The sequence below is a fragment of the Arvicola amphibius genome, chromosome 8, assembly GCF_903992535.2.
Source record: "Arvicola amphibius chromosome 8, mArvAmp1.2, whole genome shotgun sequence".
Lineage (NCBI taxonomy): Eukaryota > Metazoa > Chordata > Mammalia > Rodentia > Cricetidae > Arvicola > Arvicola amphibius.
Window position 1 is genome coordinate 63457828 of NC_052054.1, and position 124219 is coordinate 63582046.

General features: G+C 38.9%; 3 protein-coding genes across 13 annotated transcripts; all 3 read left to right on the top strand.

The window, feature by feature from the left end:
• Positions 1-23551: 23551 nt before the first annotated feature.
• On the top strand, positions 23552-59333 carry LOC119820860 (zinc finger protein 54-like). Of its 3 annotated transcripts, none has more exons than XM_038339530.1 (5): positions 23552-23855; positions 47606-47718; positions 51283-51374; positions 55374-55503; positions 57140-59333. In XM_038339530.1, exons 1-5 carry the CDS (start codon positions 23839-23841, stop codon positions 58615-58617), a joined length of 1830 nt encoding a protein of 609 aa, XP_038195458.1. In that variant the 5' UTR covers positions 23552-23838; the 3' UTR covers positions 58618-59333. The 3 variants fall into 3 exon arrangements, with proteins under 3 accessions (XP_038195458.1, XP_041911460.1, XP_041911461.1); XM_042055526.1 differs by lacking the exons at positions 47606-47718; positions 51283-51374; positions 55374-55503; positions 57140-59333 and adding exons at positions 25053-25165; positions 26602-26693; positions 30264-30390; positions 32134-33750; XM_042055527.1 differs by lacking the exons at positions 47606-47718; positions 51283-51374; positions 55374-55503; positions 57140-59333 and adding exons at positions 25053-25165; positions 26602-26693; positions 30264-30390; positions 30819-31103.
• A 21838-nt stretch (positions 59334-81171) lies between these two features.
• On the top strand, positions 81172-94133 carry LOC119820855 (zinc finger protein 54-like). Of its 3 annotated transcripts, XM_038339522.1 has the most exons (5): positions 81172-81241; positions 83345-83435; positions 87915-88006; positions 90189-90315; positions 92143-94133. In XM_038339522.1, exons 2-5 carry the CDS (start codon positions 83402-83404, stop codon positions 93981-93983), a joined length of 2094 nt encoding a protein of 697 aa, XP_038195450.1. In that variant the 5' UTR covers positions 81172-81241; positions 83345-83401; the 3' UTR covers positions 93984-94133. The 3 variants fall into 3 exon arrangements, with proteins under 3 accessions (XP_038195450.1, XP_038195451.1, XP_038195453.1); XM_038339523.1 differs by lacking the exon at positions 83345-83435 and having other exon boundaries at positions 81182-81241; XM_038339525.1 differs by lacking the exons at positions 81172-81241; positions 83345-83435; positions 87915-88006 and having other exon boundaries at positions 90194-90311.
• Positions 94134-103349: 9216 nt separating this feature from the next.
• LOC119820848 (zinc finger protein 54-like) lies at positions 103350-118522 on the top strand. Of its 7 annotated transcripts, none has more exons than XM_038339502.1 (5): positions 103350-103728; positions 105878-106009; positions 110261-110349; positions 114021-114147; positions 116155-118522. In XM_038339502.1, the coding sequence occupies exons 2-5, from the start codon at positions 105976-105978 to the stop codon at positions 118167-118169; spliced, it is 2265 nt and encodes a 754-aa protein (XP_038195430.1). In that variant the 5' UTR covers positions 103350-103728; positions 105878-105975; the 3' UTR covers positions 118170-118522. The 7 variants fall into 7 exon arrangements, with proteins under 7 accessions (XP_038195430.1, XP_038195431.1, XP_041911458.1 ...); XM_038339503.1 differs by having other exon boundaries at positions 103350-103607; XM_042055524.1 differs by having other exon boundaries at positions 114021-114143; positions 116155-116330.
• The last annotated feature ends 5697 nt before the right edge of the window (positions 118523-124219 follow it).

Consider the following 124219-nt stretch of genomic DNA (forward strand, 5'->3'; position numbering starts at 1 on the left):
ACATGGGTAGAAGAAGCAATTTTCAATGGTAAAAGAAGGCATCAAAATACCAAATGTTTTAATTGTGGCAAAATGGGACATATGAAAAGGAATTATAGACAAAGGATTTCCAGAAATAATAATAATAATGCCTCTTGCAGGAATAACAGAAATAGGAGGCCTCAGCCTTCAGGTTTATGTAGGAGATGTGGAAAAGCAAGACATTGGACAAATGAATGTAGATTGACAAGAGATAGGCAAGGCAACCCGTTGCCATTGGGAAACACAATGGGGGGCCTCTCGCAGGCTCCCATGGCGAATGTGGTCCAGTCATTTCTGGTTACTGCAGAGAACATGCCTCGTCAGGAAAATTAGAAAGCCCCATGCCTGCTGTTAAAAGCAAAAACGGCCTGAAAGATGAGTTATGTGTATTTTGGCAGACTTCTATAAGTGATCAAAGACCAAAGCTAAGAGTGTATGTAAATGGCATTTTTATTACTGGCCTGCTGGACACGGGTGCAGATGTAAGTATCATTACTCCAGAATCTTGGCATCGATATTGGCCTCTTCAGGATGTAAATGTTCAGTTCCTGGGAATTGGAACCCTATCTCGAATAAGGCAGAACATGAGATGGGTTGAATGCATAAGGCCAGAAGGAAAAATAAGAAAATTAAGGCCATATGTAGCCAATATTGCAGTGAATTTATGGGGCTGTGACCTATTGCAGCAATGGAATACCCAAATTAATATTCCTGCTACTTCTAGAGCCTATATTTCTGAGGAAAATATTAAAAGATATTACAGACGACAAAAAACAGCCGTTCAGGCTGTACAAGAACACAAAGCAATTGATGCAACTTCAGAGATACCAACAACCCTGCCTCTAAAATGGTTGACTGAGAAACCAATATGGACAAAGCAATGGCCTTTAGCTGAGGAAAAGTTGCAGGCTTTAGAACAGCTGGTATAAGAGCAATTGGATGCTCAACATATAGAAGAATCTACCAGCCCTTGGAATTCTCCTGTATTTGTGGTTAAGAAAAAATCTGGTAAATGGAGAATGGTGACAGATCTCAGAGCTATCAACAAGGTTATTCAACCTATGGGCTCTCTGCAATCTGGAATTTCTCTGCCCTCTTTATTACCAAAAGGATGGCCTCTCATAGTTATTGATTTAAAGGACTGTTTCTTCACTATACCTTTACAAAAAAAAGATAGAGAAAAGTTTGCCTTCACAGTGCCTACTTATAATAACTCTCAACCTACCAGGAGATACCAGTGAACCGTCCTCCCACAGGGCATATTGAAGTCTCCCACCCTGTGCCAAAACTTTGTAAATCAACCATTGCAAATAATATGCAAGCAATTTCCAAAGTCTATAATTTATTGTTACATGGATGATATTCTGTTATCTGATTCAAACATGGATACCTTAGAAAGACTTTTTGAAGAAGTAAAAATAGTTTTACCTAAATGGGGATTGCAGATTGCTCCTGAAAAAATTCAGAGAGGAGATTCTGTTGATTATCTAGGTTATAAAATAAGTTTGCAAAAAATTAAGACACAAAAGGCACAAATTAGGAGAGATCGGCTACGGACTCTTAATGACTTTCAAAGGTTGTTAGGAGACATTTCCAGCCTTCGACCGGCTGTTGGGATAACACCTGATATGATAATTCATTTAAATAAAACCTTAGATGGTGAAAAAGACTTAAATAGTCCCAGAAAATTAACAGCTCATGCAGAAAAAGAAGTGACGATGTTGAATAAAAATTACAGGAGGCCCATGTGGATAGGGTGAATCCAGAACTCAGTTGTATTCTCGTCATATTGCCTTCAAAAATTTCTCCTACAGGAATTTTAATGCAAAGAGATGATATTATCTTAGAATGGCTCTTTCTACCACATAAACCAAGTAAGAAAATAAAAACTTATGTGGAAAAAGTTTCTGAATTAATTATAAGAGGCAAATTGAGACTTCGTCAACTAGCAGGCATAGACTCAGCAGAAATTATAGTGTATTTACTGCTGATGAGATAAAAAAATATGGGAAGACAATGAACCATGGAAAGAGCTTGTGCTAACTTTTTGGGAGAAATTAATAACAACTATACAAAAAGCAAGAGGCTTAACTTTATAAAGAGAACTCCTTGGATTCTTCCTCGAATCATCCATGATGCTCCAATAACTGGAGCCCGTACATTTTATACTGATGCTAATAAATCAGGGAAGGCAGGTTACAAATCAGAAGACTTGAGTAAGGTGGAACAAAGTCCTTATGATTCTGTCCAGAAGGCAGAATTATATGCCATTCTTATGGTGCTAAGGGATTTTAAACAACCTCTTAATATAGTTACTGACTCACAATATGCAGAAAGAGTTATCTTACCTATTGAAACTGCTGAATTTATATCTGATGATACAGAACTAACCTCATTGTTTATGCAGGTACAAGACATGATCAGAAACAGAATTTGCCCTATGTATATAATACACATCCAATCCCATACGGGTCTGCCAGGTTCTCTAGCACAAGGTAATGCAGATATTGATCAATTATTGATTGGTAGTGTGCTGCAGGCTTCTGAATTTCATAATTCATAAAAAACATCATGTAAATAGCAAAGGCTTGAAGAAAGAGTTTTCTATTACATGGCAACAAGCTAAGGAGATTGTAAAGAAATGCCCTACTTGTTCTTTCTATAACCAAACACCATTGCCTGCAGGAGCTAATCCAATGGGCACTCAAAGGAATGAAATCTGGAAGATGAATGTGTTCCACTTTGCAGAATTTGGCAGATTAAAATATGTACACCATACCATTGACACTTATTCAGGTTTCCAATGGGCAACTGCTTTAAGTTCAGAAAAAGCTGATTCAGTAATCACTCATTTATTAGAAGTTATGGCCATCATGGGTATACCTGCACAAATAAAGACGGAATATGGTCCAGCTTATGTCTCTAGGAAAATGAAACGGTTTTTTGCTTATTACAATATTAAGCATGTTACAGGTATAACACACAATCCTACAGGTCAAGCAGTCATAGAAAGATCAAATCGAACTATAAAGGATATGTTAAACAAACAAAAAGGGGTGGAAAATACCCCCCAGAAATAGAATACATAATGCTTTATTAACCTTGAATTTTCTCAACACTAATGAGAAGGGGACAACGGCTGCAAAAAGACATTGGATAATGGAAAAGTCTGCTGAATTAAATCAACCAGTTTATTTCAAGGATGTGCTGACCTCGTAATGGAAGCCAGGAGATGTGCTGCGTTGGGGAAAGGGTTTTGCTCTTGTCTCCACAGAAGAAGAAAAATTGTGGATATCATCAAAATTAATAAAGGTTCGGTTTGAAGATGAGAAGCCTGTTGGAAAAGAAAAATAACAATTCATACACAGGATGATGATCATAATGATGGTAAGAAAAACATATAGGTTGGGGGCAGGGTTCTTTTCTTATCTCCACAGGAAAACATTTATCTTCAAAGAATTTAAGGGACCCTGGATATTTAAATACTGATGGATGGAAACTAGTTATGACCCATTAAGGATCAGCAATAATACTAAATAGATTCCATGAGTATGAAGAAAAATTTATTTTTTAATGTGTCTCAATGTACATTTCTTTATAAATATGTAGAGCTGGTTTTGGAGTTGGACTCTGGCCCAGTCCCTCTTCAGTTCCAAGCATGTTGATAAGAGATATCTCAGAGTTTCTGTCTCATGTCAGGAGCCATGTTATGGGACAGAACAATAATAATAATAATAATAATAATATACTTGATAAACTTTCTTTGCCTTTCCTCATATCTGTGTCTGTTTTTAATACACCTTTCATTGAATATATACAATATATATATATATATATGTCTATATATGTCTTTGTAGATAATGTTTGCCCTTTCCATAACAAACAACAAATTTTCCTTCAGTAATCTTTGAAGTTTCCAGGATGAAGATGAGGCCCCACATCAACTCCACCTGGTTACTATGACGTCATGTTTTTATTAGCACTAAAATTAGACCTGTTTTTTTGGTACCAACTGCACAGGACACTTTCAAATGGTGCACATTTTTGACAACATTCTGGCTGGACCGCCTCAAAACACTCAGAGGCTGGTTACAATTTTCTCAGACAAAATGTTAACCTGGGTATTTTACCATCATTTGCTTTCACAGGACCCTCTGAGAAGAAAATTGCCCCCATGTCAGCTGGAAGCAATCTTAGAGGATGACGTCCCCTCTCCCAACAGAGTTTGCCCTCAGGTAATGGACATCATTTGGTGGTTGGTATAGGGTTGAGGGGTGGGAGAGGTATTATATGGACTCAGGGGTGTTTATTGAAAAAAAGGTGGGGGGTTAACTGGTTTGATGGGGTGATTGATATTTGTGAGTTATTGTTTTTAGAAAACTGTATTGGTGCTAATTCTTGTATATTGATATATTGAACATTGTATGTGAGTATGCTTCTACCTCTATTTATTGTATGAGAGTATGCTTCTACCTATGATTAAAACAATTGCTATATTGAGATATTTACCATATTGCAATGTACATTTCTACCTCTGATATTATTTATGTAATGACATTGTTTACATTTGGAGATCATTGTCCTCATCTATTGCACAGTTGTTTATTCTCTTAGTCTTCAAGTTAGATAGGTATATGTTTTTCATATTTATATTTAGGATATTCAGGTTTTTTAGATACATAGAAGTTATATTTAGTATAGATAATATAATCTTCGACCTCTTCAGAGAGCTGTAGAAAATGGCCTTTAATCCAAACTAGAGTTTTGTACTATTGAGACACAATCCCTCCTGGCCACACCAGTCTACTCCCAAGAGAACATTGAGCACCAAAGACACTCCACTGGGAGCTTGTCTTCTTCTTGGCAGAACTGGCCTTTAGGCAAAGAAAAGCCCATACCTTGACTACTGACAAAGATACAGAATATCCATAAGTGGACAAAACAGGATTGTCTTATCTTGCCAAGACAGGGTAGGATAGTTCTACTAAAGGCTTCTTGCCTTTGAAAAATGGTATGTCGGTTTTGTTAGGCCTTAGCCAAAGTTGGTTGCCTCAACATAGCAAACGAGATTTTGGGTGATTGCCCAGGTAGTCATTTGTCTCTGTCATCTGTTGCACATTTTGGAAGTTTATCGTTTGTACTTCCTGGTTGCTTATGTAATATTACTTCCCTTCTCAGATCTTTGATGGGGTTGAAGTTTAGATAATTGTAGCTACCCTCTACATTATTTAGACTCCTTGAAGTAGAATGCTTAGTAAAACTTTTGTTATATGTTTCTTGCTTAATATTGTTTGCTGTTTGTAATTTTATATTTATTATCTGTTCCCATTGTATATAGTTGTTTTTGGTTTTGAATCTGTCTTATTTAGACAAAATGGGGAGATGATGGCGGAGATGACCAATCCCTTGTCTGAGAGGTGTGACCCCTCCAGGGCTCCAAATACCTTTAAAAGATCCGTGTGTTTTTGTTTGCCCTCTTTGTTTCCCTGCACTTCTCGCTGGAACCTTGGCTTTTGTAAGTTCCCTTTTCTTTCCTTTATTAAAGCTGAATATTATATATTAAAGCTAGTCTGGTTAATCATAATTGCCTATTGACCATGCCCCTTCATTTCTGTCCCATACCAAACAGCTCTTGACATGAGACAGAAACTCTGAATTTTTTTTAAACAACATACTTTGATGTAGTGAAGGACAGAGCTGTTGTCCAACTCCAAAACAAGCTCCATGTTCATATATATGTGTGTGTGTACATATATATACATATATATGCAAGTATACACATATATTTTTAAATGTATGTGTATCAGTTACCTGACATTATAAATCATATTCCTTTTTCTTGATGATTCTTCATGGATAATTATTTTTCCATCTATCAGCATTCAAACATCCAGGGTCTCTTGAATTTTTGAAGATGTGTATTTTTCTGCAAAGACAAGAACAGAACCCTTCCCCAACCCTTATGCGGTTTCCTTTCTGTCTATATGGTTGTTACCTTGGTGGATGAGTTGTCATTCTCTTTTTCAGGAGGTTTCTCTTTTTCAAACTGAATCCTTGGTAATTTTGATGGTATCCATAGTTTTTCTTCTCCTGCAGAAAGAAGAACAAAACCCCTTCTCCAACAAAGCACATCTTCTGGCTTCCATTGTGAGGTCAAAACATCCTTGAAATAAACCAACTGATTTAATTCAGAAGAGTTTTCTATTCTCCAGTGTCTCTCTGATTCTGTTGTTCCTTTCTCATTAGCATTAAGAAAATTCAAGGTTAATAAAGCATTATATAATTTATTTCTGGTGGTATTTTCCTTCCCTTTCTGTTTGTTTAACATATCCTTTATAGTTTAATTTGATCATTCTATAACTGCCTAACCTTTCAGATTGTGTGGTATATCTGTAATATGCTTAATATTATAGTAAGCAACAAACTGTTCCATTTTCTTAGAGACATATTCTGGACTATTATCTGTCTTTATTTGTGCAGGTATACCCATGATGGCCATAACTTCTAATAAATGTGTGATAACCAAATTAGCATTTTCTGAGCTTAAAGCAGTTGCCCACTGAAAACCTAAATAAGTGTCAATGGTGTGGTGTACATATTTTAATTTTCTAATTCTGCAAAGTATAACACATCCATCTGCCAGATTTCATTCCTTTGAGTACCATTTGGTTAGTCTCTGTAGTTAGCAGTGTTTGGTTATAGAAAGAGCAAGTAGGGTATCTCTTTATAATCTCCTTAGATTGCTGCCATGTAATAGAAAACTCTTTTTTAAACCTTTGCTATTGGCATGATGTTCTTTATGAAATTCTGAGGCCTGCAACATGCTTCCAATAAATAATCAATTTCTGCATACCTTGTGCTAGAGGATCTGGCAGACCAGTTATGTTATTGGATGTGTGTTATGTTTATAGGACAAAGCCTATTCCTGATTATGTCTTACATCTGTATAAATAATGAAGTCAATTTTGTATCATCTAGTATAAATTCAGTGGTTTCAATATGCAAGACAACTCTTTCTGCATATTGTGAATCAGTAACTATATTAAGAGGTTCTTTAAAATCACTTAACACAATGAGAATAGCCTATAATTCTGCCTTCTGAACAGAATTGTAAGGGCTTTGTTCAACGTTACTTAATTCTTTTGATTTGTATCCTGCCTTCCTTCATTTATTTGCATCAGTATAAAATGTATGGGCTCCAGTTATTGGATCATCACATATAATTTGGGGAAGAATCCAAGAAGTTCTCCTTATAAGGTTAAGTCTACCACTTTTGGGATAATTACTGTTAATTTCTCAAAAAATTAGCACAAGCTCTTTGCCATGGTTCATTGTTTTCACTTAACTTTTTTATTTCATCAATAGTGAAAGGCACTATAATCTCTGCTGGGTCTATACCTGCTAATTGATGAAGTCTGAATTTACATTTTATAATTAATTCAAAGATTTTTCCACATAAGTTTTTAAATTTTTACTTGGTTTATGTGGTAAAAATTCATTCTTAGATAATATTGTCCCTCTGCATTAAAATTCTTATAGGAGAAATTCTGGAAGGCAATATGACTAGAATACAATTAAGATTTGGATTCACCCTATCCACATGTGTCTCCTGTAATTTCCTCCTCAACAATTATCAATTCCTTTTTTCCTTCAGCTGTTAATTGTCTAGAACTATTCAAGTTTTATCACCATCTAAGGTTTTCTTTTTTTAAAAGATTTATTTATTCAACATACAATTTACTGCAAGGAAGGCACCAGGCCTCATTACAGATGGTTGTGAGCCACCATGTGGTTGCTGGGAATCGAACTCATGACCTCTGGAAGAGCAGCTAGTGCTCTTATCCTCTGAGCCATCTCTCCAGCCCCCTAAGGTTTTCTTTAAATGAATTATTAGATCATGTGTTATCCCAACAGCCAGTTGTACACTAGAAATATCTCCTAGCCATCTTTGAAAGTCATTAAGAGTGCACAAACAATCTCTCTTAATTTGTGCCTTTTTTGTCCTAATTTTCTGAAAACCTATTTTATAACCTAAGTAATTGACAGAATCTCCTCTCTTTTTTTTTCAGAGTAATTTGTAATCCCCATTTTGGCAAAACTTTCTTAACTTCTTCAAATATTCTTTCTAAAGTATCTATGTTTGAATCAGAGAGCAAAATGTCATCCATGTAATGGTAAATTATAGACTTAGGAAATTACTTTTGTATTATTTCTAAGGCTGACTTACAAAGTATTGTCACAGAGTAGGGTTATTGAGCATTCCTTGTGGGAGGATACTTTTTGATATCTCCTAGTAGGCTGAGATTATTATAAGTAGGCACTGTAAAGGCAAATTATTCTCTATCCTTTTCTTGTAAATATGTAATGAAGAAACAGTCTTTCAAATCAATAACTATAAGAGGCCATTCTTTTGGTAATAGAGAAGGCAGAGAAATTCCAGATTGTAGAGGACCCATAGGTTGAATTACCTTATTGACAGCTCTGAGATCTGTCGTCATTCTCCATTTACCAGATTTTTTTTTACAGCAAATACAGAAGAATTCCAAGGACTGGTTGATTCTTCAATATGGCAAGCATTTAGTTGCTCTTGTATGTACCAGCTGTTCTAAAGCCTACAACTTTTCTTCAGCTAGAGGCCATTACTTAACCCATATTGGTTTCTCAGTTAACCATTTTAAAGGTAGGGCTGTTGGTACCTGTAAAGGTTTGCTAGTTGCTTTATGTTCTTGTATAACCTGAAAGGCTGTTGACCTTTGTGTATAGTATCTTATAATATCCTTCCCAGAATTATGAGTTCCTGGGACTGTAGAAATGTAAATCTGGGTATTTCATTGTTGCAGCAGGTCATGACCACATAAATTTACTGCAATATTAAGCTCATATGGCCTCAGTTTCCCTCTTAGACCTTCTGCCCCAATGCAGTCAACCCATCTCGTGCTTTGTTTAATTTGAGATATGGCTCCAATTCCTAGTAATTGAACATCTGCCTTTTGAAGAGGCCAATTTGGATGCCAAGATTCTGGAATAATGATACTCACATCCACACCTGTGTCTATCAAACCAATGATTACAGTGCCATTTATACGTGCTCTTAGCTTTGGTCTTTGATCATTTATAGACATCTGCCAGAACATATGTTTCCTATTTCCTATTAGAATTTTTGCCTTATCCTCCATGCGTATGCCATCATATAGAACAGGATGGTCTTATACAGAAGGGTCTGGATTTTTTAATTTTCCTGGTGAGACATATCCTCCACAGTGACTAGGAATGATTGTGCCACTTTTGGCATGGGGGCCTGTGAGAGGCCCCTCAAGGAGTTTCCTGATAGTATCATGTTGCCTTGACTGTCTTTTGTTGATCTGCATTCATTGGTCCAATGTCAGCCTTTGCCACACCATCTACATATACCTGAAGGCTGAGTCCTCCCATTCTTGCCATTCCCAAAGGAGATATTATTCATAGGAATTCCTTGTCTACAATCCCTTCTCAGATGTCGTATAATACCACAATTTAAACATTTGGCATTTTGGTGTCTCCTCATTGTTTTGAAAATTGCTTCTCCTACTGAAGATTCAGTATTATAGCCAAATGTCTCAATGTTCATTTTATGTAGGATCTATTCATCCATAGGTGCTGATATAACCTTTAAAGGCCCAAGCATCTTTTTGCATTCTACATTGGCATTTTCAAAAGCCAGAGATTCAATAAGTACTCATCTAGCATCTGGGTCTGTTAGTCCTATTTGTACAGCCTTAGTTAATCTTTGTAAAAAGTCACTAAAGTGTTCTCTCTGGCCCTGTTTAACCCTGGTATATGATTCAATTCCTTTTCTTAGTTCTTGAATCCTGTCCAAAGCATTTAAGGCTGCTTTGTGGCATAGTGACAAGATTTGTTCATCATATGTAGCTTGAACCTGTGGGTCAGCATAAGTGCCTTCACCCAGAATTTGATCTTGGGAAGTCTCAAGGCCTTTTGCTTTTCCATGTTGTTCCAAAATTTTTGATTCTTCTCTGAAATAACACTGAAACATTAATTGAGTCCCAGCATCCAGGACTGTTGAAACTAACTGAATCCAGTAATGTGGTTTTACTTTGATGTTAGAAGACCATGTCTTTATCATATCCATAACAAATGAAGAATGCAAGCCATAAGTTACAATAGCTTGCTTAATTTCTTTTAGATCATTCATTCCTATTGTCATCCATCTATCTTTTTTGGATCTTTTTGAGCCTTTAGAACTTGATGCGTTTTCAGAGTAGATTACTGGATAGGAAGCTAAAACCCTGAGTAAGTCATCTCTGACAGCTACTGGTGATGTTGAATCATATCCTTGTGCTTTTTTCCCTGTTCATCAGCTCCAATAATTTCTTCAATTATTTCAAATCTTTTTATTATTGTATTTTGTAATACCTGGATCTCCTGGCCTGTATATATTTCTAGTGATTTCAGTGAGGCACCTGGCGTCTGGTCCTCATTTTGCACATGTGATTACAAGGTCTGAAGTTTCTTCTTTAAAGATAATACCTCATCCTTGGACTTTACTTGGATAGCATGCAGATTGCCTTCCTGGAGAGATATTTTATCTGCTAATCCATCATACCTTTTTATTTTTTTATTATTTTTTTATTTATTTATTTTTTTTTTTTTTTTGGTTTTTTGAGACAGGGATTCCCTGTAGTTTCTAGAGCCTGTCCTGGAACTAGCTCTTGTAGACCAGGCTGGCCTCAAACTCAAAGATCCCCCTGCCTCTGCCTCCCGAGTGCTGGGATTAAAGGCATGCGCCACCACCGCCCGGCTTATCATACCTTTTTAATAAATTTTGATTATCAAATTCAACAGTATGAATTCTATCAGATAATTTCTCAGTACACTTAGATATGGATTAAATTTTGTCTTTCAAATTAATGTTATCCTTTTTAATAGTATTAATTTTTCAGATAACTTTTGATTTTCAATGGTATTAATACTGTCAACTAGCTGTTCATTATTAGTCTGTAAAGACTGTGTCATTCCTAAAAGTGCCATATTCTTCCTTAATGATAAAATATAAAGAAAAAATGAGTTCCAAAACCCAATAATTGAAATATCACCATAACTATATAAGCCTCACATAATACAATCCATAGTATTTGCAAAAAAAGTTATGAAAAGTTTCAATATTAATATAGTTTGCCATATTGATTTATTACCTGTTATGAGGTCCAGTAAATTGTTTTAGATGTAATAATCTTTATTGTCCAGCAGACGTCGTGGTTGCAGAGTTATGGTGGCAACAGGAATGGGCCTCAGCTGCTTTAGTTTCTGAGCCACTTTAGTTTCCTGCCTTGGTACCAGTAAAATATTGAGAAATATGCTTTTCTTGACAAATTAAAAGCAATTAAATCAATTCCGTACATGGAGCAAGAAACCCAGAAGTCACAGGCAGGGAGCAGAAACTGGAATCCACTTTACAAGTCACCACGAGGCAAGGAACTGTGCCAGGGAACTGTGCCAGGGAACGCAGCAGTTGGGAAATTTTCCAGTTATCACATGCAGTAAGCTCTGCTGTGGCAGCAGTTCTACAAAAAAGTGCTTAGTTTAAAGCAAGCCAAGCGGGCAGGGTTGGGAAATTTTCTGGGCCATTGAATGGCTAGGCCTTTAGGCCATCCACCTGGTAGGTATGGGCACCAGATGAAGAAGGGCACTTAAAAGAAATCCCACAGTACCTCAGAATTGAGAATAATAGATGGTTATTTATTTAGGGGTAGACTCACAAATCAGAATCTTCTGCTGGATCTGAGAACAGAAACAAAATCCCACATCCAGAAAAGAGGCCAGACACATGCTCTACATTGGCATAAAAAGTATAAGAGGCCACACCCCAGTGGGCAGGTAACTACTGGCTGTAGGATTTCCTACAGCAGTTTGTTTTCTTCTTGTCACAACTGGCCTTTGAGCAAGGTACTGCCCATGCCCCCAAAAAACTGACAAAATGCATGGTTTCCAGAAGGACAAGCAGGATACAAGAAAAAAAAAGACTGCCAAACCTTGCGAAGACAGGGTAAGATGGTTCTGAAAATTTTTCTGCCTCTGAAAATGGTCTGTCAGTTACTGTAGGCCTTAGCCAAACTTAATTGCATTGAAAAGACTTTGGATGATTGCTCACGTAGCCAGTTGTCTCTGTCATCTGCTGTACATTTTGAAAGCTGCTTAATTACACTTCCTGTCTACTCAAGTAATATTATCTCACTTCTCAGGCCTTTGATGATGTTGAAGATTACATAGTCATATTTAGCTTCTTCTTATGATATAGTCAAACCATTTCTAACACAAGAATTATCATATGCTCCTTGCTTAATATTGCTTAAAGTTTTTGTAATTCTGATTTTTTATACTTGATATTTGTTCTTATTGTATATAGTTTTGTATTAGGCTTCAAACTCTCTTATTTAGACAAAAGGGGGAGGTGCTGTGGGAGCTCCTTCAGCCAATAGCATTTAAAATACCAGCTAAAACTATACAGAGAAACCCCATCTCACAAAACCAAAACAACAACAAAGAAATGCATAGACTTGGGAGAGAAAAGAAAAAGGGTAGAGAACGTCTTTAAAGAAAGAAATAGAGTAACCAGGCATGGTGGCACAGGCCTTTAATCCCAGCACTTCAGAAGCAGAAGCAGGTGAGTCTCTGTGAGTTTGATGTCAGCCTGGTTTACAGAATGAGATCCAGGATAGCCAACGATACACAGATAAACCTTGTCTCAAAAAAACAAATTTTTTTGAATAGAGTAAAAATAAGAAGCCACAAAAAGATGGAAAATATACAGAGAATCCAGATACTGTATTATCTGTGAATTATTTGGCTGCTGAGGAAGGAGCAACAGCTTATAAAAGACATTTGATTATAAATGCTGCTGGATTAAACCAACCTATATATTTTGAAAATGCCTTGACTTTAAAATTTAAATAAAAATGTAGGTTGCTTTGTGTTGCAAGGAGAGGGCCACTTGTTTGTCCTGGCCACCTGGCTAGCTTACACCCAAAATAACCACACAGAAACTGTCTTAATTAAAACACTGCTTGGCCATTAGCTCTAACTTCTTATTTCCTAACTCTTCCATATTAGTTTAACCAATCTCCATTAATCTGTGTATCGCCATGTGGCTGTGGCTTACCAAAGATTCTAACTGGTGTCCATCTCAGGCAGAGAATCCATGGCTTCTCTCACTCTGCCCTTCTTCCCAGCATTCAGTTCTGTTTTCTCTGCCTAAGTTCCACCCTATCAACTAGGCCAAGGCAGTTTCTTTATTCATTAACCAATGAAAGCAACACACAAACAGAAGGAACTCCCACAACAACTTTGGAGAAGAGGTTTTGCTTTTGTTTCCAAAGGAAATGGGAGGCTGTGGATTCATTCATGGTTAAGAAAAAATCTTTGACCAAGAAAGAAGCCCTAAAAATCTTCAATGAGAAAGGATGGCCCAGATGATCCAACATTTCAGAGTAGCTCAGTTTCTTCTGAGTTCTGCACCCAGAACAGCCTCAAGACTGCTGACTAAGATGATCAAGCATCACAGAATACTCCAGTCAGGACTTGACCATAATATTAAATTTTATTCAGGTCCTCATGAGATTACTAGTGCTCCTAAGCAGCAGGAATTTGCCAAGAAAATGACACCCACATTCCCAAAAAAATGAATTATGGATGTTTATCTTAGTTTTGAGTGTTGGTTATAACTTGTTATGCAAAATGGTCAGGAAAAAAGCTAATCAGAGAATATTAGATTCAGGGTTTTGGTTTTGAAAAGAAAAAAAGGGGAAATACTGTGGGATAATGCTCTTGTATACTTTAAAGATTTGTCACTCATATTGGTTTAATAAAATGCTGATTGGCCAGTAGCCAGGCAGTATAGGTGGGGGGAGCAGACTAGGAGAATTCTGGGAAGATAAAAAGCAGAGACAAAAATCACCAGTCAGACACAGAGGAAGCAAGATGAGACTGCCTTACTGAGAAAAGGTATCAAGCCACATGGCTAAAAATAGATAACATTTAAGGGTTAATAAAAGTTGTAAGAGCTAGTTAATAATAATCCTAAGCTAACCGTCCAAACAATTTATACTTAATGTAATATGCCTCTGTGTGCTTCTTTGGGACTGAATGGCTGCAGGACCTGGCTAGACAGAAACTTGCATTTACAGACCTATAACTCTGAAGTCTTGGTTTGTGACCATAGCATGAATTCCTCTTTATGGAGCATGATACAAATCTAATCAAGAGAGAAGTTGGATATGCCAATAAGCAGTTATGTCAGTGTTGTAGCAGGTTGGTATTGTAAGATGCAGGATCCATGGCTAAGTAAGACTATTAACATTCTTTCTCTTCCAGCAGCCTTCATATGACTTTACAGTCCTATGAAAGAGAGTCAATTGGGAGAAATATCTGATAAGGTCAAAATTGTTCTCTCTCTCTCTTTCTCTATCTATCTATCTATCTATCTATCTATCTATCTATCTATCTATCTATCTATCTTGAAACCAAAGTGTTTGGTGATTTCAGCAACACCATGTACTTATGGTGATAAATCAAGAGCACTGGCACCTGCTTTGTTTTGGATGCCTCTCAGGCCTCCCTGATCAGTAATCCCTAGACAGATAAGAAGTAAAGAATTTCATTTACTAGCCCTGGTGTTTGGGAGCAGCATTATTCACACATGTGGAAACTTCTGTTCATAGTTTTAAAATCATTATTTACTATTAACTTGTAAGACAGTGAGATTTCATGAGGCTTCCTCATACATTTTTCCTTTTCAATAACTCTCCTACTCTTCTTTATTTCTGTCCCATCCAAAGTAAAACATTCAGTGCACTTTATCCAATGCCACTTTCATTTATATCACATGTGTTCTACTATCCACTCTTATTATATTTTTTACTAGGGTTGCAAATTTATAGGTCCCCGTGTAACTTTCTTCATTGACATTTTACTTTAGTTGACCTTTTTCTTTTTCTTTCTTTTTTTCTTTTTTTTTTGGGGGGGGGGTGTTTTTGAGACAGGACTTCTCAGTAGCTATAAAGCCTGGAACTAGCTCTGTAGACCAGGCTGGCCTCAAACACACAGAAATCAGCCTGCCTCTGCCTCATGCGTGCTGGGATTAAAGGCATGCACCACCGTAGCCCGGCTGAATTGACCTTTCATCAGCTCCCTCTCTACTACATATTTCAACCATCCTGCCCCTGGGATTTCTACTCTCTAATTTCATATTACCTCTATTCTACTATCGACCCTCTCTTCCTTCATCTCCCCAGTAATGGTCCATCTCTAGCTACCTAGCTTCTGCATGTAGTTTTATATTAACACATAAAATAAAAAGTTTGAAAGTACAACTCTCATCTGACAGAGAACATTTCATGTTTGACCTTTGGGGACTAAGTAGCAGCTCTCATCTTATTTTCCAGTTACCTACATTTACATTATGATTTTACACTCATTTTTCTTGATAGCTAAGTAATGTCTTAAGTATTTATACCTTTGTACATGTTTATCACATTTTCATTTACCCATGATCAGTTTATGGACATCTGGGGTGATTCCATATCCTAGATACTATTACTAAAACACCAATGAACATGATGAACAAATACTCACTGAGAAGATGGCCAGTATTTGCAGATCATCTCAGGAGTGGTTATTGTATATTGCTTCCTCAGAAATTAAATCCCTCCATCTTGGACAAAACTCCTTAAAACACGAGATATTAAGAAAGGTAAAGGAGCAGGATGACCTTTCATCAGCTCCCTCTCCACTACATATTTCAAACATCCTGCCCCTGGGATTTCCACTCTCTAATTTCATATTACCTCTATTCTACTATCGACCCTCTCTTCCTTCATCTCCCCAGTAATGGTCCATCTCTAGCTTCCTAGCTTCTGCATGTAGGTGAACATATCACCAATGAGAGGTGATATGTTCAATATAGTAGAGAAGCGCCCAAAGCTCAGAAATAGAAAACTTAATACCTTCAGGAAGTCACAGAAATGGGCAAGATTCATTAGTGCCCTCCTGCCTCAAGCATATCTAATCAGTAAAGTCTGCCAACATTGCCAGACAAGCTGTGCTGCTCAGAAGATACTCAGACCAGCCATCAGGCAGATACCAGTTAAGAACCCTGGACCAGACAAGACAAGATAAGACAAGCTGCCTGAAGAAGGTAGTGAGTGGATTCAAAGACACTTCCAACATTGTTTGAGCTGCCTCAATAATCCCCATGTTTCTAGTTTCCTTAGCCATTACCCTCACAGGATAATGAGTCATTGAGTCCTTTGTGCTTCTATAAGTAACCATTCACCTACAATCTTGTAAGTCACCTCAATAAAACTTACTGGTGCTCTTGACTTTAGAGGTGACTCAGTGGTTGAGAGCAATGTCTGCTCTTTCAGAAGACTCACTTTGAATTCCCAGAACCCTCTAATGAGCACTCAATCTATAACCTCAATTCTAGAGCATCCAAAGCCCTCTTGTGGGTCTGCTAGCACTAGGAACACACATGGCACACAGACATAAATGCAGATAGAAATGCCTAAAAGAAAACAGGCAGTGGTAGTGCACGCCTTTAATCCCAGCACTCGGGAGGCAGAGGCAGGCGGATCTTTGTGAGTTTGAGACCAGTCTGGTCTTCAAGAGCTAATTCCAGTACAGTAAGGGCTTTTACAAAGAGAAACCCTGTCTCAAAAACCCAGAGAGAGAGAGAGAGAGAGAGAGAGAGAGAGAGAGAGAGAGAGAGAGAGAGAGAAGAAAGCATAAAACTCTAGTTCATCAAGTTTGATTTTGTTGGTTTCCAAGTTTGGTTTGTCATTGTTTCCTTATCTGTAATAAAAAGATGTGGTCATTGTTTCCAAAGGAATAGTGTCACAATCAGTGCTTTGTGCCACACTGTAGTTCTTTTCATTTATTCATTTGTTGTTGGGGGAGACATTGAACTAATTTCAAAAACTGATTCTCTAGTTCTCACTCCCACAGCAGTGTACGAACTCCTTTCCCCACAGTTATACCAAAATTATTATCATTTCCATTCCTGATGATTGATGCTGAATCTAGGGCAGCATGTAAGATAAAAGGAATCTTAATCTACATTTCCTCGATAGGTATAAAATATATTTTGTTCCTTTTGGTTGAAGATGGCCACTTAAAAAGAAATTCCACACTAGCTCAGAATTGAGAAATCGATGGTTATTTATTTAGGGGTCAACTCACAAATCAGAATCCTCTGCTGGAAAGGACATCAGAAACCGAAATCTGCAACCAGAACAGAGAGAGGCCAGAAAAGATGGTGCAGACACAGGCTCTGCATCAGCATATGTAATATAAGAGGCCATGCCCCAGTAGGCAGGTAACCACAAGCTGTAAAACTCCCTACAGCACTTGGTTTTAGTTTGGGGTTTTTTTTTTTGAGACAGGGTTTCTCTGCAGCTTTAGAGCCTGTCCTGGAGCTAGCTCTTGTAGACCAGGCTGGTCTCGAACTCACAGAGATCCGCCTGCCTCTGCCTCCCGAGTGCTGGGATTAAAGGTGTGCGCCACCACCGCCCGGCTTAGTTTGGGTTTTTTCTTCTGTGTTCATTTGTTTTCTGTTTTGTTTTTTACTTTATTCATCTTGAATTTATTATATTGTTAAAATATTTCACCTCTTTCTTTCTGTCAGAAACTAGCTTCAACAAGGATACTACTTACCAGAGTAGGGGTATGGGGATTAGAAAAGTAAGTAAAGAGAACAATGACATCAGTGAAAATAACAGAGTCATAGGATAGTCTCAGGAGGGAGTTCCAGTGAATAATAAAATCCACCACCATTTAATTTCCATTTGCTTAAAATACCCTGACCCCAAAAGGCAGGAGTAAGATAAAAACTGCATTAACATGATACAAGGAAATGAACAGACCAGTTGAACATTGCAGGCTACATACTTTTTTCTTTTCTTTCTTTTTTTTCTTTCCTTTTTTTTTTTTTTTGATTTTTCAAGACAAGGTTTCTCTGGAGCTTTGGGGCATGTTCTGGAACTAGCTTGTGGACCAGGCTGTCCTCAAACTCAGAGATCCTCCTGCCTCTGCCTCCTGAGTGCTGGGATTAAAGGCATGCATGCACCATCACAGCCCAGAGCAGATTACATTCTTATTTAAACATTCTGTTGCCAGAACAAGACAAGTAACTCTCACATCCTAGACGGAAACATTCTATAGGCAAACCACTCCCTGGATGGAATCCATAATTATTTCCCAAACATATTAGAAACTTAGTTGAATCCTTAGACTTTTGTTTGAGGTAGAAACAGATTTACTTCTCAAAACCTGAAATAACCAGGTCTGGATATTAACCATGCCTGTTAACAATAATCTAAAGAGAACAGAACTCTTATCTAAATCAAGGTAGAACCTCTTGTTTCTAGCTCAGGAAGAAACAGACAATAACCTTGAAGGTGATGTAGGAGGTCCTTCTATATTTGTGTTGCTTTCATTGGTTGAATAAAGAAACTGCCTTGACCTTTTTTGATAGGGCAGCCCTTAGGTGGGTGGACTAGACAGAACAGGAGGCTGGGAAGAAGGGAAGTGTGGCAGAGCCATGCTTCTCCAGCCCAAGATGGACATTGGTTAGACTCATGCCGGTAAGTCATGACTTCATGGTGAACACAGATTAATAGAAATGGGTTAATCAAGATGTGAGAGTTAGTCAATAAGAGGCTAGAGCTAATTGCCCAGGCAGCAATTTAATTAATATAATTTCTGTGTGGTTATTTCGGGGGTTAAGCTAGCCGGGCTATGGGATGCCTGTGGGACGTGGCCTGCTCCTTTTACATGAAGGAAAAAAAGTAAGTTCCAATTCTTTGACCTTGAGTCAGGGTGGAGAGAATATACCTCTATGGGCCATGTTAATGTCCAAAACACCAAGTAACCACACCCTAGGTCAGGGTGTTTAGGGACAGCTGTTGTCAACAATTTTGAAAAACTTCAAACTCTTTGACCTTCAGACAAGGTGGAATAGGCTCACATTTTTGGGCCTCCAAACCTTTCCTATAGATAAATCCTCCCATATACTCTCCCTGCTAACTTTCAAATTCATGGCATCGATTTCATTAAATGTCATTACATACATATGTGTCTATATGTATACATATATGTTTATAAATAACATATTCAATATATATGTTGGATATATGCATATTTTCAATGCTAACTATTTGGTTTTGAATAAGCAGTAGGTGTGTGCTTCCCTGGGGGAGACTCTCCTGCTCCCAGCATCCTCCAGTTGCCTGTAGTTGTTTGTGTAGGGCTGAAGGCTTGTGGGAATTTCTTCCATCCCCTTTGGTATGGCCATTGTTTTTATCTTTATCCAACACCTGTTTGGGAAGTTGTGTTGATAAGATTTTATAGACAAAGCTTCTGGCCTTGCTAGGTATGATGGTTATTCTTGGTTGTCAGCTGGCTTACCTCTGGAATGACCTACAATCCAGAAATGGAGGAAAGACCTGTAAGATAAGTTTTGCTTATTTTGAAGTGACTGAATCCTCTTATAGTGTAGAACTTTGAGATAGGAAGACAAATGCCATTAATCCAAACTTGAGGCTGATGGGTGCACATCTTTGATCAGGAGTGAGAGGTTGGAAGATAAACCTTTAATCTTGACCACACCTTTTGGTGGAAGCCTATATAATGACATGAAGATAAGAATCATTTTGTTCATTGCCTGTTTGTTGTCTCATTTTCTTGCTAGCACAGCCATTTCTTCACTGGCATTGGAGCATCTGTCTTTGGGATTCCAGCATATAGTGAAGACCAGCCAAGACATCCAGCCTTGTAGTCTACACAATGACTAGATTTCGGGATTTTCTGCTACAGTCACCCATTGTTGGATGGCCTGGATAGCATCCTGGAAGTCATCCAATAAATCTCCATTTTATATATACATATGTGTTTGTATGTGTATGTATGTATGTTATATATTTACACATATAATATATGTATATTCATTTTATAAGTGCTGTTACTCTAGAGAACTCTGACTAGTACACTAGAAGATACAATCTCACAACAAACTTCCTGATCTTCTGTCTCTTTAATCTTCATAGCCCCTTTTCAAACATAATTATTGAGCCTGGGCTCTCCATTTTGATGATTTGTTAATTTTTGCAGTGGTCTCTGTTGAAAAGAGATGTTTCTTTGATGAGGGGAAATGATTAAGCTTACTTGTGAACACAAGAAAAATATTTAGTTATTTGTTAGGGATTATGATGATTTAGTAAAGTGGTGGTTGTTATCCTCCAAGATTCATGTCTTCACCAGCAACAGTAGGAAGCTGGATTTCCAGTAACAGTCATGGTGTCTGAAATTTTGTTAAGTGGGTTTTGAGTCAAATGAAAGAGACGTTTTGACCACGGTATGCTTGCCACTAGTATATCCTTAGGGTTATTGTGCCAGGATGAGAGTTGATGTGGTTCATAGACTGTGAGAGACCAGCTCCAACAAAATAGCACTTATCAGAGTAGGAGCATGGGGATTAGAAGAGTTGGTAAAGGACAAGAAGACACGGATGAAAATAAAACAGAAAACATAGGGTAGTACTAGGAAAGAGTTCCAGTGAATACTGAAATATCTCTGTGTTTAATTTTCCATACTCTTTTATATCCCAAACTGGCAGAGGGAAGAAGGCAAAGGACAGCTTTAACATGATACCAAGGACAACTAAAACAGTTACTTGCTTCAATACTCGAGGCATCAAGTCATTAGCATTCTGTTGTTTAAGCAGTGAACCCATGCTAGACCAAGTATCCTGAAAACAGCCATTCCCAAGGTCAAAACTCCTATTTCAAAAGAAGGAGCAGAAAGAAGTATGCTTGAATTTCCTGACCATTGGTCAGGGTGAAGTGGATCTACCTATATGGGCCACTGAATGTCAAATGATCAAGTTTGTTCACCCTGTGTCAGGGTATGTAGCCAAACTTGTTTCCAGAAACTTTGAACAAGCTAAAGCTTTCTGGCCTTCAGACAAGGTGAAAATAGGCTCACATTTTTGGGCCTCCACAATAGGCATTATAGTTGTCTAAGACTGTTTGTTGACTCCCTCCTTTGTAAGCTTGTATGGTGCTTTTGGTATCATGAAAATTATTCCTCGGGTATCAATTTAATTATTTTGAGATAAGGCCTCTATTTATAGTCATCTGAGATTCAATATGTAGATCTGGTTGGACTTGAACTTGAGTTCCCCTTGCTCATGCCTCCTGAGTGCTAATTAAATGGCTTGCTTGACCTTGTCAAACTTTACATAACTTTTCTTTATCAGGTTTTTCTCTTTTGTGGTTTTTGGAACCATGGTTCTGCTGTGTTGTGTTTGCTGACCTGGAACTCATTCTGTAGACCAGATTTATCTTAAACTCACATAGATCTATGTGCCTGTGCCTGTGCCTCTGCCTCCTGAGTGCTGGGATTAAAGGTGTGTGTCACTATGACCTGTCCTGTTATAATGTCTTGACAATTACCCAAGGTAACTGCACAGTCTACTTGACAGAAGTGTGTGATCAACTGGATCTCTTGTTTATTGAATTTAAAGACTTCTGTTACACTAAATTGGAAACTCTAATTGAAATAAAAAACAATAACATACCAAATTTAAACAACATGAAATAAATAAGGTAAATATAACTATAAGAAGTAATGAAAATAAGGCAGTTATAAAATGCCACCTTTAAACAACCTTGTGCCTAGACTGACAGGATTCTATCAGAATTGCAGAGAAAAACTAACAGCAAAGCTGCTACTCAAAATACTTTTTGGCACAGAAAGGAAGACTTCTTGACTCTAAATACAAGGTGATGTTATACCAGATAATGAACTGAGCATTGTAGTACCTACTGTATTGTAGAGGTAGAGGTGGGTGGATCTCAGTGAGTTTGAGTCTAGACAAGTCAGTACTGTTACACAGAGAAACCCTATCTTGAGAAAAAAATGATGAATAAATAGATAAATAAATACGTAAAACCACCAGAAAACGATACAACCAAAAAAAAAACCCTACAGATTCATTCATCCATTTTTAAAAAATTCTGATCACAGGGCAGTGGTGGCACACAACTTTAATACCAGCACTCAGGGGGCAGAGGCAAGCAGATCTCTGCAAGTTCGAGGCCAACCTGGTCTACAAGAGCTAGTTCCAGGAAGGCTCCAAAGCTAGAGAGACACCTGTATCAAAAAAAAGAAAGAAAAAGAAAAAGGAAGGAAGGAAGGAAGGAAGGAAAAAAGAAAGAAAGAGAGAGAGAAAGAGAGAGAGAGAGAGAGAGAGAGAGAGAGAGAGAGAAAGAAAGAAAGAAGGAAGCAAGCTAGTTCCAGTACTACCAGGGTTACATAGAGAAACTCTGCTGTAAAAAAAAATTCTATTATTAGCTTTTTTATACTCACACACCAATGTATGATATGCTCACATTCTGCATTCTGTTTGTGTTTGTGCGTGCACACCTCAAACACTGCCCATTCACAATCCTACCTCTGCACTCTCCTGGTCTACAATTCCAACAAATTTCCATATTATGTTTCTCTCTATTAATTTTGCTTGGGACCAACTGTGATTAACCAGGGACTTCTGTGAGACTGTGGACTGTGGGTTTGGAGCTGTGTTGGAGTCTGGTGGGTTCAGCAGAGGACGACAGACAGCTAAAGGCAGTGAATCTTTTCCTACAATCCACCCAGATCCAACATTTGAGAGGTAAAGAGTTGGTCCTGTGAGCCTTTCCCTTTCCTAGACTGATTGTGGTCTAGTGTGAGGTCAATGCAGGTAAATACAGTTTCTGTTGGTTACTGATTACAGCAGCTGTATGGAGTCTAGAGAATGGCATGTCTTAGCCCTTCCTCATCTTTCCCTGATAATTCCCTTTCAACTCCTCTTCCTCAATGTTCCCAGAGCCACTGACTTTTGTAGGGCTGGTACCAAATACCTTCCTTTTATTATGCATCAGAGACCGCAATATTCTCTGAATTCACCATTGCATTTTTAAAAAATTCTATATTTTATCTAAAAAGCATCTTCTGTGTGAGTCACAGAAGCCTAACGTGTTTCTGAGTTACCAAAATCACAAAACCGTTATCTAATGGTGAGAGCAGTACAGCGCAGAATGAGCTCGGTCCTGGAGGCTGGGAGTCTAGCCGAGGTTAGGCTGCCTGTCTTTTAACTGAAGGTTTCAGAACTCACTATGGGGGTCAGGTACCTGAGTGCAATGTCTCCCTAGATCCAGTTCTGGCAGCAACCATGGAAGTATGTGGAGAGGCTGTGCAGATCGGGTTCAGGGCAGCCTGACAGCTGGAGCTGTGGGGAAGGCAGCCTGAGACGGAGTGGGAGGGACAGTTCAATGGGGCGGAGACACTCTAACAGGAACAGCAGTTGGGAGGGTGCTAGAGTTTATTTAGGTGAGTATAGGTGGAATGACGGACAAGTGGGAGGAGTTAGAGAAGTGACATAAACAGAAGCTGGGAAACTAGTAAGGGAGAGGACCCGGAAGTGCACTGAGGAGCCAAAGCCGGAAGTGCCTAATGCTGCTTCCCTGTTGGTGCTCTGGGCCTTGCACTGTGGGAAGCTGCGTGGTCCGGAACTGGGTGAGGGAGACTCTGGCAGGTATTTCAGGATCTGAAATCTCCGGAGCTCAGTCGTTGTACAAGGCAGCCTGGGAAAGTCACCGGACAGCAGCGCGGCAACCCTGGAACCTCCCAGGAGGTTCAGAGGAGCCACGGGGCCGGGACCCAAGAGCAAAGGGATGGTGCAAGCAGTTTCCCTGCTGCTCATAAGACTCTGAAAGTCGGCTGTGGATGTCTTACCGTCGTCGGTAAATTTTAGGTCACATAAATTCGAACTCTCCTGATTTTTTTCATTGATCTGAGTGCCAAAATAATCTCATTAAAATGACCTAGTAGAATATTTGAATTTATGTGTTTTGTTTGCGAAGACAGTTGGTTCTCTTTGTGTGTTGGAAAGAAAAAAAAAAAAACTCTTCAAATTTACATTCCTCCACGCCAACTTTCTTGCTAAACCTCTTAGCTATTAAAGAGAATGGCACATAGAACTTGGGATTTTTGACTCCCAAAGACCTTTTATATATTTGTTATGAAATGAACGCCAGGATAAGGAATTTAATCCGAAATTATATTATTTTGCGAGTTCCATGGATATGGTTGAAAACATTAACAATTAAAAGAAAACATTTGGTCCATTATTAAATTTTCGTCTGACAATTTGTCATGTAAGTAGATTGTTTTTAAAAGAATCTTTGAAAAATTTGGTTATATACACCATTAATCCCACCGCTGGGGAGGCAGAGGCAGGTGGTTCTCAGTGAGTCCGAGGCCAGCCTAGTCTACCTAATGAGCTCTAGGAGAGCCAGGGTATCATGGTGAGACCCTGTCTCAAAAAAAGAAATGTTTTTTTTTTTTTTCTACTGAGTTCTTAATGTGCAACTTAGAGCCAGGAAAGGACAGCATGCTATTTTATGTTACTAGATCACAGTATTTCCACAGCTAGAAAAGGTCATATAAGCCACGTGGTAGTGGTGGTGGCACAACCATTTAATCCCAGCATTTGGGGGCTGAGAATTCCTTCCCACTCTGGCCCACTGAGGAAGGTTAAGGACAGCCAAATCTACACAGATTAAACCTGTATCAAGAAAAAAAGAAAAAGCAATGAAAAAATATGGTATAAAATAACAAAGAAAGCATCTTTCATATAATTACAATAACTCATCTATATCAGAAAAAAAAATGTCTAGAGAAATCTTTTGTCTTCCTGGTCAAAGAAAAACACTGTCCATGGGCTCAAAATCAAGCTGTTATTTTTTGATTCCTGTGTGTGTTGTGTTTGAGTCCTAAATTCATGTGTTGCTCTGTCTGGCCCAAACTCACCAAGTAGACTAAACTGGCCTGGAAAACACAGAATTCCACCCTTCTCTGTTTCCCTAGTGCTAAGATTAAAGGTGTCCGCTGAAACAACTGTTCAAACTGTTGTTTTTTATTTTGTGGTCTGTTGACAGCCAGTGGTGTGACTGTGAACTTCTCCCAGGAGGCGAGGCAGTGCCTGAACCTGCTCAGGGGACTTTGTGCAGAGACTTGATGTTGCAGAATTGTAGCAGTCTGATTTCTGTGGGTAAGAATTGTTTGCATGCAGTCTCCCTTGCTCCTCCTCAGAGTGCTCTCCCTCAGAGTGTCTTTCTCTTACTCTGAAAGCGCTTGAGCTTTTGAGAGGTTTGAGACATTCATCATCTTGGGTCTCTGATAAACTCAGGATGTCACTAGTGTGTGATATTCTCATCCCAATCTTTCAGTTCCATTTCTGCAGCTGAGATTTGACTGTCCTGTGACTGGAAGTGGGATTCAAGTCACACTAACTGAAAATGATTCCTAAATGTTTTCAGTATTCTGACCCTGCCTGACAACTGGGGAGACACTTCTAGATTCCTCTCTTCATCTACTGAGCACAGTACTGTGTTAGAAATCCAGGTGCTTCCTGAGGAATCTCTTTCTCATGTGCAGGGTTAATTGATCACCCAGACTTGCTCACTTGTTGGGGCAGAACAAAGAGGCCAGGAAGGTGAAGAGGGATGAGACAGTAGCTCAGGATCAAGGTATTTGGAAGAATTGGTGAAGGGATAGCTGTTAGTATTCAGATGTACTGGCCTATACTTGATGTCCTGACAAGATAGGTCCTCAGCTTCAGCCACTAAGAGCACCTCCTATGCACATGCACTATGTTCCCTTTTAAAAGGTGGGCTTTGCTCATCTTCTACCTCTCTCTCCTCTCTCCTCTCTCTCTCTCTCTCTCTCTCCCTCCCTCCCTCCCCTCCCCCCTCTCTCTCTCTCTCTCTCTCTCTCTCTCTCTCTCTCTCTCTCTCTCTCTCTCTGTTTTCTGTTCCTCTCTCTGTCTCTCACCATCTCTCGTTATTTCTCTTCCTCCACTCCTATCCCCAGGGACCAGTTTTAGCCCCCTTCTCTGCCCCTTGTCTCGCCTCTTACATTAAACCTCCTATGTGAGTACCATTGTGTGGTGTTCCTCCTTCCCACTGATTTTTAAATCTATTGTAATTACTGCAAGGGACTCAAGTGAATGTGTGAGTGGGACATGAAATCAGTGTGCCACATTCTGTGTCACTAGAAATGATTCTGGAGACGTCCACTGAGAAAGATCTCAGGATTGTCCTATTGTAGGTACGAGAACTGGTTCTACAGAAGAATTGAAAATGGAGTCAAGTAAAATTTTATTTGAGTGTGCATGTGAGTGATGCTGTCCTTTTCATTGACATCACTAGTCATGTCCTCATAACTATTAATTCTTTTACTTTGTAATTATCTTGAACTGCACTTACATCTCCATCAATTTTAAGGTAGAATTTTTCTAGATAAAACAATATGGTTGACAGTGATTTTTCTCCGCAAGCTTCAAATGTCGTTCCCTGCTCTCCTGAACTGGGAATCATTGATAAAACACGTGGTCATATTGTGTTTCTTGGATCTTTTCAAGTGGTTTGTCATTTTTCTTTAACTGCTTTCAGTATTAACTTTTTCTTTTGCCTCCTTATATAAAAGGCCAACAAACCTTCTATTCATTGTTCCTGAAAGAGAAACTCAAAAAAGAGAAGCAAAAAGAAATGGCTGATTCTCCAGTAAACGGGCCCCAGGTCAGTGCTCATGTTCCCCCCCCCCCCTTTTTTTTATAGAAATGTTGTTTGAGACATTTGAAGCCTTTAAATTGTTATTCTGGTTATCTTTTTTAACATTATTATGAAAAATGTTGCAGACAAAGAAGCAGACAATTACATACTGAAATTAACCAGACCCAAAGAGTATGCAACTCAATGTACTTTTATGCAGTTAGAGTAGTCATTGGGATCAGAACCTCTGCAGCCTCACAAGGGATTTTATATTTTCATTACAGAATATATTTATGTGAACTTGTGAATCATGAAAAAGAAAGAAAGGCTGTGACAGAATTAGAACTGGAAAAGAAATTAGCTTTATACTCTTTCTCATAACTTGTGTTCACTACCTGAATTCAGTCCTAATTGAACCCTGATATTTAATGTTCTTTGTTTTCTTCTCTCCATGTTCTACTGTGCGCACGTGTACACTGTTTCCATATACACATACTGTTGTCTAGATCATGCATGTGAGGGAAAATGTGCTTCCTTCCTTCTGACACTTTATAATATAGCTGCACTTAATTGTCGCTTGTAAACTGGGAGGTGGTGGCACATGCTTTAAATCGCAACACTCGGGAGTTAGAGGCAGGAGGACCTCTGTCAGTTTGAGGCCAGCCTGGTAAGCAAGAACTAGTTCTAGGAGAGGCTCCAAAGCTACGGAGAAACCCTGTCTCGAAAAACCAAAAAATAAAATTAAAAAAAAATGTTAATTGTCACGTTTAGCAGAATGGGTATGTGGGATCATGCAGGTTGGTGAAATGAAGAATTAGAGACATGAGAATGAACTTAGCTTCTGTGGCCACAGGGATCTTAGTCTTGGTAAACTGAAGCACTTTCCCTTTGCCTCTTGGTATCTTTATTTTTTCATAAATTTCTATTTTCGCTGGTAGATTTCCATATGTCAACACAAACTGAATGAAGTTTCTGAAAATACAGTGCCAGGTGCAAATACCTGATTGATGAGGTACTTCGGTTTTCCTGATTTTCTCTAAACCAAGTTTTACATAGGCTTTTTATCCATGGGAAACTCTCAGATAAGATTAGCATAGGATAACAAAAGAAATCTTTAACACAAATGATGGATTAGAAGCTGAGTGAAAACTCTGGAGCTAAGCCAGGTATTGCCCAGTGGGGGCTCATGACCAGCAAGGGTTACTTGCTAACCCTCTGGAACCAAAACCTATGCTGTTGCTATTCTTTCTAATCGAGAAGTCTTTGCCCATCCCAGTATATATATATGGATATTCCCTATGATTTCTAGATTTCTGTTTCTTGTTTCAAATTATATTTTTGATCCATTTTAATGGATTTTTTTTTACAAATGAAAAATAAGAATCTAATTTCATTCACCTACTTGGATCCAGTTTTGCCTATACCATTTGGTAAAATGGCCATATTATTCTAACTTATCTTTTTGCCACCATTATTAAATATTTAGTAGGCATGGCTTTACAGTATTCTTTCTGGATCCTCTATAGTATTCTGTTATGACTACACCTGTACACTGTAACTCAATATGTCTACATCTCCTGTAGCACTTTTCTCAATTTTATTTTCCCCCAATTATTTGGGTATAAATATTATACATTAACTTATGATCTTTAATTTTGAAAATATATCCACTCTAATGCATGAACAAAATATGTGTTGAAGCCCAATTGCCGTAGAGCATCGAACTATATCTCTGTACATTAGTGTGTAGGACTCCTGTGGCATGTAGGCTCCAATTGGTGAGGTCTGTCACATTTCCTTGAATCATGGTTATAAAAAGCACATATTGAATCACAAGGAATAGCTGTCACAACATCTTAGCAATGTGTGGAATTAAAAGAGACATATCTTGATTTTTAATACTGTGTAAAACTTGGATCTTACTACTAAAAATGTAAGCACACTAGACAGTGCAGAACATGGATTGATGTTGCCATGAAACTGATGTTCTTGAGCGTAGATTCAGATTGTACTCTACCTGTATTTCTCTTTGGTGTTTAATATCACAACAGTGATGACGTGTCCATGTGTTTGTTGACATCTGATATCTGTTTGTCTCAGGAGAATTGCTGATCACATCACCTACTTGATTAGGGTGTTCAATGGTAACTTCCCAAACTTGAGAGATCAGTATATTTTATTCTCTAACCTCCCCACAACCACGCACAAACAAAATATAGGATCCTACTGTGCAGCCCCTTTTGGTTGGAAGTCATTATGTAGCATTATGTGGAATTCACCAAGAATTGAGGGCATTGACTAATTGGTGTGCATAATCCATCATATTTGATGCAGAACATTTCCTCGTGATTCTTTTCCTCTAGTCTGTTCCTGTGAGAGTCATGGTTCTACTCCCCTACCTTGAAGCTGCATGTTTTAACATAGAGATTTAGGAAATGGGCTCTGATTTGTATTTCTGTTCCTTATTCATGACTCAGACAGATTATGTTAACACTTTCCATTTTCAGAGAAATAGGAAGAATCGTGAACACTACTAACCTAAAGTGTGATAGGCAATACAGCATAAGTACTAAAAGGGAACACGCTGATAACCACAAAATTCAGATACAGTAGCTAAAGTTTTCTCCTGAGCTCTATTATTATTCTTCTTCTTTGAACTCTATTATATTTGCACAGCACTGAATAGTGACTGTAATTCTCACAGAATTCAATATATTCATTTTCAGAGGAAATCTTGTCACTTCTGAATGTATCCACAGTTTACTATACTTACGTGTACATGCTTAGCTGCTACTCAGAAACTATTTGATGTGATTTTGGACTTACCCCAGTTTTTATAACTCTTTGGGAGTGAAATAGTCCCCAGAACTTCTAAAATTGTTATTTGTTTTAGTTGCCTTATGCCTATCCTTGAGTAAAATTTTAGATTATATCAGATATGGCTGATGTAGATTTTTCTGTCAGCTTGCTAGTAACTCAGATATTCTTATAAAAGTAATCCCACAGACTACTTCATCTTATGTTGTAATGTTAAAATTGACAGTATACATTGCTGTTACACTCATTGTTACTGTGGGGAAAAAACAGCTCTTTACCTAGATTCAATTGTGAATTCTGTCTTCCATATTCATTCCTTTTCTCTTTAATGGAATGGAGTTGATGTAATGGAATTTAAACATGCAAACTGAGCATGTTAGGAATACAATCGTGTGAGACTGAAAAATGCACAGGATTGATTCACTGTTGGTACTGTAGCATGATCTATAGGTACAGCATTTAAAGCACATTTCCTCATCACCATTTTCCTCTGAGACATATACACTGTGATCCATGGGACACAAACACAGCATCCATACCAGGGAGACAACTGTGTCCAGACATAAATGTGTGTCTCTTTTCATGGATGTGCTTGTGAAACCACTTTGTCATCTTGATTTCAGGGACTTAGACCATTCATTATAAAGCGTGACTATATCAGAAATCATTGCTTTGAGTAATTGTATTCACTCTTCTACATCCCTAATTTCCTCAAGTCTCCTTATCTCAAGGAAAGCCTCTTTATGGGATCACCTGGTCAAACTGTATTTTGTATTTCAGGGTCCATTGACATTCAGGGATGTGACTGTGGACTTCTCCCAGGAAGAGTGGGAATGCCTAGACTCTGCTCAGAGGGCTTTGTACATTGATGTGATGTTGGAGAATTACAGCAGCCTGCTATTTGTGGGTGAGAGCACTTTTATTGTAGAATTCCTAAATCATTCTTTGTATATACTGACTTGTAAACTCTGTTAAGCTGTCCTAGAAACAATGGAAGGCAGGAAAGTTTGGTAGTAGAAATAACTTTTTTATGGAATTTGACTCTCTTTTCATTTCCATGTTAAAGGTGCCATGCAAACCTCACTGTGTTTCCAAAATAAATTCCATATATATTTCCATATATATCTTAAAGCTCCAAGTCCATTATTGTAACTTTCATGGTTTTGTGAGAAAAAGCTCAGGATAGGCGATCTGAAATTTTTCCTTAAATATGCTAAAAGATTCTCGCAAGAAATAGCAACTGGAAATCATTCCTAGTTTCTTCTACTTTGTGTTCTCTTGATGTACTGAGCACAGTATTTTGTTTGATGTCTCTATTCTTTCTAAAAATTCTAGCATGGGTCATTGGCTACCTCACAGAACATGTGGATTATTGTATGCAAGATAGGCCTGGTCACCTGTCCTGAGCAAATGAGATTGCCCTGGAATGTGGAGAGGAGAGAGTAGTCAAAACCAGGGTGAGCTCGTGAATAAGCAGGACAACAGTAATGGCTTCCAGTGAAAGAGAAAGCAAGAGCTGAGAATGCTTTTGCTATATTCGATTCCATTTGAAAGAATGCCTCATCATTGAACTTAGTGGAGTATTCTGGTCCCAGGATGCATCCTGCCTGTTGTAACTGTTACAAGGTATTGTGTTTTATTGCACCTAATTTATGGTGACTTAATACCAGTACAAAATGTAAATTTTTTGGTTTCTTTTTGTTTGTTTTGTTTTTTTGTATTTCGAGACAGGGTTTCTCTATAGCTCTGGTGCCTGTCCTAGAACTACCTCTTTTAAATCAGGCTGGCCTTGAACTCACAGAGATCGGCCTACCTCTGCCTCCCGAGTGCTGGGGTAAAGGCGTGCGCCATTACCGCCGGGCACAAAATGCATTTAATTTAACTATGCTGATATCAGATTGGAATAATTTTACAAATTATAACCCTAAAGTCAATCCATGAATTAGTATTAGTCTGAAATTGCCTTCCTTGCATGTATATCTTCATATTACATATTTTGTCCAGTGGAGAATACACAGACACCCTTCTCAGAAGCCGGTGTACTGAATAGACTTGGAAATAAGCATATGAAGAAAGTTAGGAAACACAGTAGTATGTGAAGCTAAGACCAGGAAAGATAGAAATAAGCAATAGCTGCCTGTTTCAAACCTGCCTCAAATGAACTGAGCCTCTGCTGTCTGGCAGAATACTAGCTTTCCATCCACTAATTTAAAAGAATCTAATATGTTTTTCTAGAGAGAAAAACCATTTGATATTTTTAAGTAAGACTTTAATATTTTAAGGAATTGGCCCTTCTTAACAGTATTCTTCAGCAATCTTCTGAGATGAAATATTTAAAAATAGAGACATGTATTCTTAATAATTCTTAATCAGTCAATGAGCGCCATCCCACAGCTAATTGCTTATGCCTCACTTTCCTGATCATCTTCTGCCATTAGACATTTTTGATAAGGATAAGGTATCTGCTATATCTCAGACCCTTGGAGACTGTTCATCTGTTTTTGTGAGAATACATTCAATTACGGTGGAAGATAAATGTCTAATTAGTTTCTGATTCACTTATCTTTAGAAAGAACTTAGGAAGGCAGCCATTTATCAAATGTTTAGTGTTGGAGCAAGCCCTATTAATCTGAATTGTATTCATTTTCAGAGAACTGTTGCATATGTGATCCTGTCTATCAACATGTAAAGACTGAAAAGGAGTCTTCTCAGTGTAATGACCTTGTAAAAATGCTTCATGACCCCTCCACATGTGCACTTTATAGAACAAGTGAAACTACAGAAAGCTCTAATAGCTACAGATGCAGTAATCATGGGGATGCCTCTATTGACTCATCAAACCCAGATAGACATGACAGCATGCACACTGGAGAAGAAACGTGCAAATCTAAAGTCTGTGAGAAATCATTAAATTTGTATCCCAACATTAATCAAGATCAGAGAGACTACACTGCAAGATCAGAACACAGACAAGGAGAATATGAAGATTATTTCACCTCTGCTTACAGTCTCTTGCAACAAAAATTCTCCACTGGAGAGACTCCACACCAGTCTAGGAAATGTGTGAAATACTTCAGTGCAGCCTCAGGCCTCACTGTACATCAGAGAATACAGACTGGGGAGAAGCCTTACAGATGTGAAGAATGTGACAAATATTTTACCCGACTTTCAACTCTTAGAGCACATCAGAAAATTCATACTGGAGAGAAACTTTACAAATGTAGGGAATGTGAGAAATCCTTTACCCATAACTCATATCTTAGAACACATCAGAGAGTCCACACTGGAGAGAGACCTTACAGTTGTAAGGAATGTGGAAAATGTTTTACTACATGCTCGGACCTCAGAAAACATCAGAAAATTCATACAGGAGAGAAAATTCACAAATGCAAACACTGTGACATGTCCTTTCTCCGTATTTCAACTCTTAGAAGACATCAGAGTGTTCACACTGGAGAGAGACCTTACAAATGTCAGGAATGTAACAAATCCTTTATCGACATGTCACATCTTAGAACACATCAGAGAATTCATACTGGAGAGAGACCATATAGTTGTAAGGAGTGTGATAAATCTTTTACTAGGTACTCCCACCTCAAAGCCCATCAGAACATTCATACTAGAGAGAAACAACAAATACAATGAACAGTACATCCTATATCTATCTTTCAAATCTTAAAACACATCAGAGAGTTTACAGTGGAGAGAAAAAATACCATTCTTATAATGTGAAATCGCATTTTTTTAGGTGTTCTCTGCCTATAAAGCCTAACAGCATAAATAATGTGCTATGGGATAATTTTTTGTATACTGTTAAGATGTGTCTTTGCCAAAGTTCTTTCTGATTAGTTTGATAAAGAGCTGAATGACCAATGGCTTGGTAGGAGAAAATGGGCAGAACTTCTCAGGAGAGAAAGGAACTTGGGATGAATCTGGTATGGTAGTGGATGCCAAAAAGACATGGGAGGCATCAGGTGTACAAAATCGAAGAGAAGTAAAGAGCCAGTTGACAAAATGTAGGTTAATAGAAACCTGTTACTTAAGTTATAAGAGCTAGTTGGGAACAAACATAAAGGTCAAGGTTTCATATTTTATAATACATCATTGTGTCATTGTTTGGGTGCTGTGGGTCCAAAGAAAGTCCAACAAAAAAGACAAACTACGATAAATAGAAACATAGAGATAAGAAATTTGTGAAAACCTGTTATGAAGTTAAATCTTAGGAGATATCACAGAGTTTATATTTTAAAAAATTTTGCAATAGTAACAGTGTGAATTTCTTTTTTCACATGTATGGGTGCTTTGCCCAATGTGTAAAGAGTTGCTTTGCTAATCTTTCTCTGCACTACATGCTTGCCACGTGCCGGGGAATGCAGCAGAAGGCATAAGATTCCATGAGACTGGATTTACAGATAGTTGTGATCTCTTCTCTGTGTGTTAGGAATCGAACCCCAGTCCTCTGGAAGGACACCAGTGCTCTTTAAGAACTACCTTGACTCCAGCTCCTGGGAAATTCAGTAATAAAGTCACTTATCATCTTTACATGTTGTGGTGCCACACATCTTTAATCCTGGCATCCCAGGGGACAGGCAGGTGGATACCTGTGAGTTCAAGGCCAGCCTAGTGTACACAGCTAGTTCCATAACAGCTAAGGCTGTTACATAGTGAAATCTTTTCTTAAAGAACAAAACAAAAAAATGTTTTGCATTCAAGAATTCATAATAAAGACAGACTATGTAGTGCATACCTTTTCCCCCAGCACTCAGGAGGCAGAGGCTAGAAGATTTCTAAGAGTCCGAGACCATCTAAGAGTCTGAGAACATCCTGGTGTACATAGTGATATCCAGTACTGCCAGGTATACATAAAGCCTGTCTTGAAGAAAGTAAAATAAATCATAATAAGGACAAAATATGTAGTAACTTTAAAAAATACAAATAGGAGATGAACAACGTCATTAGAAAAAGATAAATAAAAATGGCAATGGGATATCACCTGCTCCTCAATAGAAGGGCAATCATATTCGCAAATATAAAATAGCAAATATTGGTGATAATGCCAAGAAACTAGAATCCTTAAACCTGCAAAATAAAAGTGTTATGATAAAAAAAGATTGAAAATCTCTTTGAAAGTAAAAATTCAAATTGCCATATGACCTAGCATTCTAGTAGTATTAAGAATGCTTCCAAGTATTCAAAAAATAATGGTGTGTTAATATGAGTAGCAAAATTATAACTATCCAAAGATGAAAAAGAAATGAAATACTAATATATGTAATAAAATAGATAAAACTTGAAGATATGCTGAGTGAAAATTCAGAAACAATACATCATGTATTCTATTTTATATAAAATTTATAATAAGTGGGGTTGGAAAATAAGTTAGTACTTGACAGAGTCTGGGAACAGAGACAAAGGAAAATAACTGCTAGTTGGGTGTAGGGTTTTCATTGCAGGGATGAATGCAATGAAATGAAGTAGTAATGCATGACATAAATGGAATAAATGCTGATTTTTTTTTCAAAAATGTGACAAAGACCTCTAATTGTTCAGTATACCACAAATTTCATAATTCTGAGAAAATATGTAAAGGGATACCATATATAATCCCCATATCTTCTGTTCATTGGAAATTTCACCCACCAAATAAATTGAATTTGATAAATCCTTTACCTAGTGCTGAAATTGCCAACATCAATGCAACTTCAGCTTGAAAGACAATGTTTTAATTCAGTCTCATCTTCTGTTCACTTTCAATAATCTTTACACTACACTGAAACCTTACAAATAGCAAGAAAGTGAGAAACTGTAAAGAGATAGGCTCTGACTATGACATCATAGGCTTATCAAAAACAGCTTAGAAATCTCTAAGACTCTGGGCTTGGTGGTGTATCCCTTTCATCTCAGCACTATGGAGTCAGAAACATGTGGATCTCTTTTGAGTTCAGCCTGGTCCACAGTGCAATTCCCAACAGAGCGAGGACTGTACAGAGAAATCTCATCTCAAAAAGTAAAGCAATAAAAAAAAGAAATCCCTCAGGGCATGAATTTTGAACTACTGAAGAAAAGTATTTGCTGGACACAAATAATAAAATGACATAGCTTTCATTTACTGTCAACAGACCTTCATGGAGGTAAAGGAGGCTCATGGTACCATCCCTCAGTCGTGATGAAATTTTAATTGGCCTAATCTTACAGTTACTTTTTCTAAATACTTCTTGAACAGTTATGAGTCTCTGCATTACCAAGTACCTACTACAAGAGGATACTTCTTTCATCAAAGTTGAGAGTAGAAAAATTGATAATTTATAGATATGAATATTGAGATGGCAGATTGACATCATCATTAATAAAACAAATAGTTTCTGTCTTTGGACTTATACTTCAAAGCCTTAGTTTGTGAAAGGCATGAATTTCTCTCTATGGAGCATGACTCAAATCCAATGAAGAGCAGTGGGCTATGCCAATTTACAGTTGTGCCAGTATTGCATATACATTTTGCACAATAGGTTGGTATTTTACGATGTAGAGTCCATGGGTAAGAATATTAACTTATTTTCTTTGCATTCAGCCCTCACATGACCTTACAGTTCTATGAAAGGGATCCAGTTGGGAGAAATTCCTGGTAAGTTCAAGTTCTCTTGATCTTGAAGCTAAAGTGTTTGGTGTTTATAGCAACACCATGTTCTTAGGGTGGCAAAGCAAGAATACTGGCACCTGCTTTGTTTCAAATGTCTCTCAGGCCTCCTGACCAGTAATTCCTAGGCAGATAAGCAGCATCTAGTACAAGGAGTTTGATTTAGTAGCTCTGGCATCTGGAAGCAGCATTATTCACACATGTGGGACACCTCTGTTCAAAGTTTTAAAATCATATTTACTATTAACCTGTAAGACAGTGGGATTTCAAGAGGCTTCTTTATACATCCTTCCTTTTGGTTAACCCCCTTACTCTTCTTCACTTATTCCTACCCCATCCCCAGTTTAATATCTAGCACACATTAACAGAAACAACAGATAGTACCAGAAATGAGTTCCAGTGAATACTAAAATTGCCCACATTTAATTTTTCATACACTTTTATACCCCAATACAATATGGGGAAGAAGGCAAAAGACTGATTTAACATGATACAAAGGACAACTCGAACAGTTACTTTCCCCATTTCTTGAGACATCAAGTCATTAATTCTTGAGAAAATCATTCCATTGTTTAGGCAGTGAACCTACCATAGACCAAGTATTCTGAAGGCAGCCACTCCTTAGGTAAAACCTCATAATTCAAAAAAAAAAGAGTAGAAGTATGGTAAAACCTCATAATTCAAAAGAAAGAACAGAAGTATGCTGGAATTCTCTGACCTTTGGTTAGAGTGGAGAGGATACACCTCTATGGTCATCTTAATGTCCAAAACACCTAGTAACCACTCCCTAGGTCAGGGTGTGTAGCCACAGTTGTCAGCAACTTTGAACAAGCTAAAACTCTGTGACCTTCGGACATAGTGGAATAGGCTCATATTTTTGGGCCTTCACACTTGAATGAGAACACAAGTTTGAAGCTAGCTCATACATTTTCATTTAACCATATGTCAGGTGATGGATACTTATCTTTTTTATTTTTTTTATTAAAAATTTCTGCCTCCTCCCCATCTCCCATTTACCCCCCTCCCCCCTCCACTCCCCCTCCCTCTCCTGTCCAGAGAGTAGTAAGGGTTCCCTGCCCTGTGGGAAGTCCAAGTTCCTCCCCCCTCCATCCAGGTCTAGGAAGGTGAGCATCCAAATAGGCCAGGCCCCACCAAAGCCAGTATGCGTAGTAGGATCCAAATCCAGTGTCATTGTCCTTGGCTTCTCAGCAGGTCTCATTGTCCGCCATGTACAGGGAGACCGGTTTCATCTCATGCTTTTTCAGTCCCAGTCCAGCTGGGCTTGGTAAGCTCTGAATAGATCAGCCCCACCATCTCAGTGGATGGGAGCACTCCTTGCAGTCCAGACTTCCTTGCATGGATACTTATCTTGAACCCATTTCTTAGTTGCTGTCCATAAAGCAGCAATGAACATGATGGCCAAGTGCTCGTTGGTAAAATGGCAAGTCTGTGCAGTTCACGTCCAGGAGTGGATATTATATATCAGTTTCCTCTGAGATTAAACCCTTCATTCTTGGAGGGAAGTCCTTAAAACACAGGATATTAAGAGAGGTAAAGGAACTGGATGATCTAAGGCAGTATAGTTCTCAACCATCCTAAAATATTCTGACCTTTTGATAATCTTCCTCGTGTTGTGGTGACTTAAAATATAAAAGTATTTTACTTTCTCCCTCATAACTAATTTTGCTACTATTATTAATCATAATGTAAATATCAGATACGCCATATAGCTGATAGTTGATGCCAAATGGTTACTGACACAAGAGTTGATTTTCACTCTTGAAAAATATGTTATCTTGCAGAGAAGCTCCCCAAACTCAGAAATAGACAAGTTAATAGTGTTAGGAAGTCACCAAAACTGAGGAGATTCACTAGTGCCCCCTACCTCAAACATATATAAATAGTAATTACTGCTGACACTTGGAGACAAGCTAAATTGCATAGAAGATGTTCAAACCAGCCATAAAGCAGACACTGGTCAAGCTGCCTAAACCAGACAAGACAAACTGCCTAGAGGAGGTAGTGAGTGTCTTGAGCTGCCTTCAGGCTGTGCAGTGGTCCTCAGGTTTCCAGCTCCATTACCCGTCAACTTCACAGGGTGATGTAGCTGTCATTGAGTCCTTTGTGCTTCTGTAAGTCACCCCAATAAAATGCACTGCTTCACTTGACTTTAGAGATGACTCGGTAGTTAAGAGCACCGTCTTCTTTTTCCGAAGGCTCATCTTAAATTCCTAGCACCCCTCACATGGACACTCAATCTGTAACCTCAACTCCACGGCATCCAATACTCTCCTCTGGCCACAGTGAGTACCAGGGACATCCAAGGAACACAAATGTACATGCACACAAAACACTCTGATTAAGAAAACAAACACAAATCTCATTAGTTCACCAAGTTAGACTTTGTCTCAGCTTTGGTTTGTCATTGCTTTCTTATCTGCCATAAGTAGACATATGTCATTGATTCCACAGAAAGTGTCATGCATCTGTGCTTTGTATCACACTGTAGTTTTCTTTCATTTATTCATTTATTGGATGGACATCTAGACTTATTTCAAAAGTTGGTTTCTAGTTCTCACTAGAAAACAGTGTATGACGTCCTTTTCCCACACGTATGCCAACATTAGTTATCAATCTATTCCTGATGATTGACATTGTAACTGGGGCACCATGGAAACTTTAAAAAGTCTTAGTCTGCATTTTCTTGATAGGTATATAACTTGCTTGTTTGTTTCTTTTGCTTCTAGTTTGGGTTTGTTGTTGTATGTTCATCTGTTTTCCTTTTTTTACATTTTTAATTTTGAATTTTTTTATATTATTAGAACATTCCTCCTCTTGCTTTCCTACAGACAAATCCTCCCATATACTTATAAATCATGGTGTCTTTCTCATTATGTATTATTGCATACATAGATGTCTATGTCTACATATATATAGTTCTAAATAACCTATTCAATACATACATTACTTGTATATTTTCAATGCTGAACATTTGGTATTGAACAGCCTATTGATGTGCTCTTCCCTGCAGAAGACTATTTCTCCTGCTCTCAGCATCCCCCAGTTGCTTGTAGTTTTCTGTGTAGGGTTGAGGCATTGTGGTCTTTTCCACATCCACTTTGACCTGTCCATTGTTCTTGTCTTTGTCCAGCTCATGTTGGGAGGTCATGTTGCTGAGATTTTATAGACAAAGCTTCTGGCTTTGTTAGGTGTGATGGTTATTCTTGGTTGTCAACTTGACTACATCTGGAATGAATTACAATCCAAAAATTGAGAGCACACTGGTGATATTCTTTTTGCTTGTATTGAAGGGACTAAATCCACTTCTAGCCTGGAACTTTGAGATAGCAAGACAAATGTCATTAATCTACTTCTTGAGCCTGGAGGACATGTACCTTTGATTAGAATAAATAAATTGGAAAATACACCTTTAATCTGGGCCACACTTTCTGCTGAAAGCCTATATAAGGACCTGGAAACAGGGATCATTTTGCTGATTGCCTATTTGTTGTCTCATTTTCTTGCTAGCACATTTATTCCCTCACCAGCTTTGGAGCCTATTTCTTTTGGATTCTAGCATGTATTGAAGACTAGCCAAGACATCCAGTCTTTTGGACTAAGCAAAAACTGAAATTTTGGACTTTCTGTTATATTCAGTCCTTGTTGGATTTGCTGGACAGTCTGTAAGTCATCCAATAAATCTCTATTATATATATACATATCTATATGAATATGAATATATATTCATTCTATAAGTTCTGATACTCTAAAAAACTTTGACTAGTACACTAGGAGACACAATCTCACAATAAACTCCCTGGTACTCAGCCTTTTTATTTTAACCTTTCCACCCCCTCTTCAAAAAACAATGTTCAAGTCATAGGAACAGGAATGTTTCACAGATGTATCCAGTGGGTCTGGATTCTAAAACTCTGCATTTTGATTATTTGTGGATTTTTGAGTGGTCCCCTTTGAAAAGAGGTATTTCCTTGATGAGGGATAAAGACTAAAGTTAGCTTTGAGTACAAGGAAAAATGTTTAGTTGCTTGTTAGATGATGGTTTAATAAAGTGGTGGTTGTTTGTTATCCTCGGTTTAGTAAAGTGGTGTTTGTTTGTTATCCTCCAGAATTCATGTCTTCACCAGCATTAGTAGGTAGTTAGAGTTCCAATACCAGTTATGATGTACAAACTTTTGTTAAGAGGGTCTTAAGTTCAATGAAAGAGATGTTGCTTTCCACCAAGGTATGTGTGCCACTGCTACATTCTTATGTTTATTGTGCCAGAATGACAGTTGGTGTGGTTCATAAGTTCACATGGTACTTCTGGTATCATGAAAGCTATTTCTCAGGGAACAATTTACATTATTTGAGATAATGTCACTGTGTACATCCACCTGTTTGAGACTCACCATGTATTACTGACTGGCCTTGAACTCAATTCCCTTTGCCTGTGCCTCCTGAGTACTGGTTAAACAGCTTGCCTAACCTTGCCCAACTCTGTTTTTCATTATCTGTCCTTTTTGATTGTTTTTTGGAGACAGCATTTCTCTGTGTTGTCCTTGCTGACCTGGAACTCAGTCTGTAGATGAGGCTGGTCTTGAATTCACAGAGATCGGCCTGCCTTTGCTTCCTGAGTGCTGGGATTAAAGGTGTGTGTCACTATGACCTGTCCTGTTATCATGTCTTGACAATTATCAAAGGTATACCACACAGTATACTTGACGGAAATGTGTGATCAACTGGATCTCTTGTTTACTGAATTTAAAGACTTCTGTTACACTAAATTGGAAACTCTAATTGAAACAGATGAATATAATCTACCAAATTTGAACAACTTGAAATAAATAAGCTAAACAGAACTACAAGCAGTATCAAACTTTAGCTGGCATAAAATACCACCTTTAAAACAACCCCATGACTAGATTGACAGGATTCTATAAGAACTTCAGAGAAAAACTAACAGCAAAGCTGCTACTTAAAAATACTTCTTGACACAAGAAAGGAAGGCTTCTTTACCCTAAGTACTAATTGATATTATACCAGATAATGGGCTGAGCATGGTAGCACAAGCCACATTGTAGAGGCAAAGGTAGGTGGATCTCAGTAAATTCAAGGACAGCCTGGCCTTCAATGTGAGTTCCAGACAAGCCAGGGATATTACACAGAAAAACCCTATCTTGAAAAAACAATAAATAAATATATAAACAAATAAATAGATAAATAAATAAAAACACTAGATAATGATACAACCAAAAGCAATCTATAGACTGATACATTCATTTTTTTAAAAAAATTTCTGAGCTTGGGATGGTGGCAAAAGTCTTTAATCCCAGCCCTCTTGATGAAGAGACTGGCTGATCTCTGGGACTTCAAGGCCAGCCTAGTTTACTCTAAAAACAAAAAGCTAGTTTTACTTTCAGTTTATTTATATGATGGATTACATTGATAGATTTTCATATGTTGAACCAGCCCTGCATCACTGGATCATAATGGATAATTTTTTGATGTGTTCTTGGATTCGGTTTGCCAGTATTTTATTGAGAATTTTTGCATTGATGTTCATGAGTGAGATTGAGATTGAGATTGTCTTTCTTGGTTGAGTCTTTGTGTGGTTTTGCTATCAGGGTAACTGTAGCTTCAGAAAAGGAGTTTGGCAATGACTTCTGTTTCTATTTTATGAAACATATTAAGGAGTATAGGTATTAGCTCTTCTTGGAGGGTTGGCAAGAGACTTGACTCTAGAGGAGTTCCCAGGTGTCCAAGGATATGTCCCCAGCTAGGTCCTTGGGCAGCAAAGGAGAGAGTGCCTGAACTGGCCTTTTCCCATAGCCACACTGATGAATATCTTGCATATCACCATAGAACCTTCATATGGCGATGGATGGAGATAGAGACAGAGACCCACACTGGAGCACTGGACAGAGCTCCCAAGGTCCAGATGAAGAACAGATGGAAGGAGAACATGAGCAAGGAAGTCAGGACTGCAAGGGGTGCGTCCACCCACTGAGACGGTGGGACTGGTCTAATGGGAGCTCACCAAGGCCAGCTGGACTGGGACTGAACGAGCATGTGATCAGACTGGACTCTCTGAATGTGGCTGACAATGGGGGTTGACTGAGAAGCTAATGATAATGGCACTGGGTTTTGATTCTACTGCATGTACTGGCTTTTTGGGAGCCTAGTCTGTTTGGATGCTCACCTTCCTAGACCTGGATAAAGGGGGGAGGGCCTTGGACTTCCCACAGAGCAGGGCACCCTGACTTCTCTTAGGACTGGAGAGGGAGGGGGAAGGGAGGAGTGGAAAGGAAATGAGGAGGGGAGGAAGTGAAAAATTTTAATAAATAAATAAAATTTTTTAAGAAGCTAGTTTTAGGAATGCCAGGGTTACACCGAGAAACCCTCTTACAAAAAAAAAAACAAAACAAAAATCTATTATTAGCTGTTTCACACTCACACACCTATGTATGTATATACACACATTTTGTGTGTGTTTGTGCATGCACACTTCAAATAGTGCCCAGTCTCACTCATACTCTCCATTATCCTGGTCTACAATTCTAACAAATTTCTCTGTTATAGTCCTCTCTATTCATTTTCCTTTGGGATCTTCAGAGATTAACCAGGCTTATGTGTGAGACTGTGTGTTTGAAGGTATGTGTTGGAGTCTGGTGGGTTCAGCAGAGGACTTCAGCTAACAACAGTGAATCTTTTCCTACAATCCACCCAGAGCCAATATTTGAGACTTAAAGAATGGGACCTTGTAAGCCTTTCCTTTTCCTAGACTGATTGTGGTCTAGGGTGAGGTCAACACAGGTAAGTACGGTTGCTGTTGGTTACTGATTACAACAGCTGTATGGAGTCTAGAGAATGGCATGTCTTAGCTCTTCCTCCTCTGTCCCTTATTTCCATTTCTCCTCTTCTTCAGTATTCCCAAAGCCATAGGTGGATGGTGTAACTGATGTTTTCAGGGCTGGTACCACATACCATATTTATTTTCTGAATCTAGGACAGCCAATAGTCTCTGCATTCAACATTGCATAAAAATTCTATATTTTATCTAAAAAGCACCTTTACCATAAGTCACAAAAGAACTTGTTTCCGAGTTAGAAAAAATGGTAAGACCACCATCTAGTGGTGAGAGCAGTACATCACAAGATGAACCCAGTGTTGGGTTGATAGCAATGGACAGTGATTTCTTTTCAAAATCCAAGTTCCTGTAATGTCTCTCCCCACAGACCAGTTGCAATATTTGGTTTTGGCTTGTCACATTTCTGTAGGAGATGGAAAGCTGGCATCTAAATTTAGCCTGTTATCATTTGGTGTCCATATTGGGTTTCATGGTTTGAGTTGATGTGGATGACTGGCCAGGTCTCTTCCTCTTCATGTGGTAGCCTTTATCCACCCAGCTAGACCACTTTACACTTAACTATAAATTCCCCAGGTTTCCAGAGGACCTAGCTGGTCATTTCCAGTCTTTCCATGGAGGATCATTTCCTAGTGTTGACTTAAGGTCAGATCACCAACTTGTTATGGCCAACATTAAACTGAAACTTAGGAGAGGCACACCAAGCAAGATAAACCAGAATATCAATCATAAACAACTGATGAACCCAGCTATTTGAAGAGAGTATAAGAGAATCACTGAAAAAAAGATGAGGGAAACTATTAAACAACCCTCTACAAATACAGAAAGCAAATGGGAGGAAATCAAGGAGTTAAACAGGAGACTTCAAAGGAGATGATGCTTGGTTATGAAAAAAGGGCAATACCAGTAGAATGGCTAACTGCAGAGATGATCAACCTGGCAGAAGAAAGAAAGACCCTAAAGAGCAAATGAAAAGGAAATCTGCAGGTAGCAAAACACCACAACTATCTGTTCAGGGAGATCCAAAGAAGAGCGGAGGAGGATAAAACTGGACTCCATATTATAACACATTTTCTCTATGAAACTATCAGACTGATAACTGTCAAATATGCTCCTAAGATTCGGGCGATTAAAGATGGGCAAGGTCATTTGTTAACAGAACCAGGGGAAGTAAAGCAAAGATGGAGACAATACCTCAACACTAGGTCATAATTCCCATATACAAGAAGAAGGACAAGCTGGACTGCTCCAATTACAGGAGCATTGGTTTGTTGTGCCATAGCAGCGAGATCCTCTCCTCCATTATCTTGCAAAGAAAGGATCAAGGGCAGAACAGAGGAAATCCCAACAGAGGCCCAGTGCAGATTCAGATCCAACAGGAAGAAGCAAAATTGATCAGATTTTCCCTTTGAGACAACTGGGAGAAAAATAAGAGTAACTTAGAAAAGACTTATATGTGTGTTACATCGACTTCAGGAAGGCATTTGATATCATTTGGAGGAATGGACTTTGGGAAATAATGAGGTTCTACAGGTACCCAGAGAAAATCATAAGAATACTTGAAAATGCCTACAATGATACCTTTGCAACAGTCAAAGCCTGTGAATAACTAAGTGATTAGTTTAAGAAAATCATAGTAAAGTTGCAGGGATGCATCCTCTCATCACTATTCTTTAATATATTCCTTGAATTAATAATAGCAACAGCCCTGGAGGATGAGGAGATAGGCATGCAGGCAGGTGGTGTGCAAATCAATAATTTGCATTTCGCTGACGATACCACACTACTTGCTGAAAGTCCAAATGAGCAGCAGGCCAAGATAAATAGAGTGGTGGAAGTCAGTGAAAACTCGGTATGAATGTAAACACAGAGAAGACTGAGATACAGCACATGGAAAGGGATTTTAATATTGTAATAAAGAATCAGAACCTCAAGCAAACAGTCAACTTTGTCTGCCTGGAAGGACATCTTAGTTCAAAGGAGGAACTATTTTAGATGTCAGGAGGCAGATAGGGATAGTGAGGGCTGCATTCCAGGCACTAGTAAAAGTTTGATCTGCGAGAAACATTACGACAACAGCAAAATTACAAGTATATGAGACACTTGTTTGAGCTGCCTTCTTTACAACTCCAAAACCTGGACAAGGAAACACTCTACTCAGAGCAGTGGCTAAATGTGTTTGAGAAGGCATGTCTCTGGAGGATTCTAGGCATCATATGAAGAGACAGGATGCACAAGGATGACATTAAGAAACATCTCCCATCTACAGAAGGAAGTAAACTACAGGGTACAGCAATGGCTTGAGATACTTCAGCCATGTTATGAGAATGATCGATGGCAGACACCCGAAGATGGTACTGCTTGGAGGAGTGCTCGGGATAAGGTGAAGAGGAAGGCCCTAAAAACGCTGAATAGACATCGTAAAGGAAGAGTGTGGAACCTTGGGTATGACAATAACGCAAGCATCTAGGACTGCGCAGGATAGGAAGAACTGGAGAACAGTCATAAACGGAACGATCATTGCCGGGCCATGAATGATGATGATGATGATGATGATGATTTGGTGTAAGTATGTAGCCTGGGAGGCTGGTAATCAAGTGGAGGTTAGACTTACTGTCTTTTAACAGAAGGGTTCTGATCTCACTGTGGGAGTCAGATAGCTGGATACATCGTCCTCCTAGATCCAGGTCTGGTCTAGGCTGGCAGCAAACATGAGGGGAGGCTGTGCAGAGCAGGTCCTGGGCTGCCTGACAGCTGGAGCTGTGTGAAAGGCGGCCTGAGACACAGAGGAGAGACAATTCAGTGGGGCGGGGAACACTCAACCAGAAACAGCAGTTGGGAGGGTGTAGTAGTTTCTATGCCTGGAGCAGTGCTGGAAGGGGGAGGCGGAGGGGATGGAGAAGTGGGAGGAGTTTAGAGGAGTGACGTACAAAAACCGGAAGTAGACTGAAGAGGAAAAGCCGGGAGTGCTTGGTGCCAGTACCTGTGGTTGCTCGGGAACCTGCGCGTTGGCTATCCCGTGGTGCAGACCAGGGTGTGAAGGAGTCGGCGGGAGTCGCGGGGACGCGAAAACTCCCCGGAGCCGCAGTCGCCGCGGGGCGGCCTGGAAAAGTCAGCAATCAGCAGCGCAGTGGGGGAACCGCAGCCCGGCGGCCCTGGAACCTCCCAGGTCAGAGGAGCTGCGGGGCTGGGACGCAGGAGGGAAGGGACCAGGGGTGCGAGTAGTTTCCCTGCTATTCATAAGGCTCTGAAGTTCTGCTGTGAATATCTTACCCTCCTCTGTAAACTTTAGATCACTTAAACTCTAACAGTCCCGCTTTTTTTTTCAGTTATCTTCTAATTGTCAAAATCGTCTCATAAAAAACTACGACAGTATTTGAATTTATGTAATGTTGTTTGCAAAGACGATTCTCTTTACTGTGTTGGAAAGGAAAAAGCTTTTCAAATTTACATTCATTCACGCCAAATTTCTTGTTAAACCTCTTTGCTATTCAAGAGAATGGCACACAGAACTAGGGATATGAACTCCTAGAAAAATCTTATGTATTAGTCATGAAATGAACGCTTGCAAATGTACTTAAATCAGAAATTATATTTTTTACGAGTTCCATGGGTATGGTTGTAAACATTAACATTTAAAAGTAAATCTTTTATCTGCCACTAAATTTTCATCTGACACTTTGTGATGTGAATAGATCATTTTAAAAAGTGTCTTTGACAGACTGAGTGTCACACACATTTAATCCCACCACTGGGGAGGCAGAGGCAAGTGGATCACATTGAGTTGGAGGCCAGCCTGGTTTATCTAATGAGTTAGATGTCAGCCAGAGCTTTATGCTGATACAGTGCCTTAAAAAATATAGAAAAGAAAAATGTGGCCAGGTGGTGGTGGCTCACGCCTTTAATTCCAGCACTCAGGAGGCAGAGGCCTGTGGATCTCTTTGAGTGAGTTCAAGGCCAGTCTGGTCTACAAAAAAAAAAAAAAAAAAAAAAAAGGAAGGAGGGAAGGAAGGAAATGTGTATTTTTGTGCTGAGCTCTTAATGTACAACTTAGAGCCTAAAAAACACAATATACTTTTTTATGATATTAGATCACAGTATTTTCACATTAAGAAAACGCGTCATAAGCCACATGGTAGTGGTAGCGCACTCTTTCAATTCCAGCATTTGGGAGACAGAGGTAGATGGAGCTGGGAGTTCCTTCCCACCCTGGTCTACTGAGCAAGTTTAAAGGTAGCTGGATCTGTCTACACAGAGAAGCCCTGTCTTGAGGGGGGAGGAAAAAAGCAATGAAAATGTATTATAGTATAGAATAATAAAGAAAGCATCTTTTGAATAATTACAATAACTCACCTATATCAGAAAAAATGTCTAGAGGAATCTTTTGTCTTAGTCAAAGGAAAGCACTCTGTCCATGAACACATGATAAAGCTGTTATTTTTTGATTCCTGTGTTTGCTGTGTTTGAGTCCTGAATTCAATGTGTTGCTCTGTCTGGCCCAAACTCACCAAGTAGACCAAGCACAGAGTTCCACCCTCCTCCGTTTCCCTAGTGCTAAGATTAAAGGTGTCCGCTGAAACAACTGTTCAAACTGTTGTTTTTTATTTTGTGGTCTGTTGACAGCCAGTGGTGTGACTGTGAACTTCTCCCAGGAGGCAAGGCAGTGCCTGAACCTGCTCAGGGGGCTTTGTGCAGAGACTTGATGTTGCAGAATTGTAGCAGTCTGATTTCTGTGGGTAAGAATTGTTTGCATGCAGTCTCCCTTGCTCCTCCTTAGAGTGCTCTCCCTCAGAGTGTCTTTCTCTTACTCTGAAAGCGCTTGAGCTTTTGAGAGGTTTGAGACATTCATCATCTTGGGTCTCTGATAAACTCAGGATGTCACTAGTGTGTGATATTCTCATCCCAATCTTTCAGTTCCATTTCTGCAGCTGAGATTTGACTGTCCTGTGACTGGAAGTGGGAATCAAGTCACACTAACTGAAAATGATTCCTAAATGTTTTCAGTATTCTGACCCTGCCTGACAACTGGGGAGACACTTCTAGATTCCTCTCTTCATCTACTGAGCACAGTACTGTGTTAGAAATCCAGGTGCTTCCTGAGGAATCTCTTTCTCATGTGCAGGGTTAATTGATCACCCAGACTTGCTCACTTGTTGGGGCAGAACAAAGAGGCCAGGAAGGTGAAGAGGGATGAGACAGTAGCTCAGGATCAAGGTATTTGGAAGAATTGGTGAAGTGGTGGCTGTTAGTATTCAGATGTACTGGCCTATACTTGATGTCCTGACAAGATAGGTCCTCAGCTGCAGCCACTAAGAGCACCTCCTATGCACATGCACTATGTTCCCTTTTAAAAGGTGGGCTTTGCTCATCTTCTACCTCTCTCTCCTCTCTCCTCTCTCTCTCTCTCTCTCTCTCCCTCTCTCTCTCTCCCTCTCTTTCTCTCTCTCCCTTCCTCCCTCCCTCTCTTTCTTTCTTTCTCTCTCTCCCTCCCTCTCTCTCTCTCTCTCTCTCTGTTTTCTGTTCCTCTCTCTGTCTCTCACCATCTCTCGTTATTTCTCTTCCTCCACTCCTATCCCCAGGGACCAGTTTTAGCCCCCTTCTCTGCCCCTTGTCTCGCCTCTTACATTAAACCTCCTATGTGAGTACCATTGTGTGGTGTTCCTCCTTCCCACTGATTTTTAAATCTATTGTAATTACTGCAAGGGACTCAAGTGAATGTGTGAGTGGGACATGAAATCAGTGTGCCACATTCTGTGTCACTAGAAATGATTCTGGAGACGTCCACTGAGAAGGATCTCAGGATTGTCCTATTGTAGGTACGAGAACTGGTTCTACAGAAGAATTGAAAATGGAGTCAAGTAAAATTTTATTTGAGTGTGCATGTGAGTGATGCTGTCCTTTTCATTGACATCATTAGTCATATCTTCATAACAATATTAACTGGTTTTCATTTCTATGATTTTCATGTATTATAAAATAATCAAAATTAGTGCCTGTAGATTTACTTATTATTTTCAGAATCTTTTGGTATTCTATTACATTCTCTACATTTTAGTGTTAATGTCTCTGTTTCTAAAAATAATACCATCATAGTTTTATAAGAAGTGAGGAAGTGTATTTACAGACTGTTACACTCTGTCTATAGTCTTCCCATGGATATCTCCTGTTGTGTGTGATTGTTTTAATTCCAAATGGTTTCCATTGCTGTAAATGTAGTATACTGTGAAATCACCTCAAACCTTGAGCCTCTCATTTTCCGGCTCTTTACTGCTCCTTGACACTTTCAGGATTACTTTCTTTAAAATATGCAGTAGGATTATTATATGAATGGCTTGGAGACTTAGAGAAGACAGACGTCCTTCTAGGCTGTTTTCTTGTCTTTGAGAAGAACATGGTGCAGTGTGCCAATTTGCATGTGTTTTATGTATTCTTCTGTTTTCTGTCTGCTGTTGATGACTGCAATCTGGGTTTTGTGACACTCACCTGTGTTGACCAAAGAATCTTCTAATAAACCATTTTATCCTTTGCTGTTACTCTTAATTTTCTATTATGAGACTTTTGTTTTGATTTTCTATCACTGTTATAAATATGATTATCGGTCCCCTTTATTGTACTCCATAGGCAGTTTCACAGATTCATTCTTTTTCCGTGTTTTCTATCTTTAGATTGCAATGATTTTTTTCATGCTAAATATATATTTTATTATCAGCTTTCAGTTTTCTTTTCTTGAATCATGTTGCCTGTTTACATCTCTTGCTTATGGAATACTATGTATTACATTTGAAGAAATCACTGGAAAGAATGCATTAGTTGCTGTTTAGGAACCTGAGTGTGAACACTGACTAGGCAGAATTGGAATCTCTACATTAAATTCATATCGTCTCATGATCTACACGGTAGAGCTTTTTATTATGTGCATATTGATCCTTACAACTGCTGTTGAGCAAAATTTGTTCAATCCATTTACTGATTTATTGATTATACTATCATTTGCTTTTTTCTATTTTTATCAATTGTATAAATAGTCAATATATTTATCTGTTGTGTCATCTGTCTCTTCAAATTTTCATTATTACCATTTCTCTGGGTTTTTTTTAACATGGTACTATTTGTCTGGTTCTGCTCTTGTTTCAAGTGTTACCCGTTTGTGTTACTCTGTAGGATTTACTGTTTTAGATCATACATGAAGGTCTGTGATTCACTGTGTGTTAGAATATTGAACCCAGGTTCATATTTTTATATAAAGTCTAGATATTTTCCCAGTTCCACTGTTTGAAGAGACTGTCCAGTCTACAACACATATTTGTGTAATTTTGCTGACATTCCCCTGGTCATTGATATTGGGCAGGTTTGGATCTGCTGCACTATTGCATTGGTCTGATTTGGAATCACACTGGGATAGCATGTGCATTACAACATTTTCTTGGGGCTGCTCTGTACCCAGGGAATTTGTGTCAACATAATTTCGCCATTTCTCCTTATTATATCTGTGAAGATTATTGTGGGACGTTCAGATGTCATGAGATTTGAACTGACAATATAAACCACTTTCAGAAATACTGCAAATTTCAAAATATTGTGCTTTATTCCATCTGTGTGAAATGTCTTCCAATGTTGTAGTTAGTTCAAGAATTTTTATTCCCTTTATTTTGTTTTTGATGTTGTTCCTGATTGGGTTATTGATCGTAGTCCTCAACTTCTTTCTGAGAATTGGTGGTTTCTGTCTTGAACATGGACGGTTACTTCCCATTTCTCCTGTAGTTATCTAATTTTCACATCAAATTTATATTTTCCCATGCTCTTCTGATTCTCCTCTCTCTGTATATATTTTGCCTTTGATATATTTGTGCTCTTCTGCTTTGTTGAAATGGATTCTTTTGCTTTGTAAATATCTTGAACTGCACTTACATCTCTATTATTTTTGTTTGTTTGTTTGTTTTTCAAAACAGGGTTTCTCTGTAGTTTTGCAGATTGTCCTAGAACTAGCACTTGTAGACCAGGCTGGCCTCGAACTCACAGAGATCTGCCTGCCTCTGCCTCCTGAGTGCTGGGACACCACCACTGCCCACCTCATTTTCATCAATTTTAAGGTAGAGTTTTTCTAGATGAAACAATATGGTTGACAGTGATTTTTCTCCCCAAGCTTCAAATGTTGTCCCCTACTCTCCTGAATTTGGGATTATTGACTATACACCTGGTCATATTGTGTTTACTGGGTCTTTTCAAGTGGTTTGACGTTTTTCTTTAACCACTCTCAATGTTAATTTTTACTTTTTTCTTTTTGCCTCCTTATATGAAAGGCCAACAAGCCGTATATTCATTGTTCCTGAAAGAGAAACTCAAAGAAGAGAAGCAAAAAGAAATGGCTGATTCTCCAGTAAGGAGGCCCCAGGTCAGTGGTCATGTCCCCCTTTCTTTTGTAGAAATGTTACAGTTTGAGACATTGGAAGCCTTTAAATTCTACTTCTGGTTATCTTTTTAGCTTTAATATGAAAAATGTTGCAAACAAATAAGCAGACAAAAAATTACACACAGAAATTAACCAGACCCAAAGAGTATGCAATTCAGTGTATGATGTGGGATTCCCCTTTGTATGCTGTGAAAACCATTGGTTAATAAAGGTTTGGGCCTATAGCAGAGCTATAGGGAAACAGCTAGGCAGGGGAAATTAAATGAAATGTTGGGAAAAAGAAGGGTGGAGTCAGAGAAGCCATGGAGCTGCTGCAGGAGACAGACCGTGCTGAAATTTTGCTGGTAGGCCACGACCTCGTGGTGATACACAGATTAATAGAAATGGGTTAAATTAAGATGTAAAAGTTAGCCAATAAGAAGCTAGAGCTAACGGGCCAAGCAGTGATTTCAATGATATAGTTTTTCTGTGATTATTTCAGGGCTAAGCAGCCAGGAACCAAGTGGCCCCCCTCCAACAATGTATTTTTATCAGTTAGAGTAGTCATTGGGATCAGAAGCTCTGTAGCCTCACAGGGAACTTTATATTTTCATAATAGAATATATTTTTGTGCACTTGTGCACTATGAAAAGGAAAGAAAAACTGTGACAGAATTAGAGCTAGAAAAGAAATTAGCTTTATATCCTTTTTCATAACTTGTGTTTATTACCTACATTCCGTCCTAAGTCAACCCTGATATTTAATGTTTCTTGTTCTCTTTTTCCAAGTTCTACTGTGTGTTTCTCATATATACATATTATTGGCTAGATTTTGTGTATGAGGGAAAATGTGATTTCTTCCTTCTGACACTGTATAACCTCACTTAATATAACATTTTGAATCCATCCATTTTTTTTGCAAATTTTCATTACATGTTTTTCTTCAACTCAATTGTATTTCATTTTATATGTATACTACTCTCAGTATCCATCTGTTGATATACAATTAGGTTGATTCAATTTCTTTCCTATGGCGAAAACATCAGAAATAAACATTGGGTATAAATATCTCTAGATTGCAATGTGGAGTACTCTAGTTATGTTCCTAGGAGTGACATTGCTGGATCATACATTTGTTTTATCTTCAATTTTTTCAGTCATCTGAAAACTGATTCCCACAATGGCTGTATTAATTTACATTTTACCACATACACCAAAGTTTTATGAGGGTTCTTTTCTCTGCAATGAGACAAGATTTCAAAGTACTTTTAGTTTGTGTTTTCATGGAGACATTTTTGGGATCCTGAACAATTTTTGCAATATTTATTAACTATTTGTTTATTTGTCTTTCAAAGTATCTTTTCAGTTCATTTTCCCATTTGTTGTTTGGCAGTTTTATTTCCATGTTATTTAATTTCTATAATTGTTTGTAAATTCTATATGCGAGATGCCATCCCCAGTGTCGCAGGTATAGATTCTCTCCCACTCTGCAGGTGTCTGTGTGCTCTGCTGATTGTTTCTGCTGATTTTTTTTTCCATGGTGTCCCAGCTGTTGATACTTAGGTTCCTTTGCTGTTGCTGTTCTTTCTAATCAATATGTCCTTGCCTATCCAATGTCCTCATGGATAATCCCTATGTTTTCTAAGTATCTGTGTTTCTCATTTTAAATGTTGCTCGAGGTTTTTGTTTAGCCCGGTCCCACAGCTTTGCAGTCCCAAAGAAACACACAGAAATCTACATTAATAATAAGCTAGTTAGCCTATTAGCTCAGGCTTCTTATTACTCTTTCTTACATCTTAAATTAGCCCATAATTCTTGTCTATGTTAGCCACCTGTCTTGGCATCTTTTATCAGCAAGGCATTCTCATTTTGCTTCCTCTGCATCTGGCTTCCTCTGGGTGGACTGCAGACTGACTCTTTTCTCTTCCCAGAATTCTCCTTTTATCATTGTCCCGCCTATACTTCCTGCCTGGCTTCTGGCCAATCAGCATTTTATTAAAATAATACAAGTGACAGGATAAAAGACCATTGTCCCACAGCATTTAAATATGGCCTTTGATCCATTTTCTATGGATTTTTATACAAATGAAAGATAAGAAACTAATTTCATTCTCCTGCTTAGAAACAGAGGCTGTGCTTTCGTTTCCCAGCCACCCAGTCCCAAAATAATTTAACAGAAGCTGAATATTAATTGCAAACTGTTTGACCTATTGCTCAGACTCACTGCTAATTAGCACCTACTTCTAAATTAATCCATTTCTATTAATCTATGTATTGTCATGTGACTCATGGCTTTACTTGTAGTCTTGTACATCTTGCTGCTCCAGCAGCTTACTGGCATCTCTCCACTCTGCACTATTCCTCCAAGTCCTCAGTTTGATGTTTCTTTATCCTGGCTTGTCATAGTCCAAAACAGCATTATTATCAACCATTGAGTACAACATACACTCACAGGGTACAAAAGGACCATCCCACTGCACCTTCTGGATCCAGTTTTACCTACACCATCTGGTGAAAAGGCCATATTATTCAAATCTATACTTTTGCCTCCTTTGTTAAATATTAAGTGGGCATACCTTTATGGTATTCTTTCTGGTCCTTTCTTTTCTAATTTTATTACTATACCATTCTCTTCTTTTGACTACAACTATACACTATAATTCAGTAATTCTACATCTCCTGTAGTGTAACATGAAGGGGCCAGGCCTGCTTGTTTGGGTTTCTGTCCTGCTCGGTACCCCACAGCCGGCAAGCCCCAAAGAAATAACACATAGATCTCTATAAGTTGTAAAGCTGATTGGCCCATTAGCTCTAGCCCTCACTGGCTAACTCTCACATCTTGATTAACCCATTTTTCTGATCTATGTTACCCATGTGGCTTTCTTCAGTGGTGCAGATCACATCCTGCTACTTCGGTGATCTGGGCAGAAGTGAGAAAATCAATTTCCTCCTTCCCAGAGTTCTCCTGTTCTCATTGTATCATTTCTATTTTCTGTCTGGTTTTCCAAACTTTACTGCCTGCCTGGCCAATCAGTGTTTATTTAAAACATGATTGACAGAATACAGACAGTTCTCCCGTACCACTGTAGCACTTTTCTCAAAACTCTTCCCCAATTATTTGAGGGTAAATATCCCACATGGACTTATGATGTTTAATTTTAAAAATATTTTCACTCTAATACGTGAACAAAAATTATGTTGAAGCCCAATTGCTATAGAAGATAGACTACATTTATTTATATATATTAGTATGTGAGGGCTCCTGTGGCATGTAGGCTTCATTGGTGGGGTCTGTCACATTTCCTTGAGTCCTGGTTATAAAAAGTAGATATTGAATCACAGGAATAGCTGTCACAACATCTTAGTAATGTGTGGAATTAAAAGAGACGTATCTTGGATTTTAGTGCTCTATAATATTTGGTTCCTATTATGTGTGTGTGTGTGTGTGTGTGTATTTGGGTTTTTTTATTTTGAAACTGGGTTTCTTGTGTAACCCTGGCTATCCTGGAACTCAGTCTATAGACCACGCTGACTTTCAGCTCAACAGAAATCCACTGGCCTCTGTGTGCCACCACAATACAGCTACCCCTTTTCTCTTTAATGTATTGGCATTAGACCTAGACTTTACACATACAAATTTAACATGTTAGAATACAATCATGTAAGGCCAAAGAATTCACAAAATTGATTCAGTGTCATTATTTTACCATGATCTACAACAGGTATAGCATTTAAAGCACATTCCTCATCATCATTTTCTTTCTGAGACTTCTATGCTGTGACCTTATAGGTCATAAACACAGCATTCACACAAGATATAACTGTGTCTAGACCTTAAATGTTCATTTTTAGTGTATATTACATGTGAGACTACTGTGTCATCCTGGTTTCAGGAACTTAGAACATTCATTACAGAGTGTGACTCTATCAGAAATCATCGCTTTGACAAATTGTCTTCACCCATCTACGTTTCTAATTTCCTCAAGTCTCCTTATTATTTCAGGAAAGTCTGTTGACATTCAGAGATGTGACTATAGACATCTCCCAGGAGGAGTGGGAATGCCTGGACTTTGCTCAGAGGGCTTTGTACCTTGATGTGATGTTGGAGAATTATAGCAACCTCGTCTTTGTGGGTGAGAACATTTTGCTTGTAGAATTCTTAGCTCATCCTTTGTATGTACTGACTTCATAGATTGTAAACTCTTATGCTGTCTTGGACACAACAAGAGACTAGGCTAAGTTTGGTAGTAGGAAATAACTTTTTCATGGAATTTGACTTTTCTTTTCCATTTACCATGTTAGAGATGTTGTTTACCTTTCATTTTGGTTCCAAAATGCATTCAGAAACTCAGTAGCATATAATATTTCCATATACATCTTAAAGTTCCAAATCCATCATTGTAGATGACATGGTTCTGTGAGAGAGAAAAAAAAATAGGTGGTCTGAAAATTCTCTCTAAATATGCAGAAGATTCTGGAGGAAATAGCAATGGGAAATCATTTCTAGATTCTTTTACTTTGTGTACTTTTCATGTACTGAGCACAGTACTATATTAGACTTCTATATTCTTTCTAAAAATTCTAGCATGGGTCATGGGCTACCTTGCAGTAGGTGGACTACTGTATGCAAGGTCTGGTTACCTGTCCAGAGCAAATGAAATTGCCCTGGGATGTGGAGAGGAGAGAGTAGCCACAACCAGGGTGGGCTAGTGAATGAACAGGACAACAGTAATGGCTTCCAGTGAAAGAGAAAGAGCTGAGAATGTTTTTGTGATATTCAATTTCACTTGAAATCGTTCCTGATCATTTAACTTAGTGTTATATCCTAGTCCCAGGATGCATTCTGCCTGTTGTAACTATTAGAAGGAGTTGTGTCTTACTGTGTCTGAATTATGGTAGCTTAATAATAGTACAAAATACAATTTTATTTGACCAAGCTGACATCAGACTGAAATAATCTTATAATTTCTAAGTCTAATATGAGTCCATGAAATAGGATTATTCTATAATTGCCTTCCTTACTGTGTGTTTTCATTTTACATCTTTCATTTTTTTTCCAGTGGAGGACAGACACCCTTCTGGGAAATAATATCAGGAGTCGATGTACCAAGTAGACTTGGAATAACCCTATTAGGAAAGTTAAGAAACACAGCAGTACGTGGAGATAGATAGCAGTGTCTAAGTGTCCTCAGACAGTGGAGGGTAGAAATAAGCAATAACTGCTCATGACAGCCCTGCATTAAATAATCTACAGCCTCTGATGTCTGCTAGAATCCTGTCTTTGCATCTATTACTTTTGAAGAATCTAATGTGTTTTTCTAGAGAAAGAAATAAACCCTGTGATACTTTTAAGTAAGAATTTAGTCTTCTGACCAGACTGCATTGTCAGTCACTTCGTAAGTATAAATACTGTGATTGGGTTATACTCCTTCATCAATTTTGGAGAAAAAATTATTTAAATATAGAGATGTGTTTTCTAAACATAATCAGTAAATCATTCTATCCCAAAGTCAATTACTGATTCCTCAATTACATGATCCATCTTATGAGGTTAGACATTTTCGATACGGATGAGAAATCTATTATTAATTGCAGACCCTTGACGGCTGTCAGGTTGTTTTTGTGAGAATACATTCAATTACTGTGAAAGAAAAATATCTAAGTAGTTTCTGTTTGACTTATCTGAACAGAGAACTTAGAGAGACAGTCGTTTATTAAATTATTAGTCTTTGATCAAGCCCTACTAATCTGAACTGTACTCATTTTCAGAGAACTATTGCATGTGTGATCTTGTCCATCAACATGAGAAGACTGAAAAGGATTCTTGTCAGTGTAATGACCTTGGCAAAATGCTTCATGACCTCTCCACATGTGTACTTTATAGAACAAGTGAATCTACAAAGAACTCTAATAACTACAGATGCAATAATCACAGAGATGCCTCTTTTGCTTTATCAAACCCAGATAGCCATGAAAGCATGCACACTGGAGAAGAACCTTGTAAATCTAAAGACTGTGAGAAATCTTTAAATTTGTGTCCCAACATTACTCAAGATCAGAGAGTCTACAATGCAGAGAAAGAGCACAGGCAGGGAGAATGTGATGACTACTATGACTCAATATATAGTCATTTACGACAAACTATCTACATTGGAGAGAAACTACACCAGTGTGGGAAATGTGGAAAATGCTTCAGTACTGCCTCAAGCCTCAGTGGACATCAGAGAATACATACTGGAGAGCAACTTTTCAAATGTGGAGAATGTGATATGTCCTTTAACCACCATACAACTCTTAGAAAACATCAGAGAGTCCACAATGGAGAGAGACCTTATAGTTGTAAGGAATGTGACAAGTCTTTTACTAGGTTCTCATATTTTGCAGCACATCAAACAATTCATACCGAAGAGAAACCCTACAAATGTGGAGAATGTGGCAAATCCTTTATCCACCATTCAAATCTTAGAACACATCAGAGAGTCCATACTGGAGAGAGACCTTATAGTTGTAAAGAATGTGACAAATCTTTTACTACATGCTCGGACCTCAGAAAACATCAGAAAATTCATACTGGAGAGAGACCTTACAGTTGTACAGAATGTGACAAATCCTTTATGAGGTGTTCCCATCTCAAAGCACATCAGAAAATTCATACTGAAGAGAAACCCTACAAATGTGGAGAATGTGGCAAATCCTTTATCCACCATTCATACCTTAGAATACATCAGAGACTCCACACCGGAGAGAGACCTTATAGTTGTAAGGAGTGTGACAAATCTTTTACTACATGTTCTGTCCTCAGAAAACATCAGAAAATTCATTCTGGAGAAAGACCTTACAGTTGTAAGGAATGTGACAAATCTTTTATCAGGGCTTCCTACCTCAGAGCACATCAGAAAATTCATACTGGAGAGAAACCCTACAAATGCAAAGACTGTGATATATCCTTTCTCCGGATTTCTACTCTTAAAATACATCAGAAAATTCATTCTGGAGAGAGACCTTACAAATGCCAAGACTGTGACATGTCCTTTAAGCAAATTTCAAATCTTAGAAGACATCAGAGAGTTCATTCTGGAGAGAGACCTTACAGTTGTAAGGAATGCAACAAATCTTTTATCAGGGCTTCCTACCTCAGAGCGCATCAGAAAATTCATACTGGAGAGAAACCCTACAAATGTAAAGACTGTGACTTGTCCTATATCCACCTTTCAAGTCTTAGAAGACATCAGGGAGTTCATACTTGAGAGAAAAATACCATTCTCATAATGTGACACAGTATTTTTTTTATTCTCTGTTTATAAATCCCAACAGTGTACATAATATGCTATAGGATAATTTTTTGTATACTGTGCAGATGTGTCTTTGCCAAAGCACCTTCTTTTTGGTTTGATAAAGAGATGACTGGCCAGTGGCTAGGTGTGAGAGAATAGGCAAAACTTCTCAGGAGAGTGAGGAACTTGGGATGAATCTGGTGTGGCAGCAGATGCCAAAAAGACATGGGAGGAATCTAACATAAAAAACTGAGGACACTGACTGCTCTTCCAGAGGTCCTGAGTTCAAGTCCCAGCAACCACATGGTGGCTCACCACCATCTATGAGATCTGGTTCCCTCTTCTGGCCTGCAGGTGTACATGCGGGCAGAATACTATATATAATAAATAACATCTTTTTAAAAAAAAAATTGAGGAGAGGTAAAGAGCCACTTGGCAAAACACAGGTTAATAGGATCATGTTACTTTAAAGGATAAGAACTAGTTGGGAACAAGCCTAAGCGAAAGGCCAAGCTCTTATAATTAATAATAAGAATTTTTGTCATTATCTGGGGGCTGTTGGTGTAAAGAAAGTTTGACCAGAAAAACAAACTACAGTAATAGAAACATAAAGATAAAAAACTTATAAAAACCTGTAATGAAGTTTTAAATATTCGAAGAAATTACAGAGTTTATATTTTTAAAAAATCTGCAATAGTAACTGTGAAGGTTTTTTTCATGTGTATAGGTGCTTTGCCGAATGTGTAAAGAGTTGCTTTGCAAGTGTTTCTACATGCTTGCCAGGTGCCTGGGAATGCCAGCAAAGGGCATTTTGTAACCCAACCCAAGACTGGAGTTACAGACAGTTGTGGTAGGAGTTGAACCCCAGCCCTCTGGAAGGGCAACCAGCGCCACTAAACCTTGACTTCAGCCCCTGTGAAATGCAGTAATAAAATTATTTCTCTTAGCTGGGTGGTATTGGCACAAAACTTAATCCTGGCATTCAGGAGGCAGAGGCAGGTGAATACCTTTGAGTTTGAGTCCATCCTAGTGAACACAACTAGTTCCAGGACAGCCAAGGCTGTTAAATAGTGAAATCTTTTCTCAAAAAACAAACAAACAAAAAGTTCTGTATTCAAGATCTCATAATAAAGACACTATGTGGTGCACTCCTTTAATCCTAACTTTTAGGAGGCAGAAACAAGAAGATCTCTATGAGTCTGAGGCTATCCTGGTCTACATAGTGAGATCCAGGGCTGCCAGAAGTACATAGACCCTGTCTTGAACTAATTAAATTAAATCATAGTAAGGAAAAAATCTAATAACTTTTAAAATGTGATAAAGATCTCTAACTGTATAGTACACCATAAAATTCCTAATTCTGGGAAAACATAGAAAGGTATACCATATATAATCCCCAAATCTTCTGCTCATTGGAAATTATACCCAGCTAATAAATTGAATTTGATAAATCCTTTATCTAGTGCTGACACTGCCAACATAAAAGGAAATTCAACCTGAAAAACAATGCTCTAAGTCTCATCTTTTGTTCACTTTTGATAATGTTTATACTAGACTGAATCCTTACAACTAACAAGAAAGTGAGAAACTATAAAGATAGGCTGTGATTGTGATATCACAGGCTTATCATAAACAGTTTAGAAATCCCCAAGGGCTCAGGCCCTGATGGTATATCCCTTTAATCTCGGCACTGTGGAGCAGAAGCAGATGGATCTCTGAGTTCAGCTTGGTCCACAATGCAAATTCTAAGACAGCCAGGGCTACACAGAGAAACACCATCTCAAAAAGCAAAACAACAAAAAAGAAATCCCTAAGGGCCTGCAGAAATTCATTTTGAACTACTGAAGAATTTGCTTCACACAAATCAGTAAAATGATAGTGCTTTCATTAACTGCTAGTAAAGGAGGTAAAGGAGACTCATAGGACCCTCTCAGCCATGAGGAAATGGCAATTGCCCCAGAGTCTATGCATTACCTACTACCTACTGCAGGAGAATTCTTTCACTAAGGTTGAGAGTAGTCAAAGTGATACTTTTAAACATGAATATTTAGATGACAGATTAACAACATCATCAGTAATGAAACATCAGTAGTTTCTGTCCTTGGAATTATAACTTCAAAGCCTTGGTTTGTAATCATGGCATGAGTTCCTCTTTATGCAGCAGGACTCAAATCCAATCAAGAAACAGGTTGGTTATTCCAGTAAGGAGTTCTGACAGTGTTGCACCAGTATGCATATTTTCTCAGTAGGTTAGTATTATATGATGCAGGGTCCATGTTTAAGTAGACTGTTAACATGTTCTCTTTGCTAGCAGCCCTCGCATGGCCTTACACTGTCACAAGTATCTCGGTGTGGGTATGTGGGTTCACTCGGGTTCATGAAATGAAGACTCAGAAACACATGAGAATGAACCTCTGAGGCTGCAAGGGGCTTAGTCTTGGTGAACTGAAGCACTTTCCCTTCGTCTCTTGGCACCTTTATTGTTCCCTATATTTACATTTTAGATAAGATTTCCTATCTCAAAAACAAACCAAAAGAAGTTTCTGAAAACACAGTGCCAGGTGCAAATACCTAGTTCATGAGGTGCCACAGTTTTCCAGGTTTCCTTTAAATCAAGTTTTGCATATGCATTGTATCCATAGAAACTCTTAAGACAAGATACACATAGGGCAACAAAAGGTTTCTGTATCACAAAGGATGGATTAGGGGCTGAGTGAAAACTTTGGCAGTAGACCAGGTATAGCCCAGCAGATTTCATGGCTAGTATAGTTTGCTTGCTATCGCTGTGGCACCGGGCCAGCAGGATATTATGTTACATTACAATCCTATGAAAGATAGCCAGTTCGGACAAATTACTGGTAAATTAAAGATTGCTCTCTCTTGATCTTGAAACCAAAGTGTTGTCTTCAGCAACGTCATGTACTTATGGGTGGCCAAGCAAGAGCACTGGCAATGACTTGTTGTTTGGGATACCTCTTGGGCCTATCTGATAATAATTGCTAGACAGATAACTAGTACCTGTACAAAGAATTTCATTTACTAGCCCTAGTTTCTGGAAGCAGCATTATTTACCTAGGTGAGACACTTCTATTCAAAGTTTTAAAATCATATTTACTATTAACCTATAAGACAGTGGGATTTCATGAGGCTTCTTTATACATTCTTTTGATTAACCCTCCCACTCTTCCTCCTTTCTTCCTTCATTGAAGGCATAAATCATAAACAATCCCACACCAATTTGTAATTATGATTAATAGAATGGTTATTTATTTAAAGGGGAAAAACTTACAGATCACCGTCCCAGACAACAGCCCTCTGAGCAATCAGGAAGGGAGCCTAGTCGCCAGAAGTGGAGCCAGAAGCCAGAGAGCGAGCGGAAGGAAGTGGCTGCTTTTTTGAAGGAGAGACCATGCCTCAATGGGCTGGTATCTCAGCAGCTATTGGCTGAAGGAGCGGAAGGAGCTCCTGCAACACCTCCCCCTTTTGTTTAAGTAAGAGAGTTCTAAACATACTACAAAATTATATACAATAAGTACAAATACCCTATTCTAACTAGCTTAAGTCTTGTATAATAAATAACTTGGCCAAGTCATGAGAGGAAAGTAACCATATTTATATAGTCTTCAACCCCATCGAAGATCTGAGAAGGGAAATAATGTTACCTGAGTAATTAGGAAGTGCAATTAAACAACTTCCAAAACATGCAACAAATCACAGAGACAACTAGCTACCTGGGTAATTACCCAAAGTCACGTTTGCAGCATTGAAGCAACCAACTTTGGCTAAGGCCTAATGTAACTGACTTACCATTTTCAAAGGCAAGAAACTTTTCAAAACTATCTTACCCTGTCTTGGCAGGATATGACAGTCCTGTTTTATCCATTTATGGATACTCTGTATCTGTCAGTGGTTGAGGTATGGGCATTTCTTTGCCCAAAGGCCAGTTCTGCCAAGAAGAAAGGCTCCACATGGAATGTCTTAGGTGCTCAACATTCTTTCGGGAATAGATCGGTGTTGCCAGGAGCCATTGTGTCTCACTACCATGGAACTCTGAGTTTAATTAAAGGCCATTTTCTACAGCTCTTTGAAGAGGTTGAAGATTATCTATCTATACTGAGTATAATCTCTATGTATCTAACCAACCTGATTAGTCTAATTATAAATGACAAACATAGATGACCACTGATCTATATAATTCTCAATACCTATCTAACTTAAAGACTAAGACAATAAACAACTGTGCAATAAATGAGGACAATATGACCTCCAAATATAAACAATGTACAAATATACAATGCAATATGGTAAATATATATCAATACATAAACAATATATAAGTATCTTAATCAGAGGTAGATATGTACACTGCAATATGGTAAATATACATATGTCAATACAATATATATCAATACATAAAAATGTTTTAAACAGAAGTAGAAGCATGCATGCATACAATAGTCAATATAATTTAACTTTGTATCAATATACAAGAATCGATATCAATATATTTGTCTATAAACAGTAACTCACAATTACAAATCTATTATCCCATCCAATTATCCCTCTTTTTTTTTTCAAAAGATCCCTGAGCTTATAAAATTCTTCCCCTAACCCCCCAACCCTCAACCGTATACTACTTATAAGCAACCTTTAAATGATGTCCCTAAACCCAAGGACAAACTTTACTGGGAGAGGGGACATCGTCCTCTAGAATTACTTCCAGCTGTCATGGGGGCAACGTTCTTTCTGGGGGATCCTGTGAAAGTAAAATGATGGTTAAATTTCAAGATCAATGTCTTTTAAAATTGCAAATAGTCTCTGAGTATTTTGTGCAGGTCTGGCCAGAATGTTGTACAAGATGTACACCATTTCAGCTAATCAAGTTGGAACCGTCTTGTGCAGCTGGTACCCAAAACGGGTCTTGTAGTAGCGCTATCAATATCATGACATCACATAACCAGGTGGAATTGTTGTTATGGGAACCCATCTTCTTCCTGGAAACTTCAAATGTCACTGCAGGAAAAACTCATTGTTCATTGTGAAAAACTTAAACATTAATCATATAGACATATACAGACATACATATATTCAATGAAAGGCATGATAGATACATTCAATGAAAGGTATGATAGATATGAAGAAAAGCAAAGATGTTTTCTAAACTCATATTTCTTTCTGTCCCATATCATGGCTCTTGACATGAGACAGAAACTCCAGAAACTCTGGGTTTTTCTCTTAACAACAGACTTGGAATTAGAGAGGGACTGAGCCAGAGTCCAACTCCAAAACCAGCTCTATAAATTTAGAAATATGATTTAGCATATTTTACTTACAGAACCTATTCAGTTTTCTTGATAATCCCTATTGGGCAATTATTTTTCCATCTGTCAGTATTCAAACATCCAGGGTCCCTTGAATTTTTCAAAGATGAATGTTTACCTGTGGAGATAAGAACAGAACCCTGCCCCCATTCTATGTTTTTCTTACCGACTGTATGAATATCATCATTGTGGATGAGCTGTCATTTCAGCTTTCCAAGAGGTTTCTCCTCTTCAAATCGAACCTTTATTAATTTTGATAGTATCTACAATTTTTCTTCTCCTGTGGAAACAAGAGCAAAACCTCTTCCCCAACATAGCACATCTCCTGGCTTCCATTGAGAGGTCAGCACATCTTTGAAATAAATCGGTTGATTTAGTTCAGCAGACTTTTCCATTATCCAAAGTCTTTCTGCCGCTGTTGTTTCTTTCTCATTAGCATTAAGAAAATTCAAGGTTAATAAAGCATTATGCAATCTATTTCTGGGAGTATTTTCCGTCCCTTTCTGTTTGTTCAGCATATCCTTTATAGTATGATTTGATCTTTCTATAACTGCCTGACCTGTAGCATTATTTGGTATCCTGTAATATGCTTTATATTATAATAATCAAAAAAGCATTTTATTTTCTTAGATACATATGCTGGACCATTGTCTGTCTTTTTTTGTGCAGGTATACCCATGATGGCTATAACTTCCAATAAATGTGTGGGTTACTGAATCAGCCTTTTCTGAGCTCAGTGCCGTAGACCATTGAAAACCTGAATACGTGTCTATGGTGTAGTGTACATATTGTAATTTACCAAATTCCATAAAGTGAAACACATCCATCTGCCAGATTTCATTCCTTTGAGTACCCTTTGGGTTACTCCCTGCAGGCAACGGTGTTTGATTATAGAAAAGAACAAGTAGAACATCTCTTTATAATGTCCTTAGCTTGTCGCCATGTAATGGAAAATTCTTTCTTTAGGCCTTTACTATTGATGTGATGCTTTTTATGAAATTCTGAGGCCTGCAACACACTTCCAATCAATAATTGATCAATCTCAGTGTTACCTTCTGCTAGAGGACCAGGCAGACCCATATGGGACCGGATGTGTGTTATGTACATTGGACAAAGCCTATTCCTAATTACATCTTGTACCTGGATAAACAATGAAGTCAACTCTTGTGTCATATGGAATAAATTCAGCAGTTTCAATATGCAAGATAACTCTTTCTGCATATTGTGAATCTGTAACTATATTAAGAGGTTCTTTAAAGTCCCTTAGCACCATAAGAATGGCATATAATTCTGCCTTCTGAACAGAACTGTAAGGGCTTTGTTCCACCTTACTCAATTCATCTGACTTGTAACCTGCTTTCCCTGATTTATTTGCATCAGTATAAAACATATGGGCTCCAGAGCCGGGCAGTAGTGGCACACGCCTTTAATCCCAGCACTCGGGAGGCAGAGGCAGGCGGATCTCTGAGTTCGAGGCCAGCCTGGTCTACAAGAGCTAGTTCCAGGACAGGCTCTAGAAACTACAGGGAAACCCTGTCTCGAAAAACAAAAAAATAAAACATATGGGCTCCAGTTATTGGAGCATCGTGTACAATTCTAGGAAGAATCCCAGAAGTTCTCTTTATGAGAACTATCACTTTTGGGATAGTTGCTATTAATTTCTCCCAAAAATTAGCACAAGCTCTTTGCCATGGTTCATTGTCTTCCCATAACTTTTTTATTTCCTCAGTAGTAAAAGGCACTATAATTTCTGCTGGGTCTATACCTGCTAGTTGAAGAAGTCTAAGCTTACTTTTTATAATTAATTCAGAAACTTTTTCCACGTAAGTTTTTAATTTTTTACTTGGTTTATGAGGTATAAATATCCACTCTAAAATAATATCTTCCCTCTGCATTAAAATCCCTGTAGGAAAAATTCTGGAAGGCAATATGACTAGAATGCAGCTAAGATTTGGGCTCACCCTATCCACATGTGCCTCCTGTAATTTTTCCTTAATCATTGTCAGTTCCTTTTCTGCTTCAGCTGTCAGTTTTCTGGGACTATTCAAATTTTTATCACCATCTAAGGTTTTGTTTAAATGAACTATTAGATCAGATGTTATCCCAACAGCTGGTCGTAGACTGGAAATGTCTCCTAACAATCTTTGGAAGTCATTAGGAGTCTGTAACCAGTCTCTCCTAATTTGTGCTTTTTGCGTTTTAATTTTCTTTAACCCTATTCTGTAACCTAGGTAATTAGTAGAATTTCCTCTTTGAATTTTTTCAGGGGCAATTTGTAATCCCCACCTAGGCAAGACTTTCTTTACTTCTTCAAACATCTTTTCTAAAGTATCTTTATTTGAATCAGATAACAATATGTCATCCATGTAATGATAAATTATGGACTTGAGAAATTGCTTACAAATTATTTCCAATGGCTTACTTACAAAATATTGGCACAATGTGGGACTATTCAGCATACCCTGTGAGAGGACAGTTCATTGATATCTCCTAGTAGGCTGAGAATTATTATAAGTAGGCACTGTGAAGGCAAATTTTTCTCTATCCTTTTCTTGTAAAGGTATAGTGAAAAAACGGTCTTTCAAATCAATAACTACAAGAGGCCATCCTTTTGGTAATAGAGAAGGCAAAGGAATTCCAGATTGTAGTGGGCCCATAGGTTGAATTACCTTGTTGACGGCTCTGAGATCTGTCACCATTCTTCATTTACCAGATTTCTTTTTTACAACAAATACAGGAGAGTTCCAACAGCTGCAGAGTTCTTCAATATGGTGAGCATCTAATTGCTCTTGTACCAGCTGTTCCAAAGCCTGTAATTTATCTTCAGCTAGAGGCCACTGTTTGGTCCATATTGGCTTCTCAGTTAGCCATTTTAAAGGTAGGGCTGTTGGTACCTCTAAAGGTTTGCTATTTGCTGTATGTTCTTGTACAGCCTGAATGGATGATGGTGACCTTTTTGCATAATACCTCATCATATCCTTCCCAGAATTATGAGTTCCTGGAACTATAGGAATGTTAATCTGGATATTTCATTGCTGTAGCAGGTCTTGGCCCCATAAATTTATTGCAATATTGGCTATATATGGCCTTAGTCTTCCTATTTGCCCTTCAGGCCCTATGCATTCAACCCATCTTGTGCTTTGTTTTACATGAGATAGGGTTCCAATTCCCAGGAACTGAACATCTACCTCTTGAAGAGGCCAATTCGGATGCCAAGATTCTGGAGTAATGATACTTACATCCACACCTGTGTCTAATAAGCCTTCAATAAAAATACCATTTATACAGACTCTTAGCTTTGGTCTTTGATCGTTAATAGAAGTCTGTCAAAATATACGTTTACTCTGTCCTACTGGATTTTTTGACTCATCCTCCATACGTAATTCATCATTTAGACCAGTATTACTTTTTACAGCAGAAATTGGAGCTTTTAATTTTCTTGGTGAGGCACGTTCTCCATGGTGATTGGTAATGACTGGGCCACTGTTGGCTTGGGGGCCTGCAAGAGGCCCCTCAAGGGGTTTCCCAATGGTATTGGGTTGCCTTGTCTGTCTGTTGTTGACCTGCATTCGTTGGACCAATGTCAGCCTTTACCACATCTCCTACATATACCTGAAGGCTGTGGTCTCCTATTTTTGTCATTCCCAGAGGAGTTATTATTCCTAGAAGTTCTTTGTCTGCAATCCCTTTGCAGATGTCCTAATTTACCACAATTAAAACACCTGGCAGTTTGATGTCTCCTCATTGCTTTGGAAATTGCTTCTCTTACCAAGATTCATCATTATAGCTAAATGTCTCAACATTCATCGTATGCTGAATCCATTCATCCATAGGTGCTGATCTAGACTTTAAAGGCCCAATTATATTTTTGCAATCTATTTTGCATTTTCAAAAGCTAGAGATTCAAGAAGTATTCGTCTAGCTTCTGGGTTTGTTACCCCTATATCCAGAGCCTTAATTAATCTTTGCAAGAAGTCAATAAAGGGTTCTCTCTGTCCCTGCCTAATCCTGGTATATGATTTGACCCTTTTCACTGGATCTTGTATTCTATTCCAAGCATTTAAGGCTGCTTGGTGACATAGACACAATACTTCTTCATCGTAAAAAGCTTGGACCTGTGGATCAGCATATGCTTGTACACCAAGAATTTGATCTTGGGAAATGTCCACACCTTTTGCTCTTCCTTGCTGTTCCATATGTTTGGATTCTTCTCTGAAATAAATTCCAAACATCAAGGAAGGTCCATCATCTAAAATTGCAGACACTAACTGAAAGAAATCATGGGGGGTAGCTCTGACATTAGAAGCCCAAGTCCTTATCATTTCCTTAACAAATGCAGAGTGCAAACCATAATTAACGACAGCTTGCTTAATTTCTTTTAGATCATTCAGTTCTATCGGCTTCCATCTAGCTTCTTTGACTCCCTTTGAGCCTTTAGAAGTTGAAGCTTTTTCAAAATAAATTACAGGGTCTCTCGCTAAAACCCTGGGTAAGCCAGTTCTAATAGCTGGTGGTGGTATTGTATCCTGTCCTTGTGCCTCCTTACTCTGTTCACCAGCTCCAGTAATTTCTTCAATCTTTTCAAATCTTTTTATCATTGTCTTTCTTAAATCCTGAATCTCCTGACCTGCATGAGTTTCTAATCAAGATTGTATGGTTCTTAAGAGTGCCATATTCTTCCTTAATGATAGAATATTGAAAAGAATACTGAAACCTAGTAACCAGTAAATTAAGGTATCCCCATAGTCATATAAACCTTGCATGATATAATCCATTGTGTTAGTAAACAAAACAGTAAAATTTGCATTGGAAATGAAAACTGCCATATTACCTATTATCCAGCAGGTGGCACTGTTGCCGAGTCATGACTAGAACTGCTGCAAAGGTGACGAAAACGGGGTCCTGTTTCAGTGTCCTTCTTAGTATTTGTTAAAAACTGGGAAATGCGAGTTGCTCAACAAAGTAAATGTAATTAAATCAATTCCATACATGGAACCAGAAACCCAGAATCCAGAGGTAGAGAAGAGCAACCCAGTATGCGCTATGCCTCCATGTGACAGAGTCTCCCCAAGGGGTTGTAGCTTTTGGCAACCGCTTGCACTCTGGTTTGTGCCACTTAAGCCCTGCACTTGCAAGGGAGATTTAAAAACATCTCAGAAAAGAGTAGGCCAGGAGGGCAGAGACTGTGCGGGCCTGTGGAGTTTAAACCCATGTGGGGAGGCAAACGATAGGGTGCGTGGGGACTTGAACTCAATCTGAGGCATGTAAAGGGTAAATATAAAGAATTTCAGCAAGAAAAAACACTGCATGATAATTTATATTAAACTGCTGGCTCCACACACAAGGCACAGGCCGCGACTGAGGGAGGGAGAGCTTGCGCCAAGCTGAGCTGGTGGCAGGCAGCCTAGCGGAGAAAGGAGGGGTCCTAAAACCAAATGTTCGGGTGCCAGATGAAGGCGTAAATCATAAACAATCCCACACCAATTTGTAATTATGATTAATAGGATCGTTATTTATTTCAAGGGGAAAAACTTACAGATCACCGTCCCAGACAACAGCCCTCTGCACAATCAGGAAGGGAGCCTAGTTGCCAGAAGTGGAGCCAGAAGCCAGAGAGCTAGCGGAGGGCAGTTGCTGCATTTTTAAAGGAGAGACCACGCCTCAATGGGCTGGTATCTCAGCAGCTATTGGCTGAAGGAGGGGAAGGAACTCCTGCAACACTTCATATTGTATGATTTCAGCTACATAAGACTGATACTTCCTGGCTCTAGGGGTCATGCAGGTACACACAAGCCTTAAGGCAGAAGCGCCTAATGGTCCCCGGAATGGTAAAGGGCTCCCACATGGCCCGAGTGCCGTGGATTACATCATCCACTTATGACTCAGCTAAGCCCTTGTGCACATATGTGAGCCCTGTCATCTGCATATGATGTAGCCATGTCAACCCCCTGTGCTAATGCGCTAGCCAGTTTTGAAAGCTGGGCATGCCATATTTCTCTCCCTCTCTGCACACTGACTTCCCAGGCCTGGGCACACCCCCTCTAATAAACTCCTAAGCAGGTTTGTTGTGTGTCCCATGTTTCCTTGTCACTTGCACCAGGTAATTTCATTGGTGCCATGATTTGGATGGCTCTTCCACCCCGAGCCCCTCTCCTGGGGTCAGGATCTGGAACCGGGCATTTTTTCTACAGCAACCACATGTTCGATTTGCCTGAGCACAATTTCTGTGCACACCACCGGTTTCAATTAGTAAGTTTCCCTCATTCTGGTCAGCTTAACTGTTTCATCGAACCCGTGGAATTGACCATTGAGCTCCCGACAATCTTCTGGTGTTCCTAGAAACGGGGGGTGGAGGGGGCAGACGGGGGGATGAACAGTCTTTAAGGCTATGGTTGAGTCCTTTGCTGACATTCATCTCTGGATTGCTTCTCTTAGCAAATATCATGTTTGGATGACCCAGGGTCGGTCCTCCTGCAACTGGGAGCCCAGGGTTCCTCAGATTCTTTTTTTTAATTTTCTCCCATGCCATGAAAGGCCACTCAGAGTGGCCTCTGGCCTCTGTGGCTTCCAAGTCACCCCAACCTTAATCCAGTCAGGCTGTAGCACCCCACCTGTGGGCTATCCTATAGGTCCAGTGGTGTGTGCCACTGATTTATACCCTACCCATAAAGGAGATGTCCCCTTATAGGCCTTTTGGTACTGCCGTTTTATGGGTTTTCGTGGTTTCAGCTGTGGGTAGCAAGCCATCCAAGTCCTGGGATGCCTTTTAGAGGCCCTAAAACCCCAGGCCTTAATGCCCTCCTTACAGATTCCCACACTTGTCCATCTTTGTAAAAAAAATGACCTCATTACAATTTAGATAACAATCTAAAGTGACCACCTAATGGCACCTTTGATCCCAATATGTTACAGGAACTTTCTAACTACTGTCAGCACATAGGCAAATGGAAGGAGTTTCCTTATATCCAAGTCTTTTACTATCTAAGCTCTATGACTAAGCCCTCTGTCCTTGCAAGTTGTTTGTCTGCTCACATGTTCCTGGCTATGTCATCTGAACCAGAAGAATCCTCCACTTCTGCTCTGGACCCAGGTAATAAGCCCCGCCTTTTCGACCTCAGTGGGCAGCTACCTCCATCCCTTCAACTCCTACTTCAATTCTTCCAGCCCCTACCCCTGTTCCTTTAGCTCCTACCGACATCCCTCCAGCTCCTACTCCCATTCCTTCAGCTACTACTCTGGACCCTGCTAAGGAATCCACACCTTCCCAACTTCAACAGACAGATACTTCCATTCCTTTACTTTCCACTGCCTTACTGCCTTCCTCTGCTCTCTCTTCAGCTCTCTATCCCCCCCCCCACTAACTACTGCATCAGCCCCACTGAATCATTCTTCCTCTCTGGTGCCTGGCCACAGCAGCCTCCCTGCTCTGGCACCAATCTTTACCCCTTTTCTCACACACTCATGTGCTGCTATGGAACCCAACCCTGAACAAACCAAGGGGGCTACAGTTCTCCCGTTGTGAAAGGTGGCCAGCATAGATGAATTGATTAGGGTTCATGTTCCTTTCTCTCTCTCAGAACTCTCCCATATAGAACAAAAACTGGGGTCTTATACATCTACCACTTTCATAAAGCAATTCGAATATATTACCCAGTCTTATAATCTCACCTCTCATGATATCTATATGAGATATAACCTACTTCCTGAGGAGCACAGGTGAGTTTGGGAGCAGGCCAGACTACATGCAGATGAGATTCACCAAACACATGCAACACACCATCTGGCGGCAGAGGTAGTCCCTGAGCAGGAACCTCACTGGGACTATAACACTCCTGGTGGGATTTTAGCTAGGGACAGGTTTTTGACTTGCCTCCTGGCAGATCTCCATAAAGCTGCCCTCAAACCAGTAAACTATAATAGGCTCTCGGAGGTCATTCAAGATATAAAGGAAAATCCTTCTGCATTTTTGGAATGCCTCACAAAAGCCCTGTTACAATATACTAACTTAGATCCAGAAACCACAGAAGGCAGACAGTTACTCATTACTCATTTTTTTCTCACTGCTACCCTGACATTAAGGCTAAACTTAGATGTTTGGAGAAAGGCCCCTTGACCCCACAGGCAGAATTCTTAGAGTTGGTTTTTAAGGTGTACCATGGGAGGAATGACAAAGCCTACACCACAATCACTGTCACATGCTAGCCATGGCTGCCTGACCGGCTGAGGTGAAAAACCTCATGATCTGTGCTGTTCGTGCTGCTCTCTTGCCCACCAGGGCTCGAGAACCACCAGGCCCATGTTTCAAATGTAGAACTGGTCACTGGACCCGAGCATGCCCTAATCCTCAAATTTGTCCCATGAGATCTTGTCCGAGATGCCATGGAAAAGGACATTGGGCAGCCGATTGTCCTTGTTCACATCGTGGCGTGGAGACATCAAACCCAGAAAATTCCAAAGTTCACCTTAGAAGGTCCAGCCATGGATGAATGAGGCTGCCTGGGCTCCTTTGACCTGACCACAGCTATCATCTGTAACAGGGAGCCATGGTTACATCATAGTAACCATCATAATAGCCCATCTCCTTTCTCTTGGACACCAGAGCCACATACTTGGTACTGAGGGGATTCTGGGGGCCTACCTCTCCTTCTAGTTTCCCTATTGTCGGGGTAGTGGGACAGTCTTATCTACCTCAGCAGACCCTACAACTTAATTGTATTATTAGGGGTATTTATCTCACTCATTCGTTTTTATCATGCCAACCTGCCTGGTACCTCTTATGGGGAGATATTTTTTAGCAAAAGTAGGAACTTCCATTTCATTTGCTTCTTCCATTCACCTTACCCCAGACTTGCCAGCAGCTCCCCTCTTCCTCCTTCTTGCCTCCCAACCTCCCAGCTCCAATGTGTCTTTTCCTCTACCAGCCTCTCAACCTGAGACACCCAAAACCCCACTGTTGCTAAACACCATTCCCCCATCGTTACCCAATTACATGACACTACTAAGTACATTACCTAAGCTTAGTAACCCCTCCCTCTCCAGAGTCTTAGGGGATGTTAAGGTAATACCATGATGCTAAAGAGAACAAGTGCCTTAAGATTTACTTCAGGAAAAGCATCAAGGAGTCTAATAATTCCCCTCTTTAATAATTTCTCCTTCCTTTCCTCCCACCATCTTCTATTCCAACACTATACCATTATAATCATAAGTTTTTGATATGTCTAAAATTCCTTTCTTTTCAAACATCTTTTTCATGAGCTCCAGGGAGCCAATTGGACCTACCTAAACGAACCAGACTCGCCCAGAATAAGTATCATTTAATTTTTCCCTTATCATTCCTGGTCTCAGGAACCCCTGGGAAATTCCCTCCTCTAACCCCCCTCCCCTAAAAAACCCTCTATCTTCCATCTTGTGACTCTCCTCCCTTAATCACCAGGATCTAAATTTTTTTCCGGACATAATTTTCTGCCTTCTCAGCATCTCGCAAGGTCCAAGCTGCCAGCCAGCCTGTTCCACAGAGCCCAGAAAAAACACAAAAGTAATCAGCCACCCCAGGATGTGGTCAAGCATCTAAACTCTCCAATGCCCACAAAATAAACAGGAAGAAGTCACAAGAGACCTTAACAACACCTCATTCCCATCCATTAAAGGCCACAAACTCCCCAAATTTTTATAATAAACAAAGGTGTGGGATGTAATAATATCAGCCACATAAGGCTGATACTTCTGGGTTCTAGGAGTCATGCAGGTGCAGATAAGCCCTCAGGCAGAAATGTCTAATGGCTCCCCCAGGGATGTTAAAGGGCCCTGCATGACCCACATACCATGAATTATATCATCCACTTATGACTCAGCTAAGCCCTTGTGTGCATGCGTGGTTTGCATCATCCACACATGACTCAGCTAAGCCCTTGCGTACATGCGTGGTTGCATTATCATGTATGACTCAGCTAAGCCCTTGTGTGCATGCGTGAGTCTCGTCATCTGCATATAACATAGCCATGTCAACCCCCTGTGCACATGTGCTAGGCAGCTTTTAAAAGCTGGATGTGCCATCTTTCCCTCTCTCTCTGCACACTGACTTCCCAGGCCTGTGCACAGCCCCTATAATAAAATCCAAAACGGATTTGTTGCGTGTTCCGTGTTTCCTTCTCATTAGTGACAGGTAATTTTGTCTATCCTGAGTTAAACATTTAGCACACATTATCCAATGCCCTGTTCATTTATACTACATGTGTTCTACTATCCACTCTTTTCATACTTTTTTACTTGGGTTACAAATTGATAGGTTGCCACATAGCTTCTTCATGGACATCTCACCTGAATTGACCTTTAATTAGCCACCTCTCTTCCCACGACTCCACTACATACTTAACCATCTTTTTACCCCAGGCTTCTCACTCTCTAATTTTATATCACCTCTATTTGATTACATATCCTCTCTTCCTGCATCTCCCAACTAAGGTCCATCTCTAGCTTCCTAGCTTCTGAATGTAGTGTTACTTGAATGCACAAAACAAAACGTTTGAAACTACAACCAACATATGAGAGAACACATAATGTTTGGTCTTTAGGGACTAGGTAGCAGCTCTCATCTTATTTTCCAGTTATGTCAGAGACCAGATTCAACAAAAATACCACTTACCAGGGTAGGAGCCTGGGGATTAGAAAAATATAAAAAAAGGACAAAGACACAAATGAAAATAATAAAACAAAAAAATAGAATAGTTTTGGGAGGGAGTTCCAGTGAATGAAATTTGCTTGCGTTTAATTTTCCATACCCAATACCCTTTTATACCCCATACAACAGGGGGAAGAAGACAAAAGACTACTTTACCATGATACAAAGAACAACTCAAACAGTTATTATCTTCAATACTTTGAGATATCAAAAGCCATTAATCCATGAGAAAAAAATTCTGTTGTTTAGTCAGTGAACCCACCCTAGACCAAATATCCTGAAGGCAGGCACTCCCAAGTTCAAACCTCCTATTTCAAAAGGAGGAACAGAAGTATGCTTGAATGTCCTGACTATTGGTAAGGTGAAATGGATCTACCTGTATAGGCCATCTTAATGTCAAAAAGATCAAGTAACTATACCCTAGGACAGGATGTGTAGCCTTGCTTGTTTCCAAAAACTTTGAACAAGCTAACCCTCTCTGGCAGTCAGACAAGGTGGAAATAGGCTCACATTTTCAGGCCTCCACACAGTTACCTACATTTACATCTAGATTCTACACTCTCATTTGTATTTACAGCCAAATAATATACCTTTTCACTTACCTATGATTAGTTAGTTGATGGACGTCTGAGGTGATTCCATATCCTAGAAACTGTCATTAAAGCAGCAATGAACATGATTGTCAAGTGCTTATTGGTAAGATAGCAAGTCCTTGGAGTTCATCCCGGGAGTAATTATTGTGTATCAGTTTCTTCTGAGATTAATCCCCTCCATCTCAGAGAAAACGGCTTAAAATACAGAATATTGAAGAGAGGTAAAGGAATTGAATCCTCTGTGGGAGGTAATAGAGTCCTACAGGGGCTGGAGAGATGTCTCAGAGGCTAAGAGCACTGGCTACACTTCCAAAGGTCCTGAGTTCAATTCCCAGCAACCACATGGTGGCTCACAACCACCTGTAATGAGATATGGTACCCTCTTCTGGCCTGCAGGGACATATTCAGGCAGAGCACTTTATACTTAATAAATAAATAAATCTTAATAAAATAAAATAAATTGAGTCCTACAGAGAAGGCTCTGAAGCTTTGAAGTAGACAATAGCTTCAGAAAGTCACCAAAACAGAAGGTTCACCAGTGCCCTTCTGCCTCAAGCACATATAAGTGGTAAGTACTGCTCTCACTGTCAGACAAGCTGAGCTGCACAGAGTTGCTCAAATCAGCCATCAGGCAAACACCAGCCAAGCTGCCCATATCAGACAAGACAAGCTGCCTGGTAGAAGTAGTGAGTGGCTTCAAAGATACTTCCAACTACCCTTGAGATGCCTGCAAGCTATGCAGTGATCCCCATGTTTCCAGCTTCATTAACCATCACCCTCACAGGGTGATGCAGCTGTCATTGAGTCTGTCGTGCTTCCCTAAGTAATCACACACCCACATTCTTGTAAGGCACCCCAATAAAACTCATTGAGTCCACTAAGCTTTAGAGGTGACTCAAAAGTTAAGAACACTGTCTGCTCTTTCAGAAGACTCACTTTGAATTCCCAGCACCGCAGTACATGGGCATTCAATCTGTAACTGCACTCAAGAACATCCAATGTCCTCTTCTGGGTCTGCTAGCACTAGGAATACACATGGCACACAAAGACATACATGCAGACAAAACATGCCTAAAAGAAAAAATCAAACATAAACTTCATTGGTTCGCCAAGTTAAACTTTGTTGGCTCCAGCTTTGGTTTGTCATTTAGTTCCTTATCTGGGACAAGTAGACGTGGTCATTATTTCCACAGGAATGGTGTTAAACATCTGTGCTTTGTGTTACACTATAGGGTTTTTTTTTATTTTGGTTTTTTGAGACAGGGTTTCTCTGTAGCTTTTGAGCCTGTCCTAGAACTAGCTCTTATAGACCAGGCTGGCCTTGAACTCACAGAGATCCACCTGTGTATGCCTCCCAAGTGCTGGGATTAAAGGCGTGCACCACCACTGCCCGGCTTTACACTATAGTTATCTTTCATTTGTTGATTTATGAGGGGTGGGAACATCAAGATGAATTTCAAAAATTAGATCTCTTTTTCTCTCTCCCACAGAGGGTATGACTCCCACATTTATGCCAACATTAGTTATAATTTCTATTCCTGATGAAGGACATTGTAGCCAGGGCGGCATGGAAGCTTAAAGGAGTCCTAGTCTGCATTTCCCTGATAGGTATAAACCATTTTCTTTTGTTTCTTTTGGTTTTAGTTTGGTTTATTGTTGTTGTGTGTTCCTTTGTTTTCTGTTTTGCTCTTTTTCCTCTTTGAATCCTAAATTTACTATTTTGTTAGAAGATTTCTTCTCTTGCTTTCCTACAGACAAATCCTCCCATATACACTCCCTGCTAACTTTCAAATCATGGTGTCTTTTTCATTAAGTGTTATGGCATACATATATGTCTATATCTTCACATATAATTGTAAATAACCTACTCAATACATATATTACTGGTATATTTTCAGTGCTGACCATTTGGTATTGAACAGCCTGTTGGTGTGCTCTTCCTGCAGGAGACTATTTCTTCTGCTTCCAACATCCCCCAGTTGCTTGTAGTTTTCTGTGTAGGGTTGAGGCATTGTGGGCTTTTCCCCATCCACTTTGGCATATTCATTGTTCTTGTTTTTGTCCAGCTCACAATTGGGAGGTCATGTTAGTGATATTTATACACAGCACTTCTCTCATTGCTAGGTGTGATTGTTATTCTTGGTTGTCAGCTTGACTACATCTGGAATGAAATACAATCCAAAAATAGAGGACACGCCTGTAAGATCATTTTTGCTTGTTTTGAAGTGACTGAATACACTTCCAGTCTGGAAATTTAAGATAGGCAGACAAATACTCTTAATCCACATCTTCAGGCTGAAGGACACACAGCTTTGATCAGGATAGAGAGGTTGGAAGATACACTTTTAATCTGGGCTACTTCTGTTGGAAGCCTATATCAGGATCTGGAAATTACAATCACTTTGCTCATTGTCTGTTTGGTATCTCATTTTATTCCTAGCACATCCATCATTCCTTCACTGGCATTGGAGCCTACTTCTTTGGAAATTCCAGCATATACTGAAGACCAGCTGAGATATTCAGCCTTGTGCACTAAGTACTACTAAATTTTTGGACTGTTTAGTCACATCTAGCCCTTGTTGGATTACTTGGACAGCAAACTTAAAATCACTCCAGTAAATCCCTATTATATATAAGAATATATAAATTTATTCTATCAGTTCTGTTACTCTAGAGAACCCCAACAAATACACTAAGAGACACAATCTCACAACAAAATCCCCAGTCCTCTGCCTCTTTTAATCATTATACACCCTCTTCAAAAATGATGCTTGAGCCTTAGGTTCAAGAGTGTTTTACAGATGTATCCAACGGGCCTTAATCTCCACTACTTTATATTTTGGTTAGTTGTGGATTTTTGCAGTGGTCTCTGTTAAAAAGAGAAGTTTCCCCAGTGGGTTATGGTGCATGGCCTTTAATCCCAGCATTTGGGAAGCAGAGGCAGGGCGATCTCTGTGAGTTCGTAGCCAGCCTGGTATACAGAGCAAGTTTCAGGACAGGCTCCAAAGCCACACAGAGAAATTCTGTCTCAGAGAGAGAGAGAGAGAGAGAGAGAGAGAGAGAGAGAGAGAGAGAGAGAGAGAGAGAGAGAGAGAGAGAGAGAGAGAGAGAGAGAGAGTATTAAGACTAAGCTTTGCTGTGGGCACAAGGAAAAATATTTAGCTGTTTGTTAGGGATTATGATGGTTTAGTAAAATGGCAGCTGTTTGTTTTCCTCCAAGATTCATGTCTTCACCAGCAACAGAAGGAAGCTGGATTTCCACTACCAATCAATCATGGTGTCTGAAGTTTTGTTAATAGGGTCTTAAATCCAATGAAAGAGATGCTTACTTCCATCAAGGTATGCTTGCCACTACTGCATCCTTAGGGCTATTGTGCCAGGATGACAATCAATGTGCTTCATAGGCATCATAGCTGCCTAGGACTGTTGGTTGACTCCCTTCTTTGGAAGATTGTATGGTATTTTGGGTACCATGAAACCTATTCTTCAGGGACCAATTTACATTATTTTGAGGCAATGTCTCTTTGTTCCTCCAGATGTTGAAATCTCACTATGTAGAGCTGAATGGAACTCAGAGTTCCCCTTGCCCGTGACTCCCAAGTGCTGGGTTAAGAGGTTTGCATGACATTGCTGAACTGTACGTAACTTTTTGTTATCAGACTTTTTTGTGTTTTTTGAGAGAGGCTTTTGCTGTGTAGCCGTTGCTGACCTGGAGCTCAGTCTGTAGATCAGGCTCCTGGAACTCGCAGAGATCTGCTTGCCCTCTACCTCCTGAGTGCTGGGGTTAAAAGTGTGTGTCACTACTGCCCGTCCTGTTATACTTTGACAATTACCCAGGGTAACTGCACCGTCTACTTGACAGAAATGTGTGACCAACAAGATCTCTTGTTTACTGAACTTAAAGACTTCTGTTACACTAAACTGGAAACTCTAATTGAAATAGATGAATATAACATACCAGGTGAATATAACGTAACAAATTTTAACTACATGAAATAAGTAATGTAAACAGAACTCAAACTAAAGCAGTTATAAAATGTCACCTTTAAAACAACCCCATGGCCAAACTGACAGGATTCTACCAGAACTGCAGATAGTAACCAACCAAAACAGCTACTTAAAATACTTCTTGATACACAAAAAAGAAAAAGTTCTTGACTTTTAGTATTACTTGATATTACACCAGATAATGAGGTGAGCATGGTAGCACATGCCAGTTTCTAGAGGCAGAGTTAGGTGAATCTCAGTGAGTTCAAGGCCGTCCTGGTCTTCAAAGTGAATTCCAGGGAAGCCAGAACTGTTACGAAGAGAAAAATCTGTCTTGAACAAACAAACAGTAAATAGATGATAGATAGATAGATAGATAGATAGATAGATAGATAGATGATAGATAGATGATAGATAGATAGATAGATAGATAGATAGATAGATAGATAGATAGATAGATCGAACCAGATTATGAGACAACCAAAAAGAAACTGATACAATCCTTTAAACAAATTTCTGAGCTCAGGAAGATGGCAAGTGCCTTTAATCTGAGCACTCCTGATGAAGAGACTGACTGATCTCTGGGACGTGAAAGGCACCCTCGTTTACTTTTTAAAAAGTAGTTCCAGGACTTCCAGGATTACACAGAGAAACCCCGTAACAACAACAACAACAACAACAAAAAAGAAGAAGAAACCAAAAATAAAATTTATTATTAGCTATTTCACATTTACCCACAGATGTATACATATACTCACAGCCTGTGTGTGCTTTTGCACAAGCACCTCAAATCCTGCCTGCCTTCACCTCCTATCTCTCTACTGCTCTCTCTCCTATGTATCTTGGTCCACAATTCCAACACATCTCTATTATGTTCCCCTCTATTCATTTTCCTTTGGGATTCCCTTAGATTAACCAGGCCCATCTGTGAAACTGTGGACGGTGGGTTTGGAGTTACTATTGAAGCCTGCTGGGCTCAGCAGAGGACTAGAGGTAAAGGCAGTGATTCTTCCACAATTCATTCATAGCCAACATTTGAGAGGTAAAGAGTGGGCACTATGAGCCTTTCCCTTTCCTAGACTGATGGTGGTCTAATGTGAGGTCAACACAAGTAAGTACAGTTGCTATGGGTTAGTGATTACAACAGCTGTATCAAGTCTATAGCATGGCATGTCTTAGTCCTTTCTCCTTTTCCCCTGCTTATTCCCTTTCCTCCTCCTCTTCCTCAGTGTTCCCAGAGCCACTGACTTTTGTAGGACTGGTACCAAATACCTTCCTTATTTTCTGCATTTGGGACAGCAAGAATCTCTGCATTCCCCGTTGCATCTTTATAAAATTTTATATTTTACCTAAAAAACACCTTTAACATGAGTCACAGAAGACGAACTTGTTTCTGAGTGAGGAAAAAGACAAGACCACCATCTAGTGGTGAGAACTTTACAGCGCTGGATGAACTCATCTCTGGGCTGTTAGCAATGGGGTGACAACTGACTTCATGACACGCCCCCCCCCCCCTTTTTTTTTCAAAATCCAAGTTCCTGAAATGTCTCTCCCCAAAGCAAAAGTGCAGTATTTGGTTTTGGCTTCTCATGTTTGTGTTAGCGATGGACGGTGGCATCTGAATTTAACCTACTATCGTTTGTGTAAGTAGGTAACCCGGGAGTCTGGTAGTCACGTACAGGTTACGCTGCCTGTCTTTTATCTGAAGGGTTCTGAATTCACTGTCGGGTCAGATACCTGGGTGCAGCCTCCTCCTAGATCCAGTTCTGGCCATGGCTGGCAGCAAGCATGAGGGGAGGCTGTGCAGAGCGGGTCCAGGGCAGCCTGACAGCTGGAGCTGTGTGGATGGAAGCCTGAGACGCAGGAAGACAGCCCGGTCTCACTAGGGAGGAGACACTCAACCGGAAATAGCGTTTAGAGAAAGTCGTTTGCCACTGGTGAGGTATAGAGGAAGTGCACGCTGGGCGGGGTTAGAGGAGATACCTGATTAAAGCCGGGAAGGAGGATTGCTGAGGCCGGTAAGTTGTTCGGAGGAGCAAAAGACAGAGGGAACGAGTACCTATTCCCTGTCGGGGACCTGCACGGTGGGGAATCCGCGTTGTGTAGACCTGGGTGCGGAGGAGTCGGCGGGGGTAGCAGGGACGCGAAAACTCCCCGGAGCCGCAGTCTCCACGCCAGGGCGGCCTGGGAAAGTCAGCAGTCAGCAGCGCGGTGGCGGGAACCGCAGCCCGGCGGCCCTGGAACTTCCCAGGTCAGAGGAGGGGCGGGGCTGCGACCCAGGAGGGAAGTGACCAGAGCTGTTTCTCCGCTGCTCATTAGGAAACTGGCTCTGAAATCCTACTGTGGATTTCTTGCCCTCATCGGTACATTTTAGATAATATGACTTGGACCAATCCTGACAGGTTTTTTTTTTTATTGACCTTCTGATTGCTAAAATATTCTCATAAAAATAGCCTATTTTCTAATTTGAATTTATGTGTTGAGGTTTGTAAATACAGTTCTCTGTGCTGTGGTGGACAGGACAAAGCTCTTCAAATTTACATTCATCCACGCCAACTTTCATGTTACACCACTTCGTTATTCAAGAGAATGGCACACAGAACTAGGGATTTTGCATTTCTAGAGCTCTTTTATATATTAGTCATGAAATGAACGCCTGCAAATTTAATTGAATCCGAAAGTATATTTTTTTTGCGAGCTCCATAGGTATGGTTGTAAACATTAACGTTTAAAAGTAAACTTTATTTGCCTTTGAATTTTTATATGACATGTATATACTTTGTGATGTAAATAGAGCATTTTTAAAAAGTGTCTTTGGCAGATTTAGTGGCACACACCTTTTATCCCACCACAGGGGAAGCAGACCAGGTGGGTCTCAACGATTTTGAGGCTAGTCTGGTCTACCTAATGAGTTCCAGGACAATCACAGCTTCATGGGGGAGACCCTGTCTCTAAAAAGGAAAGAAGAGAAAAGAAAAAAAATGTGTATTTTTCTGCTGAGTTCTTTATGTGCAACTTAAATAACAGAAAAATGCAGTATGCTTTCTATAGTAGTAGGTCACAGTATTTTCAGTTACAAAAGGTATTATAAACTACATGGTTGTGCTGGCCACACCTTTAATCCCAGCATTTGGGAGGCATGCACAAGTGATCTGGGGGTTCCTTGCCAGCCTGGTCTACAGAGCAAGTTTAAGGACAGCCTGCTCTACACAGGGAAACGTGTCTCGGGAGAGAAAACAAAAAAAAAAAGGAATGAAAAGGTGTTATAGAATAAAATAATCTTAGGAAGCATCTTTTGAATAATTACAACAACTCATCTACATCAGAAAAATAGCTAGAGTAATCTTTTATCTCTTTACCTTAAGAAAATCACTCAGTACATGGGCACATGATCAAACTTAGTTTTTGATTCTTGCATTTGCTTCATGTGACATATGAACTCACTGCATTGCTCTGTCTGCCTCCACACTTACCAGGTAAACCAGGCTGCTCTGGAACTCATAGAATTCCATCCACTTGTTTCTCCCAGGTGCTAGGACAAAAGGTGTGCACCAACACAACTGTTGGAACTGAAACTGGGGTTTTTTTGTTTTGTTTTGTTTTTTTAATTCTGTGGTCTGTTGACAGCCAGTAATGTGGCAGTGGACTTTTCCAGGAGGAGGGGCCATGCCTGGACCCTGCTCAGAGGGCTTTGTACAGAGACTGGATATTGCAGAATTGCAGCATTCTAGTTCCTATGGGTGAACTACATTGCTTGCAGACTCCCTTGTTCCTCCTCAGGGTGTCTTGGCAAATTACCCTGCAAGCGTGTGACCCTTTGAGAGATATAAGGCTTCTATCAAATTGGGGCTATGATAAATTCAAAACATCACTAGTGTATAATATTCTTGTCCCAATAATTCAGTGTTGTTTTCACCTGAGTTTTAACTGAGCTGTTATTGGAAGTGGCATTCAAGTTACACGAACTGAAAGTGCTTTCTAAATATTTTCCGCATTTTGACATTGATGACAATTGGGGAATCACTTGTATAATCCTGTATTTAGTTTTCTCTTCATCTACTGAGCACAGTACTGTGTTAGAAATCCAGGTGTCTCCTGAGGAATCTCTTTCTCATGTGCAGGGTCAACTGATCACCCAGACCTGCTCACCTGTGGGGCAGAACAAAGAGGCCTGGAAGATGGAGAGGGTGGAGACAGTAGCTAAGGATGAAGGTATTCTGGAGGGATTGCAGCAGGGATGGCAAGGGTTCAAGTGAATGTGGAAGCGGGACATGAAATCAGTTTGCCACATTCTGTTTCACTAGAAATAATTCTGGAGACTTCCACAAAGAAAGATCACAGGATTATCCTGTTGCAGGTTGGAAAACAGGTTCTACAGAAGAATTGATATTAGAAGTCAAATAAATTTTATTTGACTATGCATTGTAGAATGAGACTGCTTGTTCGTTTTCTAGCTGCCCAGACTCAAATAATAACACAGAAACTATATTAATTACAACACTATTATTAATTACAACTAGCTTAGGCATATTTCTTGCTAACTCTTACATCTTAAGTTAGCCCATTTCTATTAATCTGTGTATCATCGTAAGGATGTGGCCTACCAGTAAGGTTCAAGCTGATGGCTGGTGTCTTTCTCCTTTGGTAGCTACATCGTGTCTCCTTGGCTCCGCTTACTTTCTCTATGTCCATCTCTTCCAGCATGGCTATAGTCTGTCCTGTTGTAGGCTGAAGTAGCTTCTTTATTAACTGGTGGTAAGAAAACATACTCATAGGATAAAGAGGGGAATTCTACATCAATGAATTGTGAGTGATGCTGTCCTTATTCATTCACACCACTGATCATGTCATCATTCCATATTAATTGGTTTTCATGTCTGTGATTTTAGTGTATTATAAAATGATCAAATTAATACCTCTAGGCTTATTTATTGCATTCAGAATCTTAAAGCTTTTGATATTCTAGCACAGTCTCTGCTTTTTAGTGTTAATGTCACCATTATTTCTGAAAATAATACCAGCATAGTTTTATAAGAAATCATAAGTATATTTACAGACTGCCACTCCATCTGTACTGTCTTCCCATGGTGATCGCCTGGTGTCCTTGGTCATGACAATTCCTTGTGGTGTCCATTGCTGTAATTTTAATATACTGAGAGATCACCTCTAAGGTTAATCCTCTTAGTATTTTCTGCCTGTGTTGTTCCTTGGTACTTTCAGGATTACTCACTGTAAAACAGGCTAATGGGATTCAGATAGGAATTGCTTGGAGTCTTAGGGAAGAGAGACCTCCCTCTAGGTTGTCTTGTTGTGTTTGAAAAGAACATGAGGCATGTGTCACTTTTAACATGCTTTATGTATTCTCCTGTTTTCTGTCTGCTGCGGATATCTGCATTTCCAGTTTTGTGACATGTACTCTTCTTGTTGGTCAAAGACTTTCTATCTAATGGACTGTTTTATCATTTGCTGTCACTCTTTATTCTGTATTTTGATACTTCTATCTTGATCTTTCTGTCACTATTGTAATTATCGTAAGTCTACTGCTGTCCATAATCATAGCATTATAAAAAATTCATTCTTTCTCAATATTTTCCATCTTTAGATATGCAATGACTTTTCCTCATACTTTTGTATATATTTTAATATCAGCTCTCATTTTTCTTTCCTTGAATTATGTATTTATATCTTTTGCTTAGATAAAAATGGGTGAAATGCTATCTATTTACATTTCAAGAAATTACTGAAAGAAATGCATTTGCATTTGTTATTGTTTAGGAAGTTGAGTGTGGATACTGACTAGGCAGATTTGGAATCTCTATATATTTGTATTACTTATGACCTATACTTTATTATTTTTATGTACATATTGGCCCTTAGAATTGCTGTTGAGCCCAGTTTATTCAATTCATTTGCTTATTTATTGATTATGTTATTATTTGCTCCCTTTGAATTTTTTTTATAGATTCTGGCTTTTGATCCCTTGTACTATAAATAGATAGTCAATCAATGTATCTGCTTTGTAGGGTGTCTCTTCATACTTTTAATTGATTTCCATGATTTTTTTTATTTTACACAGTACTGTTTGTCAGTTCCTACTGTTGTATCGTGTTACCCCTTTGTGTTACTATGCAGGATTCACGGTTTCAGACCATATATGAAAGTCTCTGGTTCATTGTGTGTAGGAGAAATTTGAACCTAGGTTCCTGTTTTTCTATGTGGATAAATACTTTTCCCAATACCATTGTTTGAAGAGACTATCCAGTCTACAACACATCTTTGTGTAATTTTGCTGACATTCCCCTGGTCATTGCTACTAGGCAGGTTCTGGATCTGCTGTGCTGTTGCATTAGTTTGATCTGGAACCACAGTGGTGTAACTTGAGCATTACAACATTCTTCTGGAGTGCTGTGTACCCAGGGAATTTGTGTCAACATAAATTCTTGGGTTTTCTTTACAAGTTCTGTGAAAGTTATTGTGGGAAGTTTAATGTCATGCAGTTTGAACTTTGAACATTTGGTGTTCGATAACCATATGATGCCTCTAGGGAAAACTATTTCTCTATCTCTCAGAATTCCTTAGTGTTTGACTAGGGTTGAGGCCTAGGGAGCTTTCTCTTTCCATGTTAGCATGTCTCTTGGTGATGTCCTTGTTCTGCTCATGTTTAGGCAGCCATTTGTAAGATCTGAAGCATGTAGCTTCTCTGACATTTCTAGGAGACACAATGTTAAAGCAAATGTCCTGTTCTGGCTCTTACACTATTCCCATCCCCTGTCTCTCAATGATCCCTAAGCTTTGGTGAAGGAGTTGTGTTGTTTATGTGTCAGTTGGATCTGAGCATCACAACTCTACATCTTAACTGATTGTGATTTTGTATAATAATCTCTATTCATGGTCTCAAAAAGAACTTTTCTCGATGAGTAGTGAGAACTACATTTATTTCTGGGAATGAGGAAAATTTTTAGAATACAATTAAGGATTTTGTTAATTTAATAAAGTAGTAGTTGTAGTTCTCCGCCAAGATCTGTGCCTACACAAGCCCTAGGGGAACTAGCTAGGTTTCCAGTAGCGGTCATGTTTCCCTGTTCTTTGGAAGGTCTTAAGTCCAATTAGAAACTGTTGGTTACCATCAAGGTGTGTGTGCCACTCTTGCACCCTCACAGTTATCATGCATAGCAGATCATATTTGTGGTTCATGGTTGTCATAAGGGGGTAGGACTGTTGGCTGGCTCCCTCCCTCGGAAGCTTGAATGTTGCATTCAGGTACCGTAAAAGCTAATCTATAGAAAGAAGGTTTTAAGTTCTGATCAAGCTCTAGTCGTCTGTCTTCTGTGACTGAATTGCATGACTTCTTCAATAATGGAGATTCAACCTTCTACCTCTGGGAGGCAACCATGGGCAACAGTAGTGGCCTATAATGGTTAGGGAGTCTCTTGGACAGCTATAACCAACAACTTCTTCTCATGCCTTGTGTGGGTGATTTTGTTAGAAAATCAGTGGCTCTTGTGGGAAGAGTTATCAGCATTATCATTTACACTCTAAAATATAAATATTCAGACATGTATTTTAGGCATTTTTCCTTAGCTGGATAATATTGAAGGAATAAATGGATTCCTTATAACTATTTAGACATCCTTACCATTTTTCTCCAGTATTTATATCTGTCATTTCTCCATAATTAAATCCCTCCCCGTTTTTCCATTTGTCCCTTCAGATCACTTGCTCCATGTTACTCCCTTCTCTATACTTTCCTGGTTACGACAGTCACTCCAGGTTGTGGACTCACATCTGAAGATTTGAAGCTAGGAACTTCCTAGGAGAGAGAACAACCATTGTCTGTCTTTCCGGATCTGGGATACCTCACTCAGAATGATTTTTTCTGGGTTCATCCATTTACCTGCAAAGCTCGTGGTTTCAATTTTCTTTACAGATGAATTGTATTTCATAGTGTATGTGTACCACACTTTCACTATCCATTTGTTAGTTGAAGGACATTAAGGTTGTTTGCCTTTTGTAGCTATTGTGAGTAGAGCAGCAGTGAACATGACTGAGCAAGTGTCTGTGAAGTAGGATGTTGAATCCTTTGAGCATTTGCCAAGGAGTGGAACATCTGGGACATATGCTATATTTGCTTAACTGAGGATTTTCTATATTGATTTTGAGAGTGGCTAGATTTTTTTTAATAGGGCTTTTAATCCCTATGGTTTTGCTTTTGATGTTGTTGGTTTAATTATCGACAGTATTCCTCTTCCTTCTCTATGGGAATTAGTGGTTTGCTGTCTTTTCCATGGTTTATTACTTCCCAGTTCCTATATTTATCTATTCTCCAAATGAAATTTATTATTTCCCATTTTCTTAGAGATAATTCCTCTGATTTTTTTCCTTTATATATTTTGCTTTTGATGTGTTGTCTTCTGTCCTGCTTTGTTGAAATGAATTGTTTTACTTCAAAAATACCTTGAACTGCACTTACATCTCCTACAGTTTTAATATAAGTTTTTTTAATGCAATAATATGTTTGGTAGTGATTTTTTTATCTCCAATCCTAAAATGTTGTTGCATGATCTTCCGACTTTGGGAATCACTGGCCAGATACCTGGTGTATTCTGTTGCTTGAGCCTTTTCATGTGGTTTGAAATCCTTTCAGTATTAACTTTTTCTTTTTCTTTTTCTGTTCGATCCCTTATATAAAAGGCCAACAAGCCATGTATTCATTGCTCCTGAAAGAGAAACTTAAAGAAGAGAAACAGAAAGAAATGGCTGGTTCTTCAGTAAACATGTCCCAGGTCAGTGGTCATTCCCACTCCTTTTCTAGTAATGTTGTATATCCAGACATTACAAACCTATCATTTTCTGGTTATGGTTATTTTTCAAATTTTATTATAGAAAATATACAAACAAACAAGCACAAAATTACGCACTGAAAATAACTAGACTTACAGAGTATGCATCCTGATGTACTTTCATGTAGTTAGAGTAGTCATTGGGAACAGAAGCTCTTGAGCCTCACATGGAATTTTATATTTTAACTATCAAATATATGTTTCTGAACTTGTCTACTACAAAAAAGAAAAAGAAAACCTGACAAAATTAGAAATAGAAAAACACTTAGCTTGATATCCTTTTTCAAAACTTGTGTTCATTACCTGCATTGAGGCCTACCTCAACCCTGATATTTAACCTTTCTTGTTCTCTTTCCTCATTTCCTGCTGTGCCCACTTGTACATTGTTTTCATATACACATGTGGTTGACTTGATTCTGCAGATGAGGGAAAACGTGGTTTCTTCTTTCTGCCACTGTATGACTTCACTTACTGTTGCACATTTTTAATCCTTCCATCTTTTTATTTTATTACATTTTTACTGCAAATTTTATTACATTTTTTTCTTCTGCTGAATAGTATTCCTTTTTATATGTATACCATTTTCATTGTACATTCATCTTTTGTTGGACAATTTACTTGATTACAAAATTTTTCTATGATGAATAATGGAGGAATGTATCTGGGGTGAAAATATCTCTATATTGGGGTATGCAGTTCTCTGGTTATCTTCCCAGGAGTGACAATCCTGTGTCATGAATTAGTTCCATCTTCAATTTTTTTCAGTAATCTACAAACTGATTTCCACAATGGCTGTATTATTTCACAGTTCCCCACACATAAAACAGTTAATGACTGTCCTTTTCTCTCTACATCCTCTGGAGTATTTCCTGTCAGGTTTGTGGATGACAGCCATTCTCAGCCTGGGGTGATGCACTATTTCAAAGTAATTTTAATTTGTTTTTCCATGTTGGCATTATAAGGATCCTGAAGACTTGAAGTATTTATTGGCCATTTGTGGTTTTTGTCTTTAAAAAAGTCTCTGTTCACTTCATTTGCCTATTTGCTGACTGGCAGTTTTATTTCCTTGGTATTTAGTTTATGTAATTCTTAGTACATTCTAATTATGATGCCCTCTCCAAAATGTTTCAGGTACAAATTCACTCCCATTCAATACAGCATGAATACTAAAAAGCACATTGAGGACTACAAAATTGAGACACAATAGCTCAACTTTTCTCCAGAGCCATTATTCTGTGCTATATTATATTAGGAAAGCACTGAAAAGTGACTATAATTCTCAAACAATTTAATATCTTTATTTACTTACAGGAAGTCTATGTCACTTCTGAATGCGTCCTCAGTTACTACATATACATGTACAACTTAGCTGCAACTGAAATTGTTATTTGGCATGGTTTTGGATTTCGCTCAATTTGTATAATTCTTTCAGAATGAAATATTCTTCAGAACTTCTGAAATTGTACTTGTCTAAGTTGCCTTATGCCTATTTCTTAAAATTTTAAATTACATCAAATGTGGCTGATGTAGATTTTTCTATCTGCTTGGTAGTGTCTCAAATATTCTCATCACATATTACCTCTTCTTATATGTTAGTGTAAAACTTGATAGTATACAATGCTGTTACACTCATATTACAGTGGGGGAAGAAACAAAATTCTTTGCCTATAAAGTTAATAATGAATTCTGCCTTCCTTTCTCTTTAATGGACTAGCATTGCACCTAGAATTTAAACATACATACTTAGCATGTTATAATATAATCATAAAGTTTACAGAATTGATTCACTATCAATTTTTTACTGTGGTCCTCAGGTATAGCATTTAAAGCACATTTTCTTATCACACATGTACACTCTGATCCTGTAGGACATAAACACAGCATCCATAAAAGATAGATAACCATGTCCATCCTTAAATGCCTATTGTTTTGTGTATATGCGTGTGAGACTATTGTTTCATTCTATATTCTCAGAGTTAAGAAATTTATTATACAAGGTGACTATATTAGAAATCATTTTTGGTTGACTCATTGTCTTCACTCATCTATATTTCCCCAAGTTTCCTTACGTCTAGGAAAGCACTCTGTCCAGGATCACCTGCTCAAACGGTACTTTTTGTTTCAGGGTCTGTTGACTTTCAGGGATGTGACTGTGGACTTCCCTCAGGAGGAGTGGGAATGCCTGAACTCTGCTCAGAGGGCTTTGTACATTGATGTGATGTTGGAGAATTACAGCAACCTGGTCTCTGTGGGTGAGAGCATTTTGCTTCTAGAATTCGTATCTCCTCATTTGTATGTACTGACTTTATAGGTTATAAACTCCGTTAAGCTGCCATGGAAATAATAGGAGACTATTGAAAGACTAGTAGGAGAAAATAACTTTTTCATGGAATTTACTTTTTTCTTTTCATTCTCCATGTTAGCGGTATCATGCACCCCTCATTTTGGTTCCAGAATGAGGAACTTAGTATCGTATAGTATTTTTACCTATATTTTAGGACTCCATGTCCATCATTGTACTGCCATGGTTTTGAATTCTGAGAAGAAATTCAAGGTATGGAAACTGAAAATTCTCCCTAAATATGTTGAAGATTGTGACAGAAAATAGCAATTGGAAGTCATTCCTGTATTCATCTACTATGTGCTCTCTTCATGTAAGGAGATGTTAGATATCTGTATTCTTTCTAAAATTCTAGCATGGGTAATGGGTTACCTCACAGGACATTTGGATTATTGTATGCAAGGCAAGCCTGGTCACCTGTGCAGAGAGAATGAGATTGCCCTGGAATGTCGAGAGAAGAGAGTAGTCATAACAAGGGTGGGCTAGTGAATGAACAGGGCAACAATCATGGCTTCCTGGTAAAGAGAAAACAAGAACTGAGAATGTTTTTGTGATATTCAATTCCACTTGAAAAGACTCTTGATCATTTAACTTAGTATAGTCTTCTGGCTCCAGGATACATTCTGTCTGTTGTAATTTCTGTTAGAAGCTGTTGTGTTTATTGCACCTGAATTATGATGACTTAATAATTAGTACAAAATGAAGTTTTATTTGACTATGCTGAAATGAGACTGAAATAATTTTCCAAATTTTAAGTCTAATGTGAGAGTCCATGGTTTAGGATTATTCTGTAATTGCCTTCCTTGCTGTGTGTCTTCATATTAAAATCTTCATTTTCTTTTCAGTAGAGAACACACAAACCCCATTCTGGGAAATATTCTCAGGAATCGGTGTACAGAGTGGACTTGAGAATAACCATATCAGGAAAATTAAGAAACACAGCAGTATGTGTAGCTCAGACAGTGAAGGATAGAAATTAGCAATAGCTGCCCATGATAGCCCTGCCTCAAATGATCTAGAGCCTCTGATGTCTGGCAGAACTGTCTTTACACCCATTATTATTTTTTTCTTTTCCTCCTCCCCTCCCCACACCATTTTTTCAAGACAGGGTTTCTCTGTGTAGCTTTGGAGCCTGTCCTAGAACTTGCTCTGTAGACCAGACTGGCCTCGAACTCACAGAGATCCTCCTGAGTGCTGGGATTAAAAGTGTGCATCACCACCACCTAGATGCATTTATTACCTTTGAAGAATCTAATGTGTTTTTCTAGAGAAAGAAATAAACCCTGTGATGCTTTTAAATTAGACTTTAATCCTTAAAGGAATTGGGTCTCCTGAACAGTACTCTGCATGGACTATCACTTAGTAAATGTAAATAATGTGAACCTGGGATTGAATTAAGCTCCTGTTTCTCAATTTCTGAGAAGAAATATTTAAACATAGAGACATGTTTCTAAATATAATCAGTCAGTAACCTGTATACCAAAGCTAGTTACTGATTCCTCAATTATATGATCTGTCCTGTACTGTTAGACTTTTTTTTGTAAATTTGAGATATCTATTATTAATCACAGACACTTGAAGGCTGTTAGGCTGTTTTTGTGAGAATACATAAAATTACAGTTAAAAAATGTCTAGTTCATGGTAGACTTACCTTAAGAGACACCTTAAAGAGACAGTCATTAATGAAATGTTTAATCTTGAACCAAACTCTATTATTCTGAATTTTACTCATTTTCAGAGAACTATTGTAAATGTGATCCTGTCCATCAACATATGAAGACTGAGAAGGAGTGTTGTCAGTGTGATGAGCTTGGCAAAGTGCTTCATGACCCCTCCACATGTGCACTTTATAGAACAAGTGAAACTACAGACAACTCTAATAACTACAGATGCAGTAATAACAGGGATGCCTCTGTTGACTCATCAAACCTAGATAGACATGACAGCATGCACACTGGGGAAGAACCTTGCAAACCTACAGACTGTGAGAAATCTTTAAATTTGTGTTCCAACATTAATAAAGATCAGAGACTCTACACTGCAAAGAAAGAGCACAAGCAGGGAGAATATGATGACTATTTTGACTCTACATACAGTCTTTTGCAACAACCAATCTACATTAAAGAGAAACCATACCAGTGTGGGAAATGCAAGAAATGTTTCAGTACTGCCTCAAGTCTCACTGTACATCAGAGAATTCATAATGGAAATAAACCCTATAAATGCAACTTTTGTGGCAAATCCTATAACCAGTGTGCAAATCTTAGAATACATCAAAGACTTCATACTGGGGAGAAACCTTACAAATGCAAAGAATGTGGAAAGTCTTTTCGACAGTCTGCAGCTCTTAAAAGCCATCTAAAAATACATACTGGAGAGAAGCCTTATAAATGTAAGGAATGCAACAAATCCTTTGCCCACCATTCCAGTTTCAGGACACATCAAAAAATCCATACTGCTGAGGAACATTGTAGTTGTCAAGAATGTGGCAAGGTCTTTCATCAGCTTTCACACTTTAGAAGACATTATAGACTGCATACTGGAGAGAAGCCTTACAAATGCAACGAGTGTGACAGAGCATTTACACACTATGCATCTCTTAGATGGCATCAGAAAACTCATTCTTTAGAGATATTTTACAAATGTAAAGAGTGTGGTAAGTCCTTTCTTGAATTATCACATCTCAAAAGGCATCACAGAATTCATACTGGTGAGAAGCCTTACAAATGTGACGTATGTGACAAATCCTTTACTGTGAACTCAACCCTTAAAACACATCAAAAAATTCATACTGGAGAGAAACCTTACAAATGTATGGAATGTGACAAATCCTTTATCAAGTGCTCACATCTTAGAAGACATCAGAGTGTTCATACTGGAGAAAAACCTTACAGATGTAAGGAATGTGACAAATCTTTTCCTGAGTTCTCAACTCTTAGAGCACATCAAAAAATTCATACTGGAGAGAAACTTTACAAATGTAGGGAATGTGACAAATCCTTTACCCATAACTCATATCTTAGAACACATCAGAGAGTCCACACTGGAGAGCGACCTTACAGTTGTGAGGAATGTGCCAAACCTTTTACTACATGCTCGTATCTTAGAGCCCATCAGAAAATGCATACTGGAGATAAACCTTACAAATGCAAAGATTGTGACATGTCCTTTCTCCGGATTTCTAGTCTTAAAATACATCAGAAAATTCATACTGGAGAGAAACCTTACAAATGCAAAGACTGTGACATGTCCTTCAGTCAGATATCAAATCTTAGAAGACATCAGAAACTTCATACTGGAGAAAAACCTTACAAATGTGTGGAATGTGACAGATCATTTAGCCACATGTCAAATCTCAGAACACATCAGAGAGTTCATACTGGAGAGAGACCTTATAGTTGTAAGGAATGTGACAAATCTTTTACTAGGTTCTCCTACCTCAGAGCACATCAGAAAATTCATACTGGAGAAAATCTTCACAAATGCAAAGACTGTGACATGTCTTATCTCTATCTTTCGAGTCTTAGGAGACATCAGAGAGTTCACGCTGGAGAGAAAAATACCATTCTCATGATGTGACATAGCATTTCTCATTATTCTCTGCTTATAAAACCCAACATCATACACAATGGAACCATAAATATAAAAAACTTGTAAAAGCCTTTAAAGAAGATTTAAATCTTAAAAAATATCACAGAGTTTATATTAAAATAAAATTGTGTACTACTAGCTGTGTGAATTTTTTAAATGTGTCTGGGTCCTTTGCCTGCAACCCTTTCTGTGCACTACATGTTTGCCTGGTGTCTGTGAATGTTAGTAGAGTGCATGAGATTCTCTAAAACTGGACTTCCAAACAGTTGTTAGTTCATATGTGTGTGCTGGGTATTGAATCCTGGGCCTTTGAAAGAGGAACCAATGCTCTTACCTACTAATCGATGTCTCTGACCTGTGGGAAAGCTATAATAAAATCATTTAGCTTAGTGGGGCAATGCTGATGGCACCTTCCTTTAATCCCAGCACTGGGGAGGCAGAGGCAGGTGGAGACATGTGAGTTTGAGGCCATCCTAGTCTTCTGAGTGATTATTGAGGGACTGAGAGTGACAGAAACCTCTTCCAACAAATTGGTACCCAACGTTGTTGTCTGAGGTTTTCTGTTCTGCCCAATTCCCACAGTTGTTAAGTCCCAAAGAAATCATACAGAGGTCTACATTAGTTATAAACTGATTGGCCTAGTAGCTCAGATTTCTTATTAGTTCTTATAACTTATATTAGCCCGTTATTCTTGTCTATGTTAGCCACGTGGCTCAGTACGTTATTCGGCAAGGCAGTCACATCCTGCTTCTGTGGCTGTGTAAAAACACAGCTAGTTACAGGATAGCCAAGGCTGTTATGTAATGAATTCCTGTCCTGAAAACCAAGCAAGGTGACCTAAAAACTGTTCATCTTGTTCAACATTCAAGAATTCATAATAGTGGTAGACTAAGTAGTGCATGCCATTAATCCTAGCACTCAGGACGCAGGGGCAAGAAGATATCTAGTCTGAGACTATCCTGGTCTATGTAGTTAGCACCAGAACTGATAAGTACATGTACCCTTTCAAGTACATGGTAGTAACATAAAAATATGTGACAAAGATCTCTGTACTGTACCTCACAAAATTCATAATTGAGAAAGCATATAAAGTTATATAATATATAATCATATATATAGTCATATATAATCCCCATATATTTCTGTTCACTGGAAATCAAACCCACCATACACATTGAATTTGACAAATCTTTAACCTAATGCTAAAATTGTCGAAATAAAAACAAATACAGTATGAGATAAAACACAAGGAAATGTTCTAGTAGATATTTATCATTTGTTCACTTTCAAAATCTTTTAAAGGGTTAAAACTTAAACTATAATGAAGGTGAAAAGCTGTAAAGAGATGAACTGTATGTGAGACAACATGAGTTTATCACAAATAAAATCCTCAACACTGAGCTTGTTGATGCATGCCTTTAATATCCAGTACTCAGGAAGCAAAGGTAGGTGGATCTCAGTGAGCACAGCCTGGGCCATGGTGGAAATTTCAGAACAGCCAGGGCTATACAGAGAAACCCCATCTGGCAAAAGAAAACTAAAGATCCCTGAGGGCATGCAGAAATTCATTTTGAACTACTGTTGTAGGACTCAGTTGGTAAAGCATAAGACTCTTAATCTCAGGGTCGTGGGTTTGGGCCCCATGTTGTTCTGTGGGACAATGGTTTGTACCCTGTCACTTATATTTTAAATAAATGGTGATTGGCTAGTAGCCAGCCAGGAAGTACAGGTGGGGCAACAAGAATTCTAGGAAGAGGAAAGTTCTTTCTGGAGTCATGACCCAGCCACAGAAGAAGCAGGATGTGACTGCCTTGCCAAATAATGTACCGAGCCACGTGGCTAACATAGACAAGAATAATGGGCTAATATAAGTTATAAGAATAAGAAATCTGAGCTACTAGGCCAATCAGTTTATAACTAATGTAGACCTCTGATTTCTTTGAGACTTAACGACTGTGGGAACTGGGCAGAACAGAAAACCTCAGACAACAACGTTGGGTACCAATTTGTTGGAAGAGGTTTCTGTCACTCTCAGTCCCACAATAATCACTCAGAAACTGTATTATTTGCAATACTGTTTGGCTAATAGCTTAAGCATATTTCTAGATAACTCTTACATCTTGAATCAACTCATTTCTACTCACCTGTATATTGCCACGTGGCTGTGGCTTACTGGCAAGTTTCCAGTGTATCTGTCCCCAGTAGCGACTACATGGCTTCTCCTGACTTTGTCTTGTTCCCAGAATTCAGTTTACTCCGCCCTAGCTCTGTTCTGTCCTGCTATAGGCCCAAAGCAGCTTCTTTATTCATTATTCAATAAAAGCAACATATATACAGAAGGACTTCCCATACCAAACTACTTAAGAAAAATGTCTAAGTATTTACTCCACACTATAAAATAAAATTATATAACCACCATTAACTAACAGTAGACCCTCATGGAGATAAAGTAGACTCATGGGACCCTCCCCCAGCCACAATGAAATTTTATTTGTGCCAATATTACAGTTACTTTTTCTTAGTACTTTCAGAACAGTTATGAGACTCTTTATTACCCGCCATCAACTGTGAGAGAAGACTTATTTCAGCAGGGTTGAGAGTAATACAAAGTGATAATTATAAACAAATATGTAGTTGGCAGATTAACAACTTGATTATTAATAAAAGATAATAGGTTCTATCCTTGGGCCTATATTCCTCAAGCCTTGTTTTGTGACTATGGCATGAGTTCCTCTCTATAGAACAGGATTCAAAAACAATCAAGAGAGTGGTTGGTTATGACCATAAGCAGTCATTCTAGTATTGTACAAGTGCACAAATCTTGACTAGTAGGTTTTTATTGTAAAATGCAGAATACAAGGGTAACTAAGACCATTGACATCATCTCTTGGCCAGCAGTCTATGAAAGGTAACCAGGAAGGAAAGTTTCCTAGTATGTTCAAGATTGCTGTCTTTCTATCTTGCAACCAAGGTGTTTGATGTCCTTTAGTAACATCATGTACTTAGGGTGTCTAATCAAGAGCACTGGCAATGACCTCTTTTGTTTGGGGTGCATCTGGGGCCTCCCTCCATTAAGTCCTAGGCAGAAGACTATAGTGATATTTTCATTGTGCTTTAACAAATAAAGCTTGCCTGACAAGCATAACTAAGCCACTAGAAGCCAAGTGGTAGTGGCTTACACCTTTAATCTTACTACAATAGAATCCCACACCAGAGACAGGAAGGGATATGGCTGTGTGGAGAGAGAAATATAAGTCAGGAGGAGACAGGAGCTCACTCTGAGGTTTGGTGGGTACGGATGGATTCTGAAGATGGCATTGAGGATAGGATCACCCCATTGGTCTGAACATTGGTAGAGGTAAAAGAACTCAAGTAGCTGGTCACTCTGCTTCTATGATTTTCAGCATTAACACCTATATCTGTCTCTGGGTTCTTATTATTTTATATAAGTAAATAAACATTTATTTGTTTTTTTTTTTTGATTTTTCGAGACAAGGTTTCTCTGTGTAACAGTTCTGGCTGTCCTGGAACTTACTTTGACCAAGTTGGCCTCAAACTCTGAGATCTGTCTGCCTCTGCCTCTCAAGTCCTGGGATTAAATGCCTGCACCACCACCACCTGGCATTGGTTCTTATTATTAATACCAATTAGAATTCATGCTACATTAGGCACCCAGTATTTTGGGTACAATTTATGAAAAAACTCCATTTGTCTGTGGCTTTGCACGCAACAGCATAGGCCAGACCTACACACAGCTTGAGTAACTGCCTTGTCAGCCAGGTTTTCCTTTCTTCTCTCCTAGAGGGCTTTCTCTGAACCCCCTTCTTGGAGTAATGCCAGACCAGATTGCTGCCTTGAAATCTAGTCAGGTTTTTACTGCTCTACACAGTAGCAATCAGCCTCACATCTTCATTGTCATCAGCAGCAGATTTGGTGAGAAAATTGGGAATTCTCAAAGGGAGGAATTAAACGAGTTTTTCCCCCACAATAAAAAATGGGAAAAACAATTACAGTAGAGAAAGTTAGGTATATGTATGATTATGTAATGTATGATTTAAAAAATGGAACAATTAAATGAAAGGATAATCAACATAGATTGACATACTCTTAATTATCATTTTGGTAATTTTTGTTGTTTTGATAATTCATGGTTTAATCTCTTAAAAAGTTGTTTGGTATGAGGGCCAAGGTACAGGTCTTACAAAACTTAATAAAACAGATCATAGAGGTAGTCTAATCTAGACAGAAGAATTTAAAGAAACTATTTCAGCATTGCAAAATAAAGTTAGAGAGGAACAGTCTAAGGTTTTCAAAAAACCAACCTTAATATATCCAGTAACCTTACAGGAATAGACAGTTGACAGAGGCTCTGTAAGAACTGAATGGACTCCTGTGGCCATGATAAATTTAAAGAGATTCACAGAAGTAATTAACTCAGATGGCATGCATTCACCATTTGTAGAGCAAATGTTAAACTCGTGATCAACTTGCAATGGAATTATCCCTAAAGACTGGATAGACTTAGTTACAGCAGTCTTGGAGCTTGGTCCACAGTTACAATAGAGGATCTGGTTCAAAGAAGAAGCTAAGATCATTGAACAATGGAGTAAAGCTAGAGCTATCAAAATATCCCAAGGTCTACTTCTTGGAGAAGCTAATGTTAATATAGAAAGGCAATATCTATATGATGGCCACATCCTGGCTTTATGCCATGAAGCATCTTTAAATGCTTGGGACAGAACTGAAGTACAAAAGAAGACTGAGTCATTTTACTATTACTATTATTTAGTCATATTACTAAAGTCATACAGGCCCCCCCCCCAAAAAAAAACCTTCACTGATTTCTTAACCTATGATAATGGGATTTCATGAGACTTCTTCATACATCCTTTCTTTTGGTTAAGCCTCCCACATTTCCTCCTTTCTTTTTTCCCACTCCCATCTAAACATTTAGCACACATTATCCAATACCCCATTCTTTTTTTTTCTTTTTTGGTTTTTCGAGACAGGATTTCTCTTGTAGACCAGGCTGGCCTTGAACTCACAGAGATCCGCCTGCCTCTGCCTCCCAAGTGCTGGAATTAAAGGCAAGTACCACCACCTCCTGTCACAATATCCCATTCTTTTATAACACATATGTTCTGCTACCCTCTATTATTGTGTTATTTACTTGGGTCGCAAAATGATAGGTTTCCATTTAGTTTCTTCATGAACATCTCACTTGAGTTGACCTTTCAGAAGCCCCCACTCCTGCTATCACTCCACTACATAATTGAAATTTAAGAATTCTGCCCCCTGCCCCCATAATACTCCCTCTGTAATTTTATATCACCTATATTCTACTATGCATCTTCTTTTCTTTCATTTCTCTACTAATGGTTATTTCTAGATTTCTGACTTCTACATGTAATCTTACTAAAACATACACACAAAAAAACAAAGGTTGAAACTATGACCAACATATGAGAGAGGGCATATCAGGTTTGACCTTTGGGAACTAGGGTGACAACACTCATTATTTTTTTCTTGTTGCATTATTTACAGCCAGATGTTGCTTTCTTATTTTTATTTATAGCTAAGTAATATACCTTTGTAGATGTCTATCACATTTTCATTTACCCATGATCAGTTGACGGTCATCTGGGGTGATTCCATGTCTTAGATACTGTCATTAAGGCAGCAATGTACATGATGGGCAAATGCTCATTTGTCAGATGGCAAGTTAGAGTTCATATGCAGGACTGAATATTATGTATCAGTTTCCATTGAGACTGAACCCCTCCATCTTGAAGAAAACTCCTTAAAATACAGAATATCAAAACAGAGGTAAAGGAACTGGATGCTCTAAGGTAATTGAAATATTCAATTATACAGAAAATGTCAAGAAACTCAGAAATAGTCAATTTAATAGCTTTAGGAAGTCCCAGAAACTGGTGAGATTCAATAGTGCTGCCTGGAGAGGTAGTGGGTGGCATCAAAGACACTTCCAACTTCCCTTGAACTACCTGAAAGCTGTGCAGTGATTTGCACGTTTCCAGCTTCTTTAGACATCACCTTCATAGAGTGATGCAATTGTCATTGAGTCTTTCCTGCTCTGTAAGTCATCCCTCTCCCATGTTCTTGTAAGTTACACCAATAAAACTCACTTTTTCACTGGGTTTAGGGATGACTCAGTGGTTAAGTGCACTGTCTGCTCTTTCCAAAGACTCACCTTGAATTCCTAACACCCCCACATGGGTACTTAATCTGTAACCTCAACACCAGGGCATCCAATGCTCTCCTCTGGCCACAGAGAGCATCAGGGACATGCATGTAACATAGACATGATACCTAAAAGAAGAAACAAATATAAACCTCATTGGTTCATCAAGTTAGACTTTGTTGGTTCTCACCTTTAGTTTGTCATTGGGTCCTTAGCTGTATTAACTAGATGTTGCTTTGTTTCCACAGGAATAGTGTCACACATCAATTACTTTATGTCACACTGTAGTTTTATTTCACTCATTCATTTATTTATTCAGGGGATTTGATGTCTCAAAGTGTTGAAGCACTTAACTGTTCAAGTTGTCCTTTGTATCATGTTAAAGAAGTCTTTTGTTGCCTTCTTCCCCTTTTATATTGGGGTATAAAAGTATACGAAAACTTAAACACAGGCAATTTCAGTATTCACTGGAACTCCCAATAGTATCCTATGTTTTTTGTTTTATTATCTGTATTTACATCTTCCTCCTCTTTACTTACTTTTGATTACCATACCCCTACCCTTGCAAGAGGTATTTTTGTTGAGGCTGTTACCTGACAGTCTTCAATCCAATGAAAAATGGTGGAAGATGCTTGCTTCCACCAAGGTGTGCTTGCCACTACTGCATCCTTAGGGCTATTGTGCCAAGATGATCTGCTTCATAGGCATCATAGCTGCCTACAACTGTTGGTTGGCTCCCTCCTTTGGAAGCTTGTATGGTGCTTCTGGTACCATGAAAGCTATTCCTTAAGGAGCAATATACAAAATACAATACACAATATAAAAAAATTATTTTGAGACAATGTCTTTGTGTACCTCCATCAATTAGACTCACTATGTAGAGCTGGCTGGCCTTGAACTCAGAGTTCCCCTTGCCCATGTTTCCCCAGTACTGGGATAAAAGGATTGCATATCCATGCTCAACTCTACATAAATTTTTGTTATTATTTTTTGTTATTTACTGTGTATTTTTTGCTGACATGAAACTCACTCTGAAGATCAGGCTAGTCTTGAATGCACAAGGATCTGCCTGCCTCTGCCTCATGAGTATTGGGATTAAACATGTTTGCCACTCCTACCCATCCTCTGATCATGTCTTGACAATTACCCAAGGTAACTGCACAGCCTACAAGTGTTCAACTGGATTACTTATTTACTGACTTTAAAGACTTCTATTACATTAAATGGGAAACTCTAATTGAAATAGATAAATATGACATGCTCAGTGAATATAATACACAAAAGTTAAACAGCATGAAATAGATATATAAACAAAACATCAGTAGGAATATGACTGAAACAGGTATAAAATGCCACCCTTAAAATAACCCCATGATCAAACTGACAGGATTCCATCAGAACTGCGGAAAAAAATTCAAAGCTGCTACTTTAAATACTAATTGACACAAAGAGGAAGACTTCTTGACTCTTAGTATTATCTGATATACCAATAATGAGATGAGCATAGTAGCACACACCTGTAAACTCAGTATTTCAGAGGCAGAGTTAGGCAGATCTCAGTGAGTTCAAGACCAACCTGGTCTACAGAGTGAGTAATAGACAAGCCTAGGCTGTTACACAGAGAAACCCTGTCTTGGAAAATGAACCAACAAACAAATAAATAAACCACCAGATAATGATACAAAAAAAGGAACTACAGATATAAATGATAAATTCATTTTAAAATTGTCTGAGCTTGGGATGGTAGTACATAATTTTAATGCCAGCACTTCTGAGGAAGAGGCTGACTGCTCTCGGGGACTTCAAGGCCAGTCTGATGTACTCTCAAAGGGGAGTTACAGGACTGCCAAGGTTACACAGAGAAACTCTTGTCATAAGAAACAAGAAAAAAGTCTATTAGCCATTTCACATTTACAGGCATATATATGTATATGCACACAGTCTGTGTGTATATGTGTGTTGTGTGTCTGTGTGTTTGTGTGCACCTCAGATACTGCCCACTCTCACCTCCTTCCTCTCTGCTATCCTGATCCACAGTTTCAAAACATCTCTCTTGTGTTCATCTTCATTTATTTTCCTTTGTGATCCCCTGATATTAACCAGAGTCAGCTGTGAGACTGTGGGTTTTTTTTTCCCCAATCTGGATTCAGCAGAGGACTACAACCAAAGGCAGTGATTCTTCTCCTACAATCCATTCACAGACAAAATTTGAGGCGTAGACTGGGCCCTGTGAGCCTTTTCCTGTCCTAGACTGATTGTGGTCTAGTGTGAGGTCAATGCAGGTAAGTACAGCTGCTGTTGGGTTTTGATTATAACAGCTGTATGAAGTCTGGAGAATGGCATGTCTAAGTCCTTCCTCTTTCTCTTCTTACTCCCTTTCCTCCTCTTCTTCCTCGGTGTTCCCAGACCCACAGACTTTTGTAGGGCTGGTACCAAATATCTTCCTTATTTTCTGTATATGGGACAGTAAGAATCTCTGCATTCACCATTGCAATTTTATAAAATTTTATATTTTATCTAAAAAGCTCTTTTAACATGAGTAACAGACGCCTATCTTGTTTCTGAGTAAAATAACAAGACCACCATCTAGTGGTACTGAGAGCAGTTTAGCGCAGGATGAATTCATCTCTGGGCTGTTAGCAATGGGGTGACTGACCACTGACTTGGGACACATTTATTTTCAAAATCCAAGTTCTTGTAGTATCTCTCCGCAAGGCAAAATTGCAATATTTGGTTTTGGCTTGTCATGTTTGTGTTGGCGAAGGGACGCCGGCATCTAAAGTTAGCCTGTTATCATTTGGTGAAAGTATGTAAATCGGGGGGCTGGTACTCAAGTCGAGGTTAGGTTGCCTATCTTTTATCTGAAGGGTTCAGAACTCATTGTGAGATCAGATACCGGGTGCAGCGTCCTCCTAGATCCAGTTCTGTTCTAGGCTGGCAGCAAGCATGTGGGGAGGCTGTGCAGAGCGGGTCCAGGGCAGCCTGACAGCTGGAGCTGTGTGGCAGGCAGCCTGAGGCAGAGTGGGAGGAACTGCTCAGTAGGGCGGAGACACTCAACCGGAAAAACGGTTGGGAGGGTGTTGCAGGTAGGGACGGTGTAGGGGTAAGGATGGAGAAATGGGAGGAGTTAGAGAAGTGACGTAAACGGAAGCTGGGAAACCCATGGACAGAGCTTAGAAAAGTGGACTGGAGAGGTAAAGCCAGACGTGCCCAGTGCCTATTCCCTGTCTTTGCTCCAGTGGGGAACCGCGTGGTGCAGACCTGGGTGCGGAGGAGTCGGCGGGTGTCGCGGAAACACGAAAACTCCCCGGAGCCGCAGTCGCCGCAGTCGCCGCGGGGCGGCCTGGGAAAGTCAGCAGTCAGCAGCGCGGTGGCGGGAACCGCAGCCCGGCGGCCCTGGAACCTCCCAGGTCAGAGGAGCTGCGGGGCTGGGAACCAGGAGGGAAGGGACCAGAGGTGCCAGCTGTTTCTCATAAGAAAACTGGCTCTGAAATTCTGCTGTGGATGTCTTCCCTTGTCGATAAATTTCAGGTAATATGACCTCGACCTACCCTGATATTTTTTCATTGACCTGTTTGCTAAAATAGTCTCATAAAAATGACCTACTAAAGTATTTGAATTTATGTGTAGATATTTGCAAACTCGATTCTCATTGCTGTGGTGGGCTGGACAAAGCTCTTCAAATTTACATTCATCCACGCCCACTTTCGTGTTACACCACTAGCTATTCAAGAGAATAGCACATATACCTAGGGATTTTTACATTCCCAGAGATCTTTTATGTATTAGTCATGAAATGAACGCTTGCAAATTTAATTGAATCCGGAAGTATATTTTTTTTTTGCGCGCTCCATAGGCATGGTTGTAAACATTAACGTTAAAAGTAAACTTTTATCCATCATTAAATTTTCATATGACACGTATGCACTATGTGATGTAAATAGAGCATTTTGAAAAGTGTCATTGACAGGCTTGGTGGCAAACATCTTTAATTCAACCACTGGGGAGACAGAGTCAGGTGGATCTCAGTGAATTTGAGACCACCCTGGACTACCTAATAAGTTCCAGGATAGCCAGAGCTTCATAGTGAGATCCCGTTGTTTTTTGTTTTTTCTCAAAAAGAGAAACAAAAGAAAAGGAAAAAGAAAAGTGTATTTTTGTGTTGAATTCTCAATATACAAGCTAGAGCCTGGAAAAGTACAATATGCTTTATGCTAACAGGTCACTGTATTTTCAGTTAGAAAGGGCATTTTATAAGCCACATAATAGTGGTGGCACACTCTTTTAATCCAAGCACTTGGGAAGCAGACGCAGGTGGACCTGGGAGTACCTTGCCAGCCTGGCCTACAGAGTGAGTTTAAGGACAGCCGGATCTACAGAGAAACCCTGTCTCACGTGGGAAAAAAGTAAAAAGAAATGAAATGATATTATAATATAAGATAATGATAGGCAGCATCTTTTGAATATTACAATAACTCTCATCTACATCAGAAAAAAAGTGTCTAGAGTAGTCTTTTCTCTCCTTGGTCAAAGAAAGCACTCTGTTCATAGACACATGACCAAACTGTAATTTCTTGATTCTTGTGTTTACTGTGTTTGAGTCCTAAATTCTTTGTGTTGTTCTGTCTGGATTAGTGAGCCTTGCACATGAGAAATAGATTCTTCATAAAGCATCTGCTTTTCTAACACATGTTAGAATACTGAAATACTTGTAGACCAGGCTGGACTGGAACTTACAGAGTTCCAACCACCTCTGTTTCCCCAGTTCTAAGATTAAAGGTGTGCACCCACACGACCATTCAAACTGTTGTATTTTATTCTGTGATCTGTTGACAGTCCACGATGTGACTGTGGACTTCTTCCAGAAGGAGGGACAATGCCGGGACAATCATAGGGCTTTGTACAGAAACTGGGCGTTGCAGAACTGCAGTGGTCTGGTTTCTGGGCATGAGAAGAGTTTGCTTGCAGTCTTCCTTGCTCCTCCTCGGGTTTTTGGTAAATTACTCTGCAAGTATGTGTCCCTTTGAGAGGTGTAAGGCTTTTATCATATTGGGTCTATGATACATTCAGAACATCAGTAGTGTATAATAATCTCATACCAGTCACACAGTTCCATTTCTTCCCCTGAGATTTGACTAAGTTGTGATTGGAAGTGGCATTCAAGTTACGATTAAGCAAAAATGCTTTCTCAAAATTTTCAGTATTCTAACATTGCATAACAATTTGGAAATCACTTGTATAATCCTGTATTTAGCTTTCTCTTTATCTACTGAATACAACACTTTGTTAGAAAAACATTCTAGATGTTGCAGAGTTGCAGCATTCTGGTTTCTGTGGGTGAGACTGCATTGCTTGCAGACTCCCTTGCTCCTCCTCAGGGTGTCTTGGCAAATTACCCTGCAAGTGTGTGACCCTTTGAGAGATATAAGGCTTCTATCAAATTGGGGCTATGATAAATTCAGAACGTCACTAGTATATAACATTCTTGTCCCAATAATTTAGTTCTGTTTCTGCACCTGAGTTTTGACTGAGCTGTTATTGGAAGTGGCATTCAAGTTACACGAACTGGAAACACTTTGTAAATATTTTCAGCATTCTGACATTGATGACAATTGGGGAATCACTTATATAATCCTGTATTTAGTTTTCTCTTTATCTACTGAGCACAGTACTGTTTTAGAAATCCAGGTGTCTCCTGAGGAATCTCTTTCTCGTGTGCGGGGTCAACTGATCACCAAGACCTGCTCACCTGTGGGGCAGAACAAAGAGGCCTGGAAGATGGAGAGGGTGGAGACAGTAGCTAAGGATGCAGGTAAGGTGGAGATAATAGAGAAGGAGTGTCAAGGGGTTCAAGTGAATGTGGTAGAGACATGATTTCATGTGGTATTGTAGTTTTGAGAACAGGTTCTACAGAAGATTGATACTAGAAGGCAGATAACATTTTATTTGACTATGCATTGTGAGTGATGCTGTTCTTATTCATATATCACTTATCATTTCATCATACCATATTAACTGGTTTTAATTGCTATGATTTTAGTATATTATAAGGTGATCAAATTAATACCTCTAGTTTTATTTATTGTTTTCAGAGCTTTTGATATTCTAGCACATTCTCTACCTTTTAGTGTTAATGTCACCGTTTCTGAAAATAATACCAGCACTCAGCACTCCAACCCTGAGAATGAGCGTGCAACACATAAACCCTTTTTATCTGAGTAACAGCCAAATCGGACATGCAGAGCTCTGCGCAGCCTGGAAACATCTCTGTGTATGGCGTCAGGAATCTGCCATGCTCTCCTGCCTGTGCAAGCCTAGTATACCTGATCCTACTGCCTGCCCAGGCAAGGAGCACCAAGCCATGGGCATGATCTCAGCCACTTTTCTCCCAACCCCGAGTGGACACAAACACCCTGGCCCACAAATGCCATTCAAATGCTCCATAGCTAGAGTTCATGCTGGCAGCATGGCACAGGAAGCTGCACTTAAAAACCACCGAAGCTTCCTCCCACTCAAGGCCGAACTAGGAAATCATTTCCCAAAGAAGCCATCCCTCTGCCTACCACTAGCAAACAGAGCCCACCCAAGAAAATGCCACTACCAAGCCATTAGATCTAGGATTTCTTTTTAAGCTTTCTCAGGTTTTACATGGATTTAATCCACCACATTGGTGCGTCAATTGTTGGAGGTAGCTGGTCATTAGTTTTGGTCTCCCAGCTAGCTTAGCCCCAAAATAATCACACAGAAATTGTATTGATTAAAACACTGCTTGGCCCATTAGCTCTAGCTTCTTATTGGCTAACTCTTACATCTTAATTTAACCCATAACCCTTACATCTTAATTTAACCCATTTCTATTAATCTGTATATCACCACGAGGTTGTGGCCTACCAGCAAAATTTCAGCATATCTGTCTCTGGCAGTGGCCCCATGGCATCTCTCTCCTCCGCCTTCCTTCTGCCAGCATTCCATTTAGTTTTAGCTGTCTAGCTCTGTTCCCCTATAGCTCTGCTATAGACCCAAAGCAGTTCCTTTATTCATTAACCAATAAAAGCAACACATAGACAGAAGGACCTCCCACACCAAAGACTAGATAATCATAGTTACTTTTCTCTCATGACTTGACCAAACTATTTCTAAAATAAGACTTAGACTCCTTAGGATAGGATAATTATTGAAACATTTAGCATATGTTTCTTGCTTGATACTGTTTATGCTGGTTGTAATTCTAATTTTTATACTTGATATTTGTTCTTATTGTATATAGTTTTATATTAGGCTTAGAACTCTCTTATTTAGACAAAATGTGGTGCTGTTGTGGGAACTCCTTCAGCCAATGGGCTTTAAGATACCAGCCCAGTTGAGCGTAGTCTCTTATACTATAAATGCAGCCGTAAGGCTTGTGTGCCTTCTCTCCTGGCTGTTGGATTTGGTTCCTGTTCCTCATTCATGCAAAGGACTGTGATCAGCGAGTATACCCCTAAGTAAATAACTCCTTATTATACTTAATTCTGAGTTAGTGTGGGATTACTTTTTAGCGTCCCTCTATAGTAAAGGGTTTGTAAGAGAGCAGCAGGTGCTCTGAAGCATCGGGCCATCTCTCTAGCCCCATATTAAGTTTAATTATGTGATAAGGCATAATAGAAAACATTAAAAATTTTTATCTAGGTCGTCCAAAAACTCGACTTTACATGCACCTTATTATTTCTTAATAATCTTTTCTTCCATTCTTATATGTTTGTTTGAATTCCTAAACATAAAAATACAACTTACTCAGGCTGTATGTTTTCAGGCATGAACACTTGGTATTGGATAACCATAAGGTGCACTCTTCTCTAGGGAGGACTATTTCTCCAGCTCTCAGAATTCCTTAGTGTTTGACTAGGGTTGAGGCCTAGTGAGCTTTCTCTTTCCATGTTAGCATGTCTCTTGGTGTTGTCTTTGTTCAGCTCATGTTTAGGCCGCCATTTCTAAGATTTGAAGCATGTAGCTTCTCTGACATTTCTAGGAGATACAGTGTCAAAGCAAATACCCTGTTCTTTTGGCTCTTGAAATGTTCCCATCCGATTTTCTCAGTGATCTCTGAGCCTGAGGTGAAGGAGTTGTGTTGTTTATGTGTAAGAAGGGACTGAGCATCACAACTTTGCATTTTGACTGATTGTGGTTTTTCTGTAATAATCTCCATGTGTTCCTAAAAGAACTTTGCTTGATGAGATATGAGCTACATTTATTTGTGGGAATAAGGAAAATATTTAGAATGCAGTTAGGGATTCTGCTGATTTAATGAAGTAGTGATTGTAGGTTCTTCTCCAAGATCCCTAATTTCACTAACCCTAGGGAACTGGCTAGTTTTCCAGTACCAGGCATGGTTTCCCTCTTGTTGAGAAGGTCTTAAGTCCAATTAGAAGCTGCTGATTACCATCATGGTATGTGTCACTCTTGCACCCTTAGAGTTATCGTGCAGTGCAGATCATTCTTTGGTTCAAAGGAGTTATGAAGGCAAAGGACTATTGTTTGGCTCCCTACCTTAGAAGCTTTCATGTTTTCTTCTGGTATCATGAAACGAATTGCCAGAAACATACTTTTAAGTTCTGATCCATCTCAAGTCCTCTGGCTTCTGTGTCTGAAGTACATGGCTGCTTTAATAATTGAGACTCACCTTCTACCTCTGGGAGGCAATCATGGGGAACAGCAATGGCCTATAATGTTTAGGGAGTCTCCTGGACAACTGTGACCAACAGCTTCAGAGCAGGCTTCTCATGCCTTGTGTGAGTGGTTTTGTTAGAAAACCTGTGGCTCTTGTGGGAGAAATTATCAGACCAGACGGGAAATTTTCATTTACACTATAAATATATGTGCATTCATTGACTCATATATGTGTATTGTAGGCATTTTTTCCTTAGATGGATTATTCAAGGCATAGATGGATTGATTCCTCATGACTCTTTAGACATCCTTACCCTCCATTTTCAGTGCTTATATCTGTCACTTCTCCATAATTAAATCCCTTCCAGTTTTTCCATTTTTCCCTTCAGATCACTTGTTCTGTGTTATTCCCTTATTCCCTTCTCTATCACTCCCCCACACCCCACAGGACTCTCTTTTTACTTTTCTGGTTTCTGCAATCACTCCAGGTTGTGGACTCAGATTTGAAGATTTGGAGCTAGGAACTACCTATGAGAGAGAACATGCCATGTCTGTCTTTCTGGGTCTGGGTTACCTCACTCAATATGATCTTTTCTATGTTAGCTGCAAACTTAATAATTTCAATTTTCTTTATGGATGAATAATATTTCATAGTATATATGAATCACATTTTGACTATCCATTTTTCAGTTGAAGGATGTTTAGGTTGTTTACCTTTTATTGGTATTGTGAGTAGAGCAGTAATGAATATGGCTGAACAAGTATATGTAAAATAGACTGTTGCGACCCTTGAGTTCCTTGAATATGTGAAGGAACGGAACAGCTGGGTCATGTGCTATATTCATTTAACTTGAGGATTTAATTTTTTTAATTGAGTATTCTCGTTGATTCTGAGAGTGGCTAGATATTTTGTTGATAGGGTTTTTATTCCCTAAGCTTTTGTTTTTGATGTTGTTGCTGGTTGGATTATTGATAGTATTCCTCTTCCTTCTCTGAGAATTAGTGCATTTCTGTCTTGCTCATGGGTGATTACTTCTCAGTTTTCCTGTATTTATCTATTCTTTACGTAAAACTTATTATTTCTATTGGTCTCATAGATAATTCCTCTGATTTTCCTGTATATATTTTGCCTTTGATGTGTTGTCTGCTGTTCTCCTTCATTGGAATGAATTGTTTTAGTTCATAAATATCTTGAACTGCACTTATCAAATTTTAACATAGAATTTTTCTGGATGCGGCAACATGGTTGACAGTGATTTTTTTTCCTCCAGGCTTCAAATGTCATTCCATGTTCTTCTGGCTTTGGGTCACTGTCCAGACACCTGGTGTATTCTGTTGCTTGTGTCTTTTCTGAAGTTTGAAATTGTTCTTTAAGCTTTCAATATTAACTTTTGCTTTTTGACTCCTTATATGAAAGGGCAGCAAGCCGTCTATTCATTGCTTTTGAAAGAGAAACTCAAAGAAAAGAAACAGAAAGAAATGGCTGATGCTCCAGTAAACTCCCAGGTCAGTGGTCATGTCCACTCTTTTTCTAGAAATGTTATATATTCAGACATTCCAAGCCTTTAATTTTCTGCTTCTGGTTATTTTTAAAAATTTATTATGAAAAAATGTTCAAACAAAAAAAAAATCAACAAAATCACACACTAAAATTAACCAAACCTAAAGACCATAAAACTCTATGAACTTTTATGCAATTAGCGTAGTCATCAGGAATAGAAGCTCTGCAACCTCACAGGGATTTTATTTTTTTTTTACTATCAGATATATTTTTTGAACATGTCTACTACAAAAAAAGTAACAAAATCAGAACTAGAAAATCATTTAGCTTTATATCCTTTTTCATAAATGGTTTATTACCTGCATGCAGTTCTACCTCAACCCTGGTTTTTAAAGATTTCTTGTTCTCTTTTCTCCATATTCCGCTGTACCCACTTGTACGTTGTTTCCTATATGCGCATGTTGTTGGTAGATTCAACACATGAGGGAAAATGTGGTTTCTTCTTTCTGCCTCTGTGTGACCTCACTTGATATTGCATGTTTTGAGTCCTGCCACTTTCATGCAAACTTTTATTACATATTTCTCTTCAGCTTTATAATATTCCATTTTATATATACCATTTTCATCATCAATTCCTTTGTTGATAGATAATTAGGTCATTCTGATAATTTGCTATTGTTATTAATGTAGCAATGAACATGGGGTATAAATATCTCTATATTGGGGAGTGGAGTTTCAGTTATGTTCCCAGGAGTGACATTGCTGGGTCATACATTAGTTCTATCTTCAATATTTTCAGTATTCACTAAACTGATTATAACAATGGCTATATTAATTTATACACCCCCTCACATACCAACATACCAACAGTTAATGATGGTTCTTTCCACATCTTCTTGAACATTTGGTGTCAAGTTATTTGATGACAGCAATTCTCAGCCTGGGGTAAGGCAGTAGTTCAAAGTAGTATTAGTTTGGGTTTCCATAATGATTTTTTTTTTCAAGACAAGGTTTCCCTGTAGTTTCTAGAGCCTGTCCTGGAACTCAGAGATGTGTCTGCCTCTGCCTCCCAAGTGCTGGGATTAAAGGCGTGCGCCACCAACGCCTGGCCCCCATAATGATGTTTTAGGGATCCTGAAGACTTAAAATATTTATTGTCCATTTGTGTTTCTGTCTTTACAAAATGTCTGTTCATTTCATTTGCCCATTTGTTGATTGGCAGTTTTATTTCCTTGGTATTTAATTTATGTAATTCTCAGTAAATCCTAGGTATGAGCACCTATCAAAAATGTTGCTGGTACAGACAAGACTCATTCCCATTCAATACCGCATAAATTCTAAGAAGAACACATTGAGGCTTACAAAATTCAGACACAATAGCTCAAATTTCTTTTGAGCCAATCTTCTGTGCTATATTTTATTTGCAAAGCACTGAAAAGTGACTATAACTCTCACAGAATTTAATTATCTTCATTGTCTCACAGGGAATCTATGTCACTTCTGAAGGCATCTTCACTTACTCCACTTACATGTACATGCTTAGCTACAACTAAAACATTATTTCATGTGTTTTTAGACTTACCTCAATTTTTATAACTCTTGGGAGTGAAATATTCTCCAGAACTTTTGAAATTGTTATATGTCTAAGTTGCTTTATGTCTATTTTTTTGTAAAATTTTAGATTATATCCAATGTAACTGATGTAGATTTTTCTGTCTGCTTGCTATTGTATCAAATATTTTTATAAAAGTAATCATATAGACTTGATCTCATATGTTAGTGTTCAAATTGACAGGATACAGTGCTGTTACACTCTTTGCTACTTTGGAGAAACCAAAATTCTTTGCCTATAAAGCTAATCATGAAATTCAGCCTTCATATCTACTGTTGGGGGCCAGCCACGACAAAAATACAGGGACTAGGAATACAAGTATAGAGCACGAAGACTCAAAAATAATAAAACAGAAAAACATAGAATAGTATTGAGAGAGAGTTCCAGTGAATACTGAAATCTCCTGCATTTAATTTCCAATCGTTTAAAATGCCCCACCCCCAAGAAGTAGGTATAAGATTAAAAAACTGCATTAACATGATAAAAGGAAACAGACCAGTTGAAGATTGTGGGCTACATTCATAAACATTCTGTTGCTCGAGTAAAGCGGGTCAGCTCACTCCCTAGACCAAAACATTCTGTAGGCAAACCAATCCCTGGGTAGAATTCAGTGTATCTCCTTAAGGGAATTGGAACCTTAGTTGAACCCTTATCTTTTTGTTTGAAGTAGAAACATATCTCTTCTCTATTCCTGAAATACAAGGTCTGGCTATTAGCCACACTTGTTGTCAATAATCTTGAGAGAGCAGAACTCTCTGATCTAAGTCTAGGTGGGACCTTTGTTTATGATAGAAACTCAATAACCTTGAAGGAATATAGAAAAGCTCCAATTGTCTAACCTCTGGTCCAGGTGGAAATACATTTTTGGGCCTTCCATAATCTACTCCTGTTTCCTTAATTGAATTGCATTGGACTTAGACATTAAAGATACAAACCGAGCATGTAAGAATAGACTCCTGTAAGACCCAAGAATGCACAGAACTGATTCAGTGTCAGTATTTTAGCATGATATACAGATACAGCATTTGTTTTTTTGTTTTTTTTTGGGGGGGGGGGTTGGTGTAGTGATGAGCTGCGGGCAGGCCTGCTTTTCATCCCGCCAGCTCCCAGCCACCGAGTAGCTTTACACCCAAAATAACAACACACAAATTGTATTCATTTAAACACTGCCTGGCCCATTAGTTCCAGCCTCTTATTGTCTAATTCTCACATCTTGATTAACCCATTTCTAATAATCTGTGTAGCACCACGAAGTGGTGTCTTACCGGGAAAGATTCAGCATGTCTGTCCAGGTGAGTGGCTTCATGGCGACTGTCCCAGAGAGGAGAGGCATGGTGGTCTGTCTGAGCCATCTACCTCACTTCCTTCTTCCTGTTCTGTCTACTCCACCCACCTAAGGGCTGGCCTATTAAATGGGCCAAGGCAGTTTCTTTATTAAGGAATGAAATCAACACAAACAGAAGACTCTCCCACATCAGGTTAGGGGTTTGGTTGCTTGGTTTTTGGTTTTTTGAGACAGAGTCTCTATTTCGCTTTGGAGCCTGTCATAGAACTCACTCTGTAGACTAGGCTAACCTCAATCTCACAGAGATCCGCCTGCTTCTGCCTCTCAAGGATGAGATTAAAGCTGTGCACCACAACCACCTGGCTTCAGATACAGTATTTAAAGCACATCACCTCATTATAAATCTTCCTTCTGGGGCATGTACGCTGTGATCCTTTGATATAAACACAGCATCCTTAACAGATAGATAATCATGTCCAGACCTTAAATGTCTCTTCTTTTGTGTATATGCTTGTGAGAGTTTTGTGTCAGCCTGTTTTCAGAGTTAGAAAACCCATTATATAATGTGATCATAGTAGAAATCTTGTTCTCTCTCTCTCTCTCTCTCTCTCTCTCTCTCTCTCTCTCTCACACACACACACACACACACACACACACACACACACACACACACTGTCTTTGCTTATCTACATCCTTAATCTCCTTAAGTCTCTTTATGTTCAGAAAAGCACTCTGCCAGGATCAGGATCACATGGTCAAACTGTACTTTTTCGTTTCAGGCTCTGTTGACATTCAGGGATGTGAGTGTGGACTTCCTTCAGGAAGAGTGGGAATGCCTGGACTCTGCTCAGAGGGCTTTGTACATTGATGTGATGTTGGAGAATTACAACAACCTGCTCTCAGTGGGTGAGATCATTGTGCTTCTAGAATTTTTATCTCATCTTTTGTATGTACTGACTTCATAGGTTATAAACTCTATTAAGCTGCCATGGAAACAACAGGAGACTATTGAAAGATTGGTAGGAGAAAAGAACTTTTTCATGGAATTTACTTTTTTCTTCCCATTCTCCATGTTAGAGGTGTCATGCACCCTTTATTTTGGTTCCACAATGCATTCAGAACTTAATACCGTATAAAATTTCACTCATGTCTTAAAGCTCCATGTCTGCCAAATCACATATTATTTTATTTTTGAGAAAAAAAAATCAAGATATGCAAACTGACAATTCTCCCTAAATATGTTAAAGATTCTGACAGGAAATAGCAATTGGAAATTATTCCCAGATTTGTCTACTTTGTGTTCTGTTCCTTCATGTACTGAGTAGATGTGTTAAACGTCTGTATTCTTTCTAAAAATTCTAGCATGGGTCATGGGCTGCGTCACAGAACACAAGGATTATTGTATGCAAGATAGGCATGGTTGCCAGGCGGCGGTGGCGCACGCCTTTAATCCCAGCACTCGGGAGGCAGAGGCAGGCGGATCTCTGTGAGTTCGAGACCAGCCTGGTCTACAAGAGCGAGTTCCAGGACAGGCTCCAAAGCTACAGAGAAACCCTGTCTCGAAAAACCAAAAAAAAAAAAAAAAAAAAAAAAAAAGATAGGCATGGTTATCTGTCCAGAAGAAATGAGATTGCTCTGGAATGTGGAGAGGAGAGAGTAGCCACAACAAGGATAGTCTAGTGAATGAGCAGGATGAGAGTGATGACTTCCCATGAAAAGGAGAGCAAGAGCTGAGAATGCTTTGGCTATATTTGCTTCCAATTCCTGACCATTGATCTGAGTATATTGTCCTTGTCTCAACATGCATCCTGCCTGTTGTAACTGTTAGGTGTTGTGCCTATTGCAACTGAATTATGCTGACAGTACTTGTAGAAAATCTAATTTTATTTGACTATGTTGACATCAGATTCGAATAATTTTACAAACTAAGTCTAATGTGAGTTCATGAAGTAGGATTATTCTGTAGTTGCCTTCCTTGTATGCATATCTGCATATTACATCCTTCATTTTCTTGCCAGTGGAGAATACATAGGCACCATTCTGAGAAATATTCTCAGTAGTCAGTGCACAGACTGGAGCTGAGAATAACCCTATGAGGAAAGTTAAGAAACACAGCAGTTGGGGCTGGAGAGATAGCTCAGAGGTTAAGAGCATTGCTTGCTCTTCCAAAGGTCTTGAGTTCAATTCCCAGTCAACCACATGGTGGCTCACAACCATCTGTAATGGGGTCTGGTGCCCTCTTTTGGCCTGTGGTCATATGCACAGAGAGAATATTGTATACATAGTAAATAAATAAATATTTTTTAAAAAGAAACACAGCAGTGTGTGGAGCTCAGATGATGGAGGATAGACATCAGAGATCTAGAAACTCTGATGTCTGCTGGAATACTGTTTTTGCATCCATTACTCTTGTAGAATCTAATGTCTTGTTGTAGAAATAAATAAAATAAACCCTTTGATGCTTTTAAGTAAGACTTTAATCTTTAAAGGAATTGTGTCTTCTTAACCATCCTCCTCATTGCCTATCACTTAGTAAGTACAAGCACTGTGAACCTGGGATTTGATTAAACTCTGCTTCTTCAATTTCTGAACAGTAATATTTCAACACGGAGACATGTGTTCTAAGTATAAGCAGCCATTTGAGCTCCATCCCAAAGCTAGTTACTGATTCTTAATTACATGATCCATCTTGTGCCGTTAGACATTTTTGGTAATGATGAGGTATCTATTATATCACAGACCCTTGAAGACTGTCAGTCTGTTTTTATGAGAATATATAAAATTACAGTGAAAGAAAAAATATCTAAATAGTTCGTGGTTGATTTATCTTAAAAGACAACTTAGAGACACAGTCTTTTATCAAATGTTTGATTTTTGCACAAGCCCTATTAATATGACCTTACTCATTTTCAGAAAACTATTACGTATGTGATCCTGTACATCAACATTTGAAGACTGAAAAAGAGTCTTATCAGTGTAATAAGCTTGATGACGTGCTTCATGACCCCACCACATGTGCATATTATAGAACATGTGAAGCTACAGAAAACTCTAATATCTACAGATGCAGTAATCACAGAGATGCCTCTATTGACTCATCAAACCCAGATAGACATGAAAGTATGCATACTGAAGAAGAATCTTGCAAATCTAAAGACTGTGAGAAATCTTTAAATTTGTATCCCAACATTACTCAAGATGAGAGAGTCTACACTGCAAAGAAAGAGCACAGGCAGGGAGAATGTCGTGACAATTTTGGTTCTAGAAACAGTCTTTTCCAACAAGCAGTCTACATTGGAGAGAAACCACACCAATGTGGGAAATGCAAAAAATCTTTCAGTACTGCCTCGAGTCTCGCTGTGCATCAGAGAATTCATAATGGAAATAAACCCTACAAATGCAACTTTTGTGGCAAATCCTATAACCACTGTGTAAATCTTAGAATACATCAAAGACTTCATACTGGGGAGAAACCTTACAAATGCAAAGAATGTGGAAAGTCTTTTCGACAGTCTGCAGCTCTTAAAAGCCATCTGGAAATACATACTGGAGAGAAGCCTTATAAATGTAAGGAATGCAACAAACCCTTTGCCCACCATTCCAGTTTCAGGAGACATCAAAAAATCCATACTGGAGAGAAGCCTTACAAATGCAACAAGTGTGACAGGGCATTTACGCACTATGGATCACTTAGATGGCATCAGAAAATTCATTCTGTAGAGACATTTTACAAATGTAAAGAGTGTGGTAAGTCCTTTCTTGAGTTATCACAGCTTAAAAGGCACCACAGAATCCATACTGGTGAAAGGCCTTACAAGTGTGAGGTCTGTGACAAATCCTTTACTGTGAACTCACATCTTAAAAGACATCAAAGAATTCACACTGGGGAGAAACCTTACAAATGTAGGGAATGTGACAAATCTTTTACTACATGCTCATATCTTAGAGAACATCAGAAAATTCACACTGGGGAGAAACCTTACAAATGTAAGGAATGTGACAAATCTTTTACTACATACTCATACTTTAGAGCACATCAGAAAATTCATACTGGGGAAAAACCTTACAAATGTGGAGAATGTGACATGTCTGTTATTCAGGGTTTTGCTCATAGAGAACATCTGACAATTCATACTAGGGAGAAACCTTACAGATGTGGAGAATGTGACAAATCCTTCATCCAGCGTTCACACCTTAGCACACATCAGAGAGTTCATACTGGAGAGAGACCTTACAGTTGTAAGGAATGTGACAAATCGTTCACTAGGTACTCCTACCTCAGAGCACATCACAAAATTCATGCTGGACAGAAACCTTACAAATGTAAGGAATGTGAGAAATCCTTTACGGACCACTCACAGCTTAGAAGACATCAGACTGTTCACACTGGAGAGAAACCTTACAGATGTGGAGAATGTGACAAATCCTTTACCCGTAGTTTAAACCTTAGAATACATCAGAGAATCCACACTGGAGAGAGACCTTACAGTTGCAAGGAATGTGAGAAATCTTTTACTACATGTTCATTTCTTAGAGAACATCAGAAATTTCATACTGGAGAGAAACCTTACAAATGCAAAGTCTGTGAGATATCCTTTAATCAGATAGTGCATCTTAGAACACATCAGAGAGTTCATACTGGAGAGAGACCTTACAGATGCAAAGACTGTGACATGTCCTTTAAACAGGTAGGGCATCTTAGAACACATCAGAGGATTCATACTGGAGAGAGACCTTACAGTTGTAAGGAATGTGACAAATCTTTTACTAGGTGTTCATACCTCAGAGCACATCAGATAATTCATACTGGAGAGAAACTTCACAAATGCAAAGACTGTGACATGGCCTATATCTATGTTTCAAATCTTAGAAGACATCAGAGAGTTCACACTGGTGAGAAACATACTATTACAAATGATGTCACATAACATTGTTTTAAGTATTCTCTACTTATAAATCCCAACAGTAGGGACTGGAGAGATGGCTCAGAGGTTAAGAGCATTGCCTGCTCTTCCAAAGGTCCTGAGTTCAATTCCCAGCAACCACATGGTGGCTCACAACCATCTGTAATGGAGTCTGGTGCCCTCTTCTGGCCTGCAGGCATATACACAGACAGAATATTGTATACATAATAAATAAATAAATATTTAAAAAATAAATAAATCCCAACAGTATACATAACAGAAGCATAAAGATAAGAAACTTGCAAAAGCCTTGAAAGATACTTTAAATGTTAGAAAATATGATGGAGTTTATATTAAAATAAAATTAAGTAGTAGGAGCTTTGTGAATTTTTATTTAATGTGTATGGGTCCTTTGTTTGCAACTCCTTCTGTGCACTACATGTTTTTCTGGTTCCTGTGAATGCCAAAAGAAGGCATAAGATTCCCTGAAACTGGATTTCTGGACAGTTGGGAACTATTATATGTGTGTTGGGAATTGAACCCTGGTTCTCTGCAACCAGTGCTCTTACCCACTAAGCCATGTCTCCAGCTCCTAGGAAAGCTGTAATAAAATCATTTATCTTGGCAGGGCAGTGGTGGTAGCACATGCTTTTAATCCCAGCACTGCGGAGGCAGAGGCAGGTGGATACATGGGAGTTTGAGGCCATCCTGGTCTACACAGCTAGTTACAGGACAGCCAAGTCTGTTACATAAAATCTCAGTGTCAAATGCATAAAGAAGGCAACCTAAAAGCTGTTTATCTTGTTCAACATTCAAGAATTCATAATAATGCCAGGCTAGGTAGTGCATGCCTTTAATCCAAGCACTCAGGAAGCAGAGGTGTGAAGATGTCTAGTCTGAGACCAACCTTGTCTACATAGTTCCAAGACTGCCAGGAGTGTATAGACCCTACATCAAATAAATAAATAAGAACAAAATATAGTAACAAAATATATGACAAAGACCTCTAATTGTGCTGTACATCACAAAATTCTTAATTCTGAGAAAGCATATAGAGGTATACCATATATAATCCCCATGTCTTGCTGTTGATTTGAAATAACACCCATCAAATGCAGTAAATTTGACAAATCATTGAAATAACACTGAAATTGCCAAAATAAAAGCAAATTCAGAGGCAGGCCCCTGCTAGTGACCTCCAAGGGAGCAGGCCTGAGCCAGCAAACTACAATGGACTGGGCCACAGTCAGTGACCACCCCTGGATATCAATCCACACCCCTACAAATACCTGATTTTTGACAGAAGAAATAAAAGAAAATTAAAAAAAGAAAGCATATACAACAAATGGTGCTGCATAACTGGAAATCAACATGTAGAAGAATAAAAATAGATTCATATCTATTGCTATGCACAAAATTCAAATCTAAGTGGATCAAGACCTCAACATAAAACCAACCATACTGAACTTCATAGAAGGAAAAGTGGGAACTACACTTGAACACTTTGGCACAAGAGACCACTTCCTAAATATAACCTGAGTAGCAAAAACACTGAGAGCAATAATAAGTGGGACTGCCTGAAACTGAGAAGCTTCTGCAAAGCAAAAGACATGGTCAACAAGACAGAATGACAGTGTACAGCTTGGGAAAAGATCTTCACCAACCCCACATCAGACAAAGAGCTGATCTCCAATATATGCAAAAAAATCAAGAAACTGGTCATCAAAAGAACAAATAATCCAATAAAAAATGGGTATAGCACTAAACAGAACTCTCAACAGATGAATCTAAAATGGTTGAGAGACACTAAAGGAAATATTCAACATCCTTATCCAGCAGAGAAATTCAAATCAAAACAACTCTGAGATTCCATCTTACACCTGTCAGAATGCCCAAGATCAAAAATACTGATGACAGCTTATGCTGTAGAGGATGTGGTTAAAGGAAATACTTCTCCATTGCTGGTGGGAGTGCAGCCCTGTACTGCTGTTTTGGGAATCAGTATGGCGATTTCTCAGGAAATTAGAAAACATCCTTCCTTAAGACCCATTAATACCACTTTTGGATATATAACAAAGGATGCTCAATCATACCAAAATGACATGTGCTCAACTATGTTCATAGTACCATTATTTGTAATGGAAACAATATAGATACCCCTCAACCGAAGAATGGATAAAGAAGATGTGGTATATTTACACTATGGCATATTACACAGTGGGGAAAAAAATAATGACATTGACATTTGCAGATGAATGGATCTAGGAAACATCATATTGAGTGAGGTTACCCAGACCCAGAAAGACAAATATAATATGTACTCACTCATAAGTGGCTTTTAGAGATAAAGCAAAGACAGCCTACTATTCACAACCCCAGAGAATCTAGACAACAAAGAGGACTGTAAGAGAAATACATGGATGTAATCTACATGGGAAGTAGAAAATGACAAGATCTGAGTAAATTGGGTGTGTGGGGATCGGGGAGGGGCAGCAAATTCAGTATGAAACAACACAAGAAATGCTGTAATAGAGTCACATCTTTGTTGACTTTTGAAATCTTTAGTAGAGTCAAAAGTTAAAAGTATCAAGAAGGTAAGGAACTGTAAAGAGATGGGCTGTACATGTGACAACACGGGCTTTTCATAAAAAACTGCAAGAACTCTGGGTTTGGTGGTACATGCTTTTAATTCTAGCTCTCAGGAGACAGAGGCAGTTAGATCTCAGTTGAGTTCAGCCTGGTCCACACTACAAATTCCAAGACAGGGTTATCAAGAGAAACCCCATCTGGAAAAAGCTAAAACAAACAAAAAATCTCTAAGAGCATGCAGAAATTCATTTTGAACTACTGAAGTAAAGTAAAATGACATAGCTTCCATTAGCTGCCAATAGACCCTCATGGAGGTATAGTAGACTCATGGTACCATCCCTCATCCATGATGAAATGGTAATTGCCACAGTCTTACACAGTTGCTTGTTCTTAGTACTTTCTGAACAGTAGTGAGTCTCTGCATTACCGACTACCAACTACAAGAGTACACTTCTTTCACCAAGGTTGAGAGTAGAACAAAGTGATAATTATAAACGTGAATCTTTAGATGGCAGATTAACAACATTTTCATTAACAAAACATCAATGGGTTCTGTCCTTGGACCTATACTTCTCAAGCCTTGGTTTGTGACCATGGCATGAGTTCCTCTCTATGGAGAAGAACTCAAAACCAATCAAGAGAGAGATTGGTTATGCCCATAAGGAGTCATTCCAGTATTGCACAAGTGCATCAATCTTGCCTAGTGGGTTGGTATTGTAAGATGCATGATCCAGGGGTAAATGGAACCATTGACATAGTTTCTCTGCTAGCACCCTATGAAAGGTGCCAGGAAAGAGAGTTTCCTGGTAAATTCAAGATTGCTCTATCTTGCAACCTGGGTGTTTGATGTCTTCAGGATTACCATGTTCTTAGGGTGTCTAACCAAAAGCACTGACAATGACCTGTTTTGTTTGAGGTGATAACCCTGACCAGTAAGTCCTAGGTGGATGACCAGTACTTGGTAAAGAAAGTTTCATTTACTAGCCCTAATGTCTGGAAGCAAATTATTTACCCAGCTCAGACACCTTTGTTTCAAGTTTTAAAATCATATTTCAGAACATGGTTTCAGAACAAAGAGGAGACGTATTAAATGTTTTGTTCAAAGTTGGGACTGGGCATCTTCCTGCTGTTCTGACCACCTGCGGGTTCCATTTCTCATGGTGGATGAGTGAGAAAGCTATCTCTCTCCCGACATGGTTAGTTTGGTTGGTTAATAGCCTCTTCCTATTAATCACACAAATCTCAGGACTAAGACATAAACAGTATACTGAGCCTAAAGTCTTGTATCCATAAACTAAAGTCAAAGTATATACAAAGTATTAATAGCCTTTAGGGGTCAAAGAAGGAACGCCCTGTGGCTTCTGTTATTGGCTGGCAGTGTGAGTTCAGGGCAATTTTGTTCTGCTTAATCTCTAAAGAGCTTTGATTTAGCAAACTCAGACATCCTGCAATCCCGTCCTTGGGTATTGTCTGTGAAATTCCTACTTGTGATCTATCCACAGAGACACCTTGTCTGGCCAAATTGTCCTGTCAGTACGATAATTTTAGAGAACAGTCTTCTAATTTTTTTATCATAATGTGGAACAAAGACTTGACTATGAGACTTACTTTATTCACCAGAATTACACAGTATAGGGAGAAGTAATCTTCTATCAGTACACAGGAATAATTTGTGTCCGATTAATCAAGAATACACTGCTAAGGTTGTGGGACAAGTCCCAAAGGTATTTTAGAGGTGAACCACGGTATCACAAGATAATTACATGTAGACTCAGACAGCTATTCAAAAGGGAGTCTTTCTCTCCTGAGTTTCTCCAACATCAGTTATGTACATCTTTGGTGGGTTGGCCTTCTAAATATCAGCTATAATCTACTGCATAATCGTATGGACTCCATCAATTTGTTATTGGTTCCTCATCTGCAAAAAGTTGATGTTTATCATGTTTCCAGAGAACTAGTGTCACCCATCTCCTCTGTAATTGGGTAACAGTAATTTCTTTCATTTTCTTTTCTTTCTTTTTTTTAGAGAACATCTAGACTGATTTCAAAAGTTGATCCTCTAGTTCTAACTCTCACTGCAGTGTATGACCTTCTCCCATATTTATGCCAATATTACTTATCATTTCTATTTCTGATGTTGGCCATTTTAACTAGGGTTACATGGAAGCTTAAAGGATGCCCAGTGTGCATTCCCCTGATAAATATATAATTTGTTGTTTTTTAGATTTAGTCTTGGTTTGTTGTTTATGTTGTTTATTTGTTTTATTTTTGTTTTACTTTGTGGGTTTTTTTTTACATTTTTAAATTTGAAATTATAATACAATCACTACATGTCTTTCTTCACTTTCCTCCCATCAAATCCTTTCATATACCCCTCCTGCTGTTTTTCAAATTTCTGGCCTCTTGTTTTTCATTAATTGTTGTTGTATATATATGTATACATACATATATATTGCTAAATATAACCTACTAAGTCCATATCATGTTACTTGTATGTATGTTTTAAATGCTGAATATTTGATATTGATTAACCAATTGGTGTGCTCCTCTCTAGGAGAGATTATTTCTCCTTGTGGGCTTTTCCTCACCCACTTTGGTATGTCCATTGTTTGTGTCCTTGCTCAGATCCTGTTTGGGAGACCATGTTGGTGAAATTTTATGGGTATAGCTTCTAGCATTACTAGGAAACCAAACCTCACAGCAAACTCCTTGATTCTCTGGTCTTACAATCTTTATATCCCATTATCAATAATGTTTCATGAACCTTAGCTGCAGGAGTGTTTTGTAGATCATCAAAACTTCTTCCTTTATTTAGCTCTTCAACATCCCTGGTCCCACTCTACAGGTTTCCCATCTTCCGTTTACGTCACTCCTCTAACCCCTCCCTACACTCACCTAAGGTCTAACATCCTCCAACCGTTGTTTCCCGATCCACTGAACGGTCCCTCCCACTCCGTTTTGAAGGCCGGTACTCTGGTTTTGCTCGCGGGTCTGCACCGTGGGGAATCGCGTGGTGCAGACCTGGGTGAGGAAGACCCGGCCGCAGTCTCCTCGCGGGGCGGCCTGGGAAAGCCAGCAGCGTAGTGGCGGGAACTGCAGCCCGGCGACCCTGCAATCTCCCAGGTCAGAGGAGCTGCGGGCCTGGGACCCAGGAAGGAAGGGACCAGGGGTGGGAACAGTTTCTGTGCTGTTCATAAGGAAGCTGGCTCCGAAATACTCCTGTGGATTTCTTACCCTTGTCTTAAAGTTTAGATGAACTGGACTAATCCTGATTTTTTCATTGATTTGGTTATTAAAATATTTTTTTTGTTTTTGTTGTTGCTGTTTTGTTTTCAGGGGTGGGTGTATTCAAGACAGGGTTTCTCTGTATCCTGGCTTTCCTGGAACTCACTCTGTAGATCAGGCTAACCTCGCACTAAGAGATTAATCTGACTGTGCCTCCCCACCACCGTCTGGCTGCCATAATATCCTGATAAGTATACCCT

Bases quoted from the DNA above. Each gene is read 5' to 3' on its own strand.
- LOC119820855 (XM_038339522.1), top strand. From the start codon at position 83,402: ATGGAGAGGGTGGAGACAGTAGCTAAGGATGAAG. The intron at 83,436-87,914 runs GTATTCTGGAGG...CTTATATAAAAG, and splicing joins GACAGTAGCTAAGGATGAAG to GCCAACAAGCCATGTATTCA. The intron at 88,007-90,188 runs GTCAGTGGTCAT...TTTTTGTTTCAG, and splicing joins CTTCAGTAAACATGTCCCAG to GGTCTGTTGACTTTCAGGGA.
- LOC119820848 (XM_038339502.1), top strand. From the start codon at position 105,976: ATGGAGAGGGTGGAGACAGTAGCTAAGGATGCAG. The intron at 110,350-114,020 runs GTCAGTGGTCAT...TTTTCGTTTCAG, and splicing joins ATGCTCCAGTAAACTCCCAG to GCTCTGTTGACATTCAGGGA. The intron at 114,148-116,154 runs GTGAGATCATTG...ACTCATTTTCAG, and splicing joins CAACAACCTGCTCTCAGTGG to AAAACTATTACGTATGTGAT.
- LOC119820860 (XM_038339530.1), top strand. The intron at 51,375-55,373 runs GTCAGTGGTCAT...TTATTATTTCAG, and splicing joins CTCCAGTAAGGAGGCCCCAG to GAAAGTCTGTTGACATTCAG. The intron at 55,504-57,139 runs GTGAGAACATTT...ACTCATTTTCAG, and splicing joins TAGCAACCTCGTCTTTGTGG to AGAACTATTGCATGTGTGAT.